Source organism: Adiantum capillus-veneris, chromosome 19 (genome assembly GCF_014529385.1).
Source record: "Adiantum capillus-veneris isolate H3 chromosome 19, ASM1452938v2, whole genome shotgun sequence".
In the NCBI taxonomy this organism is placed as follows: domain Eukaryota; kingdom Viridiplantae; phylum Streptophyta; class Polypodiopsida; order Polypodiales; family Pteridaceae; genus Adiantum; species Adiantum capillus-veneris.
The window spans coordinates 9,287,395-9,431,573 of NC_140949.1; positions in this window are offsets into that span (position 1 = coordinate 9,287,395).

Genomic DNA, 144,179 nt, shown 5'->3' on the forward strand with positions numbered 1-144,179 from the left:
TATGTTTTCTCAAGTGTTGGATCATAAATTTCAATGTCTACTCCTTTCACCCCCTTCAAGGGTATATGGTGTGGGTTTTTCTTTCAAGGCAAGCAAACAGCCTTATTGTTTCTTCTTTTTGTTTGTTTTTACGTTTTTACTAAAGCTAACTAGTCATAGACCCTCGGCAAGACACATGCTTCCTGGCTATCCACTAGACCTCAGGATACTCTATCCTGGATCTTGTTCTAAAAGTTTAAGCTCTCTCTAGTCAAAACTAAAGTAAGCTAACCATCACACGAGTGACGTAGATCTCCCTACTTAAGGTCTTGTGTCCCCGGCAGCGGCGCCATTGTTTTAGGGCAAAACTACTCCCCTGTTCATGCTCACAAGCACGACATAGACAACATACTTATCATCCAATGACACGACTAACCTGTAGGTGCACGTAGGCAATCTCGTTAGCTTGTCAGGCTGAGACCAATCTACACATACACACTTTTATGATGCATCAATCACTAACCCTGGTAGAATGCAGCCCACTCTATCCCTAAACGCTCACTACACCGTTTACATCTCAAATGAACTCGGAATCGCATCAAACTTACTAGGCACCATCCTCTCAATAGGATATGCTTACCTATAAGTCTAATCTCACTAGATTTGAACCCTATTTATCTCGATTACAGTCGCGATAGACTCACAGGTCATAATCCAAAAGTGGGCAAAACCTAAGTTTATGAATATCTATGTGTAGCTAATCTCTTTCTCATTCCATAGAGCACTTGATTGTTGAAAACAGACACTGTTTGTGTTACTTACAAGCAAAACAAGCTCGAGGAAGGATCGATCGCGAACAGCTCGAAAATAGGAATGCGTGGCGTGGGCGCGTAGCTCTCGGAGAGGCTACCGCGATGGTGTGGTCATGTCGTGAATCCGGTGAGGGAGAAGCGCGTAGCGAAGAGGATAAGACACACTCTCTCTCTCTCTCTCTCTCTCTCAGACTCGTATGACACAGGATTAATATTCAAAAAATGTTATCCAAAAATGGTTCTAAGGTGACTTTTATACTTTAGTCACCTTAGCTCAAAAATATACATGGGGTTCTCTTCTTCATAATTACAAAGTGGGAACAATTCTGGGTCCTGACTGACTGATTAATTTTTACATAACCCAGACAAGTGGATCAAAATGATAAGATGTCTTCGACATAAAAATGGGAATTGATAGGCTTTACAAGGTGGGCTCATTACAACAGTTGGACAAGTTGGGCTCCACCACATGACAAGATATTCATAAAGACCAAACATTGTACGGAATGTGGTCTTTACGTCTCTTCATTCACTATCCTTATTTGATGATAGCCACTTTTAAGGTCAAGCCTAAAAAAGTAGGTCAAACCTTGTAGCTTATCAAATAGATCTTCTACTCGCAATACGAGAAATTTGTTTTTGATAGTGATATGATTTAGTGCTTGATAGTCCACACACATGAGATATGTGACATATTTCTTTTGCACTAAGAGGACTAGTGAAAAAAAGGGAGAGGAGCTAGGCCTCACCATCCCCTTATCTACCAATTCATACACTTGCCTTATAATCTCCTCTTGTTGAGCTTGAGAAACTCTATAAGGAGGTTTATTAGGCAGTGAGCTCCCAGGTAGAAGCTCTATTTTATGGTCATCATCCCCTAGTGTTGGAGGTAACTCCATAGGGATGTCATCGATAAATACATCTTAGAATATATTTAGAAAATTAGACAATTAGTCAAATTCTTCTTGATTCCCACCACTTTGTTTTTTTAAAGCATCATTTAGAGACTCTTTGACAAAAATCATGTACGAGGAAATCGAGTTTTTCATTGACTTATCAAAAGCAGGTGAATTTACAAGAGGTATAGTACGACCCGACTCATTCGAATCTATATACATGTTCTTTTCCTTGTAGATGAAATAAATTCTCCTTTCATGGGACTTCATGTTCGCAATGTGATTGAACCATGGTGCCCCTAGGATAACATCCTTATGTTGGAGAGGAGAGATGAAAAAATCTTTTTTGTCGATGTAGCTTTGGACATGAAGCCTCAACTAACCAATCAAGGGAGCAACGGAGGCTTGTTGTCCCTTGAAAGCTCCATCGGCAATTACAATATCTCCCATCTCAAAAGCTTGTATGCCCAACTTTGTGGCTAACTTTGTTGATATAATGTTGTGAGTAAATTGAGGATCAAATAGGATGGAGGCATCATTCTCCCTCACCTTTCCCCAAGCATACAAAAGGGATGACCCTTTGCAATGAGCATCCTCTTTTGGAGCTTCAATCGTGGAAGCTCTAGGATTCTCATTGCAGGCATTTCTTTTGGGGCAAGAACAATAACCATGTCCTTTCTCCCCACACTTAACGCATTTGTGATCTTTGCAAAAAGCCTCTAGTTTTTCAAGAGAGAGTTTATTTTTACCTTTATATAATCCCTTCTCCTTGGTCTTGTTGTTGTTGTTGTTGTTGGAATTGCCTTGGAAAGAACTTTGAGCATTGTACTCCCCCTTTGAATCATTTTGATCTTTGTTTTCCATGGGCTTGGCATTCCTCTTAGCCCCTTGTTGGAAATTAATACGAGAAGAAACCATAGTGTGGTGGATGACTTTGGTGATAGAACCAGGCCGTTGTGAGTTGACATACTCGGCCATTTCTTCAAGTAATCCCACACAAAATTGTTTCTTTTGCTCGACGAAGTCTATCTTTTGAAAGACTGTAGCTTGAGATGTAAATCCCAAAACTTTTCTACATACTTGTGGATAGACTCATTAGAGAGTAACTTTAAATTGTGCCATTTGGTCAGCACTTTATCTTTGACAGGAATTGCTTCATGATGGAAACTCGTAGATTTTTCATCTGAAGGCTAGCCCACCATTGACGATAAATTTTTTGAAAGTGCATAGCTACATGGCAAAGCTTGGAGGATTCAGTGACGCCCTTGTCTCCAAAGGCCGCATCAAATTACTGGATGAAGGCCAATACTTTGTCGATAGCACCAAAGATGCCATAATAGGTGAGAAAAGAGATACTCTTTCCTCCCTCTTTGAACTTCTTAAGCTTGTTTGACCTTTTCCAAGCAGGATAGGATTTGGCAATGTCCTCTTCTCTTGTATTATCTATGAGAATAGCAGTTGTTTTCATCGGAAGAGGAGGAAGGTGATGAAGAAGGAGAAGAGGGTGACCTCTTCTCAACTTTTTCTTCCTTTTTTTCCTCTCTTCCCTTTCAGAGTGACAAGGAGAAGGAGTATAGGATGATCTTTTCCTCTTGGGAGGAGTTGGGGATCATCGAGACCGCCATCTTCATGGAGCCACATCTTCAGCCAAACTCAGAGATTCACTTCTTTCTTGCTCATTGGATTCCTCCTCTTTAATTATCGGAGAGAGTCTTCTTTTGGAAGTCTCAACAAGAGGCTTCCTAAGATCTCTCTCTTCTTGGAGCGGTAGGGAGATCCCATAAGCACGAAGTTGTTGAGTAACATTGGCTTGCAAGGCAGGGTTACCCATTGCTTGTTGCAACCTAGTAACAAGATAGTTCACAAATATTGGGACATCATTAGTAGCATCTTCATGTGAAAAATCAAAGTTGTCAATATTCATATTGCTCTCTTTATTATTGTCAACAATGCTAACTAAAATTATGTATATGCTACTTTGTGCTTTGGTACCCTCAAAAACCATAGTTGCTACTCTTATTTCCCTCTAAAAAATAGCTCTCAAGCAGCCACATCCGTGGTTAGAGACTGTTGATTGCAAAGAGTAGTGGAGAGGGTCTAACATTTCTCCATTGATTATGGTTCCTGTTGATCTTTCTAGTAGCTCAATAATGGTTAAGCCAAAGACAAGCTGTTGGACAGATATGCCGCGACGGACGTCAGCACAGCGAGAACTCACCTAACAAGATTTGTCAGCTAAGGACGAAGCTCGACCCGCAGGCGCGTGGAAGCAAGCATAGGGTGTCAACCTACACTTGACCAACTCCTTACTAATTCCTATAGAGGTCTCTACCCAATGTCTAAGCTACAGTCTTCAGGAGTGCATAAGAGAAAAATTCCTACAACACTTTCTAGAGCCGAACACCCATCAAACAATCTCGAAACACCACAGAACTTAAAGGAGACCCTACTAACACCAATAGGTCATTCTCCCTAAGGTCTATGAACCAAAACCCCAACCCAAAACATACATGTATTGAAAACTTATTCTCTCGCCTGCCTTCAAGCTTGGAAGCTTCGGATAGTTTAGCCAAGTAGGTTGGCTTCTTTGTAGTAGCTCATGGGCCTTCCACGTCCGCATTCTTGGTAGAGGGCAGAAACTTAGGTTACCTCTGATGACTTTGGGTGCCTCTACCAAATGGATTAGGTACTGTGGATACTTCGTCAGCCATGCCTTTCTCCACCTAGACTGGGAGTCGACTATCAACTTTACCCCTTCAGGCTTGGAGATATCTGCCTTGTACAGTGGCACTGTTGGCTCTTCTCTGATTCTCTTGTTGATTGTGGCAGCTTCATACTTTAGCAAAGGATATGGGAGAGAGGGCTGTAGCCATTCACGCCGAAGGTTGCTGGCGTCTATCTTCTGAATCGTCATTGATTTAAACACCCTCTGCTCCCATTCCAAGGCTTCTTTGGCCGTTTCTCTGATTTTCGCTTCTATGGCCTCGCACAGCTTCTCTTCTTCTTCTTGTGGCTCTTGAGAGGGTCATACAAGGATTTCCTCTTGCATGGGTGTGTCCACAGGATCTGCCACATTCTCTAGGTCTATGCCTTCCATGGATGCTGGCCCTGTGCTTGCCTGCTCTTCTGCCAGCTAACCTCTCAGCTCTTCTATCTGCTTTTGGAATGTCTGTTTCTCTGCTTCAGCTTGTTCTCCCATATTCACGAGGAGGTCGTTCAAATCGGCATTTATCTTCTCCGCCTCCTCGAGCTTTCTCTTGATGTTTTCCAGCTCATCATGCATTGCCTTGTGCTCTTCTTCCATGCGGGTTTGCATAACCACCGACCCCTCGGCCATCATCAGCCTTTGCTTCTTCTCTAAATTCAACTCCTTCTGGAGCTCTTTAATTTGTTCTTCATATAGCTGGCTCTCTGAAGTGGTGTGAGTCGAGCTAGTAGCTCTGACTCTAGCAGAAGATGCCCGTAGCTGCTAGATGGTTTTTCTTTAACTTTAAGCTGGTCCTTGAGCTCAATGACCTCATCTTGGCTAGCCTCCTGCTCTATTTCTACCTTCTCTTTGGCATTCCGCATGGCCTCCACTTCTTTGGACTCCTCAGCAAGTTGTAGGGTTAAGTTATCCCTTTCCCTCTCTGCATTTGTCAATGTCTTGCTGAGTTTTCTGTACTCTTCTTCGGCTCCTTGCAGTCTTTTAGCTGCCTCCTAATTCTCTCTTTCCATCTCTTGGCATCTTTGCAATGCCTTTTCCAGACTGGCTTGCAACTTTTCTTCTCTCTCTATCTACCTTTGGCTTTGTTTTTGTAAAGTGTTGACTTCAAGCTTGATCTGCACTTTAGTGGCTTTGAGATTAGCCATTTCACTTTCTGTGGCCAATGATTGTGCCCAGAGCCCGGTTAGCTTGGTCATCACCACATCCCAATCATTGGTGGGTGGGTGAAGGTCCACTGTATCAGTGGCCATCTCCTTTAGCTCCACTAAACGCAGGCTCTGCATTTGCTCTTTGGGCCCCATGCTTGCCAAGTCAAATGCGACTGTGGCAGCCTCTTCTTTTGAATATCCGGCAGCTAGTAGGTCTAGAAATGTATTATACCTTGCTTCATTTGGCTCTGGCTACTCACTTTTGGGCTTAGCTTCTTCTTTTTGCTCTTGTTATTGGCTCTGTTCTTGCCTTGACTCCTCTTGATCTTCAGGTTTGTCTTGATCCTCTTTCTGTTGAGTTTGTGGAGGGCTACGAGGAGGTGGTGATGGAGGTGGGCTGGACTCAGGGCTGGACGATGGAGTTGTCGGATTTTTCTTGAAAGCCCTATCCGCCTTTGTCTTCCTCTCTCTCTCTCTCTCTCTCTCTCTCTCTCTCTCTCTCTCTCTCTCTCTCTCTCTCTCTCTCTCTCTCTCTCTCTCTCTCTCTCTCTCTCTCTTGGCCTTCCTGCTCCTCTAGCAGTTGCCGTCGGACTTCCTCCACTTCTGCTTCTGTAAATGGTACATGTGGGATATTTTCTACCGTGGCATCCAGAATCTCAAAATTCTTAATATAGTCTTCAAATCTGTCTCTATGCACCCTTCAGGATGATCTCGACATTGCTTCTAGAGTTCCATAGCTCGTTCAAATCTCCTTTGAGGGATCTTTCGGCTTTGAAACTTTCCATTAGCCGCTATAGCCGTGCCGCTTTCTGTGATTTCGTCTCTTTGATTGTCACTTGGACACTCTCTTTCTTTCCTTTCTTCAACTCCGGCTGCTCCTCTTGCACGGTCTCTAACCGCGATGTTCCAAACGTGTTGCCACACGGGGTGCTTTAGGCTGTTCCTCTTCCTTATCTTCCTTGAGCCTCAACCAGTTGTTCTGTGATGGAGGGTCGTGCCATCTTCCCTTGGCGTGCAATGCCCCATAAACCACTTTCATGATTAGCTCGCTCGACACAATGTATGTGGGGTTCTCGTTGCCCATCTTCACCTGATTGTCATGTATATAAGCTTCATAGTTGATTACCTTCGGCTTGCTTTTTTGCATTGCCCAAGTGAATGTTGTGGCAATTTCTCCAGGCGGCATTCTGCACTTTTGTGGCCGCTTTGTACACATATGGAAGTACTAGTTATACAACTGACTCATGATTTCCACTTTAGGGTTGGCAATGTCTTCAAAGGTGTAGTTGCCTTTCTTTTCTGTGTACACCTTTACTTCGTCTCTTCTTTTGGTTACACTATCCCCTTTGTTTGAGAGGTCTAGTGCGGCTGCCACTACTCTCTGTGTGATTATAATCTCCGTGCGTGGCTTGCCCTACAGATCCGTAACTCTGGCCACTCCATCTTCTTTGATTGTTGTCACAAATTTCCATACTCTTTTTATGTCGATTCATGTCGGCACAGCTTCACAATAATTATGGAGATCAATCTTCTCCAGATACTCTGCCATTTTGCTTCTGACAAACCCATTGAGCTCCCGCGGTAGCATGGGTAGCTCTATTACATTTCCTTCCGTGTCTTTGAACACGCCTTGGTAGATGTTTAGATCACTTGACTCTAGCAAGTCCTCTTGGATCCATGTGTTGGTTGGCTTTAGAGTTCCTTTTGTGATGACAAAGGACTCTACTTCTTCCAAATAATCTTTTATGGTCATCCTCTTCTTCTTTGCCGGTGATTTTGCGGCTGCCATAGATTCTGTTGCACTCAGTAGTCCAAAGTTAGCGTTTTTTCCATATCAGCTCTGAGAAACTGAGTTTTAACTATCCAAATGACTTGAAAATTAAAAATAAAACTTAAAAGGAACTTGGGCAACTGTGCATGTGCTCACAGTACAATTTTGGCAAAAATTTATCATCTAGACATCCTACGCGTAGGATGTCTTTTTCATCAGATTTTGGTGATACTTGGCATGCTGGTGGTCCTTGGCCTGTGTAACATGACTATATGATTGGAATTGGGTTTGGGCATCAAAAAGTGGATTTTTGGGCAGATTCAGGCTTTATGCTCACAAATTGGGTAGGATGTCCACACTCAGTGGCAAATGATATCCAAATGGGTTGAAAATTGATATATGGGCTCCTTGCACCATGGTAATGGCTCCCATGATGTCAATTTTTGCACCGAAGTTCAAAAACATGCTGGAGACATCCTACGCGTAGGATGTGTATTTCATCAAAATGGCTTGAGATTTGTTCTGTGGGTAGTCCTTGGCATGTGGAACATGGCCATGCTCTTGGATTTTGATTTGGACAAGAATTGATGTTGGTAAGACCATGTGTAGTGTTTTTGGGCTCAAAAAGTGTATCTTGAAGGTGTTGGGGGTCAAAAATGATTAGAATGGCTTCAAACTTGATATATGAGCTCTTGAAGGTGATATGAAAATATCTCAAATTGGAAAATACCCTCTGTAGGCCAAAAATGTCAAATAGACATCCTACACGTAGGATGTCTACTTCATCATTTTTTGTAGGTGACCACACAGATTGGTTGGCAATGTGCCCATGAATGTATTGTGAAAGTTTCATATGATTTGGACAAGTTTTGGTAGGTCTATGGCCCATTATTGCCTCTATTCCCTGACTTTGCATTTTTTCATGCATATGAGGTCAATTTTGGTCCAAATGTGATGAAACTTGGTGGCTAGCATGTATAGGCTATTCAGAAAATGTGTGTGATGAGAGATGTTGGGATTTGTGCCCAAAAAATGGCTTTGAGACATCCTACGGGTAGGATGTCTCCTGATGATTTTTTTATGGGAACTGCTACTGGTGCCTGCCCTTAGTCCCCCTGAGTCCCTTTTAAGCCTAATTTCAACAAAAAAGTCAAATGGATAGAAAGTAACTCCCTGTGTGGATTTCAGAGCCTCGAGCCGTTTTCTGACTTTTGGAGTGCTTTTCGGCGATGAAATTTCTTGATGTTGGTCTCCATAGCTTCTTGATTCCTTGGGGATCCTTGCCGTATGGTTTTTGTCAACTTTGGCTTCACCGGAGCTCCATTTGGCAATTTGTCACTCTAGAAAGCACCCGTGGTTGCATTTACATGTCTTCGATGACTTGTGGTGGTCTACCACCATAGGTCTTGGTTGTTGATGGTCTAAGAAAGCCGCTCGTGAAGTTTGGTGGCAAACAGACATGCGGTTTGGCCGCGAGAGCTATTTGACGCTTTGTGTGTCTGATGCCGTTTTTGAAGTTTAGCCACTTCGGGTCACCTTTTGGTCATGTGGGCTACATAGACTTGTCGAGCATGTCGAGATGCTCCTACCCATGAATTTTGGTAGCATTTGGGCGTCTCTCCGCCGATTTCCCATTTGGTGGCCTCTTGCGGGATTCTAGGAATTAGGTTTTTTCCCGATGTTTTTCTACTGCCTTTGGACATACAAGACTGGTCTCCTATGCTAGGGTAAGTTGTCGATGAAATCTCATTGCTTTTGGGTTAGCCGTTAGGTGGCCACTTCTACTTGTAGGTCTCTACTGCCCGCTTTCTGTGTTAACCCTACGCTAGTTTTCGCGACAAAACGACAAACATGCACGAAAAGCTCAAGGTGGTGAGCCTACCTCTCATGGCTGAAGCCCGTCGGGTAGTCGTGCCCGTCGTAGAAGCTGCTGGAAGTTCCGTTCCGCTCTAGGTGGCACAAGCTCTCTCTCAAAGGTCAATAGTGGAAATGAGCTAAAAATGAAGTGAAAAATTCTTATAATGGGTCCCCGAACCACTTTTCATGAAATTTGACATGTGCTCCAAAATTCTTGCGAGATGCGGTTTAGGGTCAAAAATTTCTTGATTTGGACTCCATTTGCCATGTTTACCAGAAATTTGACGTTTCGGTCAAAATCTGGCCAAAACACGCTTTCCGCTCCAGTCTCATAATTGCACCCCCACTGTACCATAGGTTGTCCTATAGTCACTGATCATTCCCATATTTTTTGTTTTTCATTACGATCGTATTTCACCTGCTTTTTGTATTTTTGAAGTTTTTCTGCCGAAAATTAGCAAAATTAATAGGAAAATAGAAAATCAAACCTAGAAAATTCCCAAAAATCATAATAAATCAAAAACATCACCGCAAAACATTATATACACTCAAATGCAATTTTTATGGCCGGATTTCTCCGTTTTACTAATATTTTGTCCGAAAAATGGCTATTTTTACTTATATACACACACATAGGGGCTTGATTTGGCGTTTGGTCCCATATACTCGTAGATTCATGCTGTATAAGGGCATATGTACTTGGATTAGTCCAGAAAATTGCACAATCAAACAAAAACACTTAAAAATAGTCGAAAAACATGCCCTTTTTTGCTCTTTCTGCCATTGGGTCCGCATTTGAGAATGCCTCCCCCCCTCCTAGCCGAATTCCTCCCGGACGACAAGGTATCGCCTCGGAGTATGTGCTGTGCATGGGCTGAAAAAATTGTGCTAATGCTTGGCCGTGTAATGTGGCCCTATTTTATGCATACTTGGTCAATGCATGGAAAATTTAATGTTGTGCAAGAGAAGGGTATAAACAAGATGCTTATTGGCATTCGCCGTCGAGGTTTCCTGTTTGTTGTTGTTGATTTGTTGGTTAGAGTTTCTTTGCAAGTAAAAGCTGTAACTCTACTGCTCTTTGTTTAATTTTCTTTCTTGCAAAAGGCAGTTGCTTTGTCGCTACTATTGTTATGGTCATAGTTGTCTCCTTGGAGAGAATTTTTGTGGTGGAATTGTCCGTAGACCTTGTCTCTTTTGCTTTCCATTGTTAGCTTTGTGTGGCCAATCTTTGTAGGTTTATTGCTACTACCGTGGTTGCCATTGTTTTGTTGCTGATGGGCACCCACATAAATCGGTTTGCCGGTTTCATATGCAGTTGTCTGCCTTCCAATGTTGCTTGTACTGAAGGGAGTTCCTTTTGCTTCGGTTTCGGGATCCAGATGTGAGTCGTATTTGGGTTGTTTCTGAGCATTTTCTTTGGGATCCATATCTGTTATATTCCCTTGGTTTTTGGTTGAACTATCTGCTTCTGTTGATTTATTCTGTTGTGTTGTGGTTTGGCTGCCATGTCATTTCTATCCAATGATTGCATTGTTGGCAATTGATTATTCCGGGGTTGCTGAGCAAAGGTTACCACTTGTCCTCTTTTTGCCAAGGTTGTCCCAACAACATGGAGTGTTGTGTGCTTTCATCCTCGACCACATAAAATTTGTGTGGGTAAACATATTGATGTACTTGTACATGTAATATAGTCCAGCCGAATGTTTTCAGCGAATGTGATGTACTACTTTCCAGCACTTGTGGAGTAGGATGAAGTTGACCTGTGGGCTTGAGCTGTTTGTATAATCCGTAAGAGATCAAATTTGCTTGAGCTCCCGAATCAAGCAATGCCGTCGATTCAACTTGATTACTACCCACTTTGACTGCAATTATTGGCTCCAATGTGTCTTCATCAAAAGTTGTTATCGAATGGCATTGATTTGCACTGGTGCTCCACATTGTTGTTGTTGTCGCAGAAGTCTTCTTTTTGCAATGTGTTCTTTTGCTTCTGCGTGAGCTTCTTCTTGTACCCTCTGTTTCTCCTTCATTCATTGTTTTTCTTGATGGATTTGTTGAAGCATATTTTGTGTTAGTGGTAAATGATATTTCTTCAATCAACACCCACTAATCCAATTTGGCATTTCTTCACCTGCTAATGTAGCAAGCTTGACAGCTCCGCTTTGTGATAGGTCACTAATCACAAAGGGTCCCATACCTCGCTTTTTAAGTTTCTTGGCATGTTGCTTCAAGGTATAAACAAATACATAATCACCTGTTTTGAACTCTTTTGTGCGCACATGCTTGTCAAAAAACTCCTTTTGTCTTCTCTTTTTAACATAGATCGAAGCTACAGCTCTCAAGCGAAGTTCATCTAGCTTTTCAAGATCATCTATTCTTGAAGAGAGCTCATGCCCTATCCATTCTAAGCGTTTCTCTACTTGTAGAGTTGGAATTAAAAACTCTATGGGTAATATAACATTTAGGCCAAACACCATGTTGTAAGGTGTCGTTCCTATCGATGCTTTGTAAGATACCTTGTATGCCCATAGTGTTGAGTGTAGCTGCTGATCCCAATCTGTTCTTGACTCTGATTCAATTTTAGTGAGAACCGTGCATAGTGTTTTATTTGTGGCCTCAGCTTGTCCATTTGCCTGTGGATGATATGGAGCAGATTTTCTGTGTATGACCATGAACTCCTCTAGCAAATATTCAATGACTTCATTAAGAAAATGCGTTCCTCGATCATCGACTATTTCTATTGGTAACCCGTATCGTACAAAGACATTCTCATATAAAAATTGTGAAATGGTTCGTGCATCTGCTTTTGTGTTGCCTTGGATTTCGTCCATTTTGTGAGATAGTCCGTAGCCACAATGATATATTGGGTATGGGTGCGATATGTAGGGGATGAAATAGGTCCCACAAAATCAATGCCCCATTTTTCAAATGCTCTTGCTCCCATCATTGGCCGTAGTGGCATCTCATCTCTCTTTATCGGCACCTTGGTGCACTGACATGCGTCACAACGCTTTACAAACTCTTCAACATCCATATGTAAAGTGGGCCACCATATTCTTGTGGTTAAGACAATTTTTGCCGTCTTATTGCCTAAAAAATGGCCTTCACTTATTTCTCCATGTGCATGTTCTAGAATCAGCAGGTATTCACTTTCACTTGCACAGATTCTAAGTTGATTGTCCTTTCCTCGCTTATAGAGTTGGTTTCCAATTAACTGAAAGTCACGAGCTTCCAGCTCTATAGCCCTTTTCCGTGTTCTTGTTATGTTTTCAGGAAACGTCCTTGTGGTTAAGAAATCAATGATATATTGACTCCATGCAGGTGCAATGTTTACCTAAAACAATGTCACGTGGTCCACTGGTCGTTTGGCACTACATATAGTACAATTGTTAACATAAGCATGTGTGTCTGCGTACATAGTTGGCCAATAAACCGCTAACTGTTTTAGTCTCTGGTGTGTTTTCACTGTTGAACAATGAAATGCACAATCCTGGACATGCTCTTCTTCAAGATAACACTCAAATTCCTCTGGATTTATACATAATCGTAGAATCTGGTCCGATCCTAGATGATACAGCCGTCCTGCAATCATCTGGAAGTTTTTGGTTTGTCGAATTGTTTGTTGTTTGGATTTGTCTTTCGTGTTATCAAACCTACCTCCAAAGTAAAGAATGCTAACAGTTTCCTGAGACCATTTGGGTATCATTTCAATATTGAAAAGATAAGCATTTGGCATGTCATCATCTACTCCTTCAGGAGCTTCCCCGTTGTGTATCCTTGAAAGATGATCTGCCCGTAGATGAGTTTTACCCTTTTTTACTACCACTGTGAAATCAAACTCTAGCAATATAATAAACCAGCGTACAATCCTTCCTGTATTGCATGGTTTATTTACCAGATACAAAAGAGCTTGATGATCTGTGAAGAACACAAATTTGTTTGTTGCGAGCAAATAATGCCGAAATTTTGTTACCGCATAAATCATTCCTAACCCCTTTGTTTTGGTGGTTGTGTAGTTCTTTTCCGCACTATTTAATTGTGGGCTGGCATAACAAACTGGAAAATCCATTGTTCCGTCTCCAGGTTGAGCCAGAATACTCCCGATTGCATATACAAAAGTATCAATGTGAACATGGAATATCTTTTCCCAATCCAGTGCTTTAAGTAAAGGTGATGATATAAGGTTTTCCTTCAGCTTTTGGAATGAAGTTTCACACTCCTCGGTCCAGTTGAAATTGACTAACAAACGATACAGAGGTTGTGCGATGACTGCATACATATATATGAATCTTCGATAATACCCGTAGTGTCCCATGAAGGATTGCACTTGTTTTGCATTAGTAGGCCTGGGCAGGCCTACTATGACCTTGATTTTGTCTAGGTCTGTGGTTATGCCATTTCTTGAGACAGTGTGTCCTGAGATGCGGCTTTGTCTAACCCTAAAAATGTACTTTTCCGGGTTAAGACAGATTCGATATGTTCTGCACTTCTCAAATACCTTTTGCAAATGGTCAATATGTTCCTCTCGCAGAAGAGAGTGTACACAAAGATCATCCATGTATATTTCTAAGAATATTCTCAAGTATTCTTTGAATGCGTGGGTCATTAACCTTTGAAAGGTAGCTGAGGCATTAGTTAAGCCAAAAGGCATAACACGATACGCATAAATTCCCCATTCTGTGGCAAACATTGTTTTGTGTTGATCCTCTATTGCAATTGCCAGCTGGTTGTATCGTGAAAACCCATCTAGAAGGGAATAAGCCCGTTTCCCGGCCACCCTCTCAAGTACATGTTCTGTGATTGGCAAGGGATAATTATCCCTTATGGTGGCTGCATTTACCTTTTTGAGGTTTACACACACTCGCAGTTTTCCGTTCTTTTTGGGGACTACCACAATGGGTGACACCCAATCTGTATGTTTGATTTCATAGATGAATTCAGCATCCATTAGCTTGTCAATCTCCTCTTTGATTCGTTTAGCAAATGTGTCATTATATGTATAAGGAAGCTATTTGCTAGGTTTTGCATCTAATTTCAAAGGAATTGTATGTTGACATATTGATGGATCAACTCCTTTGAGATCTTTGTAGGACCATGCAAACACATCTTTATACTTCTTGAGAAGTTGTGTTAGCCGTTTTTATTATTCAGGATCTAAATCAGTTGCTATATAGACCGGCTGAGGCTTCTCACCTGGTTCCACGAGGTCTATCCTTTTTGCATTTTCTGGCCCATCGTAAGATTCCTGGTTTGTTCTTTCCCTGATTGGTGGTGTCATTATGATTTTTCTGTCCTAGATGGTAAACTTTCAATAGTGATAAGGCACATTCATGTTCCCTTTTTCTGACTCTCCCTTACCATCACTATCTCCCTCAGTAGTCCATTCCTCTCGTAAAGACCATTCCAGTTCTTGGTATTTTTGTTTACGCTCCAGTTTGGTCCACTCTGGGTCTTTTGTTGTTTTTGTTTGTGATTTTTGGGATTTTTGTGATTTTGTTTCTATTTTAGCTTTTCGTACTTGTCTTATTTTCTCTCGCGTTCTTTCCCTTCGAACTTTTGAGAATCTTCTTGATATTTGATCTTTTACACAATCCTCTGCTTTTACAAGCATTAGATAGTGAGTTTTATCTTTTATCCTAGGCATCAGGTTTTCTCTCGCTTTGTTTTCTGCTCGTTTTTCCCTATAGCGTTCTTGGCGTCTAGGGTACTGATTAGCAAAAAAGAAGTGCTAAAAAAGATTAACTTGTACGCCAAACCCCCAGGATAAATAGCCCAAGTGGTGTGCCATTGAACAAAAATAGACAAACCATGGGACGAAGGAATGTTATTATAACAAGGGATATATGAGAGAGAGACCTTACGCTCCCCAAGCTCAGGTAGCATCTCCTCAAGTTCCACCGATTCCTAGGTATCAAGCAGGCAACCTACCAGGACCTATAGGTGTAGAAAGGCCACAACCAGTGTTGGGGCAACAACCACCCCTACGAGGATTACGACCAGTCGGCATAAGATACACACCAACAGTAACCGAATCAGAACAAAAGGCTTTGGTGCCTATGCATTCATATTATGAAGATCCCAATGGATATGCGGAAAATCCTGTCTATTATCCACCAGAAGAACCCTCAACACCAGAACCATGAAGCATGATGGGAGACGTAGGACCACCAACAGGTGCACAGGCAGCAGGAGAAGGAAGATATAGCTTAGATGAGCGAACATTGTTGTTCATAGCCAACGGGAGCATGGGTGGGTTGAGACATGCATACCAACAAAGAGGAGCTCAAGGAGCACCTCAACAGCCCAAAGGACCCTGCTACAAGTGTGGTGGAGACCATTGGCTAAGGGACTATCCTCATGATGAAATCATTAGAGTCAACGCATATTGCACCGAGTGTGGAGTTACTCATTTGATTCCTGATTGCCCTAAGAACCCAAGCAAAGGAGCAAAAACCACCTTGAACATGATGGAAGCCGTGCCTTCCAGTGGAGGGTCAAAAAACGAGAGAATCATACCTATTCAGGCAGTGACACGAGCCCAATCTCAAAGAATGACGAACGAACCCATAATTGAAGAGCCAAAAACCGATGTCCCAAGTTCAGAAACTAAAAATCAGAGAAGCACTTGGAAAGCTAGAAAGGCGGGTATAAAAGCCAGGAAAGAACGAGAGCAAACGGCTCTATCCGAGGAGTTAAAACACACAAAGGATAGATTAGAGCGGTTAGAGGATCTAGCTAGCTTAAGCTCACACACCACGACAACCATAGCACCCAAGGAAATAGCAGAACCCAAAAGTGCAGGATCAGGAGGATCAGTACTGGCAGACAAGGTAAATGAGCAGTTAGATGCACTTCTAAAAGCTTACAAAGCCAGACTAAAAAAGAACCAAACCCAAGAGCAAAGATGGATGACTTATCCATATGTTGAAATAGAAAAACAGAGGTTGGAAATGTGTAGAAAGATGATTGAAACAGCTCAATCTTTGATAGAAAACCCGCTTGGTAAACCTGCAATGGGCATGAAGTACCAGCTTCAACCCCTATCAAACCAGCGTTAGAAGAACAAGTAGAAACGAAAGAAAGACTTACGAATGCCTATGAGTCTAGGGGAGAGCCTATCATAGTGCCAAATACAACAGATGAGGCAAGTGACGGGTTCTAGCCTAAAACATTGGCAGAAATGGGTAAGGATTGTAACGGTTTAGATGATCTGTGGAAACAAATCCGCGAGGCCAACTAAGCTAACAGGGAAAGTTCCCACATGAACAGCAGGAGAAAAGAGGAAAATAAGAGCTTACCTCCTATTGAAGAATTTGAGGCAAGGTCACAAATGAACTTTGATATACATTCACAAGGGGGAGACCATGGATCAATTAGTTCAGAGCACAGCCAACCAGACTCGCTGAAAACTCTACCCTCTTATCTAGGAGAGTATGAAGCCAAGTCTGAGGTGAGAGCAATCCCATCTCAAAGACTTTCTTCTAACAAAGTGATGGATTCACAAGGGTTGATTGAATTATTGTCCACCCCGGTGGCATGCACAATCACATTAGCCGAACTCCTAAGGTTACTACCAAACATGTGGACCACAATAGGCAAATTTCTAGAAAAATTTGGAATGAAAGACCCCACCTCTAAGCTTCAGGAAGGGATCAGGGAATTGGACAGCCTCAACTAAACACTAGACCAGTACCATTAAACAAGGTTGGAAAGTATTGTGAGGGAGAAGATGGAAACACCACGCTACCAGTAGAATTCCAAGGAGTAGTTTCTAAGGCTATCCTTGACAGTGGAGCAGGAGTTGCTACAGCCACCAAGGAAATTTAGAAAAAATGGGAAAAACTAGTCTTGAGAGCTACCAAAATGAAATTACAATTGGCAGATGGGTTCATGGAGAACCCTCTAGGACTCTTAGAAAAAGTGGTTGTCACCTCGTGCGGAATCGAGTATGAGCATACAAGATGCTCCTGGTTTACAACTACTTCTTCTTTCGATGCTGTCTTAGAAGACTTTTTCCACTTTGTTGTGAGGATGAATCGTCATCAAGATCCTTGTCACCCTCTTTGTAGACCGCACAATTGTCCACAAGGTAAAGAGCCTCCTTGGTTAACTCATTCAACGTCGTGCTCCTCTTCATATGTAAGTCCTTCTGGAGATCTGCGTTCTTTAGTCCTTGGATAAATATAAGCATAAGTCTGGACTGAGTTGGCAGTTCTTCCATAGGACAGAACTTAACATATCTTTTTAGTCGTAGGGCTGCCTTCCGTACAGATTCCCCGTCTTTCTGTTTGAATTTATGGATTTGTGAGACTGTATTATGAGCTATCTCCCTTTGTGAGAATTCCTCGATAAACTCATCAAACACCTCCTCCATAGACTCAAAGTCTCTACGCTCCACAGAGTCAAACCAAGTAGCAGCGTCATCTTCTAGGGTTAGTTTAAACCCTGCAAATTGGGTAGGGAAGTCTAACACCTCTTCCGCTCTAATTACACGCACAAAGGCTGCTACATGATCCCTAGGATCTCTGTTTCCCGTTTATTTCTTGTTTACCAATTTTTGTACTTGAGAAGGTATAATTCTACGATGGTCTACAAATCTCATCATTGGATCTCCTCGTCTCAATCCATATACCTCCTCTGGTCTTCTGTAGTAGGCTGGTTCCTCTCCCAATGGTGCTCCTAAGCCATAATTTCTAACAGTTCTTGCCATAAATGGTTCATCTCTTCGAACTCATTCTATGGGTGGTCTTCCAGGCTCTGTTGACCCTTGAGTTTTTGGCTTATTATCTCCTTGATACCTTGAATAGAGTGGTGGTTCTTGTAAATCCCTTAGCCCTCAAGTGGCTTGATAACCATCTCGATTTCGGTCTTGCTCTAATGTTGCACTCTGTCGAACCCATGCCTGCAAAGATGGCTGAGTTGCTGGTTGGTTTTGGTTGTTGAATGTCTGCTGTCGGGTAGAATGTGAGGTTGCATCATACTCCTCCGAAAATGGATTTGTAGACTTGCTAGGGGTGTAGGTGGTTCTTGGCACATCATCGGGGGCATATGTTGATGCTCCGGGAATTGTTTTCTTTTCTACCTCTTCTGGGAGAATAGTTGGTATTCTTGCCCATACCTATCAACAAAAACAATATCCTTCCCCCTTGCAATTTCATAAGATAATAAGTAAAGAACCTTGTCTTTGCTTAACTCGGTTGGGTATGGTTCTTTGCAGTGAAAGTAAGAGACTATTCCCTCACTCTCATGCTTGTAAGTTCCCACATTCTCATTATAAGTTGAAACCCTGGTTGTTTTCTTATCATTACATAAAAATTTCTCCAGGTCGATCAATGTTTGGAGGCGGTTCTTGAGTTTTTGAAACCATTTTCCCTTTTGCCACGTTATCTTTATATCTGTTGTAATCTTGAGGGGTACTAACTATCTCATAGTGGTTCCCCTTTTCGTCTCAAAATCTATCTCCATCATCATAGACTTGAATTATCTCTAGTCTCTGAGCCGGCCTTTCTTCAATACAAATACACTTGCGTCCTCGATAGTCAGAATAAACTAGGACTCCCCTTGAGTTTGTTCCTTCTAAGAAGATTACAGTGAACTTGGAATCATTCAATGGATTTAGGGAGGTGCTTCCTCCTGGCATTGGTCCGTCATAGGTGAATCCTCCTGGCTGTTTACTATCCATCATGAAGAAGGATTTGTCTGATGAAGTGTGAGTATCACTACCCTCCTCAATAATCGGTGCTAGTGGATCTAGGCTTGCCTAAGTTACACTCTCCTTGGTGGACACTAAGCTACCTTGGTCACCTGCCACATTTTGGTCTCTAAAAATGTATCTTCTTGATCTTAAATTCATCAAACTTATCAATGCAATTTATTACATATCTAACCACTCACCTGGCAAAGGATCAGTCTCCGCACAACTTCTTGCTTTGCTGCAGAATATACCTGTACACAAGCGTTTAAATTCGGCAATCGAATCAAAGCATATGACCGCTAGAGGTTATCTTAGTAATGATTGGTATAACTGGAGAGTTAACCTCAACCACTACTATATTTCATACACTGCTGATGTTCTAGATTAGGTATGCTAATCTGGAACTATACTTCTCTCGGATGTTGGTCAATCTACGTGAAAAGTCTAAATTGAGTCTTTGCCGTCAAATGGTCAAACAAGGTCCAAATTCACTTCTGAAAGAAGTTCTAGAACCCTTAAGCCAAATGGAACCTCACTGTATAAGCTCAGTCAACTTTTCTCTTCAGTAGGCCCCAGTAGACATCCTACATGTAGGATGTCTCCTGCTCTATTTTTCCTGGAGTCTTGCACTATGAATTCCCCTTGATGTGCTGAGTCCACAACTGTTTTTACTTTTTGATTTGGCCACCTATAAGCTAGTCAATGGATTAGAAATCTGTTCCAATAGCCTGCTGTTGGTCTTGATCAGTCTAATCAACTCCAATTTGGACCAAAATTGACTAGGAGGCTTGCCTCAGGCTATACAACACCTTGCTAGGCCTACAGTCAGTATCTGGCTTCAATTTCTTGCTTTAGACATTCTACGCGTAGCATGTCTTATTGCTCAAAATGGCTTCAAATGCAAAGCACATGCTCCCCTTGAGGTGTTCATCACTTTGGTCTGCTCAAATCTGGATTTGGAGTGCAAAATCACACAGATGATGTAACATTTAATGGACTAAAAACTTGTGTGTAGCTGAAATTAGCATGAACATAGTGGGCATTTCATTAGAATAGATTCCTAATGAGAATTACAAGAGTGCTTGGGTGGAGAGAGCAACAAAAATCATAACACCTAGTTAGATAGCATAAACAATACTTTCAAAAGAGAGAGAAATTAAGCTATTGACAACAGTTGAGGACCGGATTTACATGGAGCCGGTCCCCCCTTCAAAAGGCTTTGTATTATGATTTCTCCCATCAAGAGAGACATTGTACAATACAATTCTTTGTGTTCCTTCAAGACTAGCTAGTGCAATGAAGATGAAAGCTTCATGCACTAAGCAAAACACTTAGCAAACACAACATCAATTATCTCCTGTCTGACCTCACACACCTTCAAAGATGGTGAGAGCTAGCATGGTATGAGAGTAGATTGAGAGGAATAAGGAGTATTCTTACAAGAAAGATGTACATTTCCTCACATAATCACTCATATTAGCATAGCTTAGCTTAGCAATTAGCATGGTAGAGGAGATGAGCATGCATTGAAGCTTGGCTCTTGGTTGGATTTGCATCACAAAGCCAAGAGTTGTTGGTGTAGGCCTCCCTTCTCACAAGCTTGGAGTAGGTGGTAAGCTTTCCATTAAAGCTTGAGAAGGAGAGAGAGTCTTCTTTACTTCACACATGAGATTGTGTGAGTGTGTGTGTTAATGCCTTGCAAAAATCAGCCCCCTCTCTCTCTTGATCGACCCCTCTTGCTATTTGCTCATGCTCTACTCTCATTGGACCTCCCCAGGCCATTAGGAAAAATATGGACTCTCCATGGGCCTTGTAAGAATCCCTAATTTCAAGAAGCCTGCCAAGATTAAGGGGGACAAAGGCTTTGAATGGGGCTATTTTGGTAGGGTCTCCTCTACCTTTGACCCCTAAAAAGGTAGGGGGAAGAGGGGGGGGGGGGGGGGGGGGGGGTAAACCATTTGAAAAGTAGGGGGGTAGGGGGTTTTCTCTCTCTAGCTTTTTGGTTAACTTGTAAGTGGCCTCTTAACTCTCCCATGCCACCTAATCAAATCCGTGGGTCAAAGAGGTCAAAAAATGACTTTTTTCAAACACTTAAAAAAAAAACTCTATTTTCCCCTAAAAAGTACCCCCAACATATATACATATTAAAAAAAATATTTTTAAGTTAAATTACTCATAATTCAGCATTTTTTTTGGCTCCCTCCAAAACTTTTAGGAAATTCCCCCCAAAATTGAAAACTTTCCCTCCTAATCTAAGCTCCTCTCCTACACCCATCCCCCTTGCATCTGCACCTGCTGCTACACCTACACACCCATCTCGCCATCCTTCAAGCTCCATCTCTCCATCCTACAAGCTCTATCTCTCCATCCTTCAAGCTCCATCTCTCCATCCTACAATGCCTCTTGACGACGTGACCAATGTCCTAACAAGCTTTTCACACGGTAGGTCTCCAGGGCTTTTCCTACGCTTACCTCAAGAGTATGTTCCGACAAAGAAAACATGCTTGGGTACATTACCTTCAGCCAACGAACGCCGCGCTCAAGGGGAGAAGAATGTGGATCTCTGGACAAACGGATGCTTGTACCCAAAGGATACTTCTCTCAATGTCCATCCGTCTTTTACAAACATTCCATCACTGTTGCAATACGTTGAAAATGGAGAGCAAGGTTTGTTGGCTACTGCAAGAGACTCAACAGACACGAGATTGCACGGTCCGAGATCTACTCGCATCATTGGCAGTTGTCGCTGAATGGGAGTTCCACAATCTTCAAGATCATATGCAAACAGCTACTAGTGCGCTTGAGGAGGCAAACAGCACCATCACAACCAAGGAAAATGTAATTAAAAAGCTTGAGGATACTCTTTCACACATGAAGAGTATTTCCATGGGAGGTAGGGTGAGGAAACGAGAGTTGTCCAAAATTCAGACTCTTGCACCACGTGGTGGTGCAAGAAAATGAAGGGTGACAGCTATGAGGTAATATGTTCTGCCCCTCTTGTTGTTTAAATCTAATACCGCTCATCATTGTTGTTTTGGGTAGTAGGAGCTTCGTCCAAGAAACGTGCGGCGGCGAGAATGCGTCAGCTCGGGCTTCTTTACTTTTGTTTCAACAAAGAGGACTTTATTGGGATGCTTGATGCTCCAGAGGAAAAACACTTGAAAGACGCAATCACTAAGAGAGTTCTTAGTGATTTTTCTAATATTGTCACTGATCTAGATGTTCTGGATATTTGTGCTGTTGTTGAGATTAGTACGAAGGGCTATCAAGCAATACATCAAGTGTTAAAAGATGCATTAAGAAGTCGAGGAGTCACGGAAAACCTATTCCCACTTCCTCACAGAGTGGCGATTGCCAAGAGGGTGTCAAATGAAGATGTTGCTCACCGATTAACACTAGGTTGGTAACCTAATAGGACATAAAAGTGTCCTTTCAGGGTTTTGAAAAAAACCTCCAAAACCATAGTAGATCCATTCATTTTGTAAAATCCTTTCATGAGGTTATAGTTCAAGGACTACTACACATGGAAAAAATAAGAAACTTGTGAAATTTATCATCTTTTGGTCACACCAAGCCTCCAAAGTTGATGGACCAGTACATTTTCATCAAAACAGTCATTTCTTACGTTTTGTTGCATAAAAATAAGATTAGGGATTTTTGTAGGACTTGAGATAAATTCCCTAGTTAACTTCAATGGGTTGGTGATCAGAACATATGATTGCTTCTCACTCACTATTTTTTGTTTTGCCAAAAGAAATAGGTACAAAAAAGTTGAATTTTTACCATTCTACAAACCTATCATCAACGTTTCTATAGCCACGTTCAATACAAATAATATATGCATGTTTTCTTAGTTTCCTATTGTCCTTTAGGTTCATAAGGAGCCATGGAGCATGTCAAAAGAATAATACATCTCTTACCAAGGGGAATCTTGGGAACAAAGGTGAAGTGCTAAATACAGCAAACATGAAAAAACTGGGTTCAACATTATGAGTTGTAGAATCCCATAGAAACTATTCAATATCTAGCCAAATTTGATCCTTATGACTAGATATGGTTACTACCTACAAAATGCATGTAGTTGTCACAAGAAACTAACAATATTGAAAAAGCTATACTTGATATACTATAATGTTTCATTTTCTTCTCTAATTGAAAAAATCAACCATCGTTGTCTACTATGCAAAATAGGGTATTAGGTGCCCCAAAACTCAAGGAATATTAGCTTTATGTTACAATATGCGACATAGAAAATCAAAACTGCATTTGGATATCATGAAAGCCACCAAAAAAATCATAGAAGAGCTAAAATTGGCTAAAAACAGGATTTGACAATTTTTGTAATTTGGTCATAACTTACAACTTTAACATTTATTTCTCCCTAGAAGCATCAGGAAATGTTGAAGACTACTAAAGATAGTTCTCTAGCATTATAGACCTCAAAAACATGAATTCTAGAGTGATATAGTTGCAAAAAGTTGAAAAAAGCCAAAAACAGGACCTGTTTTTTCACACAGTTTAGGTTGTGAAATGTAGTGCAAGGACAAGGTTAAAGATGGAATTCATATTCCAAAAATATGTCAAGTTTTTTTCAGCTAATGAGACAACTTTCTAGACAGATAGCACCTCAAAATCCATTTTGAAACTCTTGACATAATTCAAGGAAAATGGTCACTTAACAGAACATAAAAGTGTCCAAGGACGTAAAAGTGTCCCATCACCAACCTAGTGTTAAGGGACTACTTGTATATTGAAGACACGATGCCTCTTCAGCCGCTTCGTAGCAAATCACAAGGAAGGAAGGGCCGCAGGAAGGGAAGCGGTGTTGTTTCTAACAGTGTGTTGCGGACCGAATGGTTTGTTTACACCAAATTCAACAATATCTTTGTGGATTTGATACGATTGCAGCAGTCCATGGTTGTTTTCTACAATTTGAGTGATGCAGGTTAGTTTAGGGTTTCCTACATGCTCTATGATGTGTCATAACATGCATTCTGAGGCTTTATATTGTTGGCAGTTCTTGAAGGCAAGCTTGTGTTTGTACTGAAGTTGGATGAGTGTGTAATTGTCAAAGGGAGAAAATTGGAGAGAATGAGCATCACGCTTATGAATGAAGCCCTAGCTTATGCCAAGAAATCTTGCAGTTTGAGTGAAGCGACAAAGCCCTCTTTTAGTGTGCAATCAGAGAAGGATATATGGTGGCTTGGTGCAATTGAAGTTCCGAAAGAGACACATGAAGTCCTTGCATGGATTTTCAGTAGAATCTCATGGGTCGCAGAGGTCATTAAAGCTCAAATAAATGGTGAGAAGCTCATGGTTCCAAGACATGGGGAGTTTGATGTTGAATGGCATTTAGGTGGTGCTCTAAAGACCATAAAGTGCATGCTTGGATGCAAACAAGGTGCAAATTCTTTACTTCCCTGCCCATTCTATGTGAAAGGGCACAAGACAAGTTGAGCAACTCAAGTGGAAGGTCAAGACGAAGATAATGATGACCATATAAATAGGGAGTGGCAAACTTCAGTTCTATGCTAGAGGTGACCAATAGGGATAGCAAAGATCCTCGGTGGAACCCCATAATTCCCTTCTCCCTCAACAATGTTCACTTTTCTACATTGCATGCGTTTATGCGAATACTTGATAGGATCCTAAAGCATCACATTGATTATGCTTTCACAATGAAGCCCCTTCAACAGTCAAAAGACTCCTTGCAGGGGGTGGAGATGCTCCTTAATGAGATTGGATGTCACCGATCAAGGGTGAACATTGTAGCAGAGACTTGTAGGGAGAAGACATATGAGGTGGCACAAAAGGTTTCCATGAATGGAGCCAAGGCACGTCGATTTTTCAAGAAGATGTCAAAGTCTCCAATGCAGGTATCCAAGGCAAGTGTCGATCTAGAAAGTGAGAAGCGGTGGGAGTTGTGGAAAGATTTGTGTTCATGCACGACGGACAAATATCCCAATGTGGAGGTTGCTAACCAACGCAAGCTAGTATGGTCATCCTTTCAAAAGGTTGTGCAATTGATGAATCTTTCAAGCACCACCGTTGAGCAGCAAGAGGAGTTCAAGAAGGTGCTTTATGAATTCACAAAGGCCGCTAAGGACGGATAGTCTGAAAGCAAGATTACACACTACATGGTTTGTTTTAACGAACTTAATACATATGCAATGTTTGAAAATGCAACTTTTCTATTGGCTTATTTCCTTTTTGGTTGTTTTAGCACATTCTCTATGCGCATGGTGCATACTTCATGGAACACTATGGTTCGCTTGATATATAGAGTACACAAGGCATGGACAAGTCCCACTATTGAGCAAAAGGAGTCTACTTCAAGAATACTCGGCATGGTGGTGGTGGTTCACACTCCAACTACCTCCAAGAGATGTTTAACTGGTTTTTTAGGCACACCTTTGGGAGAACTCACACTATTGAGAAAGCAAGAGAGTCGATGTTAGCAAAGCAGTTATGCAACGCCTCCCGTACTGCAGCATCAGAGAAGTGGAAACGATCGTGAGCGTCCCTGGGCCATGAAGCTTGGCGTGCAACTAAGTATCGAAAAGGCAGCGTTTGGGTGTCGCGTCAGCCGTCCGCATGATCCAAGTTTACTTGTTAAATTTAATTGGTTTATTTGAGTTTCACTTAATTGGCCGCATAGTGTGAAAGGGCCCAAATCTAAAAAAAAAACTGTTTAAAGGTTGAAGGTGCTCATTTTGTCATTTTCCCTACTAGGTGCTACCATGGCAAGAACAAAACTAACGGTAAGGATTGCATATCCAGAGGGGCCGGATGGCCAACGACTCAAAGGTACAGCAACAAAAGCTGGAACTTCACAAGCTCAAGGTGAGGTCCACTCAAAGGTACAATAACAAAAGCTGGAACTTCACAAGCTCAAGGTGAGGTCCACACAGAAGAAGCTGGAGCTTTAAATCAGCATGGCCAGTCCTCTACAGCAGCAAAAGAGAGAAGGAAGCATCGCCTTGTTGTCTATTCATCGAACTCCAATGATTCTGATGGCAACAGGGAGGATGAGAGCGACCAAGGCAAAGAAACAAACAGCCAAAAGCAGCCGTTAGAAGGCTCCGAAGAGACGCAAACGGATGAAGATGCCCCATGGGTTGGCATCAAAATACAAACTTATGATGCGCACATGTCTATTGGGGGTAAGACACTCCCTAAAGGGAGTGGACCTACACCATCACATCCGCTCAATAGTGAAGAGCACGAATCAGATAGAGAGTGGGTGGAATCAGATTATGAGGTGTTGGAAGTGCCTCTATAGAAAAAAAAGAGGAAGAGCATTGTCTACAAGAAGAGGAAGCAAGCTGCCCCAACTCGTGCAACAAATGCACCTCCACGTCAACCTCAGAAGGTACGAAAGCGCAGTCGTGCTTTTGCGGAGATTCGCCACTATCAAAAGAGCACCGAGCTCTTGATTTGGAGGGCCCCTTTTGCAAGGCTATGTAGGGAGGTTTTGCAATTGTACAACACTCAGTTTCGGATGGGTGCCGTGGCCATAGAGGCAGTCCAAGAGGCAGCAGAGCAATATCTAACTAGCATATTCAAGGATTCTAACCTATGTGCCATCCATGCAAAGCGTGTAACCATTATGCCCAAGGATATGCAGCTTGCTCACCGTTTGCGCCATGAGGAATAGCTTGTAATTAGGCATCAAACCTTTTTGTATTTACGAAACTTCCAAGATTGGGAAGAATTTGAATATAAGCGTCTTTTGATTGTATACCCCAGTCTGTGCATTGTATTGGGAAGAATTTGAATATAAGCGTCTTTTATTGTATACCCCACTGCACATTGTATTGCTTTAATTATGTACCATGCGATGGAGCACTGGTCCATGTTTTGTCTACCTTCTATTGTATGTATGTAGCCATTAGCTTGTTATTGTGAAAACTTGCCTATGTTAAGCACCTTGGCTAAGTGGGGCATGCACTTCCTGATGCATCCATGCTATGTGAAGCATTGAAGCAAGGGAAAACTCACTATTGCATGGCAAAAGCATCTAGAAAGTCTTGAAAATGGCTTGGAATGCCCCCAAACTGGCTGCCACAAGGGCGCGCATTTGGGGCTTCCACGGACATATGGATGGACAAAATGTGCGCCCTTGTGGCAGCCTTTTCTAGGGCATTCCAAGCCCTTTCCAATGGTTTCCAAAAAAAAATAACAAGAAATAAGGATATTTTATTTGCTTCAATGCTTCAATTAGCATAGATGCATCTAGAAATCATCCCCCCTTAGTCCATGTAGCATAGAAATTTTGAAGGATGGTTATTGCATCTGTGAAGTCAGTCCTATACTCCAAAATGGGCTAGAGATTGCCACATAGTTTCCTCTTGTGATTTGTTATTACAACTTTAAGTATCTGGGTCTAGTCCAAGATGGGCTTGAGATTACCCCAAATGAGCTGCCAAAACATATTTATCCCTTGTCTTTGGGTTTTGCACATGTAATGTACCTGGGTATGCTCTTAAATGGGCTTTACGTGCTCCAAAATGAGCTACCACAAGGGCGCGCATTTGGCCCTTTTATTTGCTGATGGAAGGCCCAAATGCGCGCCTTTGTGGCAGCCCATTTTGGGGCCTTCCAAGCCATTTAGTAGGCAATCCAATAACTTTGGAAGCCTAAAATATAACAACTTTAAGTATCTGGGTCTAGTACAAGATGGGCTTGAGATTACCCCAAATGAGCTACCAAAACATATTTATCTCTTGTCTTTGGGTTTTGCACATGTAATGTACCTGGGTATGCTCCTAAATGGGCTTTACATGCTCCAATATGAGCTGCCACAAGGGCGCGCATTTGCCCCTTTCATTTGCTGGTGGAAGGCCAAAATACGCGCCCTTGTGGCAGCCTATTTTAGGTCCTTTCAAGCCCTTCAGTAGGCACATCAATAACTTTGGAAGCCTAGCATATAACAAAGTATGCATATTAATAATTTTAAGGCCTGCCAAACCCTTTAGTAGTCATATCAGAAATTATGGTGCTTCTCATACACAATGGAAGCCAAACATATAAGAAATTCAAAAACTTGCAGGTAAGAGAGTTGTAGACACCAAAAAGTAGTTTCATTAAAGAAATCAATGCTTTACATGATATCCGGCTTTTGCTTTAGGATCTTTCAAATTACAATTTTTTGGCCGAGCCGCTTGGCCTTTTGGGGTGGCTCCTTGTTAAGTAAAGTGGTTGTGATTTCTTGGGTGTCATTAACCCCTACAGCTTGGTTCATGCCGACATGGGCAATAAGGCGCCCGCGAAAGTTAACGTCGAAAATGGATATTGCAAAATATTTCTTTACAAGCACTACAAGGTTGACCGATTGGGCAAGGGTTGTTAAGCACAACGCCTTGGAGAGTGAACGGAGAGCAAAAATGTTGTAGCGACCATTGGGAGAGTAGTCGGCGTGCACAAACACCACAACACCAGTCGAAAGTGTGCCGAGGTAGTGAGCAAGTGCCGCTTGAGGTCCGAACGGCGTCCTCCTCCCCCCTGACCGTTGCGCCCATGCGTCAACCTCCAAAACATCCTACAAAACATAGGTTTTGTGAGATATGGCACAGAATTATGATATAACATTAACAAAATGATTTTTAACAATCAAATGTAAGTGAGCATCTATACCTCTTGTCTACGATCCTCCTCATCAGCATCCGGGTGCAAGTAAAGATCCACACTTGACTTCCCCTTTGGATCAAGCAAAACAGGTGTTGCAGCAGGTGACGGTGAGTCCACTCCTGCGTGTTTAGAAAAACACATGGCTTGCACAGCCACAAAATCCTCCTCAGAGACCTTGGCCTGCTCGACCGCTGCCACCTCGGCTTGTGCGATCGCCACTGTGTCCGCCAAAGTATTCCCCATGGGCAGTAGGAGATCATCGTCATGGGAGGTGGTGGTATCAACCTCAAACTTGCCATGGGCATCGAGGATGGCAAAACACTCATCCATGTGAAGCTCAAAGGATTTCTCCACATCGTGCATAAACACAAACTCCTCCCCACCCACCACAATGGAGGAGAAGCGGGTAATCTCTACCTTAGGGATGGCATCCTGAGTGGTGGTTCCTTCTGGCGATCCCAAGGATGAACCGCCAGATGGAGAGGCCTCCAAGAGGCCTTGAATCTCTACAGGGTAGGTCAAGGCAAGTGTCCTCTCCTCTGCGGATGTGTCAATGGCCGCGGGCTTGGGGTCCTTCACATCAGCCCCACAGTACCCCGCCGATCTGCAAGTGTGGTAGCACTACGTCAGGGCCTGCTGAGCACTCATGAAGGAGGAAGATCATTATGGCTTGAATAGAGAAAAAAGTGTTTCCGATCCTTCCCTTACGCATTGCTTGCACATCATCAGCTTCAAGCCGCACATATTGTCCGGCGAGTTGTGCTATGGTGGAAAAGCGTGCAAGCCGCTGATGAAATGGCTTGTCCCCTTGGTAGATGTGGTGGAGAAGGCCCTCAAGGACCCATTGCCCTTGCCGGTTTGGTAACTCAACAATGAATCTCCCCTTGCACGTGGAAATGTATGAAGTAATGTGCTCAAGAGATTGAGAGTGGAGGGTCAAGGTGGTTTCCAAATCGGGTTGGGTTGTGAAAAATGCTTGAAGCTCAGGGCGATTTGCATGCCCAGCCTCAGTAAGGAATGCATCTAAAGCACTAGTAGCAGCCATGTCTTCTCTTTAAGTGATTGGGTATGCTAGGTCTCTCTGCAATGCTGGGATGAAAATGGTGAAATGAGGAGGTGGTCCCCCTTATATAGACATATTGCATCTCGAAAAAAATTAAAAATATGCATTTTTAAAAATAAATTTACACCACCTTAAAACTCAAGTACAACATCTTAAAAATTTTCAAAATCTTTAATAAAATATCCAATATATAAACGATTAAAGTTACAAGCCTATTCACTTAGACAAGATGATTTCGTCTATAGCCCAATCTTTGTAAACAAGCATAGTGACCTCCATCGGCCTTCCAATCTACACAACCAAAAAATGGGCAATCAAAATACAAATACCCACAAAAATTAAGAAAAGGTAGCTAAGCAAGCACAAAGCAGACCTTGTGTTGTTCCTGTTTGAAACTTGCATTATCGACATCCTTAAATCCCATTATGACAAAGTGTTCCCGAAGATTGGCAAGAGTCCAATGCGGATTCACTGCAACCACCTCCACCTCATTATTGGGCATGCGGACACGAATTTCAAAAGATTGAACCTCTTCGGCTGTCAGTTGCAAGGGTATCCATTTTCCACGTTTGTGCATCCACCTCTCGTACCTGAACCGTGCATACAAGGTGCACCTTGCTTTCAAATACCGAAGGCAAAGCTGTGTGGGGGACACATTGCACTTGTAATGGTCACCATCATGCAAACCATCAACATAGCCCCAATTGACACCTAGAATGGTGTCCATTGCATCTATGTCAACTTCTTTGCAAACAAACATTGTTGGTGTTTCTACAATCGGGAGAGAGCGGAATGCATGCACAAACAAATGAATGGGACAATGCTAATTGAGACCACCAATCTAGTTGCCTTACCAAACTAGAGCGGAATGCATGCACAAACAAATGAATGAGGTGCAAATTGAGTTGAAGCTCTCTTTAGGTGGATCTCAGCTGCACTGTAGACGTGTTGCACGATGGCCACCATTCCGGACTTGGTTTCTTTGAATGCCAATAGTCTTCCCTTCCAATGGCGTTCCAATACGCCTCGACATAGTACGCGATGAGGTCCAGCACGTGACGGTTGCATGTAGACCCATGAACCCTTCTTGAATACCTGTGGGATCCATCCCCCCTCTGAATTTTTTGTGTTGTGCAACACAATCTCTTCTATCTCTGGTTTGGGCCGTCTATGCGTGTTAGCGGTGGACATGCTTGGGAAGTTGGGCTTAGGAAGGGATTGGAAATGGGTGGGAGGAAGGTGAGGGAGAGAAGTGGGCAAGGCTGTGGGCTATTGTGTGTGGGTACTGTGGAGAGAGAATGAGGAGCTGAGGGGAGGGTGAGGTGAGTTGCCTATGGTGGCTTTGACAGTGGAGATAGAGAAAGAGGGGAGGAGTGAGAGGTAGAGAGGATAGTGGAGCTGTGGACTATGGGGTGTGGGACTGTAGAGGGTTGACGGAGGTGTGAGAGAAGAGGGAGCTATGGAGAGAGGAAGAGAGTGGTGGAAAGCTTTTGGCTATGGCTGCCTTGATTGTAGAGAGAGAATTGGAGGAGGGAGAGGAGGGAGAGTGTGGGAGAGAAAAGTAGTGAGGGAGGGAGAGAAAAGTGGATTTTGGGGGAGGGAATTGACTTTTTGAAGTTAGTTTATGTTTTGGAGGCAAATGAATCAATTTTGAAACTTTTAAAAGAAATTCATTTTTTAGGGATTTTAAGCATGCGCGTTTTTCTTTTGGAGGGTCCCTCCCTCTTTTATGACACCTCTTTCCTCCTATTTACAGCCCCCCCCCCCCCCCCCCCCCCCCCCCCCCCCCCCCCCCCAACCTCCCTCCCACCTATCTCTAAGAAACAAGCATTGAAGAGGGGGACAATTAGGCTGCACCCCTACCATTCCTCCCCCTTTAGGTGATATCCCAAGAGCCCTCTCCTTGGTTCTCCCTTAAGCCTTCACTAATCAAAAAGGCCCAAGGAGAGTCCATATTTTTCCTAATGCCTAGCCAATGGTAATCAAGCAGTATAAGTGATAGCCTTCTGACATGTGTCCCCCTTTCCCCTTTTGTGAGAGCTTTAGGTAATTTAATAATTCAACTAAACTCTCATTGGACCCCTTTGCCTCCTGGCCAATAGGAATCAGACAAGCCATTGGGCTACTGAATGCTCATTGGACCCCTTGGGAGACTGTCCAATAGTCTTCTAGAGGGCTTAATTCTCATTGTTTCTTTTATTAAGTGTTTTTAAATTAATTAAACTAGATGTACTCTAGCATAATTCTCATTGGTCCACCTCCAAGGCCATCCAATAGGAATTGGGTACACCTTGTGGGCATCTGGGCTAGGGAGCTAACATGTGTGCCTCATTCCCTTTGTGTAAAGGGAGCTTGTGTGTGTGTGTGTGTGTGTGACTTTCTCTCTCATCCCCTACAAGCAAGGCTCGCCCCCTCCTATGTAGGGATTGCTAAAGACTTTTGGGACACACACAAAGCATCCAATTCCCCCCATGGTTGACCTTTGGACACAACTTTTGAATTTTGGAACCTTAGCATTTTGGAAGTCTTAATGGGCTGAACCTTAGGGTCTTTTTAGCCCATTGTTGCACATGGCTCTTTTGCAGATGGCCCTCCCTTTGGATCCCTATTTTCTCTCCTTTGGATCCCTATTGTGGTGGCCGGTCTGCTAGCTTAACGAATATTCTAGCTTTTTCTCCCCCGACACTTCCCCATATTAAATAATCAGTTTAACATGAGAAAATCATTTAGGAGAATTAGATATTGATTATTATGACAGATGACATCCTACACGTAGGATGTCTTTTTGGTCTGTTTGACCCTAGACTTGACCCACAGCTTCCCCTTGATGTCAGCAACCCAGTGGTATGCTTAGATTTTGGTTTGGATTTCAAGAGTCCCCAATTTTAGCTGTTCTAGCCTTTTTTCAGTTTAAGTGCTAAAGTCTGCTTAGAACCCAATTTTCTCAACCAAATGAGATGAAACGTATCTCAGTCACTCAATATATCATGCAGATCATGCTCATGCAACCATCCTATGGTTTTGGTCTTAAAATAATGTCTTGGCACAATTTGGGTAGGATGTCTGGCAATTTCAGTCTATCTGGCCTTATCCTCTCAAGATATGGTCAAATTTCCACTTTCTAGGTGAAAATAGGGTAAAACCTACCTTCTGAACACACTGGTCAACTCAATATAATTGGGGGAATTTCGGCCCTTGGATATAACGTGGGGTTTGTAAAAACTAGGCCAAGATTGTAAACTCGGGCCATCTTGTAAACTCGACCGATGGCCGGCCGTCATGCGATCATGTTTTTTCCTTCAAAATATTGTTGATTTATGTATTTCCCCAATATTGTCAACATCAAGTGACTAACATAAAGTCTTGAGTCATGAGAGTCAGGTTTTGGGTTTGACTATTGAATGATTTTAATCTCTTTTTTCTCCAAGCTTTATGACTTGCATCATCACCCACTCCAAACTAGGTGATAATGACACAAAAAGAGGAGAAGTATAGAATAACTGAATATAATAAGCAAAGACGTTGATATTTTTTTGGGTGAGAAGACTTTAAAGTTTTGTTGATTTATGTGTATCCGTCAATGTTTGTGAACATCAATTAACTAGCAGACATTGATATTTTTGGCATGTAGAAGGCCATAATGGGGTGGATTGATTTTTTGTGCAAATTGTGGACCATGGATGCAAGTCAATCTGATTGAGAACACATGTACAATCTACTTGTTTTTTAATATTTTTTCTAGGATTTTATGAAAGATGTTGACATTTGGGTATCTCTTTCTTTAAAGAGGACCATTGAAAATTGGGTCCCACACAATCTTTTTGTTCTCTTCCATCTTTTAAAAAAAAAAAAAAGTTTCAAAAGGAATCCTTTCAAATAAGAGCATGGGCTCCATTTCATTAAAAAAATTTAATATACCAATCGATTGAATTGTTTTTTATATTTTAATTTGATAAAACCCCTTTAATTTAAGAGCCTCACGTGTGTCCATTTCATTAAATTGTTCTAGTATACCAATGTGACCCTTCACCTTGTTAGTTTCAATGGGTCCCTTCATTAAAGAACCTAATGACTTTCTTGCCACTTTTTTATTTAAAACATATTTTTTTTGCTATAAAATTTCCTTTCATTTGAAGACAATTTACAACAAAAAAAATTATAAATTTTCTTTAAATCAAAGAATCCTCTTTAGAACTAAGAATGAAAGAATTGTCAATTGTAAAAAAATTATAAATTTCTTTACAGCAAATTATAAATTGTCCTTAAATCAAAGAATTTCTTCATAATTGAGAATTTTTTTCAACTTTTGATTTTAATAGAAAAATGTCACCTTGTTACTTTATTGTAACATATATCATTATTAGGGATTAGGTTTAGACATTCCTAATGTTGACAAAATAAATATCAAAGGAGAAACTCATATATAAATGTCACATGTAGCACTTGATTAAGAGAATTATGCAAGAAGAAAAGAGTCATCTTCATGAATATTATTAATGTTAACTTAAACTTTCACACAAAAGTACTTAGGCCCGTCATTCCTTTGAAAATGTTTCTATAATGCAATGATCAATGTAAGGTCCCTCCCTAAACCATAGAGCCATTCATAACTTTTTCAGCTTAGAAATAATTTAGAAAAAGCAAGACCGACAAAGAAGTCATGCGGACAACGAGACTTTACTCCAGAATGAAAAGACAAGGATATTTTGGATAAAAAGTTACGTCATCCCTATATTTTTCCAAAAAGATTAAGATTTTTTAATACTTCTTCTAGATCGGAAACTGGGAGAAAAAAGGACTAACTTGATTGAAAGATAAAGTTAAGAGATAAGAACTAAGAAGAAAATTGGGGTCCAATAGGAATTAAGAAGAGAATTGGGGTCCAATAGCAATTGAGAAGAGAATTGGGATCCAATAGCAATTGAGAAGAGAATTATGGTCCAATAGCAATTGAGAAGAGAATTGCAGTCCAATAGGAATTGAGAAGAGAATTGGGGTCCAATAGGAATTGAGAAAAGAATACCCACAATTTCCTATATAATCACCCCCTCTCCTTTGTAAATTTTACACACACATTATTGCTAAGCTACTTGCATACTTGCCATGCTCGAGATTATGCTTAAGTAAAATCAAGGTTTCCATTAAACCTTGCTCTTGCTCTCTCTCTCTCTTGAAGGAAAAACTCTTGAGGGTTTTGTGAAGAAGCTCCTCTCTCCTTCATCTTCATCCTAAATCCCTTTCCTTCATCCTTGAGCCTTACATCTCTTCAAGAAGGACTTCAACCCCACTCCCCTCTTGTTTAGAGGAGGTAATCTTCACTTCTAGTAGGATTAATTAATCCATGTGTTTTAATAATAGGAAGGTTTATGTGTATCATTTTAGGTTTAAGCTTTAATGGAAACCTTGCAATTAGGGTCAAGTGATAAGAGTATCTATGTATCATAAAATTAAGCTTCAAAGGTAGATTTGCACTCGTAAGCTAAGCTTTAATGGTAACTTTGCACTTAGGTGTTAGCTTTCGTGACTACTTTGTATTTTAGGTTTAAGCTTTAATGAAAACCTCGCAATTAGGGTTAAGTGCTAAAAGTATCTATGCATCATTAAGCTAAGCTTCCAAGGTAGATTTTCACTCTTAAGCTAAGCTTTAAAGGTAACTTTGCACTTAGGCGTAAGCTTTAGTGACTACATTGTATTTTAGGTTTAAGCTTTAATGGAAACCTTGCAATTAGGATCAAGTGATAAGAGTATCTATGCATCATAAAGTTAAGCTTCAAAGGTAGATTTGTACTCGTAAACTAATCTTTAATGGTAACTTTGCACTTAGGTGTTAGCTTTAGTGACTACCTTGTATTTTTAGGTTTAAGCTTTAATGGAAACCTTGTAATTAGGGTTAAGTGATAAGAGTATCTATGCATCATAAAGTTAAGCTTCAAAGGCATATTTACACTCGTAAGCTAAGCTTTAATGGTAACTTTGCACTTAGATGTAAGCTTTAGTGACTACCTTGCATTTTTAGGTTTAATCTTTAATGGAAACCTCACAATTAGGGTTAAATGATAAGAGTATCTATGCATCATAAAGTTAAGCTTCAAAGATAGATTTGCACTCGTAAGCTAACCTTTAATGGTAACTTCACACTTAGGTGTAAGCTTTAGTGACTATCTTGCATTTTTAGGTTTAAGCTTTAATAAAAACCTCGCAATTAGGGTTAAGTGATAAGAATATCTATGCATCATAAAGTTACATTTCAAAGGTATATTTGCACTCGTAAGCTAAGCTTTAATGGTAACTTTGTACTTAGGTATAAGCTTTAGTGACTACCTTGCATTTTTAGGTTTAAGCTTTACCTCGCAATTAGGGTTAAGTGCTAAGAGTATCTATGCATCATTAAGTTAAGCTTCAAAGGTAGATTTGCACTCTTAAAAGCTTTAGTGACTACCTTGTATTTTAGGTTCAACTTTAATGGAAAGCTCAAAAACTCATAAATTATAGGACGACCTTCTAGCTTCCTAAATGGAAAGCTAGGCACCTTAAGAAAAGAGTAGTTGTCTAAGCTCGATAGAAGTAGTTCAATTTTTGGTATTGAAGAGTATTTCTGAAGTTATCAATTTCAAGTTTTTTTGTAAATACGGGATGGAGGAGATAGGGGATAACTTCGCGGAATTGATCTCCGTGTTGTTTTAAACCGAAAACTCTACAAGCTTCCATGGAGATGTCCCATGGATGGCGAAGGATTGCAAAAACCTGGGAATCGAAAAAACGGGGATTGAACTTAAAAAGTTGGCATTTTCGAAGAGACATTAATCATCAAATACCTATGGCAAAAACTCGCTTGTATTTTCTAAATAAACTTGGATGGTAGATAATTAATGAAAGTAGGAATTAAGGTTGATAAATGAATGAACCTGAAAATTACCAACTAGGAGTTAAAAAGGAATCTCGAGAGGTGATAGGGATAGCCCATTGCAAAACATAGATTTAACTTGGAGTTTTGAAGATTTCCTGGAAATGACCAAAAACCAAGATGGATCTTCTTAGGGTCAATTTGATTGAAAGGCCGGCTCATTGAGAGGATTCTCTTGGGGAACTTGTCGAAGATTGGCCCTTTTCGGCTAGGACAGCATAACCGAAAAGTTGTTATACCTAGGTCATTCATGCCCGAGGGATAAGGGATGAATGGTTTTGTTTTATTTTTGCCCGATCAGGTGAAGTACCCGCGGTATCTTATTGGAAATCGGCCATAATCTGGGTATGGCCTAATGCCAATAGTTGGATGAGAAGGTTATACTCAGGGAGGATGATGTGAATTTAATTAAGGAAATCTGTTCGACTTGGTTTCTTAAAAAGGATCTGGAAAGGCTAGGAATATAGGGGCTATCCTGTGCATCTGTCCCCTAATGGTACTATACCTCTTGAAATAAAATGCTTAGGAAGGAATGATTAAATTACTTGATGAGCCTTTCCCAAACACTTAATTCTGAGAAATATTATGAAGGTGTTGCCATTTTGATTGCTTGTAACCGATTATCTTGGCTTGAATGGGGAGTCAAGATGAATTGGTTGAAACCAAATGTGTTGCATGATTATTAAGGAAACTAGTTACAAGCTAATTATAGCAGATAAAGGAAAGGAAATGAATTAAAAGTATCTAAATAAATATCTGGTGGGAACAACCAGATGAATTTCCCTGAATGAGGGTATGCAATAGATTGCATGCTGTTTGTTGTTTGATGATGTCTAATAGACTGTTGTCTTTCTGATTTTGTAGTAGTTAAGTACTACCTCGGGAAGGGATTTTCATGAAATGGTTCGGAGGGTGGGCGGATCCGGAGGGTCAGATGGCCGGATGTTGATTTAAACTTTTTATGTTAAATGCTAGGATTACGTGGGATAAAAATGGGTAATCGGGGACGAGCGAGACCAGGTAGGATTGCAAGATCCCTCTTCTTAGGGGAAAGTGATAACTGCCGTGCCTGCTTTGTCAAGAAAATGGGGTTATCACCATGAACCAAGAGAGAACAAGAAAGCAAGAGCAGATCCTCAAGTTAAAGATCAAGAGAATCAAGCCTAAGGACCACGATTTTGGGTGCGAAAAGCTGTCAAGGAAAGATTGACTATGAGAAGCGGATAGAATCATTGAATGAAGGGATGTACCCCCTTCGGTTGGCATTTGAGATAGATCGGAGCCCTGTCTGAGTGTCGTTCCCAAGTGGGAGGGATACCTGCAGATAGATCTACGTCATTCTCTGGAACGATCTGGAGGACTGAGGGAGGTGAGTAAGATCGAGTCTGGGTATGGCCCTCACAATCAATGTCATTTAAATATCAATATTAACTCTCAAATACCAACCTATATTGAAATAATCACATTGGTTTCTTTACATAGTTCACTATAACATTTTCACAAAAAACAACAAACTAAACTTCTAAGTTCGGTCAAATTTGGTCAACACGTAACTTTTCCACGTTTACCACTAAACAACTTGACCTACACCTACTAGTCACCTTTTTCCATAGATCTATTACTCTCTTTGTAATATACTCTTTCTACAACCTTTCAAATATTTGTTGTGAAAAAATAAATCCTACAAACACAACTCTCATCTACTTTTGCATTACATTTCCTTAGCAGGCCACCGTGATTCTTCACCTTGTTTTTTGGGTGAGAAGACTTTAAAGTTTTGTTTATCTATGTATATCCGCCAATGTCTCATTTTCTAAAGCTTGGAATCTTGGAAGCTATGAAGCTTCCAGCCTTCAATTCTTAACCTTTCAAAGTTAAAAAAAAAGGGTTTGACTCTACTTTTCCAACTTTACTTTTTCTTAATTGAAGGGTGGCTCAACTTTGCTTTTGGAAAGCCAATGGCCATAAAATTTCAAAATTTAAGAAATTGCTCGTATGTACACTAGCAAAATTTTATTGGTTTACTTCGAGGCGAACTTGGAATCTAGCTAGGAGTTTTCAGTTAATACACTAAACCCCAATTTTAATCGAACATTGATTTTGAATAGTCCCAAAATGGAAGTGTGTGTGTGTGTGTGTGTGTGAGAGAGAGAGAGAGAGAGAGAGAGAGAGAGGTCTCAAAGAGAGTGCAAAAAAATTTTCTTGATCAATTTTTTTAAAAAAGTAACTCTATACATATATAATAGAGATTAACTTTTCCAAGCAAGGAGAAGCCTTCCACGTGTCATCCATTGCAGCTTGCACAAACATCCACATTTGGAACTTCGTGAAATAACTACAGCTCGATGAACTCGATGCTTGAAGGTCTTAGTCCAATCTTGACCTACAATAACTACTCGTGCATGCATTCACGTTCATGATGTGTGTATGTGGTGTGTTCATGTATTACTGGTAGTGTTAGTGTGTGTGTGTGTGTGTGTATGTGTGTGTGTGTGTGTGTGTGTGTGTGTGTGAGAGAGAGAGAGAGAGAGAGAGAGAGAGAAGAAACACAATTGTTTGTTGGCTATGTGTGCGTGAGACTTAAATCTCAACCTACTGTGCGACTAGGCATTGATGGTTTGTATGAGAGAGAGTCCAATCTAGCTGAGCGAGCTTGTGAACGCACTCAAAGCTACGTGTGTGTGTGTGTGTGTGTGTGTGTGTGTGTGTGTGTGAGAGAGAGAGAGAGAGAGAGAGAGAGAGAGAGAGAGAGAGAGAGAGAGACTCTTACTCGGTGGTGAGAGAGAATGACAAGGTATGTGGGAAATCAGTGGCAAGAGTACTCATCACTGTCTTTCTCTCTTGCCACTAATTTCCCACATACCTTGTCATTCTCTCTCACCACCGAGTAAGAGTCTCTCTCTCTCTCTCTCTCTCTCTCTCACACACACACACACACACACACAGAATGCGAGATCACAATTGTCAGAAGCCTGTGTGTGTGTGTGTGTGTGTTTGTGTGTGTGTGTGTGCGCGCACGAGAGAGAGAGAGAGAGAGAGAGAGAGAGAGAGAGAGAGAGAGAGAGAGCCACACACACACAGAATGCGAGATCACAATTGTCAGAAGCCTGTGTGTGTGTGTGTGTGTGTGTTTGTGTGTGTGTGTGCGCGCGCACGAGAGAGAGAGAGAGAGAGAGAGAGAGAGAGAGAGAGAGAGAGAGAGAGAGAGAGAGAGAGAGAGAGAGAGAGAGAGAGAGAGAGAGAGAGAGAGAGAGAGAATGACAAGGTATGTGGGAATTTAGTGGCAAGAGAGAAAGGCAGTGATGAGTACTTTGGTTGTGTGTGTGTGTGTGTGTGTGTGTGTGTGTGTGTGTGTGTGTGTGTGTGTGAGAGAGAGAGAGAGAGAGAGAGAGAGAGAGAGAGAGAGAGAGAGAGAGAGAGAGAGCGAGAGAGAGCAAGAGAGCAATTGGTCCCATATCTAGTGAAAGTAGTTTGGGAGAGGGGAAAGTTAGAGCATTGAGAAACACAAGGATGGTCTTGCAACTAGCAAATAGGAAAATTTTGACACCTTTAGGTCTCCTAGAGGGGATCACGGTAACTAGTTGTGGAATTGATTATCTTCACACTTTTGCAATATATGAATTTGGTAAGGATCTCAACTATGAAGTGATCTTAGGATGATCTTTATTCGACAATTGATGGCTATCCAAGAATGGGCATATAATTACTTATACCTCGGGCATGATAGGATCATGATAACAATAAATTTGAGCACCCATGACTATAGGGATGTGGGAAGAGTGCGTGTGGCAGACTTTGAACTAGCTACCTTGAGTCCTTCCTGATTAAGAGACCGATAGTTATGAGGATGAGGATAATTTCTTACTAAGTGAGGCAAATGACCAAGAAAAAATGGCTTTGTGTGCCCATGATAGAAGCAAGTGATTGAAGAACTAAACGATTTTGTTTCAATCCTTTTTTCTAAGGATGAAGACGTAAATCAACAATGGATGCACATACTTGCTACCCTACACATGAGTGCAATTGAGTCTAGAATGCGGTTTTGTGATAGAGATGGTTAAAAAATTATAAAGTTTTTGCTGTCTTAAGAGATGATGTTGATGACAAGAGAATGAACTCAAACTCGAATACATCTAAAAAAGAGTTAAGCTACTATGAATATGAGAGCCTTATCAATAGCAAGGACGAGTGGGTAAACCGAGAAGCATCTCAAACAAGAGAGAGACAACTCCTAGCTTTTGTGAGCTCATAGATGAAACCAATGAGAAGAGAAATCTAGAGATACATATGCATAGAGAGAGAGACATGATAAGATAAAGGATGTTCAAGAAAGATGGAAACCTAAGGAGGGATTTCATTAACGTGATCACAAATTTGTGAACATGCTAATAACATTTAGTGATCACATTTCAAAATACGTGATTACGTTAAATATTCACACGGCTTCCCCTTAACCTATAAAAATTGTCCAATTCAATAAGCCCAATGGGATTTTTTCATTTCTTGGTCGGCCGGTTTAGCATTCTTATAGTTTCTCGGAGGGCTCATCGGGAAACACATACCGTGGTGAGGTTTTGGTTGGTTGCCACGTCACCACGTATTGGATTTTTTGTGATCACGTTAATTGTGATTATGTGAATGTGATAACAAACATTGTGATCACAAGAAATTTCACGTGATAGTGAATATTAAATCCCTGGACCTAAGGACATGCCAAACTTCAAGAAAAAATTGGATTTTTTGTTCTATGTGGATGCGTATGATTGTACCAAGGTAGATCAATAGTGGAAGCAAGGACTAGGTTTGCAAAACAAATGAGAAATTGCCATGCAAGATCTGCTAGAAAAAATATCAATCCAAAAGAGAATGCCGACTTCACAAAGTAAATATGATGAGCGGTCAGAGGAAAGTGTGGCAAAATCAAGGAAGTTAGAGAAACTGCAGATGTTGTCCAAGAAACCTACTAAACTTGAGCTTAAGGAATATAACAAGAAGTGTAAACATATGCCCAAGGAGGCTTGGGATGAGTTTCAATCGGGTGCAAATGAAAGAGACACCCGTTGTGACCACTTTTTTAGACATACTCTACAAGATTGCTAGATTGTGCTTGAGACTCTACAAAGAGAACCCTTGGGAGAGAAAGGAGAGTCATGTGATGGCCCAGACAACTACAAGCAAGTAGATCTAGTATAACATCTAGATACTCCCAAGTTAGTTCGGATTTCCACACACACTTGACCAAGGAAGAGGAGACTCTTCTTTTGTGCACTCTTAAGGAGTATAAAGATGTTTTTGACTTGACATACAAATAATTGAATGGGGTAGTCTCAAGTGTTTTTTAGCACACTATTCTCCTAAAAGAGGGCATAAAACCAAGAAAACAGAGGCCATATGCCTACAATAATACTTTTTCTTGGAAGATCAACGAGGAGCTTGACAAAATCCTAGATGCTAAGATCATTTATGAAATAGAGCACATGGCGTGTGTCTTTCCCATAGTGATTGTGCCTAAGAAGATGAAAGGTTATGCTTATGTTTTATTCTAAAGTAGGTGAATGTAGCCACAACAAGAGATAACTATCCCTTACCTGTTATAGACCATGTGTTTGAAAGAGTTACTGGAAATAAATCTTATAGTTTTCTTGATGGCTGCTTTGGGTACAATCAGCTTTGGATTGCTTTAGAGGATCAACACACTAACTGGGAAATCTATGCCTTTTGGATTGAAGAATGCATAACAACCTTGCAAAGATTTATGTATCACTCATTCAAGGCTTATCTTAGACATTTCTTAGAGATATTAATGTATGACCTCTATGTTCATTCCATGGAAAGGATGAACACTTGATGAAAATCTTCATTTAATGAAAAATTTATAACAGCTCGTTGAACCCAAAGAAGTGCAAGTTCATGGTAATCCATGGCAAGATTATAGTGTCTCTCAATGGGATATTGATAGATTTAGACAAGATCAAAGTAATTGTTGAGCTTGAAATTCCTATTGGACCTAGAGAAGTGCAGATTTTTATGGGCCATTATGGCTATTATTGGTGATTCATTTATATGTATGTTGATATAGTGCAACTCTTATATAGGCTTCTCATTGTTTTTGAGTGGAAAAAATAGTCTACTAAGAGATTTAACAAGCTTGAGAATGCTCCTATCTTGAGAGCACCTAAATGGGGTCTTATTTGCATGTGCATGTGGATGCAAGCACTTTTGCGGTATGTATTCTTTGTGGATCACCAAGCGCTTCTATATTTGGTGAACAGATTTTGCAACACGGACAATATTCTTTAGTGGTTTGTGATCCCTCTTTGAATTTTAATTTGAGGTAGCAGTTAAGAAAGGAACCACTCATACCCAAGTAGATCACCTCTCTACACTAACAAACGGTGAGGAGGCAACCGGTGTTGATGATGATATGCTTGACTTCAGCCTAAGAATGTATTTAGGTTTCTAACTACCGTTGTGATTTTCAAGGATAAAATTGAGAACGCAATCACCTTCTTGAGGGCTACTAAAAATTTTGTGCTTATTGTGGGACATCTCTACTATAGGGGTCATGACACAGTTCTAAAGAGGATAGGTAATTTGAAAGATATTGTTGATGTCATTCATTATTTTCACAACTTGTCTTGTGGACAAAAAACTAGCCAAGGATGCAACAATTAGATTGATCTGGTGGCAAGGGTATTGGTAGCAAAGAAATTGTGCAATTTATTCACAATTGTGTAGTTTTGCATTGTTCAAAAACCAGAATTGAATGCCACTCTAAGCCATCCAATGGAGGTCGCATCTTATGCTAGGCATATTTTTTGACTAGTCAAACCCAAAAGACTGGGCTTCACTAAAGAGATTAATTGTGATTGAAGATCAAACCTATAAGATCATTAGGAAACAATTTTATAAACGGGGAATAATTGGAAAATTAAGGCTCTATGAACCTAAAAATAGGTATATATACACTTTGGCACATGCACATATCGGTGTCAGAGCATCTCACTTTTTGGCCAACTCCATTAAAAAAAAATCCTATATTCTGGATTGTGGTAGCTTATCCAAATCCAAGAAAGTGAGTAATTTTTTCAAGTGGCGTTGTGGTGCATGTCAATGAAATAGATGGCATGATGCCTAGGACAATGTGCATTGAGACCCATTGTGAGCACAAGAGCATTTTCAAAATGGGGTGTAGAGTTTGTGGGTCCATTGTGCATGCCTACATCAAATGGGCCAAAATGTCAACATATAATTGTGCCTACTGACTATTTATCTAAGTGGACAGAAGCAATGGCTAGCACTTGACCACACGATAGAATCATTGCTAAGTTTCTTTACGAATATATATCTTTGTTTGAATCTTAAGACCATCATTGATCAAGGGACTCACTTTGAGAGCACTAACAAGGTTTTATGTGCAACTCTCACAAAGGTAGTTGAAGGGGCCAAGGCTCTTTGGGAGTAGAAGTTTCCAAGTGCATTGTGGGCCTATCGTCTCAGCTTTAAGACGTCTATAGGGACAACTCCCTATGCATTAGTCTATGGATGTATGAGATACTACTGATTGAATTTGTGGTATCAAATCTAAGAGTAGCATTGCAGTTGGGATGGGGAGTTCATGTTCTTTCCAAGAGGCTAGAAGAACTTCAAAGACTAGATGAGCAAAGACTTCTAGACATTCATTCAAAGAAGAAAAAGCACAAAGCTTGGTACAACAAAAACCTATGCTAGTAGGCTTACAAGATAGGGGATGTAGTTCTCTATACACCTTGAAAAGATACAAGTTGACAGCAAGGGGGTATTGGCCCTTGTGTCATTCATGGCATCTCTTCTAGAGATGCCATTTGATTAGAATATCTCAATGAAGAGTTGATGCACACAGTTATATTAATGTTAGCCAACTTCATCGATAATATGAGCCATTAACATTGAAAAAGTTAGCTCAGCTCCATGAGTCTAAGAATCACAAGGGGCATCAACTTCAAATATGCGGAGAATCTAGAGCAGAACTCTGTGAGAGAGCAATAAAGAGACACCAACAAAGGATGCAAGTTAATTGTGCCAAACCAACTACTGTGACAATACCACATTTGGGTGACTGAAGTGGGTCAAAGTAATAGAACTAGATTTGTTCATCCCTAAAAAAAATAAGACTTACAAATTTTACAAAGATTAAGAAGAATCGACCTCGGCATAAGTTCTACACGGGATCCAACAAACGTGATAGGGGTCATGGCAAGCCAAAAACACTTCACAACCTGCACCCCAAACCTATCATGGGGCCCCTCACTACAACCAAATATTCATTTTGTGTTTGTTGCTAGATAATTTTGCAAATTTTCATCACATAAGCTCAAAGATGATTTCAAAATTGCGGTTCTCCGGTTTTTACTGGCGAAGAAGATGCATAAGAATGTATATCAAATTTGGAGCTGTATATGATGTCATTACAGATGCTGTGTGGCGAGGCTAAGCTAAGGGGTTTGTCATAGGTGATGCAAGGCAAAGCAAAAAAAATGGCTCAATGGTTTGAAGATTTTCAATAGGCAATCACGGTCCATGGTTCGAGAGCATCTTTTATTAGAGATTCTAAGATGAGGATTTAACGGGTTCTGGTAGTAGCAGATATGGAAATGATTATGGAGATGCTTGGAGTGATTCAAGGTCAGTGACAAAGATTGGACTATTATGCATTGATTATGGTGCTTATGTGATGTGGACAATGCTATGGAGACTTCCCTAGTAGGTGGCTAAACAATTGCATGCAATGCAGATGATTCAAAGATTGATATGCATGCTCATAATGTGTACAAAGATTGATATACATGCTCATAATGTGTACAAAGATTTATGGATACATGTTGACGAAGAGTCATGCAACGAAAAGCTGCAAGAGTGGTTTATTTCTTGGTCTATAGGTGCAAACAAACGATTGAGTATGCATGTTTTACAAGTGGATGGCTACAGTCAATATTATATATTTGACTCAAGAGATATTATCGATTACCCAAACGAAGTGGATGCTTTGGTTTTTGACCCAGGCAATAATAATTGTGGCTTATGGTAGGTATATATCTTTATATTTGATCCAGGTAGAGTTTACATCGACTATGGAGGATTCTGGCTGAAAGCATGGTTTGGTGGTACAAAAAGGACTCTCTTGAGAAGAGGTAGGTGGTGATGGAGGGACCGGAGGGGTTATGCTTCCAACCTCTCTCTCTCTCTCTCTCTCTCTCTCTCTCTCTCTCTCTCTCTCTCTCTCTCTCTCTCTCTCTCTCTCTCTCTCTCTCTCTCTCTCTCTCTCTCGTGCGCGCGCGCGCACACACACACAAAGTTTGGTATCTTGCACTTTGCATGCTCCATAGCCACCAAAGTTGATGTGGTCTCTCTCTCTCTCTCTCTCTCTCTCTCTCTCTCTCCATGGCTAGAGATAGCTACAACCAACAACCAGCAAGGTCTAAAAAGCTCCATAGCCATTGTCAGCTCTCTCTCTCTCTCTCTCTCTCTCTCTCTCTCTCTCTCTCTCTCTCTCTCTCTCTCTCTCTCTCTCTCTCTTGCTCCTTGCCAGTGGATAATACTACAGGAGATTACTGCTCAATCTCCTCCTCGAGTGATCAACAACTACTCTCTTTTGATAAGATGGAAGGTGGTTCGAGTATAGATGAACATATACAAAGCTATTCCATTATCACTTCCATTCAGACATGTCTCATAAATCAGAATTTTCTTTGTAACTATTGGGCTAGAAAGAAATGCGAATAAAAAAGCAAAGAAAAACATCCTTCTTTTACTCTTGGATTACCAAAAGCAAGGACAAGGAAGAACATTTGTGCAGCAATGGTATGATGTTGGCATAAGCAAACACTAGGACTCTCAAGGAATGAAGAGAAGGAAATATTTAAGCAAATCTTGGACCACCAAAAATTTTAGAGCTGCAAAAATCAAATTTTAGCAGTGTCGAAGAGATTGTTCTATCAAGGTGTGCACAATACTTTGATTCAAATCAAGGTCCCGCACTCTGGAAGTGAGCTTTTTGTGAAGAGAATCTCTTTGAGAATGATCTTGAACAATAGTACATATGTGATCTCAGTAAACCAATCTAAAATTGCTAGTGTCCTGGGTATCCATCAAAGAAATATAGCTACTACGAGTTTAAGGCTGGAGAATAAAGATGAGGATGAAATGTTGCCATTGAGTGCATGTGAGAGGCGATTTTCTCAAGGAACCATTATTACCAATGAAATAAGAGATTTGGTGTATGCCTTTTGGACATTAGAGATCACAATTTTACCTAACAAGAAGGACATATACAAAAGATAATTGAAGAAAAAGTGTCATCCAATATCTTGTGTATCTACTCGATCAATTCTTAACAATTATAATCTGTTTGGTGATCTTTAAGGCTCATATGGTCAAGACAATACCAAATTTGGTAGTCTGCTATACAACAGTGGGTGCGTATAGTACCTTACAAAGGTTATATACAATACCAATGAATTCCTATGTATTTCCAAATAAATTTGGTGTTCAATTGTATACTAGTAATTCCAAAGCCTACTATAGAGTACCAAAGCCTTTGTATAGTTCATTTTCCTTCCCTAGAGGCACCAAAGCCAATCTATAGAGTACTAAAGTGTCACTCTATTTTACCAAAGCCTAATTTTGTAGTACCATAGTCTTTATGGAATACCAAACCTACTCTCTGTATAGTACCAAAGCATTCTTTTTATCCACCAAAGCATTTGCAAAGTACCCATATGGGTACTCTTCCACATGGAGTTCTACTATGAGTCAAAAGCAGACAGACAATACCAAATTTTAATTTTTGTTATATGGCACTGGTCCTTCATGGTATAGTACCTAAGACTCTATAAACTACCAAATTTGGTACTCTCTTGCATGCCAATGGTTGTACATAGTACCAAAAGCCTAAAGATAGTATAAAAAACTATCCTATTTTATACTCTCTTGCATGCGTTGTACATTATACCAAAAGCCTAAAGACAATACCAAATATGGAAATAATATGTTATAGTACCAAAGGTTGCATGTATAGTACCCAAGTATCTTTGAACTACCCAATTTGGTACTCTCTTGCATGCCAATGGTTTTACATAGTACCAAAAGCATAAAGACAATACTAAATATAGAAGACCCCGCTTCGTTGTGTATTGCTATGTATTAGTTCTATGTTGTACCAAAGAAGGTAAAAATAAATCATTTTGGTTACCCAACATGACAATTAGGTATTTTGATCTTTAAAGTTTGGTAGACTACCAAAGATGATTCTATAGTATCATATTTGGTACTGTCTACAGTCAGTTTTGACACTACTGCTGCACGAGTGATATTTTACCATCTACATGAAGCTGGAATTTTCTAATGTTTTTATGTTTTGGCATAGATTGATCTATACCAAAGATTCAAGAAGGCTCACCCGACAGTGGGAGTGTCTCTTAGATGCTGTGAAGCATTAAAGCCATACTTTGTTCGAAAGTTGAAAGAGCGATACCGGTACTTGATGTTGTGTATCCCATGTGCAGATGCTCTATTTTAAGAGGCTTTTAATCACATGCCACAAAAAAATCTTGGGCATCACAAGAAAGGTCTCCTTTGCACTTGCTCCATATGTTGTAGAAGTGATGATATATGAGAGTGTTTTGCAAACCAAGCAACATGTTAGTACATCACTGGTATGTGGAAATCCATCATGTGTACAAAGCCTTCAAATAGTGAATACCATGCCAAGAAATGCTTGATGGGAGATTGCTCCCAATGTGATGTATCAAAGTTGATATTTTGTCCCAATGAGATAGCAGAGGATAGCAAGGAGGTGTTTGTGAAGGTTTTCTTGGATGTTGGAACGGAATAGGTTGATGCACATGGGAGTGAGAAGAAGAGAAAGGCCTTGATTGTGCAATGGATTAAAAGTACGGATTTTCTTAGTATATTTCTAGTCCACCTCACAAGCTTCATCAACAAGCACAATTTTTTCTTCCGCTGGGGCAAGCCTAACAATTCAAGGATTGTTTGCTCAAGTTTCCTAGCAATGTCATTGTATCATTTATTGACTTTGCAGAGAATTATTCTTTTAAAATTCAGAATGAGATCTAGTCAATGCATTGGTGGTCTACTCAATTCAAAATATTTGTGCACATCAATTATGTAAGAAATGTAGCAGATGATATTCAAAAGATGCTACACGTTTATATAGCAAATGATAGCCAACTGCATGATACATTTTGTAACACTTAATGGCCTAGTAACTTGTACGTAGCGGAAAATAGCATGAACATAGTGAGCATTTCATTAGAATATATAGATTCCTAATGAGATTAACAAGAGTGCTTGGGTGGAGAGAGCAACAAAAAGCATAACACCTAGTTAGATAGCATGAACAATACTTCAAAAGAGAGAGAAATTAAGAAATTGACAACAATTGAGGACCGGATTTGCATTGAGCTGGTCCCCCCTCCAAAAGGCTTTGTATTATGGTTTCTCCCATCAAGAGAGACATTTTACAATACAATTCTTTGTGTTCCTTCAATACGAGCTAGTGCAATGAAGACGGAAACTTCATGCACTAAGAAAAACACTTATCAAACATGACATCAATTCCCTCACGGTCTCAGACCCAAGACCTCACACACCTTCAAAGATGGTGAGAGCTAGCGGGGTATGAGAGTAGATTGAGAGGAAGAAGGAGTATTCTTACGAGAAAGATGTACATCTCCTCACATAATCACTCATATTAGCATAGCTTAGCTTAGTAATTAGCATGATAGAGGAGATGAGAATGCATTGAAGCTTGGCTCTTGGTTGGATTTGCATCACAAAGCCAAGAGTTGTTGGTGTAGGCCTCCCTTCTCACAAGCTTGGAGTAGGTGGTAAGCTTTCCATTAAAACTTGAGAAGGAGAGAGATTCTTCTTTGCTTCACACATGAGATTGTGTGAGTGTGTGTGTGATAATGCGTTGTGAAAATCAGCCCCCTCTCTCTCTTGGTCGCCCCCCCTTGCTAATTACTCATGCTACAGCCCTATTGGACCTCCCCAGCCTCAGCCAATGGAAATTAAGCAGCATAAGTGATAGCCTTCTGACATGTGTCCCCCTTTCCCCTTTTGTGAGAGATTTAAGTAATTATTTAATCCAACTAAACTCTCATTGGACCCCTTTGCCTCCTGGCCAATAGGAATCAGGCAAGCCATTGGGCTGTTGAATGCTCATTGGTCCCCTTGGGAGACTGTCCAATAGTCTTCTAGAGAGCTTAATTCTAATTGGTTCTTTTATTAAGTGTTTATAAATTAATTAAACTAGATTTACTCTAGCCTAATTCTCATTGGTCCACCTCCAAGGCCATCCAATAGGATTTGAGTACACCTTGTGGGCATCTAGGCTAGGGAGCTGACATGTGTCCCTCTTTCCCCTTGTGTACAAATGAAGCTTGTGAGTGTGTGTGGGTGTTTCTCTCTCAGCCCCTACTTCTTGGGCTTGCCCCCTCCTATGTAGGGCTTGACAAAGACTTTTTGGGACACACACAAAGCATCCAATTTCCCTAATGTTTGGCCTTTGGACACAACCTTTGAATTTTGGAACCTTAGCATTTTGGAAGTCTTAATGGGCTGAAGCTTAGGGTCTTTTGAGCCCATTGTTTCGCATAGCTCTTTTGCATATGGCCCCCCTTTGGATCCCTATTTTCCCTCCTTTGGATCCCTACTATGGCCGATCTGCTAGCTTAACCAATATTCTAGCTTTTTCTCCCCTGGCACTTCCCCATATTAAATGATCATTTTAACATGAGAAAATCATTTAGGAGAATTAGATATTTATTATAATGACACATTGTTTGTACGAAATTGTTTCATGCTCATGCCAAGTGGTTAAAATAACATGGACATTGTTTGCAGCACCATTTGGGTGTGGTCAGATGGTGCTTGTGAGGCAAGCGGGTAGACAGACATGCGAATAACATCCCAACCATCCTATATATAGGCCCCTGGCCCTCTTCTATATATAGACCCCTTTACTGCATGTGTGTCCGGCACATTGCCCGGGCTGTGCCCGTCTAGTCCTACCCTTGGCATGACATTACTCCCCCCTTGGAGAAGCATTTTCGTCCTCGAAAACACAAGTGGTGGTATCTTCATAAGAACACTAATGTTTTCGACCGTGGCATCCCTCATGGATGCAACGGTTCGTTGAATTGGAACCCGGTTCATTGGGAGGTTCAATGAAATCAAGAGTAACATCTGGATTTTCCACATTGTTGTCCCTATGCAACCGTCTTGGTTAACCGATCCATAATCAAAAGAGTGTGAAGGCTCCATTTAGAACTCACTTGAGAATGCTAAACGGGTTACCACAACGAAGAGGTGTTTAAATGCATACCCAGGTTTCAAAATTTCTGAAGGTACTGGAATGTGCAATATAACCTCGGCTCATCATCTTTCCATGAAAGTACTATGCTGACATACTCATCAGTAGGAACCAAGTCCTTGACTTGCGGTGGTTTCTTGACAATAGTCAACCTCATCCAAACTGATGATTGAGGTTGATAACTTGAGAATAATAGGCAGAGATGCCTTTCATCATATGAAGTAAACTCCAAACCAGAAAGGTAACCGATCCAGTTGTTTCACTTCTTGCTAACGTATGCACTTAGCATATCCTTTAGCATGGTTTACTAACGTATGCACTTTGCATATCCTTTAGTACTAAATAGAATGCTCGTAAGTTGCCCATCCTATGCGGGATGAATAGCAGCAGTAAGAGTGAGGTGCTTTTCTCAACCACTTACAGAGAGTTGCCCACAACTGACGACAAACTATGACTCAATCATTGAGTATCCAGCCATATACCTGATATGGTATGGAGACAACCAACTAGGTTGAAAGCAGATTGGAGCTTCAAGAAGCCAATCACGAACACCCATACTCAGCCATCACCTTGTATGGCAGGGTGTAAACTCATACTAAATCTGCAAGAGAGATTGCACTGGCAGTGCAAAAAATTGCAGAAACAATAATGTCCATGAATTTGCATGCCGCTCCCAATAAATTTGTGTTAAACACTAGGGCCCATAACACCTAGTGTGCATGCATTTAACACAAACATATCCGAACCGTAATTCCATGACGAGACTTTGGACCATAATAGAATGTGACAACCCAATCACACCTAGATACCAACCATGAGACATTCTCATGAACATAGCATACTTTGCTATATGTAGAAACAACCCTCCGTTAAGGTGGTTTCACAACACTTGTAATCGTAACAAGTTTGTGCTTAGTACCCGGCAATTTTTGGCCACTTAAATTGCTCCTGATACTGTGTGCTCAAAATGGTCGAATCCATGGATGCGACCAGCACCTAGGGACTCTGTCGCGACACATTGTTAGATAGTTGGCGCCAGTGTCAGTCCGAGAGACTCATATTCTCCACATGTGGAATATGTCTCAAACAAGGATATCAAGAAAAGAGACATCCATCAAGTACGAGCTGGTACTTGTGTGTGGAGGTAACTACAAACACTTTGCGACAAGAGTGAGAGGGACCCTCATTATCTTGCTCCACCCTTGGCTAAACTGAACTCCTTGAGTTCCTAGACCATGTTGTATCCCATGTGACAACATGTGCCAAATTGAACCCTACACTAGGTTCGTAACATCGTAATGTATAGTGGACGCTACGGTCCAAAATACTCTGTTCCAACATGCCCTGGCATGACTTTGAAACATTCAAGCGTATTTATACGATTTGAAAAGACCAAGCAACATTGCACTGGAAACCTTGGGTGTTGCCTGTGCAATCCAACCCCTTTGGTTAACATCTATGTAGTCAAACCCCTTGGTAAGACCCTTTGTAGAAACTGCTCAACTAGCAGGTAACAGTAACCAACAGAGTTAACCGTGTACATAATGATTGGAATCAACTTGAAAGGTTGAGTTTGTCGGCTACCGCGTGGTAGATTGCGGAATTCTTTCCTTGAAAGTCTAATTGGAAGAGGTCAAACTGTGATCCTGAAGCAGATCAACTGTGATCCTCAATACCTATGGAGTGATGTAGCATTCACCCGTCGGGTCGTACCCCCAAATCTGTGCTTCCATAGACACTCGTAGTGCTATAAAGAGAGCAGGGAATGAGCACAAGTGAACTGCCTAGCTCTGGTGGACAGCCATGTTATCTCAAATGATTGCTGCATCTATACTTCCTTGTAGAGATTAACGGCTGTGAGTTGAAGATTTATCAAAAACTTAACTTGAGTGTCGCACTAAAAACATGTAGTGCAAAAGTGACATTGTAAACATCCTGAATGACAAGACTCTTGCTTGTCCATTAACGTTGATGTATACTTCCCTAGGTAGATCTGTTCACTCTTGAAAACAATCACCCAAAGAATGCCAATAGTTGGGTCTTACCCTTGGCCTGACAATGGCTCTTAGCCTGTGTGGCTCATAGCCCTTATGCAAATTAGTGTTCAATGGACGAATCGATGAAGACTAATTTGAGTAGCATCTTTGCCACGTGTTAGCTGAGAGTTAGAGCACCTTGGCTCAGGCTGACTCACGAGCAAAACACGTATCAAAAGCTTCTTAGAAGATTTTCATTTTTTCCCGTAAACAGAGAGAGAACGAGAGAAGAAGAGCATGCTAGGCTGAGGAACTTTCCTTTAGTTTTTAGAGTGTGTGTCCAAGCAGTGTGCTCTTATGCATCTTATGCCTAACTTGCAGCTTATCGTATGAGCATTCCACAGTTTTCCGATATGAGTCGCTCATTGAGAGAGGTAACAGAAAAACACAACCACATCTTGATCTACCTGCCTTGCAGGATCGTGATTGTATGAAAATGACTTAGCATTGGCACGTTGCCTGTGAAATAAGTCCTAGATTTAGGTGCCTTTTAGTGTTGGTGGGTGTTGATAGCAACCAGCCATCAGGTTCAATAATCCATCACTTAGTCTGTCCTTGAAAGAGTTGCGAGTGTGATAGCGGAAGCATAATGCATAAAGTGGTGGAATCCATGCCACCTGCTTAGCATGCCTTGCATGCAAAAACGTAAGCCCTTGGCTACTATGACGGTCTCAAGCGTGAGAACCAAAACCATAAGTGCCTTGCATATAATAAACTGGTAGGGATTCTGTGAGCTGACATTCCCTATTTTTTCCATTCCCCAAACTTGTGTGCTAATGCCCTTGATTCCAAATCAATGGGCATTATCTCGGCACAAGGGAGAAGCCTTGCTTTGTATAAAATTTCCAAAGTACTTTGTTTTGCACCATGACAGTAATTTGCCAAGTAAAGTGTAAACATGGAAAAAAAACAAGGAAAACTTAAACTTGGCTAACCTGGTAGTTTTTGCTGCAACCAGTTGTCATGAGATTCCAAAGGGAAAGCTCACGTAAAGGTGGCTCATAGCCAAATCTGCCGTGCGAGAGAGAGTGCTAATAGCCAACTGATGTGGTTGCAAATAGCATGACAAAAAGAGTCGACCTTGTCGAGCGATTACAACTGAAATTAGCCAGTACTATGGGGCAAACATCCTTTGTCTGCTTCGAGAAACAGTGATAAGTAGTCGGCCATGCCGAGCAACTTGCTGCCTACAACAAATCTAGTAATAGGCCATGTCTATCTCCTTGAGAGACTGAAAAATTTGCACTTGGCCTTGCCTTGGAAAGAAAATGTAACCTTTGATGAGCGTGCTCTATCAAGGTACTCAGGAGAAGCGATGCTTCATATAACTATGTCCGGCCTCCTTGCCAATAAATGCTATTAGCGACCGATGACATAGCAAAAAGAGTCGACCTTGTCGATCATGCAGAAAATAGACCTTGTCTACTTGTAGATCTTTTGGAAAAAGAGAATTATATGTGCAAAGTGTGAGCATCTCATACCTGTGTGACTTTATGAATGATAGCCATGATCATTCAGTCCCATGCATACCAAAGTTATCAAGCACATGCTCAATAACTACTCTACTGCATGCTGTCAAGGGCCTTGCCCAATTTGCAACCAAGGTGGAATCGTGTGAGAACTTCCATGCTCTTACCTGCTAGGTTTGAGTGCCATGGTTTGTGATAATCACCACATGGTGCGGTTGACCGATGTATACGTATGGAAGCCTTGCTTCGCTGCAAGCCCAAACTACCATGCAAAACAATTGTGCAAGCATGAGCTGAAGTAGCCACTGGCCTTGCCAGTGCATCAAAGATCAATCTTGGAAATTCGTTTTGATGAGTCTACAAAGTAACATCACATAGGGATTAAGAAAATCCGTGGAATGACGAAAAAAACAAACCTGATGAGCATGGCGTTCATCCGTGGACGTTGCAAGCATATCCTCATCTTTGTGATTCCCTTGCGAGAAACAGCTTGCATGCCACATAATCATCTCTGCCAAGCTTTCCCTGTCGAAAACCACGTTGGTAACCGACGAAAATGCAAAAATGGGGATATCTCCGTAAGCGGAATATCGAAATTTGCATGGCTCCTTTCGGACATAGTCTGTGACTATGTCCGAAAACTTGCCTAATCAGCATAGGCTTTTGAGGTCTTTCTATAAGCAACAGAGGCTTTCGAGGTTTGTCAATGGCTCCTTGAGCCGTCTATAGTGCCCCCTTGAGGCAAGACCACCATGTGCATAGACTCTGTGTTCCTTAGCAAGACCACCATGTGCATAGACTCCGTGTTCCTCAGCAAGACCACCATGTGCATGGCTATGCCTCGGATGCCAGTTACGCAGGCGGAATCCAGTTCGCCATGGGTTCAATCCCTTAAAAGAGATGGGTGCCCAAAATAGGGCGCCCAAAAGGTCAAAATGTTTTCAATTTTCTGTAAAAAAATAAACCTGCACAGGCTATGGCGATTTTGGCGACTCTGCGCAAGGTAATTTGCCAACATGCTGACTCATATGCTGCTCCAATCACTTCCATCAAGTGACGAAAAACCCTCTAGAGCTTGGGGCGCTTCCAACAAGGCCGAAATCGGAAATTTTTGTGCAGACGGAATTCATGCATGTCCTCAAGGAAGAAACCGTTCCCGCGTCCTTTGTCGACTTCTACTCCCAACACAAGGGTTGCTCCCCACGGCTTGCTTGTCCGAGCGGCAGCAAATTCTTTAACCATGCGCGCATGCATGCTTGCATGCAATCCTTCTAATCTTCTTCTTCTTATGATCGGTTTTTCTGCGTTCTGATTCATGTGCAATTAAGTCTGGTTGAAGATTTCAGGTTCCTCTTCCACAAGGTATACCAAGCCCCTCCATCTTGTGGAGAGATCACTTCAAAGTTTGTGCACTGCTTTCCTTTCAACAAATACCATGGGGAAACAAAGGACCTTGCATGCCATAAGGTCACATGGGGAGGTTTGGAGAGAGTGTAATCAATATGTGTGATGGTAAATGTCTATAGCTTGCTAATTTTTCTTGTAAGGCCAGATGCTGAAAAGTTCATACTAACTCTTAAAAATAAAGCCAAGATAATTTTGTGGTCCTATTGTAAAAGGAAAAATTTATAGATATGTTGAACGCTTACTTTCCCCAGCATGTGAGGCCAAAGAATTTTGCAGGTTTCTCATGTGAGCCTTGAGTGTCTCAGAGGTTAAGTTACGCATACTTCTAACCTCCTTTTGGCATGGCAAAACTACTCTCCCAAGAAGACTGTGAGACTTGGCGGAAGAGTATGGCAGAGGTGTCACACGTGCCCTTTCTTGAAGAACCTATCAACACTGTGGAAGGCACCCGCAGGTTGGTGCTAGCAACACAATTCTAGTGGATGACTGTAGATACAAGTCGCTCAAAAATAACAATGAGAACTGCCTTGCAATCAAACCATACTCCCCTATGGTGGTAGGCAAATAATTTTCTTTGTACTTGGTGAACCTCATTTTACCATGGTTGCTCGGATAGATATGCGATTGGTACCCAACAAGGTACACTCACAAGAACCCAATCTTTGACATAGAAGATGATATTTTTGGATATGTTGCTGATTATATCATACAAATGGAGGATCACTCTTATAGATTTGATCCCTCTGACCTAGGAGATTCTTAAACTGTTGTACTTGGTGAAATTTTGTATCACAACACATAATATATAATGAAAACCCACTTTTTTGTACATTCTCTTGGGATCTTGATCTCTAGTGTCTTTTCTTGTACTGTCTAGTAGTTTGTAGTCTAAAAGCATGTTTTCTGAAATACCTGACATTGTTGTTAATACAATGTGAAAATGTACGAAATTTGATGTTGTAGAATAGTACCAAACTTGGTGCTATTCAATACAAAATTTAGTGCTAGAATAATACCAAACTTGGTGCCATGCAGTACCAAACTTGGTGATATGAAGTACCAAACTTGGAGCTATTCCATATCAAGCTTGAGCTATGAAGTATCAAACTTGATACTATTTGTCATCACTTTGGTACTAGTTAGCTTTCGACAGTGTAGACAAGGCACCCGCAGTTTGATACTAGCAACACAATTCTAGTGGATGATTGTAGATACAAGTCCTCAAAAATAATAATGATTGCCTTGCAATCAAATCATACTACCCTATGGTGGTAGGCAAAGAATTTGCTTTATACTTGGTGGACCTCATTTTACCATGGTTGCTCAGATAGATACGCAATTGGTACCCAACAAGGTACACTCCCAAGAACCCAATTTTTGACATAAAAGATGATATTTCTGGATATGTTGTTGGTTATATCATACAAATGGAGGATCACTCTCATAGATTTGATCCCCCTGACCTAGTAGATTCTTGATTTGTTGTACTTGGTGAAATTTTGTATCACAACACATAATATATAATGAAAACCCACTTTTTTGTACATTGTCTTGGGATCTTGATCTCTAGTGTCTTTCCTTGTACTGTCTAGTAGTTTGTAATCTAAAAGCATATTCTTTGAAATCCCTGACATTGGTGTTAATACAAGGTGAAAATGTACAAAATTTGGTGTTAGCATAGTACCAAACTTGATGCTATTCAATACAAAATTTAGTTCTAGAAAAATACCAAACTTGGTGCTATGCAATATCAAACATGGTGATATGTAGTACCAAACTTGGAGCTATTCAGTATCAAACTTGAGCTATGAAGTACCAAGCTTGATACAGCTTGCCATCACTTTGGTACTAGTTAGCTTCCTTTTGGTACTGGCTAGCTCCCTTTTGGTACATGAGCTTATGCAAACAATGCTACAGTAAAAGTTTTGGTACTACTTGTCATCACTTTGGTGTTGGTTACCTCCCTTTTGGTACTGGTTAGTATTATTTTAGTACTAGTTAGGGGCAAGTTGGTATAGAACTTGACAACTAATGTACACCAATCTCAAATACTGAATAGAAAAAGTGAACAATAACAAGAAAAACAGGAAATCATGAGAAGAAAAACATTTATTCTATCTAGGAGAAAAAGCATTCACTTGCCCACTTAGGGGTTCTGAAATTGTGTTTCAAGTAATATGGATACACCATCATCACTCTTATCATCATCATATGGCATGCTATTACATATGCTCTCATATGCTTTAGTAGATAACTTGAATTGATTAAGGACTCCTACAATAGGCTCCATCAAGAAACACATAGCCCTTACAAGATGTGAGTAGATCATGACTGGAGATGTTTGATCCAATAGTCTATATGTATCAACTTTTCCTTTGACTTGGCCATAGTAGAAACCTTCAACAACCTTCCATCCTTTAATAATCTTGTTATGCCACTTATCCTTTTGTGCTCTCACCATCTGGGACAACACTTTTGTGCAATTGATAAGGTAGAAGTCCTCTTTAGCCTCGACTGCTTTGGCTGCAAATTTATTGCAAATGGATAGCATTTCACTTAGCATTTCAGGGCATCCTTCATATAGTGGCAGGTTAGAAACTTGGCTCATTGGGATAGAATTTAAATATGAAACGTCCTCCTTGTCATCCCTTGTATTACCAAATTCTGGTAGTGGTTTGATGGAAACATATTTCCATTCTTCTATGTGCATTCTATTTTTGCATCTTCTCCATAGCCCACTCATACATGGATCACAAAAGCATGAAAGTATTAAAAAATGTACGACATATGATTTGTCCTTTGAATACCCATCAGCACAATGAAATGAGCTGGTGCCCACAATGCGCTCATAATCTTACTAGAGATTGTGTTTCATATCATCCGCACTAATTAGCCAGAAGATTGTTCCTTGGCTGAAAAGTTGCATTCAAAAAGTTCATTTGTACACTTCGGGGCCAGGCATCTAGTTTTAATTCCTCATGTTTCAAGCTTATCTTAATGATTTCCACTACCCCATCATGCTCTCCTTTTCCATCACCAAATGCTAAGAAGTTATGCATCATGAGCAAGCTTGCCATCTGATAGTACCTGGCCACAAAATAGTAAGGTCTACGGGCTTTGAATTGTGGAGAAGCACTCTCATGCCAAGGGTAGGACTAGACGGGCATGCGAATAACCTCCCAACCATCCTATATATAGGCCCCTGGCCTGCTTCTATATATAGACCCCTTTACTGCATGTGTGTCCGGCACATTGCCCGGGCTGTGCCCATCTAGTCCTACCCTTGGCATGACAATCCTCACATTCTTCTAGTAGTGTTGCTTGAAAACAATCATCCGCTAGTCATCAAGGAGGTCTTCTTTCATAAGATCCTTTGGAAGCATACCCTCCATGCTCAAACCATACTCCTCATGAAGCTCTTCATCTGAATAGTAAAACTTGGTCAGAAGAGGGTTTTTGTTCATTTTGTTTTTTCCTGCAATGTGGAACCACGAAGCTCATTAGACATGCCCTCATTCTACCAAACCAAATACCTAAGCATGCTTCCTATATGCCTTTATTTTGGAGACCTTTTAGTAATGTAAAACTCAACAGAGAGATTGTGAAATGCTCTTTATCATATGGATTACCTTGCCAATGCAAAATTTGGTATTGTAAAGGGCCTCATTTTATATGTTAACCTTCATTGCCCTACATAGTTTTGAATTTGTGTTTGGATCATAGCACACATACTTGCATGCATTCAACTTAACAAGAATAAAGATAGGACTCAAAACTTTAAAACCTTTAGATGAAAATAGCTAGCTTTCATGAAAGAAAATCAAATCTAGCACAACAGTGTACACATGCAAAAGAGGAACACCAACCTCTGGATTTTGTAGATGATTGAGTATCATCCTCATTAAAAACCACTCCAAATTTAGCTAATTTCTTTGTATAAAGAGCCTCTCCTTGCTAGCTCTTGTGTTTGGGGTGTTGATACTCCAAGGAGATTTTTGTACCTGTGAGGGGGGAACTTGCATCCATGGTCCTAGGCTTCTTCCCCTTGTCTGGTGATGCCCTATCAACAGATTCCTTGTAGGCATCCTCATAGTGGCAATGGTGTACAGTCGGATACCTCGCTAGCTGGTGGTGCAAAGCCTTTGCTTCTTGTGAGAGAGGTGCAAAGACTTTGATCTAAAGGGATTGACGTAGGTGTTGTCTATGAGAGAGGTGCAAAGCCACTGATGTGGGACAGACAGTGACATCAGACAGCACTGATAAATTGTGTCCCTTATGCACTTTTAAACTTTCCTAAGACCAACAAACCTGAAAGCTATCTTTGACTTGCCAAATGTCACATTTGACACACATCTTGACAACCCCTGTTGCACCTTGTATCCAATGTATTCTCAAACCACAGAGAGGTGCAAAGCCACTGATGTGAGACAGACAGTGATAATTTATCAGTGCTCTTTATGACTTGGATTTTATGGTTTTGCATGGGAAGTTATTGGAAAACGATTATGTCAGAGAGAAGCTACCAATTTCAATTTGATGACCATGGCATGTGAAGATACTATGGTAGTTGCAGCTCAAGCTTGTTGATAATTGTTGCAGTTGTAGCCTCTCTCGGGAAAAGGTTTTGCCATCCAAGAAGCACTTTTGTGAAGAAAGTTGTATTCACATGTGGCTATGAAGTCTTGGAAATGTAGTAAAGTTTGTTTTTGATGGCTATACTCTCACATGTTTGGTCGGGCTATGAGAGCGTGCACCACTCCTGGAAATTTTACTGAAGTACGAGGAGGGAGTATGACATTTTTTAGGAGTGAAAGAAAGCGTGTTTGTTTTTTATGGCTATACTCTTGTTTGCAAGTCCACCTTGGTTGGGCTGTGAGAGCGTGTCACCTCTCATGAGCAAGCGACAAAAGGGAGGATTAAAGAAGGGAAACAAATGCATTGGTCAATGCAGTCAATATCGTACATTGTAGATGGGGACCCTCAAAAAATTCGTGCGGAGCTCGTACTCCAAGCATCCCAGTGATGCATGGATGGATTCAAAGAAAGAGAGGAGAGTGGGATCTATCTTGATGAGTGGATAGAAAAGCTCCATGGTAAGGATACATGGAGAGACTGTCCATGGTTCTTGGACTATGCCGATGGCAAATGTCTTGAAAATGAATTGAAAGCATACAATGGTGAGTTCTATCCTTCTTGTGCAAATAATGTGATACTCATTGGTTTTTAATGCCCTTACTTTTGATTTGACTTAGTACTACACAAGAAGGTAAGGGAGAAGAATAAGGGCACAAGCATCACCATCAATCAGCCTCTCAATGCTCTTTCTCCTAGCATGTCCAAGGGACGTCCAAGTGCAAACACATCAGTAGGAGGATCATCAAGTGGAAAGAAGAGAGTTCAAGTATTCATTGAAGAATCAAAGGAGTCATTAGAAGAGTAGCATATTGAAAGAAGTGAACAACAAGGTGGCAATTCAGATTTTGAGTAGGGTGACTTCGAGTGATGCTCAAAAGCACGTAGGTTTAGTCCATCATGGGAATCAAGATCTAGAGATTTGATACACACCACCTTCATGGCGACTAAGCAAAGCAAGGGCAACCATCCTTCTTTAGATCATTTGCACTAGATCTTCCAATATGCTTGATTCCTTTCCACATAGTTATAAGTATAAATAGAAGACAATACATAATCTTCAAATCAAAGTGGTTTCCAACAATTGATTATGTTTTTCACGTGACACAGTCTTGGTACACTCAAACACCATGGCAGAAACTGAAATTATTGAAGTGGTTCCCCTACAATTTGCAATCCTTGTAGATGTAGACCATCTACAGAGAGTGCTTCTAGACCAAAAAAGTTGCCTTGAGTGATTTTATGATGCTTTAGTATCTATTTTCGATACCTAATTTATTGAATACTCATTGCATCTTGTTTTGCATCCCAGGACACTCCGAGTGATTGGTCGTTTTGTAGACTCCCTCTCTTAGACCGATCAAATGGATGTTGATCGGCGCTGCGGAGGGGTGAAGCTTGTGTGAACGGACTTACCAACACACTACAAACTAAGCTCTAATATTAGTGGCATTCTAGGGAGTAGACCTTAAATTACCATTGATAATGGCTTGGGTCTATATCCCTAGAAGAAGACTTAGTGCTGTCTCACAGTAGAAACGAGACAACATCTTAAAAATCCAAAAGTCTTTTGGCCCTATAACTTCCACAAATTGGGCTAATGTATCCTCAACCAATGCTTTTTCCCCTTAACATATGTGAGGGCACAGTCGTTGGTGGACTTATCTTCCAGGTGAATAAGTTTTCTAAACGTTTTTAGTGTGCACGGATGGATAGCTAGCTATTTGATTAATCAGGTCCACCCGTCCATGATTGACAACCTTAGTCAATCTCGACTTACCACCCCACACTCACATGTGATTCTTTTGTTTTCTAATTACTACCACTTGTGTTTTAACATCTAAAATAATGGTTTCTTTTAACTTTTTGTCACAGTGATTCCTTCAATCAAGTATTAAAGACATCATTGAAAAACATTCTTTTAGCAAGTAGACATCTTTAAACTTAACACTAGTTTGGTACCAAAATAGGACACTTAAGTGTCCTTTTTGAGGTTTTTTGTAAAAAATCTTACGCCTTTTCCAAAAACCATACTACTGATTCCTTTTGAGGGACTCTTATACCACATGTAAGTCATTTTAAAAAAATGTTAGACAAAGAATTATCCATTTTTAGGAACTTGATAAAGCATTCCAAAGCAAGTATAGTACAAAGAACATGCTTACATCAACAAAAATGCGGATTACACCTCAGAAAAAATCTATTGGACATTAAAAATATTCTTGGCTCACCCTTACAACCAAATGCATGACACATAATTGCTCTCATCCACTTGAAAAATCATCTTCACAAACCAGATAATTGAATCTTTTTGTCCCTATTCAGCAAAACAACAACTCTAACTGCGCGTGAAATACATGTGCAATGCTCACATTGCAAATCTAACATATCGGCAAACAAAAATTCTTGAAACCAATATATTGAAAATATCCGCTACCACATAGACATAAACTTGCCATAAATTTTGTGCAATCACCTTATCATTGCAACTCAAGCATCATCACCTCATAAACTTGCCATGGAGCTTCAAATTGTCACACGGCAATTGTAGGATCTCACAACTCGGCATGCCTGTATACCAACTCGCTCAGAGCCTGCCATTGCATGGTTCTTATAGAAACATGGCTCCACACATAAAAACTTTTTGCATTTTGCACATCCATACACAGTCCTTATTGGCTTTGATCCAACTACAGTCTTTCCCTCACGCAAAAAATGCTTTCTTTTGCTAGCACATACAAAGCAAAACTTACTTGCATTTGAGCTCATCTTCATCTAAATGTGTCCATCCGTCGCATCACTCGCACACAAAACCTCCCTTGGGCGCTGAAAGCCAAAATGATTATCCACTAGTTGCTCTTGCAATCTCACCATAAACCAAAAACGATTGGTATCTTTCTTACCATGCAAGCATTTCCATATAATATATGCATTCACAAATATAGAATCTAGCATTCCCCAAAATCATGCGTGCCACCATTTCCAGCCATGGATACTTGTCTCTAAGCTGTATCCAGAACCCAACACCATACTATCAAAGACGTCACAACCTGCTTTGCATTTATTATACATTATAGCAATCTCAGGGCATGTAACGACAACTCTCCAGCCACTTCCAACCTGTCTTTGAACTTCACCACTCTTCATGACATATACATTTGATGCAAAAAAATAGTCTTTTTGTCAATCCAGCTGCAACTCAAGAGTCCTTTCCTTGCATCAAATGAATAACGTGATGCACCTCTTTCAGAACGATCAATCTGCAGTAATCGTGACTCTGGGAAATTCTTCCTGTTTGTCATATATGTACCTATGCCTAGATAGCCCTCAATAGTCAAGTGCAACAACAGCTTCACTGATGTGAACCATCGATCAAAGAAAACATGATGACCTCTTTGCTTCAAGTCCACAACAAGTGTAGACACAACATGACATGACAACTCAGGACATGGCAGCTTGTCATAAATACGAAAAGAGTAATTGTAAACAGTTTTCTGAGTCGCATAAATTCCACAATTGAATTCCAAACTTGTGAGGCTTCTTAGGATTATAGACGCGACAAGGATTCAACTTACATTTAGATGGAACTATTCTCTCATCAGCAGTTACATTCTTTCCAGAATTGTAGTGCAATTGAAAAGTGGCATTCAACCTTTCTTCTAATGATAAAACTTTCCATAGCTTGTACTCTCGTGTTCCCTTCACAAGAGGCCCTTGCAAGTTATCCCGTACATGCAAAAAACGCTTTATTTGTTGATATTCCGTTTGCCCCATTTTTTCAGCATAGTTAGGATACCACACAACACCACAAGTGTCTCTTTTCCAGTAGCAATTTTTGTCTGACATAAATTGCAAGGCCATTCCAATAGACACTCCCAAAAACCGCAAGAATGAATGTCTATCAAATGCATTCCATTTTTGAGTTGACTCATGCTTTTCCAAGACCTTTTCACATTTTTCCATGGCATATCTATACGTCTCAGCCACGATAGTGTCTACCAAATCAAGAGGAAATAGAGACAAAAAACAGCTAAATCTCTGTAAGCTCTCTTGGAACCTGCCCCAAGTCTGGACCCACAATATCTACAAACGGTGGTAATCTTTTGAAAGTTCCTTGAGGCTCCACAAGCATTTTGTCACCACTCTTCCAAGTTGGAAACCTTACATTTGACCAATCACCCTCATCATCGGAATCCTGCAAGAGAAGGCCTTCTGCCTCCAAAGTCTCATCTTCACACTCTTCTTCCTCACCCATGGATGCATGTTCATCTCCAGAATCATCACTATCTTGCATAACATCCACAGGTCTACCCTTTTTTACGACATGTTTCCGTGAAGTGCCCCGTTTCTTGAGAATATTCTTTCCCTTCTTGTGAGCATGAGCATTTTGGCTCCTTGCATTTATCTCCACATCTCTGTTAGCAGCTGGACAAACCCAACGGAAAATGACTGCTCGGCGGAATATTATTTTTTGTAATTATTCTTTAAATGAGAAAACCTGACATTTCACCTTTGTAAATAGTGGGGCTTGCAAAAGCTTCCAGATTGTATCCCATTTTTGACATTTAGATTGAGTAGACGGTTAAATTGGAACATTAGGGTTTGAGATTGTAAGGTATTTAGACCACTTTTGACCTTAATGAAAAAACCTTTTGTGATTTAAAAAAAAAGTTATGTCTGTGAGTGAGAGTATTGTGTACGAGAGAGAGTGAGAGTTTCATCTTGACACTACGCGCACACCAATGGTCAGAATCGAGTGCGCATCCTCTTCTCCATCTTCTTCATCCTCTTCCTCTTATGAAAGTGATGGTGCAGACAAAGAAGATCAAGGAGAGAAAAAGGCAAGAAAGAGGTCACCCTCTTCTCCATCTTCCTCAAATTCTTCATCTTCTGAAGAAAGTGATGGTGCAACTTTTGAACCATCAAAAAGAAGAGGCCATAGGAAATCCTATGCTGCGTTGGAAAAGGTCATCCAAGCTCAAGAAGTTCAAAGAGGGAGGGAAGAGCATCGCTTTCCTTACCTACGATGGCACCTTTGGTGCTACAAACAAAGTCTTGGCCTTTATCCAATAGTTCGATGCGGCATTTGGAGATGAGGGCTTCACGAAGTCCTCTAAGCTACACCGTGTAGCTATGCATTTTCAAAAGTCCTCCAGACAATGATGGTCTAGCCTACGGGCCAATGGTGAAGATCCACGAACATGGAAAGCTTTAAGAGCTTCCATTATGAAGCAGTTTTTGGCCACCGATGCCAAAGACAAAGTACTCACCGAATGGCAAAGCTTGAAGCTCTCTCCCTACGAATCCATTTACAAATATGTAGAAAAGTTTTGGGACTTACAACTCAAAGCCACTGTCTTCAAAAAGTTGGATTTTGGAGAGAAAAAGAAACAATTTTGTGCAAACTTAACTGAAGAAATGGAGGAGTATGTCAACTCCCAAAGTCCACGCACCATATCGTCGGTTATACACCATACTATGGTGGCTTCTTGAATCAATTTCCAAATAGGAGCTAAGAGAAATTCTAAGCCCACGGAAAACAAGGGTTCCAATGAGCTTAAGGGGAAGGACAATGTCCAAAAGTCTCCTAAGGGCAATTCCAACAAATCTAAAGAGAAGGGAGTTTACAAAGGCAAAAACAAACTCTCTCATGAAGAGCTTGAGCGTTATCATAAGGATAACCACTATTTCAAGTGCGGTGAGCAAGGGCATGCATAACGTGCTTGTCCTCAAAAGTGGACCCGCCATGAACCTCCTAGAGCTACCTTGGTCGAAATCCAAGAGGAGGAAACTCACCACAAAGGATCTCCTCTATGCCATGCTTGGGAAAAGGTAAGAGAACATGATGCTTTTATTCTCTTTGACCCTGGTTCTACTCACAATTTCATATCCACAGAGTAGGCCACCAAGCTAGGCATACAAGCTTACGAGATGGGAGATGTCCTACCCACAGATGGTGCTTTCAAGGGGCAAGAAGCTTTAGTCACTCCCTTAATCTATAAATTGAGGCTCCATGTCCAAAGCTATGTGGACAAAGAGGACTTCTTTATCTCTCCTCTCAAGCAAGAGGATGTAATCCTAGGGGCACCATGGTTTAATCGCATGGCTGCCAATGTTAAATTCCCTGAAAGAAGAATCTACTTTAGGTTCAGGGAAAAAGATATGTACATAGATGATAAGCAAATGGGTAACACCATACCCATTGTACAAACGCAAGCTTTCAATAAGTCAATAAAGAGCTCTATTTCCGTGTACATGATTTTTGTTCAAGATTCTCAAAATGAACCTAATGTTTTAGCAAAAGAAAATATACACACTCACAAGGAATTAGAGCTATCCATTTTTCTCAAGGGGTTTCAAGATGTCTTTATTGGCGACATCCCTTGTGAGCTACCTCCTAAATGAGCAATGATGAACATCCAACCTCCTTATAGAGTTTCTCAAGCTCAACAAGAGGAGATTATGCGGCAAGTGCATGAGTTAGTTGAGAAGGGCATGGTTAGGCCTAGCTCATCTCCATTTTGCTCACCCGTATTACTAGTGCAAAAGAAAGACGGCACATATCGAATGTGTGTTGACTGTAGAGCACTAAATAGGATCACTATCAAGAATAGGTTTCCCGTTCCATAGGTAGAAGACCTATTTGATAAGCTAGAAGGGTCCACCTACTTCAGTAGGATTGACCTAAAAAGTGGTTATCATCAAATAAGGATAGTTGATCAAGACATTGTAACGACCGCATTTTGCACTATGTTTGGTCTTTACGAATATATAGTCATTCCTTTTGGCTTGACCAACACACCAGCCACATTCAACCGCTTGATGGAGAAGATATTCAGGCCTCATCGAACCTTTACTAGAGTGTTCTTTGATGATATCATCATCTACTCTAATTCATTAGACGAACACGAGCAACACCTCCAGGTAATATCTTAGAAAATAAAGTTTTTGTTAATGGAAAGAAAAGTGAATTTTTACTTCGTGAGCCTAAGATGGTTTTGCGGATTCTTGAGCCAAGAAGAGGCCGCTTGGCATGATCTAAGCCATTGGCTTTTACCCGAATCTCATGGCAACCAACTAACAACAGCTCTAGCCCTTCTTTTTGGGGTTTGGATTTTTTGATTGCGCACAGCAACATCTCACGATTACTTTCTTTTCGACTCGTGGCACGCACAATAGAGCCCCGCCGCCTCTCTTGAACTCGGCAAGATGGCGACAATGCCTTAATGGACATTCGTCCACACTGCAGGTTCCATGCTCCATAGCTATGGTGATGAAGAAGATCGCGGTGCAGGAACAAAAGAACATCAATTGGTGGAGTTAAGTGTACCCGCAAGAAGCTCTAGTTCTCTTAGGAGTTCAAAACGTTTCCCTCAACGAGGCAGACTCTTCACTAATAGGGAAGATCGTGTGCACAGTTGCAAGTGCAGGGGTAAGCTCTCTTAGGCTAGCATCCTCCTTTAACCCGCACACGTGCCCGCAGCCAGCATAAAAAATCACTCATCATTGTCAACGTACCAAGTTCAACATCTTCGTTCACAGCCGTACGCCATCATCGGACATGGATGTCACCACAACGGCAAACGTTGATATGGGTTTTAACCGGCAGGAGATATTCCACACCAGTACAGTGGGGCAGATAAAGTCGACTACACCCACGTCGATAACGGTTGCATGCTTTAGGGCTCCCACAGAATTGGCGGCTGCATCCTCTACTACCAGTAGAGCGACCTGGGTCCTGAACTCAGAATTCCATTGCTCACTGCATTTAAGAGCAAGCTTTGCCTCTAGTACTACGCACAGGTATCTCTCTCTCTCTCTCTCTCTCTCTCTCTCTCTCTCTCTCTCTCTCTCTCTCTCTCTCTCTCTCTCTGTGTGTGTGTGTGTGTGTGTGTGTGTGTGTGTGTGTGTGGGGTTTCGCTATACATTGGCTAGCTTGCGCTCGTTGTAAAGTAGCCTGAGCCGGTTGCAAGTCCAGCACGAGGTCTCTCTCTCTCTCTCTCGCTCTCTCTCTCTCTCTCTCTCTCATCCTGCTTTAACACTGAGCTACAGTATGAAGTAACATTCCTCGCAATCTATAGTTTTCAAGGGCTGACCAATTTTCATCTTGTAATTTAGAATAAATTCATGAGGTCGTTCTCTAATACAGGCAACAAAAGCTATAGAGAGAGAGAGAGAGAGAGAGGGAGGGCGCAAGGTTTTGCAGGGGAATCAAGAAACAATGGAGAGTAGCTTGAGCTAAAGTCAAATGCCAGAAGATCATGGGTAGCAGCAAGGCCACTTATGGAGTATTGGGTATGTGTGCGATCATAATGCCAATGATGATGATAGAAGATGGGGTAACATGGCAGGCACATGTCATAGCTCTGACGAGCGGAGCTGGCGAATGTGACACGATAATGGTCCCAGAGTTGGTGGACTGCATGGGGTATGTGTCGGGGATGGTGAACACCTAATTCCAATCTACATACTGTAGAAACCTATCCTCCATCATCTAGACTGCACCAAAATGCCTCTGCCAGCTCTACAACATGTCTACCTTCAGTACAGAGCCTCACGGCATCAACATAACCCACGCCCTAATGCTACCCCCAGCCTGCAAGGTTGCCACTCTCTCTGGCTCAGCTTCGGCCTTCAGTGCTAACGCCATCTGCGGCCCTTACGTCTCCAACACAACAATACGTCTTCTTCACCGCTTGGAAACAACCACGTTGATTTAGTTGGACCTTGAGGCTAACTAGCTGCAGCAGCAGTATCCTTGCTATTTGCTCTTGACCTCCTTTTCCAGTGAGCTCACTCTTTCATTTAGTTTTGTCTTTGTTTGTCATTTAATGATCCCACATGTGAGTTGTGGATTCTTTCATATTTTCCATGTGAGATAGCAACTCTCTTCTCTAGTATGGAGGGATGTTCTGCCCTTTGCTGAGGGCCTTGTTCGATAGATGTGATCCGAGTCTTTTATTTTACATGGGTTATAGTTATGGCAGAGAGAGAGAGAGAGAGAGAGAGAGAGAGAGAGAGAGAGAGAGAGAGAGAGAGAGAGAGATGGCTAGAGGACCCATTCCTGTTAGGCGAATTGAGCCAATTTCTCCCAATCAAATTTTAGGGGGCGTTCCTACTGCACGCCCACGCCAAAAGCACATGGTAGTGAATTTGATGTGCATGCAACAGAGTGAATATGGTGCCTCTTCTATGGGGACACCAAACTCAAGACCCCCATTATCATGGACAATTATAAAGGAGGATACATAACGTAGAGTTAGTCAGCATGGAGGCAAGAAGACAAAATTACTAACGGAAGTAGCTTACAACACACACACACACACACACACACACACACACACACACACACACACAAGCGCGCACGTGCACGCACACACATAGATAGAGAAGCTAATATCTATTAAAGGACATAGAACATAAAGTTACATCTGCTTCTCTTTAAGCTTAATGATCAATATCCTACATCATTTGTATTTCTCTTAATGTGTGTTTTGTGTATAGTAGGGAGGCCATATATTCACAACATTGGACGTTGTGATTGCAAGCGTGTCTCCAGCTTGACAACACTACAATGTCCGTTACTTGCATCCAATTTCCCATGCGCATGCATTTGCTTGGTGCAACACATAAACTCTACGGGGCAGGGCACGACTTCCGTTTCTTATAATTTTTTGGGGAGACCACAGTGCTAGCTCTCCACCATACTTTTGTATGGCACCTTAGTATGACGTGCGCTGTATATTTTGTACTTCTAGTTTGTGAGGTTTCATTATAAGACGATATGTTCAACTATTCACATTGCTTTTTTGTAGCTTGACTCAAATATTGGCCTATAGATTGGGCAATCAAAAAGCACAAGTACAAGTTTGAAGGTCAAGCACCTCATTTCTTGTTGCAGTTCTTTGATGCACTTAAATTTGTATCCTCCCATGAACACACTAACATTTTTAAAATGTGTGTGCTTCTCTTTAAAACTCAACTAACTCTCTTAAAAATCAACCCTATAATCTCTATTAATTGATGCCAGTTAATTTTGTCTCTAACCAAAAATATAATAACATTTTCTAAATGTATTTCCCACTCAGGCAGTGAGGCCATTGTCGAGTTAGTCACAATCTTGTTTCCTTTATATAGTGCTAGATGCTAAATGTCAATTTGCATATGTCATGTTATATTCTATAGTATTTAGGTCACATTATCTCTCAAGATGGCATCCAAATGAATCCATCAAAATTAGAGGTAATAAAAGGATGGCCTAAACCAAAGAATCTTCATGAACTAAGAAGCTTTGTAGGTATGTGTGCATACTATAGACGCTTCATAGAAAAGTTCTCACACATTGCAAGACCATTACATGACCTAACAAAGAAAAACATTAGGTATACATGGTCTGCCAAGGAGAAAAATGCTTTCAAAAAGCTTAAAGAAAAGCTTATCTCTCAACCTGTGCTTACACTGCCAGATCTCTCAAAGCCATTTGAGGTCCAATGTGGCGCTTGTGGTGATTGCCTTGGAGCTGTTTTGCTCCAAGAAGGGCACGCCATAGCCTATGAAAGTCAAAGGCTCGACCCTGTTGAGCAAGCTCTAGGCATATATGAAAAGGAACTCCTCACAGTTCTACATCCTTTAGACTCATGGAAGCACTATTTATTGGAGACTCCTTTCATTCTACGAACGGATCACCAAAGTCTTAAGTACTTCATGACGCAATCCAAGCTCTCCAACAAACAAAATGAGGTGGGAAAATTTCCTTTCGCAATTTTATTTTCATATTGCTCACATTGCTAGCAAGCATAATCAAGTAGCCAATGCACTCTCAAGACGGTGGAGAGTGAATGCGATTTTCATAGCAACTCACAATGATCTATCTTCTATGATAGATGAGTATGCTATTTATCATGATTTTAGAGATGTGATTTCAGCCCTTGCACTAGGGAAGAAAGAGGAACCATTTACTTTACAAGATGGTTATCTTCTCTATGGAAATAGACTATGCGTTACTAACTCACTACGTGAGAAAATAACATATGAATCTCATGATCCTCCTTACGCGGGGCTTAGAGGGATTCAGTCTACCATAAAGGGGATTGTAACATATTTCTATTGGCCTACCATGAAAGCAAACATACAAATATGTTTCTAAATGTGTGGTATGCCAAAAGATGAAGTTTGATAGAGGGAAGCAACCTGGATTGCTTCAACCCTTGCGAATCCCTAATTCACCATGGGAGAGCATATCCATGGATTTTAACTTTGGATTGCCTAAGACTATCCATGGGATTATGGGAATATGGACAATAGTAGACAGGTTCGTAAACAAGCTCATTTTATACCTGTCAAAAAGACTATCCAAGCCCATCAAATGGCAACCCTCTTCATTTCACAAATGTATAAGTACCATGGCTTGCCAATGTCCATAGTGTCGGATAGAGATCCTAGAATGACCAATAATTTTTGGAAGGGTCTCTTTGAGAATTTAGGGACAAGGCTAAACTTCTCTTCGTCCTATCACCCACAAACTGATGGCCAAAGTCAAATATCTAACCTAACAATTCTTGATCTACTAAAAGCCTATGTAACTCAAAGATCCCAAATGGGAGAACTACATACCCTTAGTGGAGTATGCCTACAATAACAATGTACATACTTCCATGAGAAAAGCACCTTTTGAGGTAATTGAGGGAAGATAAAAAAGTCCCCTGCTACTTAAGGTACACGGGAAGATCTTCGTTGCAGATGAGTATAGCCGAGACCTACAAGAATCTTTCCAAAAGATTAAGGATGCTATCTATATCTCATAGCAAAGGCAAAAGGTTGTTGCTAACAATCACAGAAGAGCCCAAGCCTTTAAAGAAAATGAGTCATCTTAATCAAATTTCCCAAGGTTCGATTAAGGCACATGACGGGCAAGAATCCCACGGGACACCAAAAGTACTATGCTAAGTTAGCAAAAAGGTACTATGTTCCCTTGCAGATTCTTAGGCCAATCAATGAGATGGCCTATGAATTTAAGTTGCCCAGCCATTGGCTCATATACAATGCTTTCCATGTGAGCCTACTAAAGCCTTACAAAGGTGAGCCACCTCAAGAACCAGCTATTGAAGACCCATCGGAGATTGAAGACCAAGAAGAGGTGTTGCAGCCTGAGTCCATCCTCTGACATGAACACAAGGTACTAAGAGGTGGTAAGACTATCCAACGATATCTTATTAAGTTTAGCAATTATCCTTTTGAAGATGCTAGATGGATGCAACGCATACAATTAAAGGATAACCTAAACCTTGTCAATGCTTACAATGCTTCCCAAGAGTAAGCAAATGTACAAACATTAAAAATGAACAAAGTTTTTGTCTTATAAGACTCTCTTTTTCTTTATTGTGCACAGAAATGAAGTAGTATGCATGCTTAGATCAAGTTTACGAAGATGACATCTCCCGAACACCAAGTAGAGCTTGTCACTCTACTATGAAAGATTGATAGGACTAATGTGCAGACATGCTTGCAGCAGCTTAGGCTCTCAAGCACCAAATGGATTAGTCATCCATTGTGGAATGATGTCGTAGGGTAACATAGGGATCCTCTACCCGCTAGAAAAAGGACTAATGAATATGCTTCATCTTCTCTACCCCATAGTCGAGGACGACTATGATTTCAAGAGAGAGGTAATATCATAATAACTAATATCTAATTCTCCTAACTTATTTTCTCATGTTAAACTGATCATTTAATATGGAGAAGTGCTAGGGGAGAAAAATCTACAATATCGGCTAAGCTGGCAGACCGGCCACAGTAGGGATCCAAAGGAGGGGCCATCTACGAAAGAGCTGGTGCAACAATGGGCTTAAAATACCCTAAGGTTCAGCCATTAAGACTTTCAAAATGCTAAGGTTCCAAAATTCAAAGGTTGTGTCCAAAGGTCAAACACTAGGGAAATTGGATGCTTTGTGTGTGTCCCAAAAAGACTTCATAATCCCTACAAAGGAGGGGCTGAGCCTTGCAAGTAGGGGATGAGAGAGAAGCACATGCACACACACACACACACATGCTCCCTTTACACAAAGGGAATGCAGGACGCATCTCAGCTCCCTAGCCCACATGCCCACAAGGTGTACTGAAATCCTATTGGATGCCATGGAGGTGGACCACTGAGAATTAGGCTAGACTAAATCTAGTTTAATTAATTTAAAAACACTTAATAAAAGAAGGAATAACAATTAAGCTCTCTAGAAGACTATTGGACAGTCTCTCGAGGGGTCCAATGAGCATTCAGCAGCCCAATGGCTTGCCTCATTCCTATTGGCCAGGAGGCAAAGGGATCCAATGAGAGTTTAGTTGCATTTTTTAATTACCTAAAGCTCTCACGAAAGGGGAAAGGGGGACACATGTCAGAAGGCTATCACGTATGCTTCTTAATAATCATTGGCTAAGCCTGGAAAGGGCCAATAGGGTTGCAACATGAGCAAATAGCAAGAGGGGTCGACCAAGAGAGAGGGGGGGACTGATTTTCTCAAGGCATTATCCACACACACTCACACTAGTCCATGTGTGGAGTAATAAGACTCTCTCTCTCCTTATCAAGCTTTAATGGAAAGCTTATCACCTACTCCAAGCTTGTGATGAGAAGGGAGGCCTACACCAACAACTCTTGGCTTTGTGATGCAAATCCAACCAAGATCCAAGCTTCAATGCATGCTCATCTCCTCTACCATGCTAATTACTAGGCTAAGCTATATGCCAATATGAGTGATTATGTGAGGAGATGAATATCTTTCTCGTAAGACTACTCCTTCCTCTCAATCTACTCTCATACCCCGCTAGCTCTCACCATCTTGCAAGGTAGGGTAGCCCACCATTGACGAGCTGATTTTTGGAAGTGCATAGCTACATGGTGTAGCTTGGAGGACTCCGTGAAGCCCTCATCTCCAAAGGCTGCATCAAATTGTTGGATGAAGGCCAATACTTTGTCGGTAGCACCAAAGGTGCCATCATAGGTGAGAAAAGAGATACTCTTTCCTCTCTCTTTGAACTTCTTGAGTTTTTGTGACCTTCGCCATGCAGGGTAAGATTTGCGATGTCTTCACCTCTTATATTCTCTAGGAGGATATCCATAGCTTTCATTCGGTAGAGGAGGAAGGTGAAAAGAGGGTGACCTCTTTCTTGCCCTTTTCTTCCTTGGTTTCCTCTCTTCCCTTTTGGAGTGACGAGGAGAAGGGCTATGGGTTAACTGTTTCCTCTTGGAAGGAGTTGGTGATTGTTTAGTCTGCCTTCTTCATGGAGCCACATCTTTGGAGGAATTTATGGATTCATTGCTTTCTTGATCTTTGGATTCCTCCTCTCGTATGGGAGAGAGTCTTCTCTTGGGGGTCTCATCAAGAGGCCTCGTAAGCTCTCTCTCCTCTTGGAGAGGAAAGGAAATCCCATAAGCACGCAGTTGTTGAGTAACTTTGGCTTGCAAAGCGGGGTTGCCCATAGCTTGTTGCAACCTAGTGACAAGATAATTAACAAACATGGGGGCATCATCATTGGCACCTTCATGTGCAAAATCAAAGTTATCAATGTTTATTCTACTCTCTTGGTTATTGTCAACCATGCTAATTAAACTTATGTGTTTACTTAGTGTATGCTTTGGCAATTCAAAACCTTAGTTGCTACTCCTCTTAGCCTTTGAAATTAGGCACTTAAGTATCTACACCCACGGCTCGAATTGGTTAATTATAGAGAGTAGTGGAGTGAGTCTAACATAGCGAAGTTGCCGAGCGATAGCTCCTTTTGGACTTCTTATGGCTCAATAATGGTAAAGCCGTAGGCAAGTTTAAAAAGACTCCATTATTAAGACCAAAGCTCCCGAGGTGTGCACCATATCCCACATAGTGGGCTCAACAAAACCAATAATAGATCCCAATCCCACTGACCCTAATATAATTAACAAAACCAACCATTAGTAGGCTACTTAAGGACCTCTCTTCTTAAGCAAGAAAAGGGAAACCAAATGCTTTGATATCAATGTAATCGAAATGGCCTATGAAATTTGAAAGGAGTGGAATTAGGAAATTAGATGAAGCACTTTTGAGGGATTACTTTGTGAGCATAGCGGGTAAACTTAATTGATGGTAGCAACATAAACATGGTACTTAGTTAACTTGGCATGAACAATACTTTTGCAAGAGAGATATTTTAGACAACATGACAATAGTTGAGGATTGGATTTATATGAGCAAGTCCCCCCTCCAATAGGCATTTGTATTATAGTTTCTCCCATCAAGAGAGACTTGGTACAATACAATCTTTGTGTTCCTTGTGAACTAGGTGATGCAATGAAGATGGAAAGCTTCATACATCACAAGAATAACATAAACTTTGTAGAAAGCATTAACTATCCCAAGCCTCAGTCCCAAGGCCTCAAACACCTTCGAAGGTGGAGAGAGCTAGCAGGGAATGAAGATAGGGAAGAGGAAGAAGAAACATTTCATAGGAGAACTAAATAGTTCCTCACTTATCATCACTCTTCTTGCTAGCATACATAATAGCATAGTAATGAATATGGAGAAGATGGAAAGCTTAATAAGCATTGAAGCGTGTCTCTTGGTTGGATTTTCATTCCATAGCCAAGAGTGTTGGTGTAGGCTCTCACTTCTCACAAGTTTGGAGAAGGAGGTGGAGTTCCTCAACTTTGACCAAGTGAGAATGGTTCCACAAAATGAGTGTGTGTGTGGTGTATATTCCCCTAGCACCCCCTTTGCTTGCTTGGGGCAAGTTGTTGCTTTTCCACATGCTTCAAGCTCATTGGGTCCCTCTTCCCCTAGCCAATCATATGCAGCATGTAGTCAAGTACATGGATAGTCTTTTGACAAGTGTCCTCCTTACCCCTTAAAGAGAGAGAGAGAGAGAGAGAGAGAGAGAGAGAGAGAGAGAGAGAGCTTGAAAATATCTAGATATTTGCTGGATGGAACTAGAAGCTCATTGGACCTCTCTTTAGCCCAACCAATAGCATTCAAGCACACCATGTGGTTAAGCTTAGGGAGAGTCTGACATGTCCCATGTGCCCTTTGAGAAAAGGGGTGCCCTTTGGGTGAGTGGAAGGTTAGGTCAAAGATTCCCCTAACTTTGGGACTTTCATGCATAGAAAGCTTCTCAAGCACCTTCCTCATTAAGTTTGTAGGGTCTCTTTTTGAGTCATGCACCTTACCCCCATGCATGGGAAGCTTCTCAAGCGCCTTCCTCATAAAGTATGACAAGTACCTCAAGTACCTTAGTCATCAAGCATGACAAGCACCTTAGGTGGAGTTCCCACCTCAAGCTCATCCCTAGCTTGCCTAAGGTCAAAGGCAAGTTTAGGTCGGGTTCCCACCTCAAGCTCAGCCCTAGCTTGCCTAAGGTCAAAGGTAAATTTAGGTTGGTTTTCCACCTCAATCTCAGCCCTGCCTTGCCTAAGGTCAAAGGACTTTTAACACTAACCATTGGAGGTCTTTAATGAAGCTAACCCTAAGGGGTGAAATCATGTTAACCTGTCATGCTTTTTCATGTCCCGGACAATGCTAACTAGCACAATTTTGACATATGCTAACTAGTACAATAACTTGAGCTACATCTCCAAGATCTATGACATATGATATATCAATAGAAAGCACTTGAAACAAGGAATCCAAATGTACAACCTCCGACAAATTTTGATATTATTTGTAAAAAAATTACCGGACGCCCAACTTTTTGAAGATGTGCTAACTTGAAACTGCTAACTAGCACAAAAAGCGCGACAGGTTAACATGCTTTCACCCTAAGATCTTTTAAGCTCCATTAGTTAACCTTGCTCTTTGATAGACCATCTCTCATTTGGGCCCCTTTACCATTGGCCCCGTGTTGAGATAAATCCGTAAGCAAGTGCTTCGTGTGGTGTGTGACTACCATTAGTCCATATTTCAATGAATGAGATTTCTTGCGTCGCTCTACCACTTACATGTCTATATTCTAACCCTTGTTCCCATTTATTATCCCACATTAAATGATCAATTTAATATGGGAAAATCATTTGGGTTGGTTAGATATTAGATTTAATGACAGACAATAATGTAAGCTCATAGGATATTTATGACACTTTGCTGCCTCTTTTCAGTGGTGGAAGTACGATTGTAAATTCCAATGAGGCAAATGTACAGCCTACGGGGTTTCTAAAAATGTTACAGATCAACCTATTACTGATGTAGATGTACATGATGTACTTGATGAGGAAAGGGATGAAAATGAGTAGGCTAGAGGTATGCCAAAATGGATGGTGCATACATTGCGTGATAGTAAATTGGATGTACCTTTGTCTAGTAGTACTCGTTCATGCTCTCGCCATGCATCTTATGCATCAGATTGTTATGCTTTGGCTGTGCCTAGCTTACATGATGTTGAAGAACCTCTATCTTTTGATGAAGTACAGAATTCAAAAAATTGGTTGGCTGCCATGCAATCAGAATCTGATGCACTTGTAGAAAATGACACATGGACTTTATGTGATTTGCCTCCTAGAAAAAAGTCCATTGGTACAAAGTGGGTTTACAAGTTCAAACGCAAGTCGGATGATGGTGAGATTGATCTCTATAAGGATCGACTTGTTGCAAAGGGTTATGCACAACAAAAAGACATAGATTATGAAGAGACTTTTGCTCCCACTTGTCGTATGACTACTATGCGTTTTCTATGTGTATTGGTAGTTCATTTTGGTTGGGATGTACATCAATCAGACATTGTTATTGCTTTCTTGAATGGTGACGTATTTGAGGAAGTTATGTAACGCAGCCTCGTGGTTTTGTCAAGAAAGGGCAAGTGGATAAGGTGTGCAAATGTAACAAAGCTTGTATGGGTTGAAGGCTTGAAGCAATCTCCTCGTGCTTGGTATGAGAAGGCTGACACTCATTTGGTCAAATGAGGCTTTCGTAACAATCCAACAGAAAGCACGTTGTATGTAAAGTGTGAGGGTGATCTACTTCTCATTGTGGTTCTATATGTGGATGATTTGTTGAACATTGGACCAAATGAGGGACATATTGCTGAATTTAAGCTGATTTGGATGTGACTTTCAAGATGAAATATTTGAGGATGTTGAATCATTACTTAGGCATACAGTTTAAGCCATGTGATGGTGGTATTGCCTTCTGTCAACAAAGTTACATAGAGACATTTATATGTAAGTTTGGACTTGAGGATTGCAAACCTATTGCCACTCCCATGGAAACAGGTTTGAAGTTGATTCTACATGATGCTGATGATCCTGTTGATGTCACTCTTTACCAAACTGCTGTTGGCTACCTCATTTACGCATGCAACACGAGGCCGGATATTCAATTTGCAGTCTCACAAGTCAGCAAATCTATGCATAGCCCAAGGTCAAAGCATTGGCAGGTTGTCAAGAGGATTTTTCGCTACTTGAGTGGCACTCTACACCTTGGCTTGTTTTATCCCAAGAAGGCGGGATCATTGTCGAAGCTTACATGCTTTTTCAGACTCATATTGAGTTGGTTGTTTTGACACGCGAGTGTCCAGCTTGGCAATTCATGTATATCATGGTTGAGCGAGAAGAAACCTATTGTGGCCACTTCGAGTTGTGAAACTGATACAAGGCAATCTTTGAGTTGTGAAACTGATACAAGGCAATCTTCACAGCTACAGTTGAGTGTGTATGGCTCAGACGCCTTATGGTTGATTTGGGTGTTGGACAGGACACTACCAACACTATCTACACTGATAGTCAGAGCGCATTGGCAATTGTGAGGAACCCAATTTTCCATGCTCGCACAAAGCACATTGAGGTGAATTACCACTATGTCAGCAGGAGAGATCAGCTTGGCTTATGTGCCAACATAGGACAACCTTGCAGATCTTTTCACAAAGGCATTGTCTCGTGAGAAGTTTGAAGCTTTCCATAAAGCTTTGGGCTTACTCCCCTTTGTGGATTGATCATGTCCTCAGGGCATGGAACTTCCCTTTACTCATGTGCCAGCTCTTGTTCACCGCATCACTCTAGGAGGATGTGTTACCATATACATGTGGTAGTAATGTGTGTGAATACACTTTTCTCCAAGCTGTGTGCATTTCTCTGCAACCCTAATTCCAATCTCTCTCTCTCTCTCTCTCTCTCTCTCTCTCTCTCTCTCTCTCTCTTAGTGCGTGTCTTGCTCTAGAACATTGTCTTGATGTATCACTTTCTTCCTATCGTGATAAAGAGAGACGGATATCACAATTTGAGACTAGCTCAATTAAATGTGTCTACGTAACAGTAGTGAGTGCAACATCTAGAGAGTCACTCTAGATTAAATGGGAAGACTTTGTCTTTACTAATGTATTGATAGATTTCCTTGCTTGGAAAATGTGGGTGCCTCACCAATTGCATCCCTCTTCCACTCAGGCATGTCATGTGCAGAGGGTTCAACACCACAAAGTTCATTTCTCTTGTTTCTGTAATGGAATGTTCCCAAGAATAATACAGCTCCTATAAGATGGAATCAAGCATGTGCTCTTAGAGCTCTCTTATCTTTTTTTGGCTAAAATAGATTGTGTCATTATAATCCTTTGGAGTGAACCATCTGAATTTCTTATGACTTTTGCAAATAACACATCCTTCTTTCACTCCAGGATGTCATGCACAAAGAATTGCATACCATGAACTTCAACTTGTAAATGGAAGACTTTGTGTCTTTGTTCTTGTATTGATAGCTTTGATTGTGGGTCACACACAACCAATTGCATCTTTTTTGAACTCTGGCATGTCATTTGCAAGAATCTTGCACCACAAAGTTCTTAAGTGAGATACAACTCTCCTCTTACTGGCATGGGATCTTCCTACAATGATTTTTTGGGCATGCTAGAAACTAGTAACTTTGCAAGTCAATGTGGATCATGCATGGAGGCCAAATGAAAGAGGACAGGGCTGGGTGGGCTCTACAATGTGCATTGGCCCTTTCGGTGGCAAGAAGTTTCATGCACAAGCAGGCTAAAAGTTGAAAGAGAATAGTTCGAATTGAGCACAAATATCTACATTGGGTTTGCTTGGAAAATCAAGAAGTCAAGTGAGTGCCAGATGGCTCTAGAGGCCCTTGAACTATTGTTGTCAGATATAGGTCTCCATGAGCATAATGTCAAAATCCAACGGGCAATGAGAAGGATGTGCCTTCTAAACCATCTATTGGTGGTTCCAACGCTCATAGATTTTTATCTAAACCACTAGGTGTGGAAGGATATATCACTCCACACATGTTAACAAATTTGAATATTTGCAACAAAAAAAATTTCATATGGCAGTGAAGGATGAGGTGTCAGCTACTCGCAATGCCAAGGTTCATGGCTGGAGTTCCATAGATGCGCTCTTTTTTATGTGTGACAAAGATGATTGTGTTAAGAAATAAGACGTAGCTAAATAGATTTTTGAGTAGATTACTTAATGGAGAGAGATAGATTTCACACACAAGAGATTATAGAGTAGAGAGAGAGAGAGAGAGAGTACACACGATATACGTGGTTCACCCAATGTGGGCTACGTCCACGGGAAAGCAGCCACTCAATGGCTTTAGCACTTCAAAAGAAGAAGTAGTTTACAAAGGGATTAAACCCTTGATAGAGCTCCCGCCTTGCTTCACTCTCACCACCTCATACTCACCTTGTTGCATCAACTTCTCACTTTCTAATGTGTGTAGAAATGGCCTCCTTTTATAGGCCAAAAGGGCTGCCCTCTCTTATGAGAGACAGCCATGTCTAGCCGCCCTTGTGCGAATAAGTCCAAATCGGACCCTCCAATCCGCCCATGTGTGGCCACCCTTGAGAAGACAAGTCCGCTTTTGAATTCGGCCACCGGCCATTGACTTCCGGCCACCGGCCATTGACTTCCGACCACCAGCCATCGGCCATTGGCCATTGACTACCGGCCACCGGCCAACCGATCGGTTGTTTTCCAACCACTTTTCGGCCGCCGTCCGGCCATAATATTCCGGCGAAAAGGAATGTTCCGGTGAGTGATTCTTGTCCGTGAAAATTTTGGTTTCCGATGAGTGATTTTCTTTCACGTACGATGGCTTCTCCTCATAATGGGGGCCTTACAAATGTGCGCTTTTACCACAGAAAATTACAAGGGTAAATCAGGCTCCATACTTAACAATATATCTCCCACTTGGAGACTGATCTCCAAACCAAACCTGTGACTACTTTCCATTATGGCTTCTTATCCTTGAATGCCGATTGAAGATGAGCAAAATCTCAACTTCTCCTTGTTGACCACCTTTGTAAACATGTCTGCAGGATTTTCACTTGTATGCACCTTTCCTAGCTTTAGCTATCCCTCTTCCAAAAGAGTGCGTATGAAGTGATATCTCACCTCAATGTGCTTTGTCCTTGAATGAAAGGCTGAGTTCTTTGCAAGATGGATAGCACTTTGGCTATCACTGTACAAGACACAATTGTCTTGTTTGAATCCAAGCTCTTCTAAGAATCTGTGAAGCCACAAAATTTCTTTGCTTGCCTCTGTCATTGCTACATACTCTGCTTCCGTGGTAGAAAGTGAAACCACTTTCTGTAGCTTTGAAGCCCAGCTTACTGCTGTGCCTCCAACCGTGAACACATAGCCAGTAGTGCTCCTTTGAGTATCTTTGTCACCTGCCATATCTGCATCAGCATACCCTTCTAGAAGAATATCAGTTCCTCCAAAATACAAAGCATTTGTTGTTGTCCCTTTTAGATACCTAAGTATCCACTTCACAAGTTGCCAATGCTCTTTACCTGGGTTGTCCATGAACCTACTAACAACTCCCACTGCATGTGCAATGTCTGGCCTTATCCAGACCATAGCATACATTAGAGAACCTACCGCTACAGCATATGGAACTTTAGACATATAGGCTATCTCCTCTTGTGTCTTTGGACACGTATCCTTTGTTAGTTTAAAATGACCAGCCAAAGGTGTAGAAACTGGTTTTGCATTTTGCATTTCAAACCTTTCTAGTACCTTCTTGATGTAATCTTCTTGAGATAGCTTTATTGTCTTCTTCATTCTGTCCCTTGATATTTTCATACCAAGTATCCTCTTTGCAGCACCTAAATCTTTCATTGAAAAAGATTTAGATAGCTCCTCTTTTAGGTCTTTGATGTCCTGCATGTTAGCACTTGCAATCAGCATGTCATCAACATACAACATTAGGATGATGAACTTCCCATCTCCCAAATTCTTCGTGTAGACGCAGTGATCCGAGTTGCATCTTGTGAATCCATGATCCAAAATCCATCGATCAAACTTCAAGTACCATTGTCTTGATGCTTGCTTTAAACCATACAAGCTATTCTTTAATCTGCAAACCATTTTCTCCTTACCTTTTACTTCATACCCCTTTGGTTGAAGCATGTAGATTTCCTCCTCTAAGTCACTGTGAGGGAATGCCGTATTTACATCCATTTGCTCGAGGTTTAAATCATGAGCAGCCTCAAGGCTTAAGACAAGCCTAATTGAGTTCATTTTTACAACATGAGAAAATATTTCATTGAAGTCAATACCTTTCTTTTGAGAAAACCCTTTTACCACAAGCCTAGACTTGTACCTTTTCTTCCCACCTTCTTCTTCCTTCAGCTTGTACACCCATTTGTTTTGAAGTGCCCGCTTACCTTTAGGTAACTCAACCAACTCCCATGTTTGGTTGCGATGTAGTGATTCCATCTCCACTTGCATGCTCTTCGTCCATTCTTCTTTGGATTCATGTTGCATAGCTTCTTCGTATGATTCCGGCTCTCCAGAATTTGAGATCAAGAGATGGTTGAAGGAAGGAAAAAACCTTTCTGGAGGTCTACTTGCTCTTGTAGATCTTCGGGGAATAGGTTGAGGCTCCTCATTTGGTTGACGTTGTTGCACATTGTAACCGTTTGCAGTCCTTGAGTCTTCACCATCCTCAAGCTCCATGTACTCATCACCTGTTTCTTTTGTTTGTTTTCTTTCCAAGTAATCTTTCTACATATTTTGTTCGTTAAAAAGTACATCCCTACTCCTTAAGATTTTACGATCTTTAGGATTCCATAGGCGATACCCAAAGTCACCTTCTACATAGCCAATGAAGAAACACTTTTTGGACTTTGCATCTAGCTTTGATCTTAGGATTCTATCTATGTGCATGAAAGCCTCACACCCAAACACTTTGAGAAATGCATAATTCACCGGTTTACCTTTCCATGCCTCTTCTGGAACTCCCCCATCCAATGCCGTTGAGGGTGACCGGTTGATTAAGTACATAGACGTACTTACAGCTTCTGCCCAAAGCTCAAGCGATAGGCCTGCATGTAGCCGCATGCTTCGTGCTCGCTCCATGATTGTCTTGTTCATCCTTTCCGAAATCCCATTTTGTTGAGGTGTCCTTGGGGTTGTCCTTTGCCTACGAATGCCATTGCTAGCACAAAAGCTTGGCTGCAATATTCGCCTCCATTATCGGATCTGAGGCATTTAACCTTGGTACCTGTTTCATTCTCCACAAAGGCTTTCCACCTTTGAAATATGGAAAATACATCGGATTTATTCTTCATGACATAAACCCATGTTTTTCTAGTCGCATCGTCTATGAATGTTACATAGTACAATGAGCCACCAAGTGATGGTGTACTTGCAGGACCCCAAACATCAGAATGAACCAACTCAAGTTTTTTATTTTTTATTTCATTTCTTGATTTTTGAAATTTTACCCTCTTTTGTTTACCATAAACACAATCTTCACAGAACTCTAAGTCCACTTCTTTCAAACCTGGTAGAAGCTTCTTTGTTTGAAGGATTTGCATTCCTTTGGCACTCATATGCCCAAGTCGATAGTGCCACACTGCACTATCAACTTTTGTAGTTGCTGCACAAGCTGAAGGTTGCGTGCTAATAGTACACAAGTAAAGTGTACCAACCTTTTCTCCCTTGGCAACCACCAAAGATCCCTTTGAGATCTTCCACCGTTTGTTTCCGAATGCAATGTTGTGACCTTCATCGTCCAATTGTCCTGTAGAGATTAAATTTTTGCGAAGAGAAGGAAAATGCATAACATCTTTAAGCTTCCATTCATTTCCGTTAGCAGTTTTGACAGAAACTGTACCTTTACCGACAATCTCACAAGCTTCATCATCTCCCAAGTATACATACCCAAAATTACCTTTGGTGTAGTCTTGGAAATGTTTCTTGTGTGGTGTCGCATGGAATGAAGCCCCGGAATCTACTATCCAAGAATTAGACACATAGTCTAATGAGAGAATTAGAGCATCTTGCTCTACTTTACCTGCCACATTGGCGTCCGATGTTGGCTTGTTGTCTTGAGACTCTGTCTCCTTCTTCTTCTTGGACCAGCAATCCTTCTTGACGTGGCCCTTCTTGCCGTAGTTCCAACATTCAAGAACTGACTTTGTGCTGACTTGCTCCGTCTTGAGCGATCACAAACCTTTTGGCTTTTGAACCTCTCCTTAGGCCTTCCTCTTGTTTCCACTGACAATGCAGCACTTGATGATTCTCCTGTGCTTCTCCTTCGTATTTCCTCGCTTAGGAGAACACCCACATTATCATCAAACTTAAGAGTATTTGTACCAGAGATAGAATTACTTACAGCCATCACAAGGCTGTCCCAACTATCCGGTAGAGATGATAGTATAAGGAGAGCTCGCACTTTGTCATCGAAATTGATTTTCACTGATCGAAGTTGACGTTTGTTTGTGTTAAAGTCATTTAGGTGTTCTGCAACTGAACCATTCTCTGCCATCTTTAGATTGAACAAGCGCTTCATAAGAAATACCTTATTGGATGCCGATGGTTTCTCGTAGAAGTCGTCAAGTGACTTCATCAAGTCCTCCGTGGTCTTCATCTCCGAAACATTGAAGGCCACCGTTGACGCCAAGCTTAACTGGATTGTTCCCAGTGCCTTTCAATCAAGGACAATCCATGCTTCATCTGCCATTGTTGCGGGCTTCTTTGCAAGACCGCCTAGTGGCAAATAGAGGTCCTTCTGGTAGAGATAGTCTTCAATCTGCATCTTCCAATGTTGGTAGTTTTTACCGTTGAACTTCTCAATCTTGAGCTTCCCTTCCTCCGCCATAACTCCCACTCAATTCAAGGAATCCTTTCCTTGAGATAATTTAGCTATGAGCAAACCTTGCTCTGATACCAGTTGTTAAGAAATAAGACGTAGCCAAATAGATTTTTGAGTAGATTACTTAATGGAGAGAGATAGATTTCACACACAAGATATTATAGAGTAGAGAGAGAGAGAGAGTACACACGATATACGTGGTTCACCCAATGTGGGCTACATCCACGGGAAAGCAGCCACTCAATGGCTTTAGCACTTCAAAAGAAGAAGTAGTTTACAAAGGGATTAAACCCTTGATAGACCTCCCGCCTTGCTTCACTCTCACCACCTCACACTCACCTTGTTGCATCAACTTCTCACTATCTAATGTGTGTAGAAATGGCCTCCTTTTATAGGCCAAAAGGGCTACCCTCTCTCATGAGAGACAGCCATTTGTAGCCACCCTTGTGCGAATAAGTCCAAATCGGACCCTCCAATCCGCCCATGTGTGGCCGCCCTTGAGAAGACAAGTCCGCTTTTGAATTCGGCCACCGGCCATTGAATTCTTCCACCGGCCACCGGCCATTGACTTCCGGCCACCGGCCACCGGCCATTGACTTCCGACCACCGGCCATCGGCCATTGACTACCGGCCACCGGCCAACCGACCGGTTGTTTTCCGACCACTTTTCGGCCCCTGATTCTTGTCCGTGAAAATTTTGGTTTCCGGAGAGTGATTTTCCTTCACGCACGATGGCTTCTCCTCATAATGGGGGCCTTACAAATGTGCGCTTTTACCACAAAAAATTACAAGGGTAAATCATGCTCCATACTTAACAGATTGGTCATAAGAGGATCTTGCTTCCATCTCTCTTGCGTGGTCGCGTGAGTCATGCGCTACAAGCACTGTGATTTTGAACACTGCCTGTTTTTTTCGTGACGCTTTGCTTTTTTACGACATGATGATTGTTGATTGGCCTCAGGTTGTTGGCCGTGTGATTAGAATGAAGTGAAATGGTCCAGATCACGCCAAGTGGCCACCTCCAAGCTCTAGAATGTATAAAAACACATTAAACTCACTAAGTAAACATTGAAAGATCAAGTTCGTATGGTCAATGCATTTTTGAAGAGCTAGGGTTTTTATCATCTCTATCCCTCTTGGTCCATTCTTTGCGGTCATCATCGTTGTCATTGCTAGCATATCCATGGTATCTATTCATCTTTGATCAGCATCATTGTCATGGTCTCTTCATATTTCATAGTGTCACTCATCTTGAGCATGTCTATGGTGATTTCCGTCATGGTGTCATACGATCCCTTATGTCCCATTCTCTTTGTTTTTAATATCTTCTCTGATATCCGCCCTGATCTTCATCATCATGCCGATCATGTTACTACGATCTTTATCATTATCTTCTATGAAATCTTGGTTTTAGGAGAAAGAACAACATGAATATTGGTGTGCAAACTTTAGACAAAGTACTCAAGAAGCTATGCATGCACAGCGGGTATATCATGAGCTGGCCTTCCTTGAACCATGTTGAGTATAATATCAGTCATCGGAGGGATATTTAAAGCTAACTGACCATCTTCTTGCAGTTCACGGCCTCGCCATCATCTCCATACATCATCACTTGTTTTCTATTAGTGTAGATAATCAATTGAAGTATTGGGATTTGGTCGAATACAATGAGTTGATTAGCTCCCATCATGGGCATTTGAGTATTGTTGTTTCCTACTTCCCTCTCTTCTTAGCGAGCTTGAGGAGGAGCTCTTTTTCAATGTAGGCACTACCATTGGTTATCATTGTCCGTCGCTGCTTCATTACCATCGTGCACGATAAAAATTAAAACCATTCACATGAGGCTGTTGTCCATGCAATCTTGGTTGAGGGCAATGGATTAGATCATGCCAAGTGGCAACCTCCACGCTCAAGAAGTGTAAAAACCATCTTAGGTTAAGGTCTAGAGAAAAACATTTTTCCTAACCAAAGAAAATTAGGGTAAACTTGAAAATCTCTCAGTTTTTAGGTCAAAATTTGAAGCTTTTGTCGGCAATTACACTAAAACTTGTGAAAATTTCCCGGTTTTCTTCAAGGCAAGCTCAAAATCTAACCGGGATTTTAGGATTTCAGCCGGTAACTGGACCCAGGTTTTTTTAAACACTGACTTAGTTTAGGCTCTAGTTTAGGCTCATCAAGGTTTTTTTAAAACCAATGTGCTATAAGAATTTATGTCGAGATATCTACCAAAAATTCACAATTACATGAGGAATTTTGCAAAGGTGCCAAGTAGAGATGATTTCAATGGAAAGAAACAGAAACATGGGGAGTGAGATTTGAACGTATTTTGAAAAATGCACTTCCCTCCATGCGATGTTGGCAGAGTACGAACATTGGTTAAGGTCACGTTCGGAGCTTCGAAATGTCCGCGTGTGTCCATCACCATGATTATCAGGGTAAGCGTGTTGTTTTAGATCCATGGTTTGTTTCTTGTCTATGCAGAGGTTAGTATGATTGTGGCTCTATTTGAGGGGTGGGTGTTTTAGGACGATGCATCAGTGTGCTCATGTAGAAGCTCTAGGTCTACTAGTTGTTGTTTTTTGGGCAAGAGGCAAGTGTTAAAGAGGTTGTAAATCTCCTTGGAGGTGTAGTAGGTTGAGATGTGGGTCTTGAACCTGGTGCAGTAGGTGTCTTGCTACCAGTAATTTTAGTGGTTCCACTATTTGTCAAGAGAGATGACCTTGCCGCCTCTTAAGAATTTGGCCTAATCATACCATTTTGTCCGCACCTGGCTTGATTCAGGAACAACATATATGAATCCTCATTACGGGTATGCCATGGTACTTTTAAAGATTTTGTTAGCTGTTAGACCTTATTCTGGAAACAATAGTTATGAGATAGTGACAAACACTATAATTGTTTTTTGTGGGTTTGCTACATGTCAACTAGAAATCCCCATGATTCAAATAGATATATAGGTGGCACTTCTTTTGGATCATCAATGTTGGTTGCATGTGGGTTGTCTCCAGCAACTCTAGGAACTAATGGTGGAGGTATTAATTTGACTACCAAGTTTTTTGTAGTGGCAATCGTGAAACCTAAGCAATTGGATGACAGCACTTTTGATATCAACATGTACTTATTTTTGTACATGCCAATGTAGGTGAAGGTTTGGAGTGGAAAAATAAATCTTCTCTATATAAATTTTTTTCAAATTGCATAGCATATAGAGCAAAACATGGAAGTGGATTACTTTTGCCAATTGGACTTGGTCATAGAAAATTCTTGTAATAGTCATGTTGAATTTGTAGGCAGGTGTCATCATGCTAGTGTTTGCTGATTTGGATCAGCTAGCAGATTTGAATTGAATATTCTACAAACATGAGTGACTCAAAGGAGAATCAAGTGAATTGAATATGCTACAAACATCAGTGAATTGAATGTAAGTGACTCAAAGGAGAATCAAGTTGTCATAATAATCAATATCTAATTCTCCTAAATGATTTTCTCATATTAAACTGATCATTTAATGTGGGGAAGTGCCAAGGGAGAAAAAGCTAGAATATTGGTTAAGCTAGCAGACCGGCCACAGTAGGGATCCAAAGGAGGGAAAATAGGGATCCGAAGGGGGGGCCATCTGCAACAATGGGCCAAAAAGACCCTAAGGTTCAGCCCATTAAGACTTCCAAAATGCTAAGGTTCCAAAATTCAAAGGTTGTGTCCAAAGGTCAACCCTAGGGAAAATTGGATGCTTTGTGTGTGCCCTAAAAGTCTTTGCACATCCCTACATGGGAGGGGGCGAGCCCCAAAGGTAGGGGATGAGAGAGAAAGCCACACACACACACACACAGGCTCCCTTTACACAAAGGGAATGAGGGACACATGTCAGCTCCCTAGGCCAGATGCCCACAAGGTGTGCCCAATTCCTATTGGAAGACCCTTGAAGTGGACCAATGAGAATTAAGCTAGAGTAAATGTAGTTTAATTAATTTAAAAAACATTTAATAAAAGAAACCAATGAGAATTAAGTCTCCTAGAAGACTATTGGGCAGTCTCCCAAAGGGTCCAATGAGCATTCAGAAACCTCATGGCTTGCCTGATTTCTATTGGCCAGGAGACAAAGGGGTCCAATGAGAGTTTAGTTTAATTATTTAATTACCTAAAGCTCTCACAAAAGGGGAAAGGGGGACACATGTCAGAAGGCTATCACTTATGCTTCTTAATTCCTATTGGCTTGACCTGGGGAGGTCTAATGAGGCAAAAGCCAGACCTAATTAGCAGCTAGGGCTCGCCCAAGAGAGAGGGGGGGCTGATTTTTGCTTGGCATTGACACACACACACACTCACACTTGACCATGTGTGAAGGAAGAATACTCTATCTCCTCCCAAGCTTTAATGGAGAGCTCATCACCTACTCCAAGCTTGTGAGATAGAAGCCTACATCAACACTCTCTTGGCACATGGATGCAAATCCAACCAAGAGCCAAGCTTCAATGCATGCTCATCTCCTCTACCAAGCTAATTACTAAGCTAAGCTATGCTAATATGAGTGATTATGTGAGGAGATGTACATCTTTCTGGTAAGATACTCCTTTTTCCTCTCAATCTACTCTCATACCCTGCTAGCTCTCACCATCTTCGAAGGTGTGTGAGGTCTTGGGTCTGAGAACGGGGATAATTCAAGTTGTGTTTGATTAAGTGTTTTTCTTGGTGTATGAAGCTTCCATCTTCATTGCACTAGCTAGTCTTGAAGGAACACAAAGAATTGTATTGTACAATGTCTCTCTTGATGGGAGAAACCATAATACAAAGCCTTTTGGAGGGGGGACCGGCTCCATGCAAATCCGGTCCTCAAATGTTGTCAATAGCTTAATTTCTCTCTCTTTTGAAAGTATTGTCGATGCTATCTAACTAGGTGTTATGCTTTTTGTTGCTCTCTCCACCCAAGCACTCTTGTAATTCTCATTAGGAATCTATTCTAATGAAATGCCCTCTATGTTCATGCTAATTTCCGCTACACATAAGATATTAGGCCATTAAATGTTACATTGGTATCAGAGCTCAAGGTTTCTCTTTTCTTGCTTAAGAAGGGAGGTCCTCAAGCTAGCTACAAATGGTTGGTATTATTAATTGCCTGTGAGTAAGTAGAATAGGGATTTTTCAGCCTTGCGTGCGCCTGCCTTTGTGCAGTTAACGGGGCATCACCGTCGACGGGGCTTGCCTACGGCTTAACCACTATTGAGCTATTAGAAGCTTGACAGGAGCCGGTGCTGTTTTGGTGTCGAAAGACCCTCTCTTCTATTCCTTGCAATTAATGGTATTCGAGCCGCGGGTACAGTAGCTTGAGTGCTTTTTCTAAAGGGGTAAAGAGGAGTAGCAACTAGGGCTTGAAGTGCCAAAGTATACCTAAAAAGTTTACACCTAAAAATTGTTAGAATGGCTGACAATAGTAAAGAGAGTGAAATTAATGTTGATAACTTTGATTTTGCTCATGAGCAAGCTACTAATGATGCTTCAATGCTTGTTAACTATCTTGTTTCTAGGCTTCAACAAGCCATGGGCAATCCATCTCTCCAAAGTGAAGTACAACGGCAGCTCCGTGCTCACGAGATTCTCCAAGCTCATCACCATGACGAGAGAACACCTAGGAAGCCTCCTTGTGAGACTACCAAAAGAGGTCTCTCTCCGATTCGGGAAGAAGAAGAGAATCCATATGAAGGGCTCAAGAATTTACTTCTTGATGATGCATCTCCTTCCCAAAGGAGAACTCAAGAGCCTCCACCGAAGGGACGAGAAAGAAGCGAGTCTCCCGCCACCTCGGCGGAGATGGCTCCACGAAGACGGCGGGCTAAACGCTCTCCATCACCACCAAAGCGGAGAAGACCATCGTATTCTTCTCCTCACCACAATTCAAAGAGGGATTATAAAAAGCAAGAGAAGAAAAAGGCGAGAAAGAGGACACCCTCTTCTCCATCTTCTTCATCCTCTTCCTCTTATGAAAGCTATGGTGAAGACGACAAAGATCAAGACAAGAAAAAGGCGAGAAAGAGGTCACCCTCTTCTCCACCTTCTTCAAATTCTTCACCTTCTGAAGAAAGTGATGGTGCAACTTTTGAACCATCAAAAAGAAGAGGCCATAGGAAATCCTATGCCGCATGGAAGAGGTCGTCCAAGCTGAAGAAATTCAAAGAGGGAGGGAAGAGCATCTCTTTCCTTACCTATGATGGCACCTTCGGTGCTACGGACAAAGTCTTGGCCTTTATCCAGCAATTCGATGCGGCGTTTGGAGATGAGGGCTTCACGGAGTCCTCTAAGCTACGCCATGTAGCTATGCACTTTCAAAAGTCCGCCAGACAATGGTGGTCTAGCCTACGAGCCAACGGTGAAGCTCCACGAACATGGAAGGCTTTAAGAGCTTCCATTATAAAGCAGTTTTTGGCCACCGATGCCAAAGACAAAGTACTCACCGAATGGCGAAGCTTAAAGCTCTCTCCCAATGAATCCATCCACAAATATGTAGACAAGTTTTGGGACCTACAACTCAAAGCCACTGTCTTCAAAAAGTTGGATTTTGGAGAGCAAAAGCAACAATTTTGTGCGGGCTTAACCAAAGAAATGGTGGAGTATGTCAACTCCCAAAGGCCACGTACCATATCGGCGGTAATACACCATACTATGGTGGCCTCTCGAATCAATTTCCAAACGGGGGGTAAAAGAAATAATAAGCCCCCGGAAAACAAGGGTTCCAATGAGCCTAAGGGGAAGGACAATGTCCAAAAGTCTCCTAAGGGCAATTCCAACAAAGCTAAAGAGAAGGGAGTTTACAAAGGAAAGAATAAACTCTCTCTTGAAGAGCTTGAGCGTTATCGTAAGGATAACCGGTGTTTCAAGTGCGGGGAACAAGGGCATGCGTACCGCACTTGTCCCCAAAAGAACAACCGCCAAGATCCTCCTAGAGCTTCTTTGGTTGAAATCCAACAGGAGGAGATTCACCAAACTCACCACAAAGGATCTCCTCTATGCCATGCTTGGGGAAAGGTAAGAGAACATGATGCTTTTATTCTCTTTGACCCTGGTTCTACTCACAATTTCATATCTATGGAGTTAGCCACCAAGCTAGGCATACAATCCTACGAGATGGGAGATATCCTACCCGCAGACAGTGCCTTCAAGGGGCAAGAAGCTTCAGTCACTCCCTTAATCGGGAAATTGAGGCTTCATGTCCAAGGCTATGTGGACAAAGAGGACTTCTTTATTTCTCCTCTCAAGCATGAGGATGTAATCCTAGGGGCACCATGGTTTGACCGCCTGGCTGCCGATGTTAAATTTCCTGAAAGGAGAATCTCCTTTAAGTTCAGGGAAAAAGACATGTATATAGATGCTAAGGAGATGGGTAACACCATCCCCATTGTACATACACCAGCTTTCAACAAGTCAATAAAGAGCTCTATTTCCGTGTACATGATTTTTGTTAAAGATTCTCAAAATGAACCTAATGCTTTAGCAAAAGAAAATAAAAGCAACCAAAAGGAATTAGAGTTATCCAATTTTCTCAAGGGGTTTCAAGATGTTTTTATTGACGACATCCCTTGTGAGCTACCTCCTAAACGAGGTAATGACGACCATGCAATTGAACTTCTTCCAGGAAGTTCACCGCCTAACAAACCTCCTTATAGAGTTTCTCAAGCTCAACAAGAGGAGATTATGCGGCAAGTGCATGAGTTAGTTGAGAAGGGCATGGTTAGGCCTAGCTCATCTCCATTTTGCTCACCTGTGCTATTAGTGCAAAAGAAAGACGGCACATATCGTATGTGTGTCGACTATAGAGCACTAAATAGGATCACTATCAAGAATAGGTTTCCCGTTCCACGGATAGAAGACCTATTTGATAAGCTACAAGGATCGACCTACTTCAGTAGGATTGACCTAAAAAGTGGCTATCATCAAATAAGGATAGTTGATCAAGATATTGTAAAGACCGCATTTCGTACTACATTTGGTCTTTATGAATACATTGTCATGCCTTTTGGCTTGACCAATGCACCGGCCACATTCAACCGCTTGATGGAGAAGCTGTTCAGGCCTCATCGAACCTTCACTGGAGTGTTCTTTGATGATATTATCATCTACTCTAATTCATTGGAGGAACACAAGCAACACCTCCAGGTAATATTTCAAGTTTTAAGAGAGAATAAACTTTATGTTAATCGAAAGAAAAGTGAATTTTTCTTGCAAGAGATTCAGTATTTAGGTCACATTATCTCTCAAGATGGCATCCAAATGGATCCATCCAAGTTAGAGGTAATAAAAGGATGGCCTAAACCAAGGAATCTTCATGAACTAAGAAGCTTTATAGGTATGTGTGCATACTATAGACGCTTCATAGAAAAGTTCTCACAAATTGCGGGACCATTACATGACCTAACAAAGAAAAGTGTTAGGTATACGTGGTCTGCTAAGGAGAACAATGCTTTCGAAAAGCTTATCTCTCAACCTGTGCTTACACTACCGGATCTCTCAAAACCATTTGAGGTCCAATGTGATGCTTGTGGTGATTGCCTTGGGGCTGTTTTGCTCCAAGAAGGGCACGCCATAGGCTATGAGAGTCGAAGGCTCGACCCTGTTGAGCAAGCTCTAGGCATATACGAAAAAGAACTCCTTGCAGTTCTACATGCCTTAGACTCATGGAAGCACTATTTATTGGGGACTCCTTTCATTCTGCGAACGGATCACCAAAGTCTTAAGTACTTCATGACGCAGACCAAGCTCTCCGACAAACAAATGAGGTGGGCAAATTTCCTTTCGCAATTTCATTTTCATATTGCTCACATTGGTGGCAAGCATAATCAAGTAGCCGATGCACTCTCAAGACGATCGAGAGTGAATGCGGTTTCCATAGCAACTCACAATGATCTATCTTCGATGATAGATGAGTATGCTATTGATCCCGATTTTAGAGATGTGATTTCAGCCCTTGCATTAGGGAAGAAAGAAGAACCATTTACTTTACAAGATGGTTATCTTCTCTATGGCAATAGACTATGCGTTACTAACTCACTACGTGAGAAAGTAATGTATGAATCTCATGCTCCCCCATATGCAGGGCATAGAGGGATTCAGTCTACCTTAAAGGGAATTGAAACATATTTCTATTGGCCTACCATGAAAGTGAACATACACGAGTATGTTTCCAAATGTGTGGTATGTCAAAAGACAAAATTTGATAGAGGGAAGCAACCTGGATTGCTTCAACCCTTGCCAATCCCTAATTCACCTTGGGAGAGCATATCCATGGATTTTATCTTTGGATTGCCTAAGTCTATCCATGGGAATACGGGGATATGGACGATAGTAGACAGGTTCAGTAAACAAGCTCATTTCATACCTGTCAAAAAGACTATCAAAGCCCATCAAATGGCAACCCTCTTCATTTCACAAATTTTCAAGTACCATGGCTTGCCAATGTCCATAGTGTCGGATAGAGATCCTAGAATGACCAGTAATTTCTGGAAGGGTCTCTTTGAGAATTTAGGAACAAGGCTAAACTTCTCTTCGGCCTATCATCCACAAACTGATGGCCAAAGTGAAATAGCTAACCTAACCATTCTCGATCTACTAAAAGCCTATGTAATAGAAGTAGATCAAAGATCCCAATGGGAGAAGTACTTACCCTTAGTAGAGTATGCTTACAATAACACTGTACATACTTCCACAGGAAAAGCACCTTTCGAGGTAATTGAGGGAAGATCAAAAAGTCCCTTGCTACTTAAGGTACATGGGAAGATCTTCGCTACAGATGAGTATAGCCGAGACCTACAAGAATCTTTCCAAAAGATTAAGGATGCTATCTCTATCTCACAGCAAAGGCAAAAGGCTGCTGCTGACAAGTACAGAAGAGCCCAAGCCTTTAAAGAAAACGATTGGGTCTTGTTAAAGTTTCCCAAGGCTCGATTAAGGCACATGACGGGCAAGAATCCTACGGGCCACCAAAAGTACTATGCTAAACTAGCAAAAAGGTACTATGGTCCCTTCCAGATTCTTAGGCCAATCAATGAGATGGCCTATCAACTTAAGTTGCCCAATCATTGGCTCATACACAATGCTTTTCATGTGAGCCTATTAAAGCCTTACAAAGGAGAGCCACCTCAAGAACCAACTATTGAAGACCCACCGGAGATCGAGGACCACGAGGAGGTGCTGCAGCCCGAGTCCATTCTCCGACATGAAGACAAGGTATTAAGAGGCGGTAAGACTATCCGACGATATCTTATTAAGTTTAAGAATTATCCTTTCGAAGATGCTAGATGGATGCAAGGCATACAATTAAAGGATAACCTAAACCTTGTCAATGCTTACAATGCTTCCCAAGAGTAAGCAAATGTACAAATGTTAAAAATGAACAAATGTTTTGTCTTATAAGACTCTCTTTTTCTTTATTTGTTCACAAAAATGAAGTAGTATGCATGCTTAGATCAAGTTTGCGGAGACGACATCTCCCAAACACCAAACACCAAGTAGAACTTGTCACTCTAATATGGAAGACTGATAGGACTAATGTGCAGACATGCTTGCGGCAGCCTCAGGCTCTCAAGCGCCAAATGGACTAGTCATCCATTATGGAATGATGTCGTAGGGTAACATAGGGATCCTCTACCCGCTAAGAAAAGGACTCATGAATATGCTTTATCTTCTCTACACCATAGTCGAGGACGACTATGATTTCAAGAGAGAGGTAATGTCATAATAATCAATATCTAATTCTCCTAAATGATTTTCTCATATTAAACTGATCATTTTATGTGGGGAAGTGCCAAGGGAGAAAAAGCTAGAATATTGGTTAAGCTAGCAGACCGGCCACAGTAGGGATCCAAAGGAGGGAAAATAGGGATCCAAAGGGGGGGCCATCTGCAAAAGAGCCATGTGCAACAATGGGCCAAAAAGACCCTAAGGTTCAGCCCATTAAGACTTCCAAAATGCTAAGGTTCCAAAATTCAAAGGTTGTGTCCAAAGGTCAACCCTAGGGAAAATTGGATGCTTTGTGTGTGCCCTAAAAGTCTTTGCACATCCCTACATGGGAGGGGGCGAGCCCCAAAGGTAGGGGATGAGAGAGAAAGCCACACACACACACACACAGGCTCCCTTTACACAAAGGGAATGAGGGACACATGTCAGCTCCCTAGGCCAGATGCCCACAAGGTGTGCCCAATTCCTATTGGAAGACCCTTGAAGTGGACCAATGAGAATTAAGCTAGAGTAAATGTAGTTTAATTAATTTAAAAAACATTTAATAAAAGAAACCAATGAGAATTAAGTCTCCTAGAAGACTATTGGGCAGTCTCCCAAAGGGTCCAATGAGCATTCAGAAACCTCATGGCTTGCCTGATTTCTATTGGCCAGGAGACAAAGGGGTCCAATGAGAGTTTAGTTTAATTATTTAATTACCTAAAGCTCTCACAAAAGGGGAAAGGGGGACACATGTCAGAAGGCTATCACTTATGCTTCTTAATTCCTATTGGCTTGACCTGGGGAGGTCTAATGAGGCAAAAGCCAGACCTAATTAGCAGCTAGGGCTCGCCCAAGAGAGAGGGGGGGCTGATTTTTGCTTGGCATTGACACACACACACACTCACACTTGACCATGTGTGAAGGAAGAATACTCTATCTCCTCCCAAGCTTTAATGGAGAGCTCATCACCTACTCCAAGCTTGTGAGATAGAAGCCTACATCAACACTCTCTTGGCACATGGATGCAAATCCAACCAAGAGCCAAGCTTCAATGCATGCTCATCTCCTCTACCAAGCTAATTACTAAGCTAAGCTATGCTAATATGAGTGATTATGTGAGGAGATGTACATCTTTCTGGTAAGATACTCCTTTTTCCTCTCAATCTACTCTCATACCCTGCTAGCTCTCACCATCTTCGAAGGTGTGTGAGGTCTTGGGTCTGAGAACGGGGATAATTCAAGTTGTGTTTGATTAAGTGTTTTTCTTGGTGTATGAAGCTTCCATCTTCATTGCACTAGCTAGTCTTGAAGGAACACAAAGAATTGTATTGTACAATGTCTCTCTTGATGGGAGAAACCATAATACAAAGCCTTTTGGAGGGGGGACCGGCTCCATGCAAATCCGGTCCTCAACTGTTGTCAATAGCTTAATTTCTCTCTCTTTTGAAAGTATTGTCGATGCTATCTAACTAGGTGTTATGCTTTTTTTATATGCACCATTGTCATAACAGCTTCTCCCAAAAATTCATGAAGTTAATTTTCCATAGGTAGAATGGAAATGACCCTCTCTTGAATAGTGTTATTCCTGTGTTCAATAACTCCAATCTAAGCAAGTGTGTAGTACGACATAGTAAACTATTCTTGTTGAATTCCTTGTTTGCTACAAAAGTCCTTAAACTCACTCGGGATGTACTCTCTCCCATCCTCACTATGCAAAGCTTTTAACTTCTTGCATCACTGGATTTTTACCATAGCTAGGAACGTTTGCAGGACAATAAAGATTCTGTCTTTTCTCTTCAAGAGGTAGACCCACACCTTGCAGAGTAGAGATATATATGAAATTTAGGAAATATAATTCCCCCTCCCAGAGACTTATGTGGCATATGCCCACATAGATCACCATAAACCAAATCATCAGGATTTGATTCATAGGGAATAGAGTGATCTATGAAAGTCAAGAAATATAATGCCCCCCCTCCCCCGCAACACTTATGTGGCACAGGCTCACATAGATCATTCTGAACCAAATCGAGAGGATTCTTGAATTTCCATCTAATGGCAAAGTGGTAATCCTAGTCTATTTTCCTAATCTTAACATACTTAGGATTTATAAACAATACCTTTTTCCCATGTTTAAGAGGCACATCTACGATCCACAAAATCCTAGATATGATATGAGACTTATCCTTAACTAATTACTAGATTTTAAAAAGTATTCGACTAATATAACCATTTTCTATATACCCAGAGAATGGGATAAGGTTAATACGATCATAATGATGGAAACCCAGCCAATTGGTTTGAATCCTATAAATCTCCCACTCAAAGACCAATGTGGCCCAAGTGGTCTATATGTATGCACATTTGTACAACCATGGAGCAATATTGTGGCTTCAACCTACACCCATCATCTTCCTGCAATGTGCAAACTACTCGGAGGGCATCTCTAGGGTTGTCATTTGTATGAACCTTGACTAACTCAATGCATTTGCTCACCAATGTGTCACATATCACATGATAAAGTACTTCTATGTATTTTGACTTAAAGTGAAACAGGGGTTCTTTCCTAATACAATCCCACTCTGGCTATCACAATGCAACACCAGAGTCTGAGTAATTTCAAGATCTCTCACTAGGCGAGCTAACTATGTAGTTTCCTTGAACGCATCAGATTTTGCTACATACTCTACCTCTGTGGTGGAAGATGATGTACAATCTTGGAGACATGATCTCTATGACACAATTGCTCCAAGAAATAGGAAAACATAGCGAGATGTGGATCTTCTAGTGTCCACACATCCCGCATAATTTGCACTTGTGTAACCCACAATGAATGCATTACTATTCCCAAAGCATAAGTGCTCGTCTCCCGTACCTGATGTGCTTCACTGCTTCCCATTGCTTTCTGCCAATATTTTCCATAAATCTACTAACCACTCCCACCACAAAAGTTGTTGCATAACTTGACTTGAGGCTACATCCTTGATTCTCACTTTTTAATACTCAACTTCTTTCACAAGCTTTTTGTGCACCTGTGCTTCATTAAAGGTATCTTGCAATCTATGATAACTCTCCAAGAATTTCATCGTAGCCAATGAAGATGCATTAGTGTCACTTGGGTTCTAGCTTCTTTTTAAGCTCTTTAGGCAAATGTGAGAATGTATCACACCCAAAAACATGTAATTTATCATAATTAGGCTTCTTGCTTATCCACATCTCTTGTAAAATCTTGTAGCTAAATGGTGTACTAGGGGACCTATTGATTATATGCACCGTTGTCATAACGGCTTCTCCCAAAAGTCACGAGGTAAATTTTCCATAGGTAGAATGGAAACGACCCTCTCTTGAATAGTGTTATTCCTATGTTCAATAACTCCAATCTAAGCAAGTGTGTAGTACGACATAGTAAACTATTCTTTTTGAATTTCTCGTTTGCTACATATGTCCTTAAACTCACTGGGGATGTACTCTCTCCCATTGTCACTATGCAAATCTTTTAACTTCTTGCGTCACTAGTTTTTACCATAGCTGGGAACATTTGCAAGACAATAAAGACTCCATCTTTTCTCTTCAAGAGGTAGACCCACACCCTCAAGAGTAGAGTCATATATGAAATTTAGGAAATATGAACCCCCCTCCTAGAGACTTATGTGGCGTATGCCCACATACATCACTATGAACCAAATCAAGAGGATTTGATTCATAGGGAGTAGAGTGATCTATGAAAGCCAAGAAATATAATTCCCTTCCTCCCCTGCAACACTTATGTGGCATAGGCTCACATAGATCATTCTGAACCAAATCAAGAGGACTCTTGAACTTTCAATCTAATGGCAAAGTGATAAGCCTAGTCTATTTTCCTTAACTTAACATACTTAGGATTTATAAACAATACCTTTTTCCCATGTTTAAGAGGGATATCTACGATCCACAAAATCCTAGATATGATATGAGACTTATCCTTAACTAATTGCTAGATTTATAGAAAGTATACGACTAATCGAATCCACCCATATATAAACATAGTTCCAATTGGATACTTCTCCTACTTTCCACATTGCACTCTCCCATTTCTCTTTTTTTAGATACTATCACATTGTTTACAAATACAATTAAAGTTCCTTTTCTTAATTCCAATCACGATTTTGTTCATATAGCCCTTCAAACATCACCCAAAAAATTCTTTCTCTCAAACAAGGTTTAAAAAGAAATATCAAATATCATGATTTTCCTACAATCAAAACTTTCCCTTACCACTAGGGATACTTGCAGACTCTGATACTTTTCCACACAATTCTTTCATCTTAATTTAGAAAATACATGCTTTTAAAACTCTTGTGATGTTAATCACATTCTTGGTCTATTTTGGATGGCCTTCAACAACAAGTTCATTCACTGGTTCCATATATTGAATTGTTTAAGCTTCAGACAGGACAATGAGACTTTGTGTCCTCTACCTTGGTGGAACCATCTCATAGGTAGAGCATGAAAAGAAAAAAGGTGTGATACTATAATCAATGGGAACCACATGGATGCTAGTTGCAACAAGGAGGTATACAAAACTATGGCTCTAGTGCAAGGTTTATGCATTTGTATTGGTGGAAACATATTCTACTACATGACAACCATAGGTAGGAAGGAAACTATGTCTCAGATTCCATTTTTGAGTGATCAATACGGAGAAAATTAGGGAGGAATATTAACAACATGATGAGTGATTAAGGTGAACAAAATCACACAAAAACAATGGATATTATTCTCTAATTATGCTTGCATGCATCCATAATACACCCACATTCATGTATATCTAACTAATCCTTGATATTGCTTATTATTCACATGATTTAGGTTAGGTAAAAGGAAAATTCACGCTTAGCCCCACATTATTGTGAGGATATAGAAAACAAAGAGGTTTGACTCAATGGTTAGCTACTTTGTGGTTAAGTGCTTCCCAATCAGAACAATACAGGGATGGGTGACCTCCCAAGAATTTTAGTGTTTTAGCAAACTGTTGTCCCTCATATATAGCCAATGGTGCCAACAAATCCTTTGTAGCCTCATTGTGAAGAGTGTGTGCATGAATGCGTGCATTCTTCATGTGTTGTGCAAAGAAGGAGAGTGCAGGGAGTTTGGTTGGGCTCTCAATGAGGATTTGGATACCTCACTACTCATTTTTTTATATAACTAGAGAATGGGATAAGGTTAATATGATCATCATGATGGATACCCGGCCAATTGGTCTGAATCCTATAAATCTCCCACTCAAAGAGCATCATGGCCCAAGTGGACTTTATGTATGCACATTTGTACACCTATGAAGCAATATTGTGTCTTTAGCCTACACCCATCATCTCCATGCAATGTGCAAAGTTCTCAAAGGGTAGGCTCTTTATGAGATCATCTGTAGGGTTGTCATTCGTATGAACCTTGACTATCTCAATGCATTTGCTAGACAATGTGTCACATATCACATGATAAAGGACTTCTATGTTTTTTGACTTAAAGTGAAACACGGGGTTCTTTCCTAATGCAATCCCTCTCTGGCTATCACAATGCAACACCAGAGTCTAAGTAATTTCAAAATCTCCCACTAGGTGAGCTAACTATTTAGTTTCCTTGCTAGCATCAGAGTTTGCTACATACTCTATCTCTGTGGTGGAAGATGATGTACAATCTTGGAGACATGATCTCCATGACACAATTGCTCCAAGAAATAGAAAAAATAGTGAGATGTGGATCTTCTAGTGTCCACACAAACCACGTAATCTCCACTTGTATAACTCACAATGAATGCATTACTATTCCCAAAGTATAAGCACTCGTCTCCCGTACCTTTTAGATATCTCAAGATGTGCTTCACTGCTTCCCAATGCTTTCTGCCAATATTTTCCATAAATCTACTAACCACTTCCACCACAAAGCTGTTGTGTAACTCGACTTGATGCTAAATCCTTGATTCTCACTTTGTAATACTCAACTTCTTTCACAAGCTTTTTGTGCATCTGTGATTCATTAAAGGTAACTTGCAAGCTATGAATAACTCTCCAAGATTTTCATCGTAGCCAATGAAGATGCATTTGTGTGAAATTCTAGCTTCTTTTTAAGCTCTTTAGGCACATAATTTGTCACACCCAAACACATGTAATTTATCATAATTAGGCTTGTTGCTTATCCTTGTCTCTTGTAAAATCTTGTAGCTAAATGGTGTACTAGGGGACTTATTTATTATATCCACCATTGTCATAATAGCTTCTCCCAAAAGTCACGAGGTAAAATTTTCCATAGGTAGAATGGAAACAACCCTCTGTTGAATAGTCTTATTCCTATGTTCAATAGCTCTAATCTAAGCAACTGTATAGTACAACATAGTAAACTATTCTTATTGAATTCCTCGTTTGCTACAAAAGTCCTTAAACTCACTGGGCATGTACTCTCTCCCATTGTCACTATGCAAAGCTTTTAACTTCTTCTGTCACTAGTTTTTCACCATAGCTGGGAACTTCTCAAGACAATAAAGACTCCGTCTTTTCTCTTTAAGAGGTAGACCCACACCTTGCAGAGTAGAGTCATATATGAAATTTAGGAAACATAATCCCCCCTCCTAGAGACTTATGTCGCATATGACCACATAGATCACTATGAACCAAATCAAGAGGATTTGATTGATAGGAAATAGAGTGATCTATGAAAGTCAAGAAATATAATTCCCTCCCTCCCCCGCAACGCTTATGTGGCATAGGCTCACATAGATCATTCTGAACCAAATCAAGAGTATTCTTGAACTTTTGACCTAATGGCAAAGTGGTAAACCTAGTCTATTTTCCTAATCTTAACATACTTAGGATTTACATACGATACCTTTTTCCCATGTTTAAGAGGCACATCTACGATCAACATAGTAAACTCTTCTTGTTGAATTCCTCGTTTGCTACAAAAGTTCTTAAACTCACTTGGGATTTACTCTCTCCCATTGTCACTATACAAAGCTTTTAACTTCTTGCATTACTGGTTTTTTACCATATCTGGGAATGTCTGAAAGACAATAAAGACTCCGTCTTTTCTCTTCAAGACGTAGACCCACACCCTCAAGAGTAGAGTCATTTATGAAATTTAGGAAATACAATTCCCCCTCGTAGAGACTTATATGGCATATGCCCACATAGATCACTATGAACCAAATCAAGAGGATTTGATTCATAGGGAGTAGAGTGATCTATAAAAGTCAAGAAATATAATGCCCCCCTCCCCCGCAATGCTTGTGTGGCATAGGCTCACATAGATCATTTTGAACCAAATCAATAGGATTCTTGAACTTTTGATCTAATGGCAAAGTGGTAAACCTAATCTGTTCTCCTAACCTTAACATACTTAGATTTACAAACATTGCCTTTATCCCATGTTTAAAAGTCACTTCTACGACCCACAAAATTTTAGATATGATATGAAATGTATTCTTAACTAATAGCTAGAATGTTAAAAAGTATTTGACTAATCGAATCCACCCATACTTTTCACATTGCGCTCACCCATTTCTCTTGTTTTAGTTACTATCACATTGTTTACAAACACAATTAAGTTTCCTTGTTTTAAATCAAATCACAATTTTGTTCATATAGCCCTTCAAACATCACCCAAAAATTCTTTCTCGACAACCAAGGTTTAAAAAGAAATATCAAATATCATGAATTTCCTACAATCAAAACTTTCCCTTACCACTAGGGATACTTGCAAACCCTGATACTTTTGCCATACAATTCTTTCATCTAAATACATGCTTTTAAATCTCTTGTGATGATTATCACATTCTCGGTCTATTTTGGAATATCCTAGGCTTTCTATACTAAGATCAACGTATGTATGAATAATGCATAAATTGAAAATTTGACTTACCAAGATAGGAGTGTGTGACAACAACCTACAACTGAGGATGGCCTTCAACAACAACTTCATTCACTAGTTCCATAGATTGAATTGTTTAAGCTTCAGACACGATAATGAAAATTTGTGGTCTCTACCTTGGTGGAACCATCTCATAGGTAATGCATGAAAAGAAAAACGGTGTAATACTATAATCAATGGAAACCACATGGATGTTAGTTTCAACAAGGAGATATACAAAAATATGGCTCTAGTGCAAGGTTTATGCATCTATATCATAAGAAACATATCCTACTACATACACAACCATAAGTAGGAAGGAAACTATGTCCCAGATTTTACTTTTGAGTGATCAAGAGGGAGAAAATTAGGGAAGAATATTAACAACACGATGGGTGATTAAGGTGAACAAAATCACACAAAAACAATCGATATTATTCTCTAATTATGCATGCATCCATCCATAATACACCCACATTTATGTATATTTAACTATTCCTTGATATTGCTTATTATACACATGATTTAGATTAGGTAAAAGAAAAATTCATGCTTAACCCCACATTATTCTGATGGATACCCGGCCAATTGGTTTGAATCCTAAAAATCTCCCACGCAAAGACCAACGTGGCACAAGTGGTCTACATGCATGCAGATTTGTACAACCATGAAGCAATATTGTGGCTTCAATCTACACCCATCATCTCCATGCAATGTGCAAACTGCTCGTAGGGTAGGCTCTTTATGAAAGCAGTTGTAGGGTTGTCATTCGTATGAACCTTGACTAGCTCAATGCATTAGCTAGCTAATGTGTCACATATCACATGATAAAGTACTTCTATGTATTTTGACTTAAAATGAAACACGGGGTTCTTTTGTAATGCAATCCCACTTTGGCTATCACAATGCAACACCAGACTTTGAGTAATTTCAAGATCTCCCATTAAACGAGCTAACTATATAGTTTCCTTGCTAGCATCATATTTCTCTACATACTCTACCTATGTGGTAGACGATGATGTACAATCTTGGAGACATGATCTCCATGACACAACTGCTCCAAGAAATAGGAAAACATAGCGAGATGTGGATCTTCTAGAGTCCACACAACCCGCATAATCTCCACTTGTGTAACCCACAATGAATGTATTACTATTGCCAAAGTATAAGCACTCATCTCTCATGCCTTTTGAATATCTCAAGATGTGCTTCACTGCTTCCCAATGCTTTTTGCCAATATTTTCCATAAATCTACTAACCATTCCCACCACAAAATCTGTTGTGTAACTCGACTTGAGGCTACATCCTTGATTCTCACTTTGTAATACTCAACTTCTTTCACAAGCTTTTTGTGCATCTGTGATCCATTAAAGGTAACTTGCAAGCTATGAATAACTCTCCAAGATGTAGGGTGTCAAGGACCATAACCCATCTCTCCATTTTCATCATAGCCAATGAAGATGCATTGGTGTGACTTGGGTTCTAGCTTCTTTTTAAGCTCTCTAGTCACATGTGAGAATGTATCACACCCAAACACATGTAATTTATCATAATTAGACTTCTTGCCTATCCACAACTCTTGTAAAATCTTGTAGCTAAATGGTGTACTAGGGGACCTATTGATTGTATGCACCGTTGTCATAACAGCTTCTCCCAAAAACTTACGAGGTAAATTTTCCATAGGTAGAATGGAAACGACCCTCTCTTGAATAGTATTATTCATGTGTTCAATAACTCCAATCTAAGCAAGCGTGTAGTACAACAAAGTAAACTATTCTTGTTGAATTCCTCGTTTGCTAAAAAAGTCCTTAAACTCCCATTGTCACTATGCAAAGCTTTTAAGTTCTTCCATCACTAGTTTTTTACCATAGCTGGGAACATCTGCAAGACAATAAACACTCCGTCTTTTCTCTTCATGAGGTAGACCCACACCTTGCATAGTGGAGTCATATATGAAATTTAGAAAATATAATTCCCCCTCATAGAGACTTATGCGGCATATGCCCATATAGATCACTATGAACCAAATCAAGAGGATTTGATTCATAGGGAGTAGAGTAATCTATGAAAGTCATGAAATATAATGTCCCCCCTCCCTCGCAATGCTTATGTGGCATAGGCTCACATAGATCATTCTAAACCAAATTAAGAGGATTCTTGATCTTTCGATCTAATGGAAAAGTGGTAAGCCTAGTCTATTATCCTAATCTTAACATACTTAGGATTTACAAACCATACCTTTTTTCTAGGTTTAAGAGGCACACCTACAATCCACAAAATCCTAGATATGATATGAAAATTATCCTTAATTAATAGCTAGATTTGTAAAAAAGGTAGGAAACATATCCTACTACATACACAACCATAAGTAGGAAGGAAACTATGTCTTAGATTCCTCTTTTGAGTGATCAAGAGGGAGAAAACTAGGAAGGAAAATTAACAACATGATGGGTGATTAAGGTGAACAAAATCACATAAAAACAATGGATATTATTTTGTAATTATGCGTGCATGCATCCATAATACACCCACATTTATGTATATTTAATTAATACTTGATATTGCTTGTTAAAAACATGATTTAGATTAGGTAAAAGGAAAATCCACACTTAACCCCACATTATTTGTGAGGATATAGACAACAAAGAGGTTTGACTCAATGGTTAGCAACATTGTGGTTAAGCGCTTCCCGATCAAAAGAATAGAGGGATGGGTAACCTCTCCAGAAGTGTTGACTTTTAGCAAATCATTGTCCCTCATGTATAGCCGATGTACTGGTGCCAAAAAATCCTTTTTAGCCTCATTGTGACGAGTGTGCATGAGTGCTTGCGTGCTTCACGTGTTGCACAAAGAAGGAGAGTGCAGAGAGTTTGGGTGGGGCTCTCAATGATGATTTGGATACCTCACTATTCATTTTTCTATATAACCAGAGAATGGGATCAGGTTAATACGATCATAATGATGGATACCCGGCCCACCAATTGGTTTGAATCCTATAGATCTCCCACTCAAAGACCAATGTGGTCCAAGTGGTCTATATGTATATACATTTGTACACCATGAAGCAATATTGTGGTTTCAACCTACACCCATCATCTCCATGCAATGTGCAAACTGCTCAGAGGGTAGGCTCTTTATGAGAGCATCTGTAGGGTTGTCATTTGTATGAACCTTGACTAGCTCAATGCATTTTCCAGCAAAAGTGTCACATATCACCTGATAAAGGACTTCTATGTATTTTGACTTAAAGTGAAACACGGGGTTCTTTCCTAATGCAATCCCACTCTGGCTCTCACAATGCAACATTAGAGTCTGAGTAATGTCAAGCTCTCGCACTAGGTGAGCTAACTATGTAGTTTCCTTGCTAGAATTAGATTTTGCTACATACTCTACCTTTGTGGTGTAGGAAGATAATGTACAATCTTGGAGACATGATCTCCATGACACAATTGCTCCAAGAAATAGGAAAACATAGCGAGATGTGGATCTTCTAGTGTCCACTACACTTGTGTAACCCACAATGAATGCATTACTATTCCTAAAGCATAAGCACTCGTCTCCCGTACCTTTTAGACCTCAACATGTGTTTCACTACTTCCCAATGCTTTCTGCCAATATTTTCCATAAATGTACTAACCACTCCCACCACAAAAGCTATTGCGTAACTCGACTTGAGTCTCTATCCTTGACTCTTACTTTGCAATACTCGACTTCTTTTACAAGCTTTTTGTGCCTCGATGATTCATTAAAGGTAACTGCAAACTATGAATAACTCTCCCATATTTTGGGTGTCAGAGACAATAACCCATCTCTCCATTTGCATCATAGCCAATGAAGATGCATTTGTGTGACTTGGGTTCTAGCTTCTTTTTAATCTCTCTAGTCACATGTGAGAATGTATCACACCCAAACACGTGTAATTTATCATAATTAGACTTCTTGCTTATCCACATTGTTTACAAATGCAATTAAGGTTCCTTTTTTTAATTCCAATCAGGATTTTGTTCATATAGCCCTTCAAATATCACCCAAAAAATTCTTTCTAAAACAAAGTTTAAAAAGAAATATCAAATATCATGATTTTCCTACAATCAAAACTTTCCCTTACCACTAGGGATATTTGCAAACCCTAATACTTTTTCCACACAATTATTTCATCTTAATTTAGAAATTACATGCTTTTAAAACTCTTGTGATGATAATCACATTCTCGGTCAATTTTGGATTATCCTAAACTTTCTATACTAAGATCAACGTATATATGAACAATGCATAAAGTGAAAATTTGACTTTCCAAGATAGGAGTGTGTGTGACAACAACCTACAACTGAGGATGGCCTTCAACAACAACTTCGTTCACTGGTTCCATGGATTGAATTGTTTAAGCTTCAGACACGATAATGAAACTTTGTGTTCTCTAACTTGGTGGAACCATCTCATAGGTAATGCATGAAAAGAAAAACGGTGTAATACTATAATCAATGGAAACCACATGGATATTAGTTTCAACAAGGAGATATAAAAAAACGTGGCTCTAGTGCAAGGTTTGTGCATCTATATCATAAGAAACATATCCTACTACATACACAAACATAAGTAGGAAGAAAACTATGTCTCAGATTTTACTTTTGAGTGATCAAGTGGGAGAAAATTAGGGAGGAATATTAACAACACGGTGGGTGATTAAGGTGAAACAAATCACACAAAAACAATGGATATTATTCTCTAATTATGTGTGCATGCATCCATAATACACCCACATTTATGTATATTTAACTATTCCTTGATATTGCTTATTATACACATGATTTAGATTAAGTAAAAGGAAAATTCACCCTTAACCCCACATTATTGTGAGGATATAGACAACAAAGAGGTTTGACTCAATGGTTAGCTATTTTGTGGTTAAGCGTTTCGCGATCAAAAACTATACAGGGATGGGTGACCTCCCGAGAATTTTTGAGTTTTAGCAAACCGTTGTTACTCATGTATAGTTGTTGGTGCAAACAAATCCTTGGTAGCCTCACTGTGAAGAGTGTGTGCATGAATGCATGCGTTCTTCACGTGTTGTGCAAAGAAGGAGAGTGCAGAAAGTTTGGGTCGGGCTCTCAATGAGGATTTGGATATCTAACTACTCATTTTTCTATATAACCAGAGAATGGGACAAGGTTAATATGATTATAATGATGGATACCCGGCCAATTGGTTTGAATCCTATGAATCTCCCACTCAAAGACCAACATGGCCCAAGTGGTCTATATGTATGCACATTTTTACAACCATGAAGCAATATTGCGGCTTCAATCTCCACCCATCATCTCCATGGAATGTGCAAACTGCTTGGAGGGTAGGCTCTTTATGAGAGCATCTGTAGGGTTGTCATTCATATGAACCTTGACTAGCTCAAAGCATTTTCTAGCCAATGTGTCACATATCACATGATAAAGGACTTCTATGTATTTTGACTTAAAAGTGAAACACGGGGTTATTCCCTAATGCAATCCCACTCTCGCTATCACAATGCAACACCACAGTCTGAGTAATTTCAAGATCTACCACTAGGTGAGCTAACTATATAGTTTCCTTGCTAGCATCACATTTTGCTACATACTCTACCTCTGTGGTGGAGGATGATGTACAATCTTGGAGACATTATCTCTATGACACAACTGCTCCAAGAAATAGGAAAACATAGCAAGATCTGGATCTCCTAGAGTCCACACAACCCGTAATCTGCGCTTGTGTAACCCACAATAAGTGCATTACTATTCCCAAAGCATAAGCACTCATCTCCCATACCTTTTAGATATCTCAAGATGTGCTTCACTACTTCCCCATGCTTTTTTCCAATATTTTCCATAAATCTACTAACCATTCCCACCACAAAAGGTGTTGTGGAACTCGACTTGTCCTTGATTCTCACTTGGCAATACTCAACTTCTTTTTGTGCATCTGTGATTCATTAAAGGTAACTTGCAAGCTATGAATAACTCTCCAAGATTTTGGGTGTCAGAGACAATAACCCATCTCTCCATTTTCATCGTTGCCAATGAAGATGCATTTGTGTGACTTGGGTTCTAGCTTCTTTTTAAGCTCTTTAGGCACATGTGAGAATGTATAACAACCAAATACATGTAATTTATCATAATTAGGCTTCTTGCTTATCCACATATCTTGTAAAATCTTGGTGTACTAGGGGACCTATTGATTATATGCACTGTTGTCATAACAGCTTCTCCCAAAACCTCACGAGGTAAATTTTCCATAGATATAATGGAAACGACCCTCTCTTGAATAGGGTTATTCCTATGTTCAATAACTCCAATCTAAGCAAGTGTGTAGTATGACATAGTAAACTATTCTTGTTGAATTCCTTGTTTGCTACAAAAGTTCTTAAACTCACTGGGGATGTACTCTCTCCCATTGTCATTATGAAAATCTTTTAACTTCTTGCGTCACTGGTTTTTTACCATAGCTTGGAACGTGTGCAAGGCAATAAAGACTATGTCTTTTCTCTTCAAGAGGTAGACCCACACCCTCAAGAGTAGAGTCATGTATGCAATTTAAGAAATACAATTCCCCCTCCTAGAGACTTATGTGGCAACACCTGAGTGTGAGTAATTTCAAGATCTCCCACTAGGTGAGCTAACTATATAGTTTCCTTGCTAGCATCATATTTTGCTACATACTCTACCTCTATGGTGGAACATGATGTACAATCTTGGAGACATGATCTCCATGACACAACTGCTCCAAGAAATCGAAAACAATAGCGAGATGTGGATTTTCTAGAGTCCACACAACCCACATAATCTACACTTGTTTAACCCACAATGAATGCATTACTATTCCCAAAGCATAAGAACTTATCTTCTGCCAATATTTTCCATAAATCTACTAACCACTCCCACCACAAAAGTTGTTGTGTAACTTGACTTGAGGCTACATCCTTGATTCTCACTTTGCAATACTCAACTTCTTTTACAAGCTTTTGTGCATCTGTGATTCATTAAAGGTAACTTGCAATATATGAATAACTCTACAAGGTTTTGGATGCTAGAGACAATAACCCCTCTCCATTTTCATCATAGCCAATGAAGATGCATTTGTGTGACTTGAGTTCTAGCTTTTTTTTAAGCCCTTTAGGCACATGTGAGAATGTATCACACCCAAACACATGTAATTTATCATAATTAGGATTCTTGCTTATTCACATCTCTTGTCAAATCTTGTAGCTAAATGGTGTACTAGGGGACCTATTGATTATATACACCATTGTCATAGCAGCTTCTCCCAAAAACTCACGAGGTAAATTTGTCATAGGTAGAATGGAAACAACCTTCTCTTGAATAGTCTTATTCCTATGTTCAACAACTCCAATCTAAGCAAGTTTGTAGTACGACATAGTAAACTATTCTTGTTAAATTCCTTGATTGCAACAAAAGTCCCTACACTCAATGGGGATGTACTCTCTCCCATTGTCACTATGCAAAGCTTTTAACTTCTTGCGATACTGGTTTTTTACCATATCTAGGAACGTCTGCAAGATGTCTTCATCTTTTCTCTTCAACCTACAATTTAGGATGGCCTTCAACAAAAACTTCATTCACTAGTTCCACGGATTAAATGTTTAAGCCTCAGACACGACTCTGAAACTTTGTGTTCTCTACCTTGATGGAACCATCTTCTCATAGGTAGTGCATGAAAAGAAAAAAGGTGTGATACTATAATTAATGGGAACCACATGGATGTTAGTTGCAACAAGGAGGTATACAAAAACATGGCTCTAGTGCAAGGTATGCATCTATATCAGTAGAAACATATCCTACTACATACACAACCCTAACTAGGAAGGAACTATGTCTCAGATTCCACTTTTAAGTGATCCAGAGGAAGAAAATTAGGGAGGAAAATTATAAACATGATGGGTGAATAAGGTGAACAAAATCACATAAAAACAATGGATATTATTCTATAATTATGTATGCATGCATCCATAATACACCCACATTTATGTATGTTTAATTAATCCTGATATTGCTTATTATACACATGATTTAGATAAAGTAAAAGGAAAATTCACGTTTAACCCCACATTATTGTGAGGATATAGACAACAAAGAGGTTTGACTCAATGGTTAGCTACTTTGTGGTTAAGTGATTCCCAATTAAAACAATACAGAGATGGCTGACCTCCCAAAAAAAATTCAGTTTTAGCAAACCGTTGGTGCCAACAAATCCTTTGTAGCCTCATTGTGAAGAGTGTGTGCATGAATCCGTGTGTGCTTCACGTGTTGCATAAAGAATGAGAGTGCAGAGAGTTTGGGTGGAGCTCTCAATGATGATTTGGATACCTCACTACTCATTTTTTTATATAACCAGAGAATGGGATAAGGTTAATACGATCATAGTGATGGATATCCGGCCAATTGGTTAGAATCCTATAAATCTCCCACTCAAAGACCAACGTGGCCCAAGTGGTCTATATGTATGCACATCCCGGGGGATTCACCATGGAAAACTTACAGCACCACGTAAGTGTAGGGGAGGGGGGTTTTTTACAATTTACATAAGCGTATAAGTTAGGGGCAGGTCCCCAATAATTTATCTCCCAAGCTTAAAAATAAGGGAGGGGGTATCATGTTTATCGGGTCAGGGGGAGGGGAGAAGTGAGAAAAGGGGAAAATGAGAGGAATTTTTGGTGTTTCAAAATCATGGCTTCTCAAAAGAGTCTGCCCTCAAACTTGTGAGTCAATAGCTACAAAGATACATGCAAGAACTAGCATTGCTTTGTATCAATTGCTTGTTCTGTGATTATAGTTCATTTGTTGAGGGATGAAAGCTATAAATATTTTTTGAAGATGCAAGTTCACACGAAGAACCTAGCACAAATTTATAACCATGTTTTTTGAATCATTTAGATAGGTCAAAATTGGATCAACAGAAGTGGTTTCTTGATACATTTCTAGTCACTATGCTCTACGCTCTTTGAATAGTTTTACTCACTTAGATAATGTGAGACCTAAATTTTATATGTAAGATAGGGGTATGATAGGTTTTGCATTGATTGTCGTGTAAGCGTAGAAAGGGGGGTCATATTCCCTAACATGAGTCCTATATAGGGGTTTTATCAAAGTTGTCTGCTCGCAGGTGGCGTCCCGTTTTGTATATAGAGTGAATCCCCAAGGATGCACATTTGTACAAGCATGAAGCAATATTGTGGCTTCAACCTACACCCACCATCATCTCCATGCAATGTGCAAACTCCTTGGAGGGTAGGCTCTTTATGAGAGCATCTATAGGGTTGTCATTCGTATGAACCTTGACTAGCTCAATGCATTTGCTAGCCAATGTGTCACATATCACATAATAAAGGACTTCTATGTATTTTGACTTAAAGTGAACCACAGATTCTTTTGTACACAACCCACTCTAGCTATCTTAATGCAACACCAGAGTCTGAGTAATTTCAAGATCTCCCACTAGGCGAGCTAACTATATAGTTTCCTTGTTGATAGCATCAAATTTTTCTACATACTCTACCTCTGTGGTGGAAGATGATGTAAAATCTTGGAGACATGATCTCCATGACACAAATGCTCTAAGAAATAGGAAAACATAGCGAGATGTGGATCTTCTAAAGTCCAAACAACATGCATAATCTGCACTTGTGTAACCCACAATGAATGTATTACTATTCCCAAAGCATAATCACTCATCTCCCGTACCTTTTGAATATCTCAAGATGTGCTTCACTGCTTCCCAATGCTTTCTGCCAATATTTTCCATAAATGTACTAACCACTCCCACCACAAAATCTGTTGCGTAACTCGACTTGAGTCCCTATCCTTGACTCTTACTTTGCAATAATCGACTTCTTTCACAAGCTTTTTGTGCCTCGATGATTCATTAAAGGTAACTGCAAACTATGAATAACTCTCCCAGATTTTGGGTGTCAGAGACAATAACCCATCTCTCCATTTGCATCATAGCCAATGAAGATGCATTTGTGTGACTTGGGTTCTAGCTTCTTTTTAAGCTCTCTAGTCACATGTGAGAATGTATCACACCCAAACACATGTAATTTATCATAATTAGACTTCTTGCTTATCCACATCTCTTGTCTTGTAGCTAAATAGTGTACTAGGGGACCTATTGGTTATATGCACCGTTGTCATAACACCTTCTCCCGAAAACTTAGGAGGTAAATTTTCCATAGGTAGAATGGAAACGACCCTCTCTTGAATAGTCTTATTCATGTGTTCAATAACTCCCATCTAAGCAAGCGTGTAGTAGGACATAATAAACTATTCTTGTTGAATTTTTTGTTTGCTACAAAATTCCTTAAACTCCCATTTTCACTATGCAAAGCTTTTAACTTCTTGCGTCACTAGTTTTTTACCCATAGCTTGGAATGTTTGCAAGACAATAAAGACTCCATCTTTTCTCTTCAAGAGGTAGACCCACACCCTCAAGAGTAGAGTCATATATGAAATTTAGGAAATATAAACCCCCCGCCTAGAGACTTATGTGGTGTATGGCCACATAGGTCACATGAACCAAATCAAGAGGATTTGATTCATAGGGAGTAGAGTGATCTATGAAAGTCAAGAAATATAATGCCCCCCCTCCCCCGCAATGTTTATGTGGCATAGGCTCACATAGATCATTCTGAACCAAATCAAGAGGATTCTTGAACTTTCAATATAATGGCAAAGTGGTAAGCCTACTCTATTTTCCTAATCTTAACATACCTAAGCTTTACAAATGATACCATCCCTAGTGGTAAGGGAAAGTTTTGATTGTAGGCAAATCATGATATTTGATATCTCTTTTTAAACCTTGTTTGAGAAAGAATTTTTTGGGTGATGTTTGAAGGGATATATGAAAAAAATCATGATTGGAATTTAAAAAAGGAACCTTAATTGTATTTATAAACAATGTGATAGTAACTAAAACAAGAGAAATGGGTGAGCTCAATGTGGAAAGTAAGAGACTAGTTTCCAATTGGAACTATGTTTATATATGGGTGGATTTTATTAGTCGAATACTTTTTATAAATCTAGCTATTAGTTAAGGATAATTCTCATATCATATCTAGCTAGGATTTTGCAGATTGTAGATGTGCCTCTTAAACATGGAAAAAGGTATCTTTTGTAAATCCTAAGTATGTTAAGATTAGGAAAATAGACTACGCTTATCACTTTTCCATTAGATAAAAAAATCAAGAGTCCTCTTGATTTGGTTCAGAATGATCTATGTGAGCCTATGCCACATAAGTGTCGTGGGGGAGGGGGGGCATTATATTTCTTGACCTTCATACATCAGTCCACTCCCTATGAATCAAATCCTCTTGATTTGGTTTATAGTGATCTATGTGGGCATATGCCACATAAGTCTCTAGGAGGGGGAATTATATTTCCTAAATTTCATATATGACTCTACTCTTGAAGGTGTGGCTCTACCTCTTGAAGGGAAAAGACGGAGTCTTTATTGTCTTGCAGAAAATCCCAGCTATGGTAAAAAACCAATGATGCAAGAAGTTAAGAGCTTTGCATAGTGACAATGGGAGAGAGTACATCCCCAGTGAGTTTAAGGACTTTTGTAGCAAATGAGGAATTCAACAAGAATAGTTTACTATGTCATACTACACACTTGCTTAGATTGGAGTTATTGAACATAGGAATAAGACTATTTAAGAGCGGGTGGTTTCCATTCTATCCATGGAAAATTTATCTCGTATGTTTTTGGGAGAAGCTGTTATGACAATGGTGCATATAATCAATAGGTACCCCAGTACACCCTTTAGCTACAAGATTTACAAGAGTTGTGGATAAGCAAGAAGTCTAATTATGATAAACTACATGTGTTTGGGTGTGACACATTCTCACATGTGACTAGAGAGCTTAAAAAGAAGCTAGAACCCAAGTCACACAAATGCATCTTCATTGGCTATGATTAAAATGGAGAGATGGGTTATTGTCCCTAGCACCCAAAGTCTTGCAGAGTTATTCATAGCTTGCAAGTTACCTTTCATGAATCACAGATGTACAAAAAGCTTGTGAAAGAAGTTTAGTATTGCAAAGTGAGAATCAAGGATAGAGCCTCAAGTCGAATTACGCAACAGCTTTTGTGGTGGGAGTGGTTAGTAGATTTATGGAAAATATTGGCAGAAAGCATTGGGAAGTAGTGAAGCACATCTTGAGATATCTAAAAGGTACGGGAGACGAGTGCTTATGATTTGGGAATATTTTTAGGTGATATTTGAAGGGCTATATGAACAAAATCCTGATTGGAATTAAAAAATGGAACTTTAATTGCATTTGTAAACAATGTGATAGTAACTAAAACAAGAGAAATGGGTGAGTGCAATGTGGAAAGTAGGAGATTAGTCTCCAATTGGAACTATGTTTATATATGGGTGGATTCAATTAATCAAATAGTTTTTACAAATCTAGTTATTAGTTAAGGATAAGTCTCATATTCATATCTAGGATTTTGTGGATTGTAGATGTGCCTCTTAAACATGGGAAAAAGGTATCGTTTGTAAATCCTAAGTATGTAAAACTTAGGATAATAGACTAGATCGAAAGTTCAAGAATCCTCTTGATTTGGTTCAGAATGATCTATGTGAGCCTATGCCAAATAAGCATTGCGGGGGGGGGGGACATTATATTTCTTGACTTTCATAGATTACTCTACTCCCTATGAATCAAATCCTCTTGATTTGGTTCATAGTGAGCTATATGGGCATATACCGCATAAGTCTCTAGGAGGGGGAATTATATTTCCTAGATTTCCTATATGACTCCACTATGCAAGGTGTGGGTCTACCTCTTGAAGAGAAAAGACAAAGCGTTTATTGTCTTGCAGATGTTCCCAGCTATGGTAAAAAACTACTGATGCAAGAAGTTAAAAGCTTTGCATAATGACAATAGGAGTTTAAGGAATTTTGTAGCAAACAAGGAATTCAACAAGAATAGTTTATTATGTCGTACTACATGCTTGCTTAGATTGGAGTTATTGAACACAGGAATAAGACTATTCAAGAGAGGGTCGTTTCCATTCTACCTATGGAAAATTTACCTCGTAAGCTTTTGGGAGAAGCTGTTATGACAACGGTGCATATAATCAATAGGTCCCCTAGTATACCATTTAGCTACAAGATTTTACAAGAGATGTGGATAAGCTTGAAGTCCAATTATGAGAAATTACATGTTTTTGGGTGTGATACATTCTCACATGTGACTAGAGAACTTAAAAAGAAGTTAGAACCCAAGTCACACCAATGCATCTTCATTGGCTATGATGAAAATGGAGAGATGGGTTATGGTCCTTGACACCCTACATCTTGGAGAGTTATTCATAGCTTGCAAGTTACCTTTAATGGATCACAGATGCACAAAAAGCTTGTGAAAGAAGTTGAGTATTGCAAAGTGAGAATCACGGATGTAGCCTCAAGTCGAGTTACACAATAGATTTTTTGTGGGAGTGGTTAGTAGATTTATGGAAAATATTCTCAGAAAGCATTGGGAAGCAGTGAAGCACATCTTGAGATATTCAAAAGGTACAAGAGATGAGTGCTTATGCTTTGGCAATAGTAATACATTCATTGTGGGTTACACAAGTGGAGATTATGCAGGTTGTGTGGACTCTAGAAGATCCACATCTCGCTATGTTTTCCTATTTCTTGGAGCAAGTTGTGTCATGGAGATCATGTCTCCAAGATTGTACATCATCTTCCACCACAGAGGTAGAGTATGTAGAAAAATATGATGCTAGCAAGGAAACTATATAGTTAGCTCGTCTAGTGGGAGATCTTGAAATTACTCAGACTCTGGTGTTGGATTGTGATAGCCAGAGTGGGATTGCATTACAAAAGAACCCCGTGTTTCATTTTAAGTCAAAATACATAGAAGTACTTTATCATGTGATATGTGACACATTAGCTAGCAAATGCATTGAGCTAGTCAAGGTTCATATGAATGACAACCATACAGCTGCTCTCATAAAGAGCCTACGCTATGAGCAGTTTGCACATTGCATGGAGATGATGGGTGTAGGTTGACGCCGCAATATTTCTTCATGGTTGTACAAATGTGCATGCATATAGACCACTTGGGCCACATTGGTCTTTGCGTGGGAGATTTTTAGGATTCAAACCAATTTGCCGGGTATCCATCATTATGATCGTATTAACCTTATCCCATTCTCTGGTTATATAGGAAAATGAGTAGTGAGGTATCCAAATCATCATTGAGAGCCCCACCCAAACTCTCTGCACTCTCCTTATTTGCACAACACGTGAAGAATGCACACATACATGCACACACTCTTGACAATGAAGGTATAAATGATTTGTTTGCACCATCAGCTATACATGAGGGTTGCTAGAACTTAAAACTTCTTGGGAGGTCACCCATCCCTGTATTGTTGTGCTAGGGAATCTCTTAACCAGAAAGTAGCTAACCATTGAGTCAAAACCCTTTGTTGTCTACATCCTCACAATAATGTGGGGTTAAGCGTGAATTTTTGTTCTAACTTATCTAAATCATGTGTGTAATAAGCAATATCAAGGATTAGTTAAATATACAGAAATGTGGGTGTATTATAGATGCATGCATGCATAATTAGAGAATAATATCCATTGTTTTGTGTGATTTTGTTCACCTTATTCACTCGTCAGGTTGTTAATATTCCTCCCTAATTTTCTTCCTCTGGATCACTCAAAAGTGGAATCTGAGACATACTTTCCTTCCTACTTATGGTTTTGTATGTAGTAGGAAATGTTTCTACTGATATAGATGCATACCTTGCACTAGAGCCATATTTTTTTATACCTCCTTGTTGCAAATAACATCCATGTGGTTCCCATTGATTATAGTATTACACCTTTTTTCTTTTCATGCACTACCTATGAGATGGTTCCACCAAGGTAGAGAACACAAAGTTTTAGCGTCATGTCTGAGGCTTAAACAATTCAATCTGTGGAACCAGTGAATGAAGTAGTTGTTGAAGGCCATCCTCAGTTGTATGTTGTTGTCACACACACTCCTATCTTGGTAAGTTATTTCTTAACTTTATGCATTGTTCATATATACGTTGATCTTAGTATAGAAATCCTAGGATATTCCAAAATAGACCGAGAATGTGATTATCATCACAAGAGTATTAAAGCATGTATTTCCTAACTTAAGATGAAAGAATTGTGTGGCAAAAGTATCAGCGTTTGCAAGTATCCCTAGTGGTAAGGGAAAGTTTTGATTGTAGGCAAATCATGATATTTGATATTTGTTTTTAAACCTTGTTTGAGAAAGAATTTTTTGGGTGATGTTTGAAGGGCGATATGAACAAAATTGTGATTGGAATTAAAAAAAGGAACCGTAATTGTATTTGTAAACAATGTGATAGTAACTAAAACAAGAGAAATGGGTGAGTGCAATGTGGAAAATAGGAGATTAGTCTCCAATTGGAACTATGTATATATATCGGTGGATTCGATAAGTAAAATAATTTTTACAAATCTTGATATTTGCAAACCCTGATACTTTTGCCACACAATTTTTTCATCTTAATTTAGAAATTACATACTTTTAGAACTCTTGTGATGATAATCACTGTTAGCTGAAGACTGGCGGCCACACTCATTTGAAGACTGACGAAATGATAAAAGAAGGAAATCCTATGTAGTCATTCCTTGATTAAGAAAACCCGTAATTTCACTTATAAATACTTGGGGCTTGTAGAAGTTTCCAATTTTGTATATTATTTTTGCCATTAGACTAAGTAGGATTTCACTTTGGAACATGAGGTTTTGTATTTGGAAGGTATATATACCAAATTCTAACCTTAATGAAAAAACCCTTTTGTTCATTCTATGAAGTGTCTGTGAGAAGCGTATTCTATGTAAGAGAGAGAGTGAGAGTTTATCTTGACGCTACGCGCACACTGGTGGCCGGAATCGAGTGCGGAGAAGTGCAGTGTGTTGCCCGCAGAGAGAGCTACATGCCAACACCTACATTGCGCGTGTACGGCTCTCGGCTTCGCGAGATTGACCTACAAGCTATTTATAGTGATTCGGTAAGCAAACGGTGTCTGTTTTCGCATTTCAGCATATCCACGCGTTCATATTGAGTAGAGCTACACATTAGGCACCTTAGTTTTCAGAAACATCGACCTGCAAAAACTTGTCAGACATCCTACGTGATTCTGCATCGGGTGTTTTTGGGTAGGGTTTTGGGTCATGGACCTTAGGGAGAGTGGCCTGTTGGTGTTAATAGGATATCCCTCAAGTTTCGTAGCATTTCGAGAACGTATAATGGGTATTTGGCTCATGGAAGCAATGTAGGAACTCGCCTCCTGTGCACAATAGTAGGTTGTAACTTAGACATTGGGTAGAGACCTCTGTAGGAAGTAGTCAATAGTCGGTCGAGTGTAGGTTGACACCCTATGCTTGCTTCCACATGCCTGCGGGTCGAGCTTCGTCCTTAGCTGACAATTCTTTTTAGGTGAGTTCTTGTTGTGCTGACGTCCGTCGTGGCATATCCGCCAACATTGGCGCCACTACCGGGGACGAAAAGCCTAGGTAGGTGACTGAGACTAGTCCTTGAGGATAGGGGTTCTCTGTTTTGCCAGAGTCTTATTTTACATTTAGATAGGATCAGAGGGTGGTGGACTCTCTAGGTCTCAAGAGGAGTCTAGGGAGCGTGTGTCTGGCCTAGATCCTTCAAATTAGGTAGTATTAGGTAGGAAATAGGTGTGGATTGATGGGGATTTGGTGAGGTAGAAGAGGTGAAAAGTCAGCTAGAGAGTCCGTGTGAGGCTAGAAAGTGACTTGAGCATCAAAAATTTCACCATCCCATGTGATGAGTAGAAGTAGAGTAAGTAGGACATACTGATTTTGATCTTGAGCATATCATGCATGTCATAATTGCTACTAGGCTCACCAAAGTTGTGGAAGCGTAAAATCAAGAAAAAAAAACGTAAAAATTGCATTTGGATGCTTGTTTGATGTTTGTTTCTTGTTGAGAGTAGTCCAAAGGTGTTTGCAAAGCTTAAGAGAAAGTCCAGAACTGAAAAATCACATTTCTGTCATTAGGGACATCCTACACGTAGGATGTCTCCAGGAATGAAACTATGAAGATTCTGCAAATTCTGAAATCACCAATGTGTTCAGTGGGTATGTTTTACCCTAAGAACATGTTGAGTTGAGTGTTTTTACATGTTTTTGGTGTTCAAAAGTCAAAAGGCGAAGCTAGAAAGTGAGAAAAATTCATAAAGTGCTTGTTTTGAGTGATTGTTGTGCTTTTGAGTGTCATTGGTGAATGATATCAAGTGTAGGGACCATAAAGAAGCATCAGAAATACTCCAGTCAGGAAAATTATGCAGGAGACATCCTATGCATAAGATGTCTCTAGTGCCATTTTGGGGCAACATTTTGCAAAACTGATATCACCAGAGTGTTTCTAGGATCTAGGGGATTAAGTGGGACAAAAATTGGATCAGTTGGAGCAGATAGACATCCTACGCGTAGGATGTCTCAAGGCTAGATTTGGGGCCCCATACCAATTTTTGACCAAATCAAAGTGTTCCTAAGTATAAAAGAAGCCTTCAGTTTGGAAAAAATTGAAAATCATTTGAATGGGTAAATAGCCTGAGGAAACCCTAGAATCTGAAGCAAAATCTTGAGTGTTTGAGTAGCTCAAAGTTGTCAAAATCACCAAATTTGGATATATTGGGAATCAACACACCAAGGAGAACCTCTGGATCAGATCTTACTTCATTTTGAGCAAGTTAGACATCCTACCATAGGATGTCTATTAGCCATTTTTAGGGTCCATAACCATCAAGTACAGGTATATTTGGGTAGAGCTCATCAAGGGAAGTCTAATCGCCAAGTTTGGGCCAAATCTGAGCAAGTTAGACATCCTACTGTATGATGTCTACAGGGTGATCTGGCAGGAATTTTGAGAATCTGAGTTGACCAAAGTGTTTAGAAGGTAGGTTTTACCCTATTTTCACCTGGAAAGTGGAAGATTGACCATATCTTGTTAGATTGTGGCCAAAAGACAGGAATTGCCAGACATCCTACCCAAATTGTGCCAAGGCATAATTTTGAGACCAAAACCATAGGATGTCTTCATGTGCATGATCTACATGATTTATTGAGTGCATGTGAAAGGTTTCATCTCAATTGGGTGAGAAAATTGGGGTTTAAGCAGACTTTAGCTTTTTGACAGAAAAAAAAAAGGCCAGAATAGCTAAGTTTGGGGGTCTTTTGACATTCAAACACAAATCTAAACACACCAGGGAGCTCAGCACATCAAGGAAAATCTACCTTGCAAATTTTATCTAAAACAGAGCAAAAAAGACATCCTACACGTAGGATGTCTACAGGGCCATTTTTAGGACAATATTAAACTGTGGACATACAAGGAGGTTCTAATTGACTTAAGGGTTCTAGAACTTCTTTCAGAAGTGAAATTGGACTTTGTTTGACTTATTTACGGAGCAAAGACGAGAATTAAGACGTTACCTCTAGACTGACAAACATATAGGTGGTGTACAGTTCAAGATTAGTGGACCTAATCAAGAACATCAAAAGTGTATAGAGTACAATAGTGGTTGGGACTAACACTCCAGTTATACCAATCATTACTCAGACCACCTCTAGCGATTAAATTCTTTGATTCGATTGTCAAAATTAAACGCTTGTGTACAGGTATATTCGGCAGCAAAGCAAGAAGTTGTGTAGAAACTGATCCTTTGCCAGGTGAGTGGTTGGATTTGTGATAAATTGCATTGCTAAGTTTGATGAATTTAAGATCAAGAAAACACATTTCGAGAGACCAAAAAGTGGCATATGATTAGGGTATCTTAGTATCCACTAAGGAGAGTGTAACTCAGGCAAGGCTAGATCCATTAGCCCCAATCATTGAGGAAGGTAGTGATACTAACACTTCATCAGACAAGTCCTTCTTCATGATGGGTAGTCAACAGCCAGGAGGCTTCACCGGTGAAGGACCAATGCTAGGAGGAAGTACCTCCCAAAATCCTTTAAACAAGGCCAAGTTCACTATAATCTTCTTAGAAGGAACAAACTCCCAGGGAGGCCTAGTTTATTTTGACTATCGGGGACGCAAGTGTATTTGTATAGAGGAACGGCCTTCTCAGAGACTAGAGATAATTCAAGTCTATGAAGATGGAGATAGATTCCGAGATGAAAGGGGCAACCACTATCTGATAGTTAGGAACCCTGAGGATTACAACAGGTATGGAGATAATGTGGCAAAAGGAAAAATGGTCTTAGAAACTCAAGAGCTACCTCTTAAAATTGATCGACTTGGAGCTCATTTTATGTATGATAAAAAAACAACCAGAGTCTCTATCTATAATGAGAATGTGGAAATTTACAAGCATGAGAGTGAGGGAGTTGTCTCTTATTTTTTATGCAAAAAACCCTACCCAAATGAATTGAGCGATGACAAGGTTCTTTACTTGTTCTCCTATGAAATTGCCATGGGGAAGGATATCATTTTTGTTGATAGGTACGGGCGAGATACAAACGAATTATGCCAGAGGAGGTAGATAAGGCAACAGTTCCAGAAACATCAACATATGCCCCCGAAGAAGTACCAAGGTCCACCTATACCCCTAGGAAGTCTACAAATCCACTTTCGAAAGATTACGATGCAACATTACATTCTAACCGGCAACAGACTTTCAACTATCAGAACCAGTAGGCAACCCAACCATCATTGCAGGCATGGCTTCAACAAAATGCAACATCCAAACAAGACCTAAACAGAGGTGGTTATCCAGCCACACGAGGGCTAAGAGATTTACAAGAACCACCACTCCATTCACATTACCAAAGCGAGAGTAAGCCGAAAACTCAAGAGTCGACAGAGCCCAGAAGACAACCCATAGAACGAGAACAAAGAGAACGAGTTCGGAGAGATGAACCACCTCTTGCAAGAACCGTCAGAAATTATGGCTTAGGAGAACCTCTGGGAGAGGAACCCTCCCACTACCGAAGGCTAGAAGAGGCATATCGAGAAGGACGAGGAGAACCAATGATGAGATTTGTAGACCATCGTAGAATTGGACCTTCTCAGGTGTAAAAATGGGTAAACAAGAAATACTCGGTAAATAGAGATCCTAGGGATCATGTAGCAGCCTTTGTGCGTGTAATTAGAGCTGAAGAAGTTTTGGATTTTTCTACTCAATTTGCAGGGTTTGGACTTACCCTAGAAGAGGATGCAGCCACTTGGTTTGATTCTGTGGAGCATAGAGATTTTGAGTCTATGGAGGAGTTTTTTGACGAGTTTATTGAGGAGTTCTCGCAAAGGGGGATAGCTCAGAATACAGTCTCACAAATCCATAAATTCAAACAAAAGGAAGGGGAATCTGTGAAAAAGACAGCCCTATGACTAAAGAGATATGTGAAGTTCTACCCTGTGGAAGAACTACCAACCCAGTCCAGATTTATGCTTATATTTATTCAAGGACTGAGAAATGCAGATCTCCAAAAGGACTTACATATGAAGAGGAGCACAACGTTAAATGAGTTAACTAAAGAGGCTCTTTACCTTGTTGTGCGGTCTACAAGGAGGGTGAATTCAAGGATCTTGATGATGATTCATCCTCACAATAGTGGAAGCAAGTCCACTAAGTCAGCACAAAAAGTAGAAGTAGTTGTAAGCCAGGAGTAGCTGGTGGAAGAAGTGCTAAAAAAAAATTACTATGTATGCCAAGCCTCAGGCTAAGCAGCCGAAGTGGTGTGCAATTGAACAAAAATGGACAAACCATGTGACGGAGGAGTGTTATTATAACAAGGGATATGTGAGAGAGCGACTTTATGCTCCCCAAGCTTAAGTAGCATCTCCTCAAATCCCACTGATGTCTAGGTATCAAGCAGGCAACCTACTAGGATTTGTAGGAGTTGAAAGACCACAACCAGTATTGGGGCAACAACCACCCCTACCAGGAGTACGATCGGTCGGCATAAGATATGCACCAACGATAAACGAACCAGAAGAGAAGGCTTTGGTACCCATGCATGCATATTACGAAGATCCCAATGGATATGCAGCAAATCCTGTCTATTATCCACCGAAAGAATCTAAGATGCAAGAACCTTGGAGCATGATTAGAAGTACAGGACTGCCAACAACTCCCTAGGCTGCAGGAGAAGAAAGATACAGCTTGGATGAACGAACATTGTTGTTCATAGACAACGGAGGCATGGGCGAGCAGAGGCATGCTTACCAACAGAGAGGAGCTCAAGGAGCACCTCAACAGCTAAAGGGACCCTGCTACAAGTGTGGCGGAGATCATTGGCTAAGGGACTGTCCTCACGATAAAATCATTAGAGTCAATGCGTATTGCACTGAGTGTGGAATTACTCACTTGATTCCTAAATGCCCTAAGAACCCGAGCAAAGGAGCAAAAACTACTTTAAACATGCTGGAAGTAGTGCCATCCACTGGGGGGTCAGAAAACGAAACAGTAATACCTATTCAGGCAGTCACAAGGGCATAAGCTCAAAGAAGAACAAATGAACCCATAATTGAAGAGCCAAAGGCCAATGCCCCTAGTGCAGAAATGAAAAATCAACAAAGCACTTGGAAAGCTAGAAAGGCTCATATGAAAGCCACGAAGGAACAAGAGCAAACGGCTCTATCCGAGGAGCTAAAAGATAGATTGGAGCGATTAGAGGATCTAACTAGTTTAAGTTCACACACTGCTGCAATCATAGGGCCCAAGGAAATAGTGGAACCCAAAAGTGCAGGATCGGAAGGATCAATCTGGTAGAAAAAGTAAATGAGCAGCTTGACACACTTTTAAAAACATACAAAGCCAGACTCAAAAACAACCAAAACCAAGAGAAACGATGGATGACTTATCCCTATGCGAAACTAGAAAATTAGAGGTTGGAATGTGTCGAAAGATGATTGAAACAGCCCAATTCTGGATAGAAAACCCACCTAGTAAACCTGCAAGTTGGCACGAGGTGCCAGCTCCGACCCCTATCACACTAACTCTAGAGAAACAAATGGACACAATGGAGGGACTCACGACTACCTTAGAGTCTAAGCGCGAATCTATCATAGTGCCAAATACAACTGATGAGACATTTGATGGTTTCCAACCTAAAACATCTGCGGGGATGGATAAAGAGTGTGACAGTCTAGATGACCTGTGGAAGCAAATCTAGGAAGCAAATGAAGCTAACAGGGTGAACCACCAACTAAATCGTGCTGAGAAGGAGAAAAATGAGATCTTACCTCCCATTGAATAATTTGAGGCAAGATCACAAATGAACTTTGATATGCATTTACAAGATGGAGACCACGGGTCAATTAGCTCGCGACTCAGCCAACCTGACACGCTAAAAACTCTACCCTCTTACCTAGGGGAGTATGAAGCTAAGTCTGAAGTGAGAGCAATCCTATCTCAAAGACTTTCCCAACAGAGTAATGGATTCACAAGGGTTGATTGAGTTACTGTCCACCCCAGTGGCATGCACAATCACGTTAGCCGAACTCCTGAGGTTATAACCAAACATGTGGACCACAGTAGGCAAATGCTTAGAAAAAATTGGAGTTTAAAACCCTACCTCGAGACTTCAAGAAGGGATCAGAGAATTGGACAAGCCTCAACTGAACACTAGGCTTGTACCTTTAAACAAGGTTGGAGAATATTGTGAAGGAGAAGATGGAAATACCACACTACCAGTAGAATTCCAGGGAGTAGTCTCCAAGGCTATTCTCGACAGTGGAGCGGGAGTCGCTATCGCCACAAAAGAAATCTATAAAAAATGGGGAAAACCGGCTTTGAGAGCAACCAGAATGAAATTACAACTGGCAGATGGGTCATGGAAAAGCTTCTAGGACTTTTAGACAAAGTAATTGTCACCTCTTGTGGAATTGAGTAAGTGCATACATCTGCAATAGTTGATTTCGGCAAAAATAACAATTACAAGATCATCTTGGGAAGACCATTAATGAGACAATTAAAGATGGTACAAGATTGGGGTTATGACCACATATACCTCAGGCGTGGGGAGACTACAACCAAAATATACTTAAAAGACCATAGTTACAAAGATGTGAACTAGACACGAGTGGAAGAGTTTGATTCGGCTACGTTGGCAGGGTCCAAACTCCCAGCATGGTTAGGACAGAAAAAAGAGCTATGGATGTGTGGAGTTTCACATTGTGGGAGCTTGAAAATAAAGGAATGCATCTTAGAAAGAGCTATTGAATGCAAGGATTATATTTCGGAACCTATTCTCAAAGATGCATTAGAACCTATGGAATGGGAACAGATACTAGCAACATTGGATGTTTGTGCCATTATAGATAGCCCAACAACAAAATTTTGTGATAAGGACGGCTATGATGTGCTACCCTATTACATGGTAAACCTTGTACCAGTAGGAGATGAGAATGTAGACTCACCAGAACAAGAAGAGTTTTATGACTCCTCTGCGCATATGGAATTAAGTAACAATGCAGATAACAAGTGTTCAGACAGCTCAAGCGAAAGTAGGGAAACAACCGCAGATATCAAGTTTTATGATTTTGCAAATCAACACCCTAGACGCCAGGAACGCTATAGAAAGAAAAGAGTAGAAAACAAGGGTAAAAAAAACCCGATGCCCAGGATAAAAGACAAAACGTACTATCTAATGCTAGTCAAGGTAGAGGATTGTGTAAAAGACAAAATATCAGGGAGATTTTCAAGAGTTCGAGGGAAAAGGACACATGAGGACATAAAACAAGCACGGAAAACTAAAACAGAAACAAATTCAAAAAAATCTCAACAATCAAAACGTGAAAAAACAAAAAATCCAGAGTGGACCAAAATGGAGCGTAAGACGAAATACCAAGAGCTTAAATGGACTTTACGAGAGGTATGGACTACTGAGGCAAAAAGTGAAAGTAAGGAGGACTCAGAAAAAGAAGACATGGATTTACCATCCCACTATCGAAAATTCACCATCCAAGACAGAAAAATCATAATGACACCACCACTAAGGGAAAGAATAAACTAGGAATCTTACGATGGGCTGGAAAGTGCAACACGAATTGACCTCGCTGCACCAAGCAAAGAGCCTCAGCCTGTCTATATAGCAATTGATTTAGGGCTTGAAGAAGAAGAAATGCTAACACAGCTTCTCAAGAAGTATAAAGATGTGTTTGCATGGTCTTAGAAAGACCTCAAGGGAGTTGATCCATTGATATGCCAACATACAGTTCCGTTAAAGTCAGATGCCAAACCAAGCAAAGAGCGTCCTTACACATATAATGACACATTTGCTAAACGAATCAAAGAAAAGATTGACAAGTTGAAGGATGCCAAATTCATCTAAGAAATCGAGCATACAGATTGGGTGTCACCCATTGTGGTTGTCCCCAAAAAGAACGAAAAGTTGTGTGTGTGTGTGTGTGTGTGTGTGTGTGTGTGTGTGTGTGTGTGTGTGTGTGTGTGTGTGTGTGTGTGTGTGTGTGTGTGAACCTCAAAAAGGTAAATGCAGCAACAATAAGGGATAATTATCCCTTGCCAATCACAGAACATGTGCTTGAGAGAGTAGCGGAAAAACAGGCCTATTCATTTCTGCAATTGCAATACAGGATCAACACAAAACCGCATTTGCCACATAATGGGGCATATATGCGTATAGAGTTATTCTTTTTGGCTTAACCAATGCCCTAGCCACCGTCCAAAGACTCATGCATTAAAAGAATACCTAAAAATATTCTTAGAAATATATATGGATGATCTATGTGTCCACTCTCTTATTCAAGAAGAATACATTGACCATTTACAAAAGGTATTTGAGAAGTGCAGAACATATCGAATCTGTCTCAACCCGGAAAAGTGCATTTTTATGGTAAGGCAAGGCCGCATCTTAGGACATATTGTCTCAAGAAATGGCATAACTACTGACCTAGACAAAATTAGAGACATAATAGACTTGCCCAGGTCTACTAATGCCAAACAAGTACAATCTTTCATGGGACACTGCGGATATTATCGAAGATTCATATATATGTATGCGGTCATTGCACAACCACTATATCGCTTATTAGTCAGTTTCGACTGGAGCGAGGAGTGTGAAACTTCATTCAAAAAGATTAAGGAAAACCTTGTATCAACACATGTACTTAAAGCACCAGATTGGGAAAAGATATTCCATGTTCACATTGATGCCTCTGCATACGCAATTGGGAGTATTCTGGCTCAACCGAGAGATAGAACAATGGATTTCCCAGTTTTTTATGCGAGCCGACAGCTAAATAGTCTAGAAAAGAACTACACCACCACTGAAAGAGAGGGATTAGAAATGATATATGATGTAAAGAAATTTCGTCATTATCTGCTTGGCAAACAAATTTGTGTTCTTCACAGATCATCAAGCTCTTCTATATTAAGTAAATAAACCATGCAATACTGGGAGAATTGTGAGCTGGTTTATTATATTGTTGGAGTTTGACTTCATAGTGGTAGTTAAAAAGGATAAAACGCATCTACAAGTGGATCGTCTTTCAAGACTACACAATGGGGAAGCTCCTGAAGGAATCGATGATGACATACCTGATGCTTATCTTTTCAATATTGAAATGATACCCAAACGGTCTCAAAAAATTGTTAGCATTCTTGCCTTTGGAGGTAGATTTGATAAAAAGGAAGAAGAAGCCACACAACAAACATTTCGACAAGCAAAAAACTTTCAATTGATTGCGAGACGACTATACCATCTAGGCTCGGACAAAGTTCTATGCTTGTGTATAAATCCAAAGGAATTCGAGTGTTATCTTGAGGAAGCACACATCCAAGACTGTGCATTTCATTGTTCAACAATGAAAACACACCAAAGGTTGAAACACTTATGAATATACTGGCCAACTATGTATGCTGACACACATGCTTATGTTAACAAATGTATTATATGTAGTGCCAAACGACCGGTGGATCACGCGACATTGTTTTAGGTAACCATTGCACCTGCATGGAGTCAATATATCATTGATTTCTTAACAACGAGGACATTTCTTGAAAACACAACAAAAGCACGACAAAGGGCTATAGAGTTGGAGGCTCGAGGCTTTATTTAATTGAAAATCAACTCTACAAGCGAGGAAAGGACAATCAACTTAGAATATGTGCAAGTGAAAGTGAATACCTGCTAATTCTAGAACATGCACATGGAGGAATAAGTGGAGGCTATTTTTCAGGCAGATGGCAAAAATTGTCTTAACCACGGGGATATGGTGGTCTACATTGCACATGGATGCTGAGGAATTTGTAAAGCATTGTGACGCATGTCAGTGCACTAAAGTGCCGATAAAAAAAGAGATGAGATGCCACTACGGCCAATGATGGAAGCACAGGCATTTGCAAAATGGGGAATTGATTTTGTGGGGCCTATTTCACTCCCTGCGTATCGCACCCATACCCAATATATCACCGTGGCTATGGACTATCTCACAAAATGGATTGAAGCCAAAGCGACACAAAAAGCAGATGCAAGGACCACTGCACAATTTTTGTATGAGAATGTAAGATACAGATTACCAATAGAAATTGTCAGTAATCGAGGAACACATTTTCTTAATGGAGTCATTGAATACCTGCTAGAGGAATTCATGGTCATACATAAAAATTTGCTCCGTATCATCCACAAGCAAATGGACAGGCTGAGGCCACAAGTAAAACCCTATGCATTGTTTTGACTAAAATTGTATCAGAATGAAGGGCATACTGGGATCAACAATTACACTCAACACTATGGGCATACATGGTAGCTTATAAAACATCGATTAGAACGACACCATACAACATGGTGTTTGGTCTAAATGCTATATTGTCCATAGAGTTTTTGATTCCAACTCTACGAGTGGCAAAACGCTTAGAATCCCTACTTGGAGAAGGTCCCAAAAACTTAAGAAATTCAAAGAGGGAGGAAACAATATCTCTTTTATCACCTATGATGACAATTCTTTCATCTTAATTTAGAAAATACATGTTTTTAAAACTCTTGTGATGATAATCACATTCTCGGTCTATTTTGGAATATCCTAGGCTTTCTATACTAAGAGCAACGTATATATGAACAATGCATTAAGTGAAACTTTGACTTACCAAGATAGGAGTGTGTGTGATAATAACCTACAACTGAGGATGACCTTAACAACAACTTCATTCACTAGTTCCACAAATTGAATTGTTTAAGCTTCAGACACGACACTGAAACTTTGTGTTCTCTACCTTGGTGGAACCATCTAATAGGTAGTGCATGAAAAGAAAAAAGGTGTAATACTATAATGAATGGGAACCACATGGATGTTATTTGCAACAAGGAGGTATACAAAAATATGGCGCTAGTGCAAGTTTATGCATCTATATCGGTAGAAACATATCCTACTACATACACAACCATAAGTAGGAAGGAAACTATGTCTCAGATTCCACTTTTGAGTGATCAAGAGGGAGAAAATTAGGGAGGGATATTAACAACATGATGGGTGATTAAGGTGCATGCATCCATAATACACCCACATTACTATTCCCAAAGCATAAGCACTCGTCCCCCGTACCTTTTAGATATCTCAAGATGTGCTTCACTGCTTCTCAATGCTTTTTGCCAATATTTTCCATAAATCTATCAACCACTCCCACCATAAAAGTTGTTGTGTAACTCGACGTGAGGCTACATCCTTGATTCTCACTTTGGAATACTCAACTTCTTTCACAAGCTTTTTGTGCATCTGTGACTCATTAAAGGTAACTTGCAAGCTATGAATAACTCTCCAAGATTTTGGGTGTCAGAGACAATAACCCATCTCTCCATTTTCATTGTAGCCAATGAAGATGCATTTGTGTGATTTGGGTTCTATCTTCGTTTGAAGCTCTTTAGGCACATGTGAGAATGTATCACACCCAAACACATGTAATTTATCATAATTAGGCTTCTTGCTTATCCACATCTCTTGTAAAATCTTGTAGCTAAATGGTGTACTAGGGGAACTATTGATTATATGCACCGTTGTCATAATAGCTTCTCCCAAAAACTCACAAGGTAAATTTTCCATAGATAGGATGGAAATGACCCTGTCTTAAATAGTCTTATTCCTGTGTTCAATAACTCCAATCTAAGCAAGTGTGTAGTATGACATAGTAACTATTCTTGTTCATTTCTTCGTTTGCTACAAAAGTCCTTTAACTCACTGGGGGATGTACTCTCTCCCATTGTCACTATACAAAGCTTTAAAATTCTTGCTTCTGGTTTTTTACATAGTTGGGAATGTCTGCAAGACAATAAAGACTCCGTTATTTCTCTTCAAGAGGTAGACCCACACCTTACAAAGTAGAGTCACATATGAAATTTAGGAAATATAATTCCCCCTCCTAGAGACTTATGTGGCATATGCCCACATAGATCACTATGAACCAAATCAAGAGGATTTGATTCATAGGGAGTAGAGTGAAAGTCAAGAATTATAATGGCCCCCCTCCCCCGCAACACTTATGTGGCATAGGCTCACTGTGAATAGATCAGTCTGAACCAAATCAAGAAGATTCTTGAACTTTTGATATAATGGCAAAGTGGTAAGCCTATTCTATTTTCCTAATCTTAACATACTAGGATTTACAAACGATACCTTTTTTAATGGCTAAGAGGCACATCTACGATCCACAAAATCCTAGATATGATAGGAGACTTATCCTTAACTACCCTCAACTCAATACTTCAATCACAACTACAAACAACCTACTTCAAAAAAAATGATGCAAGTAATCAAAGAAAAGCAACAAAGAGGCAATCTACGATCCACAAAATCCTAGATATGATATGAGACTTATCCTTAACTACCCTCAACTCAATACTTCAATCACAACTACAAACAACCTACTTCAAAAAAAATGATGCAAGTAATCAAAGAAAAGCAACAAAGAGGCAATTCATGCATCGCCTACACTCTCAAGGGACAATAAGAGAGAGTTGAAAATCAGTGTTAAAATCAATCGAAGTGCCTAAAACTATCAACAAAACAAGAAGACTCTTTCTCAATTGCTTCTATCCTCCGTTTTGAATTATTCAAAGGCTTTGCATATTCATTAGAGGTCTTCTTGGAAAATTTTTGCTCGTTCAACATACACAAATATCATTTTATTTGTAATCTTATGTTGTTTTGCCTTTTTGCAATTTGACTCTTGCATATATATTGGATTTACATCTATATTTTAACATTTCTTTCGTTTGCGTTAAGAAATTATGACCACCCAAGGTTCTCTAGTTATGGATCAAAGGATTGATGTTCTTTTTGAAGAGCTTGAAAAAGAAAGCACTACATGTAATCTCCTTCAGCAAAAGCTTGAGAAGTTACAAAAGCAAAGTTCTCACAAGGGCAATCATGAAAATGACGACCAAGACAAGCGGCTTATCAAAGTGATTAAGCATATTTGCGATGCTCGAACCAAGACAAAAGAAAACAAGATCTCTAAGAAGGCAATTACTTTTATAAAGTACGATAAAAGAAAGGATGCATGCATACTTCTCTCTTAGTTATCATCCTTAGATAACTACTTTCAAGGAGGAAAGTTCAACGAACAAAACAAAATCAAGCGTGCAACAAACCAAACGACGGAATGTGCTTCTCTTTTTGCGGAGTGTGATTCATGAATGACCACGAACTTGGAAAATTTTTCAAAGAACGGTAATGAAGTACTTTCTCCCTTCTCAATACAAAGACAAAGATAGACATGCATGAGATACTCTTCAATTTAGAACATGGAAAACTAAGGGATTGGAATGGAGCAAGCTTTTTTGGATATTGCTTAAATGTTGTATTTTACCAAAAATGCTTGCTCATGAGGTGATTGGAGCTATTAAACGAGCTTTTGACAGATAAATTTTCTCCACCTATCTCTCTTACTCTTTTTGTCTCCCTATCTATCTATCTTTATCTCTCTCTCTTTCTCTCTCTCTTCACTTCAATCTCTATCTCTCACCCTCTCTATCTCATTCTCTCTCTTCAATCTCTTTCTATCTTCCTCCTCCTCCTCCTCCTCCTCCTCTCTCTCTCTCTCTCTCTCTCTCTCTCTCTCTCTCTCTCTCTCTCAAGCTCAAGTGGGCGTCCACTTGAGCTTGTGCTTGGAGAGAGAGAGAGAGAGAGAGAGACATGCATATATACATATAGAGAGAAAGAGAGGGAGAGAGAGAGAGGGGGGGGGAGATATATCTATATATGTACTATATATATATATATATATATATATATATATATATATATATATATATATATATATATATATATATATAGAGAGAGAGAGAGAGAGAGAGAGGAGGACAAATAGATAAATAGATTTTATAATCATCCTTGAAGGTCAATATGACCTATGGGACCAAAGTTACATGTGATGTAGTATGTTTGAGGTTTATAAGTGATTCTCAATGCTCCAACATTTTGGTGATGAGAGTTGCAATGGACAAAACAAGAGAGAGAGAGAGAAAGAGAGAGAGAGAGAGAGAGAGAGATTTTCTTATTGTCCTCCGACGTAAAATATGACCTATGGGACCAAAGTTACATGTGATGTAGTACGTGTGTGGCTGCACACATGGAGATGGATGTCAACATTGCTAACACTTTTGAAGATAGCAATCAAGAACCTCAAGGTAACTGAGACTACCAAGATCACACCAGTACTCCTACTTCTCAACTACATATTCTTTTACATAAGCAAGTTAAGATTGGTGATGATACTGTTGAATTATTACATGATGATGGAAGCACACATGATTTCATGTCTATATGTGCTGCAAAAGTTGAAACTACATATGACGTCGAGGTGAAGCACCTCCAATTTTTCAGGTGTGGGAGGATGTAAGATCTCCGATTTTTGGGTCTCCTTTAAAAATATGAAAAATAAATTCCAATGTGCATTCTTGGTTTAAAATGGCCGTTCAACAATGTTGTGGGGTTTTTAAATGAAAAGCAAGGTCATTTTCATGTTCCAGTATGTGTCCTCACAATTTTACAAAAATGTTAATAAACAGAGAATCCAAGGAGATGCTTGGAAACAATCAAGAAAGCATATAATGATCACACTCCCATGCAAATCTTTAAGCTAGAATAAAAGGGCTACAAATGTAAAAATAAACTTTCTCCTCAAGAGGTTGGGCATTATCGTAAGGATAGTGTTTTGGGTGTGGAGACCAAGGTCATGTTTCTCGGGCATGTCCTAAGAGAAATGAATGTAATGACCCTCCTAGAGCCACCATGGTGGAAGCTCTAAAAGAGGAAGGCCATTGAAAGGAGAACCACTCTCTTATGCTTGGGGAAAAGTAAGAGATGCTTTCATTTTGTTTGACCTTGGCTCTACCCACAACTTCATTTTTGTTGAGCTAGCGACAAAGGTAGGAATTCATGACTTCGAGATGGGAGATGTGGTACAAGTAGATAGATCTTTCAAAGGGCAAGAGGTCTTTGTCACTCCATCGATTGGGAAGCTAAGCAAAGCTATGTTGATAAATAAGATTTCATCCCCCCACTCAAGCATGAAGATGTTATCCTAGGGGCACCATGATTTGATTGCACTGTTGTCACTATGAAGTTTCCTGAGAGAAAAGTCCTCTTTTCCTATCAAGGCAAATATGTTTCACTTGATGTAAATAGTGTAACATTTAATGGCCTAGTAACTTGTGTGTAGCGGAAAATAGCATGAACATAGTGAGCATTTCATTAAAATAGATTCCTAATGAGATTAACAAGAGTGCTTGGGGGAGAAAGCAACTAAAAGCATAACACCTAGTTAGATAGCATGAACAATACTTCAAAAGAGAGAGAAATTAAGCAATTGACAACAGTTGAAGACCGGATTTGCATGGAGCCGGTCCCCCCTCCAAAAGGCTTTGTATTATGGTTTCTCCCATCAAGAGAGACATTTTACAATACAATTCCTTTTGTTCCTTCAATACTAGATAGTGCAATGAAGATGGAAACTTCATGCACTATGCAAAAGACTTATCAAACACAACATCAATTCCCTCACAGTCTCAGACCCAAGACCTCACACACCTTCGAAGATGGTGAGAGCTAGCGGGGTATGAGAGTAGATTGAGAGGAAGAAGGAGTATTCTTACGAGAAAGATGTACATCTCCTCACATAATCACTCATAATAGCATAGCTTAGCTTAGTAATTAGCGTGGTAGAGGAGATGAGCATGCATTGAAGCTTGGATCTTGGTTGGATTTGCATCACAAATCCAAGAGTTGTTGGTGTAGGCCTCCCTTCTCACAAGCTTGGAGTAGGTGGTAAGCTTTCCATTAAAGCTTGAGAAGGAGAGAGAGTCTTCTTTACTTCACACATGAGATTGTGTGAGTGTGTGTGTGATAATGCCTTGCAAAAATCATCCCCCTCTCTCTCTCGGTCGACCCCTCTTGCTTTTTTCTTTTGCTAGCATTCTATTGGACCTCCCCAAGCTTAGCCAATGGTAATTAAGCAGCATAAGTGATAGCCTTCTGACATGTGTCCCCCTTTCTCCTTTTGTGAGAGCTTTAGGTAATTATTTAATTCAACTAAACTCTCATTGGACCCCTTTGCCTCCTGGCCAATAGGAATCATTCAACTAAACTCTCATTGGACCCCTTTGCCTCCTTGCCCATAGGAATCAGGCTAGCCATTGGGCTGCTGAATGCTCATTGGTCCCCTTGGGAGACTATCCATAGTCTTCTAGAGAGCTTAATTCTTATTGGTTATTTTCTTAAGTGTTTTTAAGTTAATTAAACTAGATTTACTCTAGCTTAATTCTCATTGGTCCACCTCCAAGGCCATCCAATAGGAATTGGGTACACCTTGTGGGCATCTGGGCTAGGGAGCTGACATGTGTCCCTTATTCCCTTTGTGTAAAGGGAGCTTGTGTGTGTGTGTGTGTGTGTGTGTGTGTTTCTCTCTCATCCCCTACTTGCAAGGCTCGCCCCCTCCTATGTAGGGATTGATAAAGACTTTTTGTGACACACACTAAGCATCCAATTTCCCTAGTGTTTGGCCTTTGAACACAACCTTTGAATTTTGGAACCTTAGCATTTTGGAAGTCTTAATGGGCTGAACCTTAGGGTCTTTTAAGACCATTGTTGCACATTGCTCTTTTGCAGATGCCCTCCCTTTGGATCCCTATTTTCCCTCCTTTGGATCCCTACTGTGGCCAGTTTGCTAGCTTAACCAATATTCTATCTTTTTCTCCCCTGGCACTTCCCCATATTAAATGATCAATTAACATGAGAAAATCATTTAGGAGAATTAGATATTGATTATTATGACAAATAGTGCAGGCAAAAATATACCCCTTATACATACTCAAACTTTAGACAAAGTAATGAAAACCTCTCTTTCTTGTAAAACAGTTTTTATCAAGGAGTCTAAGAAAGATGTGAAACTAAAGAGGAGTTAGAACTTTCTAGTTTTTAAAATGAGTTTTAAGATGTGTTCACGATGGATGACATTCCCAAGGAGCTACCTCCCAAAAGGGGACAAGATGATCATTCAATAGAACTCCTACTTGGTAGCTCACCTCCTAATAAACCTCCTTATTGAGTCTCATCTGCTCAACAAGAGGAGATTATGAGGCAAGTAAATGAGCTTGTGGAAAAAGGGATGGTCATGCCTAGTTCATCTCCATTTTGTTCACTCGTTCTATTAGTACAAAAGAAAGATGGTGTTTATAGAATGTGTGTGGACTATTGGGTCCTTAATTGGATAACCATAAAGAATAGATTTTATGTTCCTAGGATAGAGATCTATTCAATAAGCTACAAAGGTCTACCTACTTTAGTAGAATAGATCTCAAAAGTGGCTATCACCAAATAAGGATAGTGGTTGAAGATATTCGTAAGACGGCTTTTCAAACAACCTTTGGCCTTTATAAATTCTTGCTACTCACTTTTGGACTTACCAATGCCTCTACTACATTCAATTGAATGATAAGGCTCTTTAGACCTCATCAAAGCTTCACAAGAGTGTCCTTTGATGATATTATCATCTACTCAGAGTCTATTGAGGAACATAAGCAGCATCTTCAGGTAATATTTCAAGCTTCGAGAGACAATAAGCTTTACATTAATCAAAGAAAAGTGAGTCTTACTTTAAAAAGATTCAATATTTGGGTCATATTTTCTCTCAAGCAGGGATTCCTACAAAGTGTTGGAGGTAATAAAAAAAAGACCTATACCAACGAATCTACACAAATTGAGAAGCTTTATAGGAATGTGTGCATACTATAGATGTTTTATAGAAAAATTCTCATTCATAGTAGACCCATTGTAGATTTGACTAAGAAGAATATTAGAATTGTAAGGACTACAAAAGAGAATGAAGCTTTTGAAAAAAATTTAAAGGCAAAACTTACCTCTTGACCTCGTGCTAATATTATCAAAACTTTCAAAGCCTTTTGAAGTCCAGCGTGATGCTTGTGGACAATGCCTTGGAGTCGTTTTGCTTCAAGAAGGGCATGCCATAGCGTACAAAAATAGGAGATTGGATGACCAAGAAAAGAATCTAGGTATATATGGAAAAGAGATTTTAGCTATCTTATATGGCCTAGATGCATGGAAGCATTATCTCCTATATGCACTCTATATGCACTCCATTTATTTTGTGCATAGATCATCAAAGTCTCAAATACTTTTTGACGTAAACTAAATTAAGTGATAAGAAAATGAGGTGGGCAAATACTCTTTCACAATTTAATTTTTATATTGCTCACATAGCTGGTAAGCACAACCAAGTGGTCGATGCACTTTCACAAAGGCCAAGGGTGAATGCTATATCAATAGCTACTTACAATGATCTATCCTCTATGATATCAGAGTACACTATCGATCCAGACTTCAAAGATGTAATTTCAGCTATTGCACTATGAAAGAAAGAGGAACCATACAATGTGCAAGATGGTTATCTTCTCTATGGCAATAACTTATGTGCTACATACAGTTTATGTAAAAAGGGCAAACAATGAAGGCAGGCATCCTTTGAAATAATTGAAGACCCAAGCTCCCATTCATAGTCAAGACACTTGGGAACATATTTGTTGATGATGAGTTGAGCAAAAATCTTAAAGGATATTTTCAAAAGATCAAAGAAGCTATATCCATCACAGAACAGAAGTAACAGGCTGCTGCTAATAAACATAGACAAGTTGTGACCTTCAAAGAAAATGATTAGGTAATGCTCAAGTTTCCAAAAGCACTCCTAAGCCACACTACGGGCATAGAACATGAGGACGCCCAAAAGGGTCATTAAAAATATTATGCTAAGTTAGCAAAGAGATATTATTAAAAAAATTCAAATTCTTAAGCATGTCAATGAAATAGCTTATAAGTTAAGGTTACCAAGTACCTGGATCATTCATAATGCTTTTCATGTGAGCATCTTGAAACCTTATAAGGGCGAGCCAATAATTGAAGAACCACTTGAGCTTGAAGGAAGAGATTTTGCATCCAGAGAGAATCCTATGACATGAAGACAAGGTTTTAAGAAGTGGTAAGACTATCCGCCGACGATATCTTGTCAAATTTACAAATTATTATTTTGAAGATGCAAGGTGGATGCAAGACATCTAGCTAAAGGATAATGTAAACCTTGTAAATACTTACAATGACTACTTTCAAAGGTAAGAATTGGGTATGAACAAGCATTTTTTATGAAATAATTATGTCTTGTTTTGACTCTAAGAATTCTTTTAAATAACCATAAGTTTTATGTGTACCATGAATCAAGCTTGCGAGAGCTTAGTCTCTCACGCATCTAGTAGACCTTGTCAATCTACTATGAAATATGATTAGGACTAAGTAAAGACATGCTTGCAATAGCTAAGCCTTCCAAGCACCAAGTGGAGTTAGTCACCACTGTGAAAGAATGTCAACGGGGAAAAATGGATCCTCTACCCAAAGCAACAGGACTAAAAATGACTTTATTTTCCCAGCCCATAATCGAGGACAACTATGATTTCAAGGGAAAGGTAATGTCATGAATATTCATTCCTAAACTTCTAAAAGTAATTTCCATATTAATTTGGTCACTTAAATCCAGGGAAAATTAAAAGAGAACAAGTGAAATTGACTAAGTGTTGATGGACTAACTAATCAAGGCTTTGGGACCAAAAAGGGAAAAGTCCATAAAAGAGCAAGGGTAATTGCTAACTAGTTATCTCAGTCATAAGGAGAATAAATGTATCCCGAGCAACCTTGATCAAAGGTACAAAGACAAAGGAGATGACAGAGATAAATTACAGGAGTCTAACTATAAAAGTAATTTTGCTAAGCTCAAGTCATTAAAATAACTCTTTAAACTTCAAGTATGAAGTCTAGGAAGCCTTAAGGTGAAATTATAATTTTCCACAGATTGTCTAAATTTAGCAAGTTCTAGGGCAGCTTGGCAATACCTCCAAAGTATTGTGCTAAAGTTTTACACGGGAGGTGAAGTTTTAAAACCCAAAGGGTGAGTTTTATTTTTACCAATTTTATCCTAATTTAGTAGGTCCTAAATTAGCAGGTAGGTTGTAGTCCCAAGTCAACTTCAAAAGCCTCCAAAGTTAGTGGAAAGGTCTTGCCCTAGAGCTAATTATTATAATAAAAAGGTAAGTTTATGGTTTTTATTAAATGAAGGGGGAAAAGGTAAAGACTAAGGTTAGATAAGCCCTTCATCATTTAGTAAGTTGAATCTAGTCTTTGCTTGCTAAGCTTGGTTAGGCCACATGTCCAAAGTAGCACACACTTGCTTTATGTGAACTTAACGAGTGTGTGTGTGTGTGTGGTGTCTCCACTTGCCAAGAAGAGTCTGAGGGGGGGGGGGGGGGGGGGGGGGGGGGGGGGTTCTTCATGCACAACAAGCTAGGAAAAGTGTTAGAACATGCTTGAGTTGTATTATGGGGTGTTCACACCTCATTGGTTAAGTTGCAAGCATTCCAATTCAAGACTAGTTGCGCACTAGCATAACCATTAAAGAAGGGGGAGGGGGAATTGGATTTTTGGCCTTCTTGATCCTCTCACACATTCTCTCAAGTGATCGAGTTGGAAAATCTCTCTCTCTCTCTCTCTCTCTCTCTCTCTCTCTCTCTCTCTCTCTCTCTCTCTCTCTCATGGGAGCTCTAGAGACGAGCTCTATGCTCAAGTTCTTGGCTATGGATGCAAATCCAAGCCAATGAAAGTTTTGTCTTCTCCATCTCTACTATTCTATTATACTAGGCTATGCTAAGAGCTTGCTTATGAGAAAGCGTATACAAAGAATCCATTCTCTTACTTGAAAAATACTTATTTCCACCCTCGTCTTCCTCTTTCCTTATAATTCCATTCTCCTCACTGGGTGTTTAGGGTTTGGGAAAGAGGGTTATACCCTCTTTCCCAAACAACATCTTGAAGAACAACATCTTCTTGATTCAAGCAAGGCTCCACAACAACACAAACATGTATTGTAATAACAAAGCTCTCTTTTAGGAGAAATTATAATACAAGTCCTTTTGGAGAGGAGACGGCTCTAAGCAAATCCGTTCCTTATTGAGTTGTCAATCGTAATTGGGTATTCTCTTTGAATTATGTGCATGATAATAGTGTTTTTAATGCGTGATTGTGTAAAGAAAGCCTGACATAATCTATAATCTCCTTGTTGTCATTTTTTTACAGAAAACTATCTTCTTTCATAGCTAATTTCTTATGAAGCTAAAAGTAAGTATTAGATTCTTTGACACATTTCATCATCAAAGTTAAGCCCCTTTGATGTCAACCAAGTAAACACATTGTTATACTCATTTAGGTATGAATTGACACTGCTACCTTCTTTCATGTTAAAATGCATAAGCTTCTTTATGATAAAAACTTTGTTCGATGCACTCTTACCATCCCATTCTGAGCATAATGGCTCCCCGCTCCCATAATTCCTTTGTAGTAGTCTTGTCCATAATTGTAAAGAAAATGGACTCAACAAGGTGCAGCAGCCAAATGGTCGCCAGAGCATGAACATCAAGCTCCTCCCACTGGTCATTGGTGTAAACATCCTCTTTATGCTCTTTCAATGGTTTTGCAAGGACCTTATTGACCAAGACATCAAGCATACGCTACTTTGATAAATTGAGGTTTGTGCCATCAAACTTCTTGATATAAAACTCTTCTTTCTCAGAAATTCTAGCCGTGACTGACAAGAGCAAATGAAAGAGAGTGAGACTAAGAATTTATGGTAAAATTTCTGCAAAAATTTTGGCAGAGTCTCCTTTGCACAGAGATAAAAATCTCAAGCAAAACTGAGCAAAAAATAATGCATAAACCTACAAAGAGTGGTGATTGGACATAAACTGTCATATATTGCTCAAAGAATCTCAACGACTGCCAACTTGGTGTCAAAGCACCTATACCCATCTGTACATATCCTATGGTGAGGCTATGAATGGGGATCTCTAGCAACTTAATCCACCTTACATAAAGTAACTCAAACCCTAGTGCTTGGCTTAAAAAAAACCCCACGCAACAACCCTCACAAAAGGTTATGCAAGCTCACAGTCTTACAAAGGGCTCTTTGCTACAAATGGATGCATGGAGTGCCCTACAAATACGTAAAATAACATGCTACAATGCATAAAACGATAAATCGGCATACCTATATCGTCGCACACACACATGATCGAGATATAGGCACATATAAAGAGAAAGAGCACAAGAGAGAGTAGGAGAAATCGTGCAAGTGCACCTCCTAGAGCGGAGTGCTACACCAATCCGCAAGAGAGGAGGGAAGAGAGGAGAGAAGAAAGACACAAGCATTGGGTGCAATCTCCCCCCGTGCAAGAGTGACCATTTCCCTCTTGCACGTGTTTACTTTATAGATTTCTCAAATGGTCAAAGTGAGCACACATTGGCTAGCCGGTCATAAATAGCCATAGCTCGTAATGAGCACTTGAGTGATAAATATACATATCCCTTATCCATAACATACTCCAGGGTTGAAAAAGTAATTGCCCTAAGTTGCGAGGTACATGAGTGGTGGAGTCAAGTGCAAGATACAAGGCGCTAGGTACATGCCTGCATAGCACAATGAGTAACTGAAAACTAAAAGAGTAGCAATGATTAGTAGGAAGCATTTGAAAAGTGAAAAAATGTGTAACATGTATATGATGTGATGGGAGTGCAAAAAATGAAGTAAATGTGCATAGGTGCAAAGTGCAACATTGGTCAGTAATGTTATTCCAAATAGACCACCATCTGTCACCTTTCCATCTTTCCATACCAAGTCATCATATCCTTTTATATCAATCCATACCAAATGTGGTGGGCTAGTTCCACATATAGTGTAACCATGGAGAGTCCTGCCTTACCAGGCGTAGGCACTCTAGTACACATGTATCAACATCCATAAAGTTCCATAACATTATTGCAAAGTGGAGAGTCTTGCATCACGAGGTGTAGGCACTCTAATACACGTGTCAATAACCATAAGTTTCCATAACAAGGTGTGGAGTGGATAATCCTGCCCTCTTTAGGCGTAGGAGCTCTAACATGTATAGAAATCTTGCCATTTCAATTTTGTCCAACCCATAAGGTCCTTGCCATAACAATGTACAATGTCTGAACAAGTGTGCTCGGTAATGTGACCAAGAGATGTGTATTATTAAATTTAACACCAATTTAATTGTACCCTAAATAAATTAAGATATTTGATACAAATATGGGATAGAAAGCAAGAAAATTTGAGTATAAATAAGCAAAAAATGAAGGTGCTAAATGGTAATATCTACCTATCAATTGTTAGTGAATGACTGAGAGCTTTAAACAACTATTTGAAAACCACAAAAGGAAGAGTGACAAAAAGCGAGAACAACAACTGGCATACATATCTATAAAAATCTGGTTATCATTCAAATTTTTGTCTAAAAAAGCGAAACATGGTGGTGATCTGTATTGTTTTGATTATCCAATAAGTATTTGTACTTAATTTATGGCAATAAGGTTCAAAGTGCTTATACAAACACCTAGACTTCTACTCAATGGTCATGTACTCAATTAAGTGCTTATACAAACACCTAGACTTCTACTCAATGGTCATGTACTCAATTAAGTCAAACAATTTTAGTTATTATCTACACATGGCCTCTACACAAAGTAAAGTTA